Raw genomic sequence first — 144,179 nt, 5'->3', positions numbered from 1 at the left:
CCAAAGCCACATAGGCTGTCATTATGAATCTCTCTCTGCCCCAGTCAACCCAAAGTATGATTCCAAGGAACGTTGTAAATTGCAGCTAGGTGACAGCTAGGTACAACACAAACATGTCACAAACCTCATAAGCGCAGTGAGAATGACAGAAACAGGCTGAAAAATTAATATGTCACACACACATCTCTGACTTGTCTGTTTTTTCTGATTTAACCACACTTATGCTTTTATCAGCATTAGATAACCTTAGCCACTAAATTGTCCTTTTGGGATTGTAAATGTCTTTGAAGTGAACATTTCCACACAGAACTCCCCTGATGTATCAGAAGAGTTTGAAGGAGCTTCATGATGTGATTTGAAAAGTGCTAAAAGGCACCCCCTATCCCAGACCTTCTTCATCGCCACAGTGACTGAAATTCCCACAATTAAAGGGATATGACTTTGAGCTCAGAGGGCATCTGCTAAAAGTCAATTCCATGAACAAAACACACCAAAAGGGCTCTTAACTGAGGTCCCAGGCCTGCCCTTCAGTGGTTTGCTGACAAGGTCTGTCACTTCAGCGCACGTGTTACGTGCACACAGCCCTCTAGAGAGAGGTCTCTAACTCCCATTGTATTTTCAAGGAGGTCCATAACTCCCCAAAGGGTAAGACTCATTAAATTTGTTGTATTTGACATTTTAAAAGGTTAGCCCAGGACCCTAAGAAAGAGAGACAACCACCAGGTGACCTGGAAAGAAGGGACTGCCAGGAAGGGCAAACCAGTTGGAGGACCACACAGCAGACCCCAGGGAAAGGGGTCAAGGTCACATTTGGACTTCTTCGTGATACACCTAAAGAGGACCTCTTACGTCCCCATCTCTCCTCCTTACCCTCCCGCCAACAACTACATGTACACTCTACAGAATAACACTATATAATTTTTTATGTGCATACAACATGACAGGTGCTATGCTTAGCGCTACTTCTGTTATCTTATTTAATCCACAAAACAAACTTTTGAGATCCGTGCTATCACTCCCCCATTTTACAGACGGTGAAACTGAGGTTTAGAGTACTGGGTACCTTGGTGAGGTCACCCAGAAAATAAACAGCCAAACTGGGCTCAGGTAGCCTTAATCCAGAATCCATGCTTTTAACCACCATGTGTGTGGTTCTCAAACATGAGTGGGTATCAAAACCACCTGGAGGGCTTGGGAAGCACTCAGATATCTGGGCCCTACTCTAGAATTTCTGATTAAGTAGCTTTGGACCCAAGAACTGGCATTTCTAACAAATTCCCAGATTGTGCTGATGCTGCTGGTCTGGGGACCCCTTGCCACATGGTGAAGCTCCCTCCCTTGCACAGGTTCCTAAAAGTGTGTTCATAAGATCACATATTTTTGTAAAATTTAAGAATACATGACATTTGTGTATTGTCTTCTTAGAGCAGATCCTTAAAATTGTATAAGCTTTGGGCCGCCCCAAAACCTGGATTTGCCCTAGAGCCTGGAGCCTTCCTTCGGTCACGTTGATCCTGATTTTATCTCAGACCTGCCTCGTGTTACAGTCCACACCCAGGAGCATTAGCTACCCCCAGTCCAGCAGGCTAGGATTTCACCAAGTTCTTCGGTCTGTCAGAGTCTTATCTGTGAACACGATCTGTCTGCAGCTTTCAGATAAAGACAGGAGGAAAGTAGTTTTATGTATTAAAGTGAACGCCTCAGCCATCAAGACACCCTGGGGGGAGTCGGAGTTGGGATCTTAAGGATGTCACACATGTCCCTGCAGGAAGGGAAGGGAGATGGGGAGGCCCCTTCTGGCGCCTGGACTAGGGCGAGTAGTGAGAGAAGCCCTTCTTTAGTACCGGATGGTGATGGAGGGAGTGGGTGTTCACACAGGTTGCTTCAAATCTCCCCCTGGCAAGAGGTCAACACCACCCCACAAGTCAGTGAGCATGGTGTTTGGAAAGCAGGAAAAAGAGGAAGGGGAGAAATGAAAGCTGGACCGGACCTTTCTACAGCGACTCAGGCCTGGGAGATCCCGCAGGAGCTTGGCTGCCCCCATCCCGTCCCCACCACTCAGCACCGGCCAATGGAAACACAATCGGAGCCACAGATGTAATTTTACATTTTCTAACAGCCCCATTAAAAAAGGCCAGGAACAGGCAAAAATCAATTTGGAATATATTTAATCTAACATATTCGAATTCTGATCACATCAACATAATCAATGTAAAAATCATTAATGAGACCTTTTCCACTCTTTTTCATAGTAAATGTCAGAAATCTGTGTCTTTACACTCACAGCACATCTGCTCAGACGCAAGATTTTCAACAGATAAAGTGAAACGTGGTTCTAACAAAATAACGTTCTGTGTTTAATGGAAAAATGTTTTATGTTGCTCCAGTTTTCAAATTTATATCTAAATAAGTTAAAACTTCAGAGCCTCAGTTGAACCAGCTGTATTTCAAGTGTTCAATAAACACACGTGGCTAGTATTGGAACAAACTGACTTCCTGGACCTCCTGGAAGTTTATACAGAGTCGAGGAGAAGTTCCATGTCCCTGAAATAGTGGTAGTAATGGTACTAGCTGTCTGGACGCGTCACAGGGAAGAGGGAGGGAGGGATTTTGGAATTTGGAGAACATCAAAAGGAGAAAATCCAAGATGGTTAGGATTCCTGACATCGAATCTCCTGTCTCTGAAATAACTCCTTGTAGCAGTAATTACCACATTTATACGTTTTGTGTTGGGTTGTTTAGAATCTGACTCCCCCACCAAGCCGTTAGCTCCATGAGGGCAGGAAGAGTATCTTACTCACTACTGTATCTAGTTATCACAGCTCTCAGTTGAAAGAAGACATGAATCACACTAAATCTTTGAAGGACAGCTGGGGGGCGGGTGTGTGATTCTGCCCATGCATAAGCAAATCAGCCCAAACAGAGGTGGTCATCTGAGCAAAGGCTGGCAAAGTCAGCATAGAGCCTACCGTTGAGCTAAAAACAAACTACCAAACTGGGCTGAAGGTCTCCATTTTGCAGGTGAAGTAGTTTGAGGTATTAGTAGGTGATGGGAAGTTAAGTCCTGCATCTCCACAGAACCTGATGCGCTCCCATCACACATGGCCTGAAGCCACTCTCCTTCCCATTCAGATCCTGTTTTCTGGGTCCTTCTTTTATTTCCTGCAGTTCCAGGGATATCAGAGCCAAGCAGTTCAGACTCTTACTGAGCAATGAGGAAGGGCCGCTTGCAAGTGGGGAGTTGTCTTAGTTTGTGACTTTTAGGGCAAATGACAGAAATTGAATTCTGACTTCCTTAGGCGTAAAGGAGAAATCATTGCAAAAGTCCCGCAGGGGACCCTGCAGGAGACCCTGGACAAGAAGGGAACTAGGGTCAGGCACAGCCAGAACCAGACCGGCCACACTGTCTCTTCCCCCTCTCCACCTCTCTCTTTCTGTGCCCCCACCTCTGTCCTGTCCCCTCCACCATCTCCTTCTCCCCCATCCCTTGCAGGCCAGCTTCTTCTCCGTTCTGAGCCACATGACAGTAAACACTCAGCCACCCGTAACCAAGCTTTAGAGCTTCCATTTCAGCCACCAGAGGGAGGCTGGCACAATTCTTGAATCCAAATTCTAGAAGCCCACTTGGGGGCCTCTTTGGCCCTGCTCGCCCAGGTGTCCTGCCCTGGATAAATCATCGTGGCCAGGCCAGGGAAGTCACAGTACATACTCGAGTGTCAAAGGATGCTGAGGAGAATTTTCCTGTTGCCTAGATTTGGTGAATTCAACTCCACTTCTTTTGTTTGGGTTTTTTGTTTTTTTGTTTTGTTTCTAAAGGAGGCATTAGTACTCGCACTGTGTGAAGAGTGTCACCTCCAGGACATATCCAGGAGATTGCCAAGCTGACCCTACCATCATGCCAGATGGGCCCTCCTAACCCCTGTAAGATGACTGCAGAGAGACAGAGGGGCTTTAGACCTTGCATGGAGTGAGATGATTCAAGGAGAGCGGTGCTTTCCTGCCCTCGAGCCAAGGGAGAAGGGAGGCTCTGAGAGAATCATGCTGGAGAGGTGGGCCAATGAGGATGGGAGCCTGGCACTCAGGGCCAGCTTTGTGGGTGTGGGAGCTGTGCAGTCACACAGGGCCAGAACCCAGGAGGGTCCCACACTTGGTTTAATGTTCTGCTGTCACCATCTTGGAATTCTTAATAGTTCAACAGTTTTGCACTGGGTCCCGCAAATTATGGGGCCTAACCGGAGGGCAATCCACTCTCTATGGGGACGTTGCCCAGGCAGTGAACTTCCTGTTCTATCTTTGTGCCTCCATGAACAGGAGAGAGATGGCAGGACCGAAAGGGTGGCACTAGGGTGCTCAGTACTTCCCTCCATTGGAGGTGGCAAGGATATATGGGTTTCCATTGGTCAAGGAGACACAGTGATAGACAGCTAAGAGTAACCCATCTTGCTGATATCCTAACAGAAATCCATCTCCATGCAAAGGGACCCTGGCAGCAAGAAAACTGGGGCCTCCTGATGGTGGAGGCTGAAGTGGACTAGGGAACGATGTTGGGCTTAGCAGGCCCCCCTACACCAGGGAACCGAGCCATGGGGAGGTCCTACAGGATCAAGGAACTCAAAGTCTTCCTGTGCCTTGTGAGAGGGCCATTGATGGGACGTCTGCCTCACCGAGGGCATCAAAAGAAGTAGTGCTGGACCCCGATGAGAAGGGGACTGCAACTGAATCCCAGTGCAGAGTAGTTTGTCTCCCCCTCTACTCCATCCATCTGCCCTTCACTCCCTCAATTCCTGAGGAGACAGATGGAGGCGGCCACTCAAGGGCATATCATGCTGCCCTTCCTACTTCCCCACCTCAGGTCCTGGCGCTCCGGGGAAAGGACAAGGTGAGCTAGGAAATGCCCGTGAGACCGGAAGTTTCAAACTGGGCTGTAATGAACATCTACAGTCACTTGAAAGTTACGGCAGGATCTGGCCTGGATGCTCTGAAGGAATCCTCTACCCAACAGGGGTACAGTGAGCGTCCACATAGCACGGCTGGGACAGCAAGTGGAGGAAAGACACATCTGCTTTATGTACACAGGCGGCTGAGTTGAGATCGTTATGCTGACACGGCAGCACCACAGCACCCTTGATGAAGGGGCCCTGGCAGACCTTGCCAGATGCGCCCACGCCAGGAGAGGGTGTGACGCAGGCCCAGGTCACCTACTTGGGCTGACAGCCACTCACGCCTTCTGATGCCCTTGGGGTCCTAGCATCACACAGGAATGGTGCTCCCCGAGATGGCCTGCTTTGTGTCCCCTATTGCACAGTCTGGGGCTCTGCATTCAGGAGGTGCTCACTAAGTGCACTGAGTTACGACCCAGAAGAGCATCCAGCTCTTTCTGTAACAGTTGAGAACAGTGGTTCTCCAACATCAGAATCTCCCAGAGGATGACTTGTTAAAACACACACTGCTGGGCCCCATATCTGGTGCTTTGGATCAACAGGTCCAGTGTGGAGCCTAAGAAGCTGCATTTATAGCATTCCCAGGGGACCACCCTTTGAGACCCACTGGGTTCAGTACTGACTTCCTCTACCTGAAATCCACACCAGCCACCAGGAGGGGTTGGAGGTGCTGACAGAGGTGGCAGGTGGGCGAGTGGTTCTCTTCCTGGTCTGCAGGGCTGGCATGCTGGTGGGTAGGGGACTCAGCCTGAGGTTTATCTCCCTCCCCAAGCCCCTTTTCTACTCTGATGGGGGCTGTAACGTCTGTCCTGGAGGTGCCAGGGGTGTGGGATAGGAGGCAACCTGAGAGTTGCCTGCAGAGACCCGGTGTGATTCCCCTCAGCCTCCAAACCCCTCCGGGCCATTTGAAATAACATCTAAGAGCAAGGTTGCCACTGCCTGACCAGTCTCTTCTCAGTCTCCCATGGGCTTTTTTTTTAAATGTGGTAAAAGATACATAACACACACTTACCATTTCGATTGATTTTAAAGTGTGTACAACTCAATGGCAGTAAGTACATTCACATGGTTGTGCAACGATCACCACTACCAATTTCCAGAACTTTATCTTCCCAAACAGGAATACTGTACTTAAACAACAACTCCTCATTCCACTCCCCTCCATTCTACTTCTTATCTCTATGAGCTTGCCTATTTTAGGTACCTCATATAAATGAGATCACACTGTATTTGTTCTTTTGTGTTTATTTCACTTAGCGTAATGTTCTCAAGGTCCATCTGTGTTACACCATGTGTCAGAACTTTATTCTTTAAAGCTGAATAATATTCCATTGGATGTATGTACTACATCTTGTGTATCCATTCATGTGTTGTTGGGCATTTGGGTTGTTTCCACCTTTTGGTTACCATGAATGCTGCTGCTATGAACAGCGTTGTACAAATACATGTTTGAGCCCGTACTTTCAATTCCTTGGGCTACATACCCAGAGGTGGAATTGCTGGAGGATATGGTAATTCAATGTTAATTTTTTGAGGAACCACCATACTGTTTTCCAGACTTTAATCTACCTAAGAATTGTTCACCAGGAGCAGGGATCTGAAAACCTCACCAGTATCCTCCACAGAGGATTTGAGGCTGGCCTCTGGCAAGGGGCTTATTGCCCTGAACTGCTATTGGAAGTGGCGTAACCAACCTCCTTATTTAACACAGCCCTGTCACCCAAGCACCCTCACTCTATGAGATGAGCAGGCTGTAGTCAAGAGAGGTGAGGCTGCTCTATAGCTTGGCTGGCTCTTCACTCCCCAGGGTTTAGCCCAAACACCACCTCCGCAGAGACCCTGGCCACCCCTCCCCCTAAACCATTTTCTAGCCTTGTTTTACTTTCTGCACATTATAAGCTAAAATTACCTTACGTATTTGTCTCCTTGTTTATTCTCTTTCTCTTCCAAGTAGACTTAAGTGAGGGCAGGAACCTCGTCTGTCTTAATCACAGCACAGCCCTAGCATCTAGAACTATTCCTGGCACATTGTAGGCACTAAGCTGTAGGCACTCAGACAATTTGACTGATTGAATAAAATATAAATACCCTATAAGGATGTATATATAACTCTGATATATGTAAGAAATCTTCTGTGACCTTCACAATTCTCCCAAGCATATTATCTTCCTCATAAAACCAGTTTTGTTTTTTTTTAAAGACAAAGTCACACTGAGATGCTCGCTAAGTGACTGACTCCGGCTCACCAGTTCTTGCAGAGTCTAAGACTCAGATGTTAACTCTGCAAATGCCAGGTTCTCCGCTCTTTCCACAGTCATGGGATGGTCAGGGAAGGGTTACTATTCCATTAACCAAGGTCTCTGGTTGTGATCACACTGGTAATTTTCTTTCCATTAAGATGTTAAAGCCCTATGACTTTCTAAGTAATGGTTTCTCGTGGTGTAAAAAGAAATGCTGTAGGTAATGAGAAGAAAGGAAAAAGAGAGGAGCTTGACTACATAGATGGGGTGAGAGGCCAATCAGCATTGCTGTCCTTGGTCCTGATGTTTTCATAGGAACACACCACAAATTGGGGCAGAATTTCTAGGAATGCTACATATGGTTTTACTATTTCATGTCTACTGGTTGAAAACTGAACAGAGAAAGGTGAGACCTTGTCCTGAGCCTGAATTGGAGCTAACTGGCAGGGCGGGGGTGGAGGGGGGCCAGGAAAGCACAGCCATGAGCCATATGACACAGACCCTCAGGTTCATGGTGCTTGACCTGACAAATGGCAATTTCCATTTGTGGCTTGGAGCTCCCCTCGGGTTCCCACAGCCTACACATGACACACAAACTATGTCCTGGTCTCTGAGTTTCCTGTGCTCTACTGTGTCTGAGTTGCTTGCGCTTTGCCAGGCAAGTAGCAGTGGGATTAGACAGGAAGAAGGGGCAAGAGATCCAGCCCAGAGGAGGTCAGTCAACAGGACCAGGGTGTGGCCTTGCAGAGGCTCCACCTGGTGCCACTAGGACGGTACTTGCCAATCACACCTCCTTTCTCAGTGTGTTCTGTCCTCCCTGCCACTCCTCTTCACTAAGCCATATGCTCCCTCCAGAGTAGCCTCCTTCTAATGAATCTATCTGACTTAGATTACCACACTCCCTCTGTGATTTTATTTTTCAGGTTTTAAAGATCCCACACATTTAGTTAAGATGGGCCTGACTTCTTTGAGGACAGTACCTGCCTCTTCCACTTCCTCATAAGCCCTTCCTGTATTCAATAAAGTACCAGAGGGGTCATGGGGAATTGCAGCAGTAGAGTGAAAGGTGCTGAGGAAGAAGAGGGCTTCAAGGGGAGGGGAGGCAATCAAACACAGCAGGCACACACAGAGATAGAGAGAGAGAGAGAAGGCACCAAAAGGGGGATTTTGGATTCAAGAATTAGAAACTCACCTGAGAACTTGAAGAGCAATTTTGGCATAGTTTCAAGAAAAAGCTAGATTAAAAGGCATTAGGAAGTGAATGAAGGATGCTATCCGGTGCTCATAAGATTTCAAACACAGCTCAACAAGTATAAATTCATGTAACCATGTTTTGAGAGCTTTAAAAATATTCATACCTTTTGGCTCAGAATTGTATTTCTAAGCATGGCTATAGACAAAGATGGAGGCATAAGAATGTCTATCACAACAGTACTTACAACCATGAGAAAATGAAAACTACCTAAATGTCCAAAATTGGATATCAAAGATGAAATATTAGTCATTACCACTAGTACGTGTACAAAGGACATTTAATCACCTAGGATTACAACATGTTTAATCAAAGCTCAGAATATAAAACATATTTAGTATGAGTCAAAGTTTGTAAAATAAAAAATTGGTATCTATTGATCTATTTACATACCTACCACTTACGCACCTAGCCTCCCAGATAAAAAGACTAAAAAGGAAACTTGCTAGAACATTAGTAATCATGGTTATATATCTACGTTGTGGGCTTATGAGTGGTTTTCATGTTCTTTTTTTATAGTTTCTATATTTTCCAGATTTCTGTACTAATTATGAGTCACGCTTACGCTCAGGGATACTGTAAAAAGGTTGCTGTAAAAATAAAATGAGTCTGTGGTGAGGAAGTAGAAGGAAGGAAGGAAGGAAGATTATCTTTTCAAAAGTTCAGAAGAGGCAAGAGGTTTTTGACTCGATGTCAACACAGGAGGCTCCTGAATTAACTTCCTTTCAAGGAACACCACATCTACAGCTACGTATGGAACAATTTCCTCTGAAATAAATCTGCAAACTAGCTTAGTGGCTCTTACACATATGGCAAATGAGGAAAAGCCCACAGTAGGGTTTAGGTAGGAGAGGCTGAGAAACAGTCTCACCATAAACTCCACCCCAAATGCAGTGACCCATAGCTAAGAGGGAACTAACTCACAGCTTCTCCCTAAAGAGTGAAGGGTATGGACCCCATATCTGGTGCCCAAACTTTTAAGACTGCCACCTGAGAGATGGACACCCAAAACATCAAGCTTTGAAAGCCAGTGGGGCTTGCACCCATAAAACACAAAGCTATGGGGAACTAAGACACAGTTCTTAAAGGGCTCCTGTGAACACGCTGTGGCTAACCCCCTGGGACCCAGGGCAGAGGCAGCAGACTGAAATGAGCCAGTTTTTCTGTGAAAGAGACCTGCTTGCTCATCTTAAAAACCTTAAGCCTGACAGCTACATGTAAAAGAATGAAATTAGAACACTCCCTAACACCATACACAAAAATAAAGTCAAAATGGATTAAAGGCCTAAATGTAAGACCAGACACTATAAAACTCTTAGAGGGAAACATAGGCAGAACACTCTTTGACATAAATCACAGCAAGATCTTTTTTGACGCACCTCCTAATGAAAATAAAAACAAAAGTAAACAAATGGGACCTAATCTAACTTAAAAGCTTTTGCACAGCAAACGAAACCATAAACAAAACAAAAAGACAACCCTCAGAATGGGAGAAAGTATTTTCAAACAAAGCAACGGACAAGGGATTAATTTCCAAAATATACAAACAGCTCATGCAGCTCAGTAGCAAAAAAGCAAACAACTCAATGAAACAATGGGCAGAAGACCTAAACAGACATTTCTCCAAAGAAGACATACAGATGGCCAATGAACACATGAAAAGATGCTCAACATCACTAATTATTATAGAGATGCAAATCAAAACTACAATGAGGTATCACCTCACACTGGTCAGAATGGCCATCATCAAAAAATCTACAAACAACAAATGCTGGAGAGGGTGTGGAGAAAAGGGAACCCTCTTGCACTGTTGGTGGGAATGTAAACTGATATAGCCACTATGGAGAACAGTATGGAGGTTCCTCAAAAAACTAAAAATAGAACTACTATATGACCCAGCAATCCCACTCCTGGGCATATACCCAGAGAAAGCCATAATTCAAAAAGATACATGCACCCCAATGCTCACTGCAGCACTATTTACAATAGCCAGGACATGGAAACAAGCTAAATGTCCATCAACAGAGGAATGGATAAAGATGTGGTACCTATATACAATGGAATATTAATCAGCCATAAAAAGGAACAAAATAGTGCCATCTGCAGACACGTGGATAGACTTAGAGACTGTCATACAAAGTGAAGTCAGAAAGAGAAAAGCAAATATCGTATAGTATCACTTATATGTGGAATCTAGAAAAATGGTACAGATGAACTTATCTGCAAAGCAGAAATAGAGACACAGATGTAGAGAACAAACTTTTGGATACCAAGGGGAGAAGGAGGGCTGGGATGAGTTGTGAGATTGGGATTGACGTATATAACTACTATGTATAAAATAGATAACCAATGAGAACCTGCTGTATAGCACAGGGAACCCTACTTAATGCTCTGTGGTGACCTAAATGGGAAGGAAATCTAAAAAAGAAGGGATATCTGTATATGCAGAACTGATTCACTTTCAGGTGCTGTCCACCAGAAACTAATACAACATTGTAAATCAACTATACTTAAATAAAAATAAATTTTAAAAAAAAGCTTAAGCATGAGGGGAAGGCTTCTAATTTAACACACCTTTAGGGGACACCACAACACTCTCCAGAGACTGGGGAGGCCAGTAGGCACCATCTTTGTGCTCCCCCTCTGCCTTGCTCCAGGTCATCAGTATCTCCTGGAGAGAAGCCTATGCACATGTCTGGTACCCTAATTTTTGCTGCTACTTCTTGAGGGATACCCCTAGATTGCCTGGCTCTGGTGGCCAACAGGGCTTACATTCTCAGGTCTCAGTGGACACTAACAAGCAGAGAAACAGTACTTAACTGGCCATCCCCTCACCCCCAGGGCACAGCAGAGACAGCAGACAGAAACATCCATCCCCAGTCTCCTCCTGACAGAAGTATATTAGCATACTTTAAAAGTTGCCACCTAAGTGTCCAGCTTCCAATCAGCCTGCATCTAGGTGGTGACTGAGATCCTCCCCTTTAGTACACTGACAGATCTTGGCATACCCTCAACTACTGGAGCCATTAAGAACAAAGAAGGCTGCTCAGACCATCACAAAGGTTTGAGAGACAACTAAGAGCTAGGGCAAGGTTGAATAAGGTTTTTTTTTAACTGAAGTATAGTTGATTTACAGTGCTGTGCCAATCTCTGCTGTACAGCAAAGTAACTCAGTTATACACATATATATATATAATTTTTTAAATGTGATGTTTGCTTTTATATCCTCTTAGAAAACTAAGAATAACTTGGAGGGCTCACATATCAACAGATTCAATTTTTTTTTTTTTTTTTTCCAGCATGCTGCATGGCTTGCAGGATCTTAGTTTCCGAACCAGGGACTGAACCCATGCCCCCTGCAGTGGTAGCGTGAAGTCCTAATCACCAGACTGCCAAGGAATTCCCTATACAGTCTCTTTCAAAAAAATATTTTCCATTATGGTTTATCCCAGGCGATTGGATATAGTTCCCTGTGCTATACGGTAGGATCTTGTTGTTTATCCATGAATGATAAGTTTTATCTCCTAAATGAGAGCACTCCATCAAGACTGGGAGAGGTGGCTATTTTATCTAATGCATAGAAACCAACACAGAGAGTGAAGGAAAATGAACAGAGGAATATGTTTCAAATGAAGGAAACAGATAAAACTTCAGAAAAAGACCTTACTGAAATGGAGATAAGTGATTTACCTGATAAAGAGTTAAAAATATAAAGATGCTCCCCAAGGTCAAGAGAACAATCCATGAACAAAGTGAGAATTTCATCAAGAGACAAAGAATATTAAAAAGTACAATGTAAAAGCACAGAGCTGAGGAATATGATAACAACTGAAATATTTTAAAGAGGAGTTTAATAAGACTATGTGAAGTGGAAGAAAGGATCAGTGAACTCAGACAGAGCAGCTGAATTCATCCAATCACAGCAGCAAAAAGAAGAATGAAAAAGAGTGAAGATATCTTAAGGGACTTATGAGACAATATCAAGTGGACCAATATTTGCTTTATAGGGGTCTCAGAAAAAGAAGAGAGAAAGGGGCAGAAAGCTTAGTTGAAGAAATAACAGCTGAATAACTTCCTTAATCTAGGGAAGAAAAGATATACAGATCCAGGAACCCCAGAGAGTTCCCCAAAAGATAAATCCAGTAGATGCACACCAACACAAATTATAATTAAACTGTCAAATTTAAAAACAAGGAAGAATGTTAAAAGCACCAAGAGAAAAACTACTTGTTACAATGCAAGGGAGCCCCATAAGACAATTTGCAGATTTTTCACCAGAAACTGCAGATGAGAGAGAAGTGGCATGATATATTCAAACTGCTGAAACAAAAGAAGTGCCAACTAACAGTACTCTACCTAGCAAAGTTGTCCTTCAGAATTGAAGGAGAGAGAGTTTTCCAGACAAGTAAAAGCTGAAGGAGTTCATCATTAGACAGCCTTACATGAAATGTTAAAGGGACTTATTTAGGCTAAGATGAAAATGTATTAATTAGTAACAGGAAAACATATAAAAGTATAAATTTCACTGGTAAAGGTAAATATATCATTAAATTCAGAATAATCTAATGTAATGATGGTGAATAAAATCACTTATAAATCTAGTATCAAGGTTAAAAGCCAAAAATAGTAAAAACTAACTATACAATAAATTTCATAAATATACAAGATAAAAGATGTAAATTGTGACATCAAAAATAAATGTCGGTAGAAGGGGGAATAAAAATGCAGAGCATTTGGACTTAAGTTATTATCAGCTTAAACAGACTGTTATAACTGATATTTTATGTAACCTTTATGGTAACCACAAAGCACAAACCTGTAGTAGATACACAAAAAATAAAGAGAAAGGAATCTAAGTGTTCCCCTATAGAAATCAAATCACAAAGGGAAAAAAGAACAAAGGAATTACAAAACAGCCAGAAAACAATTAACAAAATGGCAATAGTAAGTCCATACCTATCAATAATTACTTTAAATGTAAATGGACTAAATTCTCCAACCAAAAGACATCAAGTGGCTGAATGGATAAGAAAATAAGACCTAACCATACGCTGCCTACAAGAGACTCACTTCAACTTTAAGGACACACACAGATGGAGAGTGAATGGACCAAAAAAGAGATTCCAAGCAAATGGAAACCAAAAGAAAGCTGGGGTAACTATACTTATGTCAGACAATAGACTTTAAGATAAAGACTGTAATAATAGATGATAAAGGTCATTGTGATGAAGGGGTCAACCCAACAAGAGGATATAACATTTGTAAATATTTATGTACCCAACATAGAAGCACCTAAATATATAAAATAAATATTAACAATCCTAAAGGAATAAAGAGAAAGCAATATAATAGTATGGGGGTTCAGTTCCCCAGTTTCATCAATGGATAGATCATTTATACAGAATATCAATGAGGAAACTTTGGACTTAAACTACATGTTAGACCAGATGAACGTAGCAAACATATACAGAATATTCCATCCCAAAGCAGCAGAAGGCACATTCTTCTCAAGCACACATGGAACATTCTCCAGAATAGGTGATATGTTAGGCCACAAAACAAGTATTTATATTTTAAAAACTTTTATTGAAATATAATTTATAATATTGTGTTAGTTTTGGGTATAGAGCAAAGTGACTCAGTCATGTGTGTGTGTGTGTGTGTATATATATATATATATATATAATCTTTTTTAGATTCTTTTCCATTATAGGTTATTATAAGATATTGAGTATAGTTCCTGTCTATACTTGTTGGTCCTTGTTATCTGTGCTATACAGTAGGTTCTTGTTGGTTATCTAAGTGTTTATAAATTCAAGAAGACTTAAATCTTGTCAAGCATTTTTCCTGATCACAATGGTATGACTAGAAATCAATCACAAAAAGAAAACTGCTGAAATTCACAAATATGTGGAGATTAAACAACATGCTATTCAAAAACCAATGGGCCAAAGAAGAAATAAACCAAAAAATATCTTGAGACAAATGAAAATGGATTTACAGCATATCAAAACCTCTGGGATGCAGCAAAAGGAATTCTAAGAGGAAAGTTCACAGCAATAAATGCCTACATTAAGATACAAGGAAGATCTCAAATAAAAGAGCCTAAATTACACTTTAAGGAATTAGCAAATGAAGAACAAATGAACCCCAAAGTTAGCAGAAAGAAGGAAATAACAAAGATCAGAGCAGAAATAAATGAAATACAAACTAAAAAGCCAATAGAATATATCAATGAAACTAAGGGCTGGTTTACTGAAAAAAAAAAATTGACAAACTTTCAGCCCAATTCACAAAAAAAAGAGGTGATATTACAACTGATACCACGGAAATACAAAGAATCAGAGACCATTATGAACACTTATGCACCAGCAAATGAGAACCTAAAAGAAAGATTATTTTCTAGAAACATACAACCTACCAAGACTGAATCATGGAGAAATAGAAAATCTAAACAGACTGATTACTAATAAGGAGAATGAATCATCAACTAAGGATCTCTCCCCAAAAAAGTCCAGGATCAGATGGCTTCACTTCTAGCAAACATTTCAAGAAGAATTAATACCAATCCTTTTCAAACTCTTCCAAAAAAATAAAAGAGGAGGGAACATTTCCAAAACTTATTTTATGAGGCCAGCTTTACCGTGACTCCAAAACCAGACCAGGACACTACAAGAAAAGGAAATTATAGGCCAATATCCCTGATGCACATAGATGCAAGAGTCTTCAAAATACTAGCAAACCTAATTCAACAGTACATAAAAGGATCATACATCATGATAAAATGGAATTTATTTCAGGGTGCAATGATGGTTCAATATCTGTAAACCAATCAGCATGATATACCATATTAACAAAGTGAAGGCTAAAAATCATACCTCAATAGATGCAGAAAAAGCATTAGACTAAATTCAACACCCATTCATGATAAAAACTCTCAGCAAACTGTGTATAAAGGTAAAGTACCTTAACATAATAAAAGCCATCTTGACAAGCCAACGGCTAACATCATATTCAATGGTGAAAAACTGGAAGCTTTTCCTCTAAGATGAGGAAAAAGACAAGAAAGCCCACTCATGAATTCCACAGCGCTACCTATGTTCTGTTGCCTAACGCTTGTAGGACAAGGAGATGCACACACATAATCACCAACATAAAAATTTTAAATGACTCAACTAGTCAACCAATATGAAAGCTAATTGGTGGTGAGAAAAGCTATTTGAACCAGAAATTTTCAGCTCTTTTGAACACCTTCTGGTTTAGTTCAATTAAATGGAAGAAAATTGCTTTCCTAAATGCAGAATTTCTTAATACTTGGGAGATCACTGGTGTACCTAAGAGGTCACCAAACCAAGACTGGAAGTCACAGGGGTTATATCAGGACTTGGCTGGAGTGGGTGGCTTTAGTCCAACAGTTCATACCTGAGGAGGATCATGTGGAATGTATTGAAGTGGCCAATTGTTCCTAATAGGGAGAGATGGGTTTTGTGCCCCTAGATATTTGTTAAAAGCCTATAGATACTAAAGATTATGGTGAAATGTAGTTCTCAGGGGGTCCCACAGCAAGTATAGGCTCTTATAAAGAATCTGAAAGGATCCATACACCATGCCGTTTACACAGGATTGTTTAAAGTTGTCTGAGGTAGTCCTGCAATTCCAGAGAGGCCAAATCAGAGCCCCTGACCAGTCAAGATCAGCCTTCATTTCAAGAGGAAGCCAAGAGACTGTGCAAAAGAATGGTCTCAGTTCCGGGCAGACCCAGCAAGTGTCACTCTGACCTTTCCCTTTACTTTTCTTTCTACTCTCCCTCCCCACCCCACATCCAGGCTCCTGCTCTGGTGGGTTTATGTTACAAAGTGGGGGGAAAAAAAGGTCATACAGAGACCCTGTTCCCAGTGCCGCTATCAGCGGCACCTACCCATCACTGACTACTGAGCTCTCCAGCCAGCTCCTGAGAATCACTGCAGCATGACCCTCCAGGTGAGGAACCCAACACCGCTGCTGTTCCTATGATTGTTTTCCAAAAATAAATAACTGTTGAGTTCCATGTAAAAAATAAATGGCAGGGCTTCCCTGGTGGCACAGGGGTTGAGAATCTGCCTGCCAATGCAGGGGACACGGGTTCGAGCCCTGGTCTGGGAAGATCCCACATGCCGTGGAGCAACTGGGCCCATGAGCCACAACTACTGAGCCTGCGCGTCTGGAGCCTGTGCTCCGCAACAAGAGAGGCCGAGATAGTGAGAGGCCCGCGCGCCACGATGAAGAGTGGCCCCTGCTCGCCACAACTAGAGAAAGCCCTCGCACAGAAACGAAAACCCAACGCAGCCAAAAATAAATAAATTTATTTAAAAAATAATAATAATAAATAAATGGCAGTTACTCTTGTTGTATAGAAAAAAAAGCCTGAAGGAAATATACTAAACTATTTTTGATGACTTATTTTCTTCTTTGTGCTTTCTTACATGTTTTACATTTTTTTTGTTTTAAACAATAAACATGTCCTTTTCTCAGAAAAGAAATAAATGTTGCCACAAAACATTCAACCCTAACAAAAAAGGAAATAGTATTTAAAAGCTTCCTGGTCACATTTCTATTAAAAGCATGGCTGTGCATTAGGTACTGAGGTGAGTCATTTCCTGCTTTGGTCATGCTATTTTTTTTCTACTAACTCTGGAGCCTTAATCCAAACAAATACAGGGTTTTTTGCCTCACTTCAACTTCTCCTAGCTTCAGTTTTCCCTGAAGGAGTTAGATTAGCTGTTTATAAGGTCCATGCCAACAATAAATTCTGTTTCAAGAAATGAAGTTCTAACCAGCAGAAAGTTGACACTACCTACAAGAGGATTTTGCCAGTAGAAAAATTGTTTGACTTATTTTTTTTGCTGACATAATACTTCAATTTAGTATCAATTTAGGGTCTACTTTTAATTTGAACAATTTTTTTAACCCCCAACATTTGGCATTTTGTAATAAACCTGCCAGTTATTTTATACTGGTCATTCATTGTGAATACAGAATAAAAGTAATGGTCAAACTGTCAAAAAAAAAAAGGAAAGAAAGCCCACTCATGCTGCCTGTATTCAACATAGTCCTAAAAGTTCTAGCCAGGGCAATTAGGTAAAAAAAGAAAAAAGCATCCAAATCAGAAGAAGTAGAACTGTCTCTACTTGCAGATGACATATTATACATAGAGAACCATAAAGACTTCCCTCAGAAATGATTAGGACTAATCAATAAATTCAATAAAGTTGCAGAATACAAAATCAATATACAAAAATTAATCATTTCTATACACTAATAACAATCCCATTTACAATTGCACCAAAAAGAATAAAATACCTGGGAATAAATTTAACCAAGGAGGTGAAACTGTGACATTAATGAAAGAAACTGAAGATACAAATTAATGGGAAGAATATTGTAAAAATGTCCATACTACAAAGCAAGATACACATTCAATGCAACCCCTATCATAATTCCAATGGCACTTTTTTTTTTTAACAGAAATAGAACAAACAATCCTAATCCTATATGGGACCACAAAAGACTCAGAATATCGAAAGCAATCTTGAGAAAGAAGAACAAAGCTGGAGGCATCACACTCCCTGATTTCAAACTGTATTATAAAGCTACAGCAATCAAAACAGTATGGAATTGGCATAAAAACTGACACACAGATAAATGGAACAGAAAAAAGAACCCAGAAATAAACCCATGAATATATGGTCAATTAATTTATGACAAAGAAGCCAAGCCAATAGGGAAAGGACAGTTTCTTTAATGGATGGTGTGGGAAAAAATGTACAGCCACATGGAAAAGAATGAAACCAGACCACTATCTCACACCACAAAAATCAACTCAAAATGGATGAAAGACTTGAATGTAAAACCTGAATCCATAAAACTCCTAGAGGAAAACATAGGCAGTAAGATTCTTGACATTGGTTGGTGATGATTTTTTGGATTTGATGCCAAAAGCAAAGGCAAAAAAAGCAGAAAATAAACAAGTGGGACTATATCAAAGTAAAAAGCTTCTGCGCAGCTAAGGAAACCATCAACAACATGAAAAGTCTACTGAATGGGAAAAATATTTGCAAGTCATATCTGATAAGCGGTTAACATCCCCCAAAATATAAAGAACTCACAAACTCATTAGCAAAAAACAATCCCATTAAAAAATGGGCAGAGGAGCTGAACATTTTTCCAAAGATGACACACAGATGGCCAACATGTACATGAAAAGATGCCCAACATAACTAGTCATCAAGCAAATGCAAATCAAATCCACAATGAACTATCATCTCACACCTGTTAGAAAGGCTATTATCAAAAAGGCAAGAAATAATAAATGTTTGTGAGGATGTACAGAAAAGAGAACACTTGTGCATTGTCAGTGGGAATGTAAATTGTGCAGCCACTATTGAAATAGTATGGAGGTTCCTAAAAAAATTAAACGTACAACTACCATATGATCTAGTAATTTCACTTCTGAGTATTTATCCGAAGGAAATGAAATCACTCTCATAAGATATTCGCAACCCCATGTTCATTGCAGCATTATTTACAATAGCTAAGACATGGAAACAACCTAAGTGTCTACTAACAGTGCGTAAAGAAAATGTGGCATATTTATATAATGATTATTCAGTCATAAAAATGAAGGACTCCAGCCGTTTTCAGCAATGTGGATGGATGTACATTAAGGGCATTAAGCTAAGTGAAATAATTCAGACAGAAAAAGACAAATACTGTATGCTATCACTAATATGTGGAATCTTTTTTTTTTTTTTGTGGTACGCGAGCCTCTCACTGCTGTGGCCTCTCCCATTGCGGAGCACAGGCGCCGGATGCGCAGGCTCAGCGGCCATGGCTCACGGGCCCAGCCGCTCTGCGGCATGTGGGATCTTCCCGGACCCGGGCACGAACCCGTGTCCCCTGCATCGGCAGGTGGACTCTCAACCACTGCACCACCAGGGAAGCCCTGGGGTTATTTTTAAAGATGGTACAATAAACCATCATTTTAGACAGAAAAGAATAAAATAGGGAAGGTGAAACTGAAGACCCAAGGGGGGGAGTAATTCATAAGAATGACCAGAGCCACAGGGACAGGTCAGTAGCACAGGGAGAGGTGGTCTTAGAGGGAAGAGGGCCCTTTCTTTCCTGAGATGATCCAAGGTAGAGAGGAAGAAGGGGGGAAGAGCCTGGAGCGACCTCAAAAATGACCTTGTTCTGCTCTGGTGCAGAGCATAGGGGCCAGGGGTCGGGGTGGGCTTGGGCTTTAGAGGGAGGTAGGCACCTCGCTTTGTCTGCATATCCACACCTGGGACCAGAATTCTTCCCATCTTCCTATTAAAACAGGTCCCAGGCATCCACGGCTCTGTGCTCCCACTTTGCTCCCTTCTAGAAAAGGGAGAAAAGATTCTTGCACAAGGAAAGTATATGGACAAAGTCTGTTACTGGTTGTGGGTATACTGCAGTGGGCGGGTGGCTTCTCGGGGGAGTCCGGGAGAACACAGTCTTCTCCTGGGAGCCAGTGCGAACTCAGCGGGTCTGAAGCTGAGGCCACTGCCGCCTGCCCAAGCCAGCTCCCCTCGCAGGTCGCTATTCCTGTTCGAGGCACTGATGTCCGGACAGCGCTGAAGACCAGAGCTTCCCCCGTCAAGGGTCCTTTCACCTCTTCCTTGGGGTGTCTCCTGTGCCCACCTGGGGAATATCCTCACTCCCACTGTTGGCCTCCCGTCCTAATCACCTCTCAGAAGGATGACAAAAGTACCTACCAGCTGGTCTCCCTGCCTCCAGCCTGTTCCCACTGCCCCCCGCCAAGCCCCATAGTGCCCTGTTCTCCTCAGCTTAGGGGCCTTTGGCGATGCTGTTCCCTCTTGGTGACGTGCCCTTCCTGCCTTCTCTTGGCCAACGCTGGTCATCCTCCAGACTCAGCTCTGACCCTCTCACTCAGGTTCAGCCCCTGCCCGGCACCGAGCCGACTGCACTGTGCAGTCTGGAGGGGTGTGTGAGGGCAGGAACGCAGTTCTGTTTAAGCCACAGTCATGTTATCCCAGCATCTAACCTGGTACCTGGCCCTTAGTGAGTGCTTGGTGAGGGATGGAGGAGCTGAAGTGAAGCGTGATGTTCACAGCTTATTCCACTCAAGTTGGAGGACTAGGAACTAACACCTGTGTCGTGTCTACTCCAGGAAGCTCACCTAGTTATCCTAAGTGCTTTGAATATGCTATTTCCATAAGTCTCAGGTCAACACAGAGGAAGCGGTTATTATTACTCTTTTGCAGATGAAGAACTGGGCTTAGAGAGGGAAAGCGTTTACTCAAAGTCATCCTGTTAGCACCCACCACTGTCTAACTCCAAAGTCCCTATAATCAGTCCATGTACCATCATATTCTCTCTCAATCCCCAGCTCAACTCCCTAGTGATTGCAAAGCTTACGGAACTAGGCAATTACTCTTTTGCATAGAAGTTTAGGGCTTCTAACAAATAATTTTATGCCATCTATACATCTTTCAATGTCTATTTCTTATCTTTACATCAGGCTGAGAGGTCCCCGCAGACCAGAATTATGTCTCATTCATCTTTTGTTTTGTGGTACGCGGACCTCTCACTGTTGTGGCCTCTCCCGTTGCGGAGCACAGGCTCCGGACGCGCAGGCTCAGCGGCCATGGCTCACGGGCCCAGCCGCTCCGCGGCATGTGGGATTCTGCCAGACTGGGGCCCGAACCCGTGTCCCCTGCATCGGCAGGCGGACTCTCAACCACTGCGCCACCAGGGAAGCCCTCATCCATCTTTGTACAACCTACAGTTCTCAGCAAGTTGTAGGTATTTTGTAAATATGTACTGACTCGATAATCAAATTGTTTGTTGATTAAATGAAGTTATGATGGTGACTTTTCTGGAGTCGGGGCAGTTAGTTTTTTTGAGCACATGGCCCATTCTGGCACCCAAATGATACTACATCGGTCATTTTCTAAGTACAGGGCCAGCCCTTGAGGCTGTAGGTAGAACAAATTTAAATTCATGATGAATTCATTAAAAAAAAGTCCAGGGCAAGAAATCTTTCAGGATCCCTAACGACATCCCCATTTAAAACTGAATTAATTCTGTATGGTTTAAATGTTGTTATAGTGAAGTGCAAACGAACACAGTTGTGATGAGGCATTGCTTTGGAACAAAGAATCTGTGAAGTGAGTCAATCATCATAGCTTAGCTGTTCATTAATACTACTTGACATTTTCTATCTTACCTCCTTCTTCAGTTCATTTATTCCTCTCGTATTTACAGAGCACCTGTTTAAACAATGCAGGGGGCTGTGTGCTTGGGAACTGGCACAGAAATGTAAGTCCGCCCTGTAGGTCTTCGCTGCTCCAAGAAGAGCAGAGATCCAGCATGTGGAGATTTCAGCTAAACTGCTCTGTGATATTGCTGCCTTGGCATCCACCTTGTGTGGCCAAGTGGCCCACGGGGGCCTTAACTTGACATTAGCCTCTCAGGCAAGTGCATGCACTGGATTACAGCCTGTAGATTCACAAGTAAATTTAAGTTCCCTGTGACTTCTCTGATGACCCTTGTGATAAAGAGTGTCTCTGCCTCCCAGGGCCTTCCCCTTGTGTGCCCCTTAGATAAGACCCCCAAGAAGCTTACCAAAACCCTGCCCTTTTGGTTTAAACTCACCAATCTGGCTTTAGCCACAGAACCCCAAAGCACTCCACCCACCCACTCTAAAAAGGCCTGTGGCCCAGGTCCTGCCACTCTGCCCACACCCCACCTTGACTTCCCTGCCTGGCCCCGCAAGGCATGCCGGGTACCTCCTCTAGCACCTGTGCGTAGTAAACCTGTTTCAACTTCCCCTGTGGTCTTTTGTTGAACCTCACCATCGACACCCAGTGGCTCTACTTAACAAACGTTGATCTGACAGACAACACGGTGGCAGCAGCAGCTGGGAGCTTGTTAGAAAGGCAGGATCTTAGACCCCATCCCAGACCTACTGAATCAGAATCTCCAGTTTAACAAGATCCCCAGGTGATCGGAATGGACATTAGTTTGAGAGGCACCATAAAACTCACCAACATCCCACTGGCCATATAGGACTGTCAAAGGAGATGATTTCTCAATGACTTAAAACCTTTTGAAGCAGGTCTACTCTATACATGTATCAAGTCATTTTGTTGTCCACTTTAAATTTACACAATATTATATGTCAATTATATCTCAGTACCGCTGCGGGGGAGGGGAAAGGCCTACCCTGACCACCCTATTTAGTCCTACCACCTGAATCCCTCACGCCACCACCCTCATAGTCTCCTTGCCCGGCTCTATTGTTTTTTGCAGGGTATTTATCACCTAACACGTAATGCAAGTTTATTTTGTATACAGTTCACTGTCTCCTACTGGAATTCAAGTCCACAAGGGCAGGGGTGCTTCTGATACTCCTCTAGCCCCCAGCTCAGCCTGAGGCTAAGCTGAAAACAAATGTTTACTAACCAGATGAAGCATAGACAGCTGCTTCCAGGGCCCAGAGACCATTCCTAGTGCATGGCTTCTAGGCTGTCTACCGGTTCTGTGTCAGTAAAGAGCAGCCTGGAGTCCTCGTGCCTCGTGGGCAGCATAGCCACTGCATTTAAACTGGGATGCTTCTGAGATGGGGAGAGGAGGCACTAATAATAACTCTGCAGATACAACAGGTACAGAACTGTGACCTCACTTACGGGGCCCACTCTGTTGCAGCTACAATCCAGTTCTAGGGAAGGGATCATGTCATGTATTTTTGTGTTAGTCTGGAATCATCGAGTTGCAAGAAACAGGATCCAACTTAAACTAGGTCAGGCTGAAAAGTGCCTTATTGAAGGTTATAGGAACATCTGGCAGAACCAAGTACAGGAGTTGCAGGCAGGCCTGAGTGCAACGGGAATGGGGGAAGCACTCCCTTGCTACTCCGCGAGCCCACGGTCCCCTCATCACTGTGCCTGTCTCCCTTCTTTGCAGCTGCTTCCTCTCCACGCCTGTACCCCTGACTCCTAACCAATTCTTTTTTATACTTTGTGGTTGTCCTATGGGCACACCCCTGGCAGCTTGGGTGGGACAATTTTTTTCGGTGTATTTTTATTTGTAATATTTTTTGTGATTTGTTTTATTGTGGTGAGCACACAACATGAAATCTACCCTCTTAACAAATATCTAAGTGTACGTTACCATGTGGTTTACTATAGGCACATCAAGAACTTATGTCTTGCGTAGCTGCAACTTATTAAACAGAAACTCCGTTTTCCCTTCCCAATGATTTAGGTGCTTAAATCTACTTTAGATCTTCTTTACTTGCTGATTCTCCACCAGGTGCTGAATTATTCCCTCACAACCTCACAGTCATTCACAGAACGGATACTTCTTGATGTATGGCTGGGTAATAACATGGTTCAAGTGTGGAGTTACCTACAGAGACCTGTTTTTGGCTTCTGACCATCCTGGGTTCAAATCAGAGTTTCTCTGCCTGTGAGTTGTTTGGCTTTGGGCAGGTCGACTAGCCTGAGTTTCAGCTTCTTCATCTATTACAAAATGGGGAATAAATATTTACCTGGCCGGGCTATTGTGAGGATTGAATGTTACAACATTTGTAGAGTACCCAAAAGTTTCTGGCAAACAGTAGGTGCTCAATGAAAGGTCATTTCTCCCCATTTCCCTTTCTCTACCTGGAAGCCTGCTCTAGCTTAGGTGTGAAAAGAGAAGAGCATTCCCTGGGATATTTCTGGCTTACGGCAGTTTGGGAAAGCTAAGTAATCTATGGGAGTAAGGGAGAGAGGAGAGGATGCTATGATATTTTTGGCATGTGTTCATGGTTTGGCATGGCCTAAAACTTGGGTCAATTAATATTCCTTTAATATGGAATGTTTTTTCTTCCCTGTCCCTTTAAACAGTCCATGTCTTCCACCAAGCCTTTTCTTGTAGCACTTTTGGGGTGGAACAATTCTTTACTGAGCCCGTTGTCCACTGCAGAGTTGCTCGTTATTTAGCATCTCCTGCCTCTGCCCAGTAAATGCCAGTAGCACCTCCTTACCTATTCACTGTTACAACCTAAAATACCTCCGTGCATTTCCAAACACCCCCAACTACATGATAATATAGGTGTAGCATCCACTTCCAACAGAGTGTCAGGGTGTCAGTTCAAATTCCCAGGAGAGAAACTGATCACTCTGCAGCCACTGAATTGGACCCTGGTCCATCCAGCCACGACTGAAGTGTGAACGGTCAATCGCAACCACAGGATACACGCAAGGCTGCCAAGCCCTGCCCCCTCCATGGAAAGTGAGGGCAGGGATAATTCCCAGAGAGGGGACTGTACCTAATCACCCTGTTAGATTAGCTAAGGATGGGGCCAATGGAAGGAGTTCTCAGGGATAATTACACTTGCTCAGGAGGCTCCAGTTACAGTGTTCAGTATCTCACCATGCTTTTCGAATCAAAGCCTACAGGTCATCTATTTTCCCTTCCCTTCTCCTTTGAACGCAAACCTCACCCCACCTCTATTTTCTCCATTTCCACTTTCTCTCATCTTGCATTTGTCTATGCCTCCTCCAACCTTTACGTCCATAAACATGTGATCTCAGTGGTTCTGGCTTCTCTCGCATACCAGATAACGTTAGTTTACTGAAACCTGAGCGAGCTATTTCATAGTGGTAAGAACGCAAGAAAATGCCCTAATTTACCCCCAATTCACACACTTTTGGTGTACGTATTTGCCTTGCACAGCTGCTCACTATTTGAAGAGGCCATCACAATGCTCAGAAGATAATCAAAGCTACTTAAGAATAACACGCTGTCTTTAAAAAAAAAAAAACAAAAACCAATGCCCATGCTGAACTCAGAATGGTAATGAGCTCAGACAGGAACCCAGCTGAGATTTCCACGGCCAACCCACCCAGCTGAGATATTTGCATTTTATACGAACCTTTTTACGATACTATAAATTTCACATTTTTACAGTTACAGGTCTTAATCATCATGAAAACCATTTCTGCACGTATCTTTGGTAAATGGAATTCAAATTTCCACATGATCTGGAAATAGTAAATTGTTAATAGCTTCTCTAGGGTCTTGTGGCTTGTTCCAACCTCTATGATGATTTCATCATTGTTTATGCATATAAAAATAACAATTAGACTCACACGCCTAATGTTAAGTCTCCCAAGCATTTTTCAGCCCATCTTTGCTTTTTGATACTCTTTAAGATAGAGGACCAGGGGTTTGAAAAGCAATGAGTGTATTGGTTGAGGCTTCTAAATCCTTCTCACAAGTTTTTTTAATAAGCAACACAAAATAGTACAAAATCACGGAGATACAATATACGCTGGGCTTACTAACTGTAAATACCACTGTATCTATTGTTTCACTCTAAAGCATTCATTTGTAACATCAATCACAGGGTCTGACCCGTAATTTTTAGTTGTTTCACTCAGTATTTAGCTCTTACATCTGCTTTTCCATTTATAATCTTTCTAAAACATTGCTTTAACCTCATTCACTTCAGGTTTTGAAACTGCTCTTTCTACATTTGCTTACTTTTTAGGGCACAAAGCTTTTCGTAGCAGACTCAAATATCTTGGATCTAAGGAAGCATTTGATTTAAAAGTTATCTTTGAGCCGTTTAGCAGCGACTTATGGACATTGTATGCTACCCTATGGGAATTCTTCTGAATGTTTCATTCATTTGTATTTTATCAGTTCCATACGTTTGGGGGTAAAGGACATAAAGTAGGGGATGTGGTCACAAGACAGTAAATTTAACAAGCTGTTTTTTGATTTAACCATAAAACAAAAGTTTGTGCTGCCTCAAAAACATCCTTCACATAAAATGAAGGCCTTTATTCCATCGCTGTTACCTGCCAGAGATGATCAACAAATCTGTGGTCAACGCTGTCCAGACTGGCTCCACGATCACGCCTCCATCCACGCTGCCATCTTGAAACCAGCTTTGAGAAGCAGGAAATGCATTGGTTGAGGCTTATAAACCCCTTTCTCACACCAGGTGTGTGGGGTTAATGGTGCGATGGGGGCAATAGAAAAAGCACTAAGTTTCCATAGGAACAAATGCAAACTGAAGAATTTGGACACACCTGTAAAGGATCTGATGGGTCCTGCCTGGGTGTCTGACAAAGCCCTCTTGTCCTGACAGTATTGGGCCATAAGAGATGCCGGGTGTGTCTTTTGAATTAATGTAAGAACTTCCTAGCGGATCTTCCCTGCTTCAGCCTCAACAACGCGGCCTCTGGTTTATCCTTCTCAAATGTAAATGTGATTCTATCGTGTCTTCTTTGAAACTCTTCAAAGTTTTCCTATGGCTTGCAGGGAAAACATACAAATGAGTTGGAAAGACCTCTAAAGCTAGCATCCTTTGGCCCCAGCCATCCCTCTGGCCCTGCCTCAAAGCACTTCCTATTAGTCTAGCCCATTCCAGCCCTGTGGAGCTGCATGGAGCCATTTTCCTTTCACGTGTACATATCTGTCTAAAGGGACTCTCCCACCCCATCCCGCTTTTACCTGCCCTGGTAACCCCCTAGCAAACTCCTATTTATCCTTCAAGACCCAGTTTAAGCATTACTTCTATGAAGTTTTCCCTGACCACCAACCCCCTTCCAACAACTGCATTAGTAGTTCCCTCCTTGCTGACACAGCTCTGTGTTCACATATCACATACTGTTGTAGCTATTTTTTCTCCAATGGGCCAGTGGTTGTGTCTCCTTGATTATATAACAAAGTCACTTGAGAAGATTTTTTTTTTCATAATACCTACGAAAAAGGTATTTTAGGCTGCACCTTTGAAGATTCCTGGGGTGGGACTCAGGAATTTTTTTTTTTTAAGTGCTCCAGGTGATTCTTTTTTTTTAACACTTAAAAAAATTATTTATTTATTTGGCTACGTCGGGTCTTAGTTGTGGGGCGAGGGATCTTTTGTTGCAGCGTACGGGCTTCTCTCTAGTTGTGGCGCACGGGCTTAGTTGCCCCGCGGCATGTGGGATCTTAGTTCCCCAACCAGGGACCAAACTGGCGTCTCCTGCACTGGAAGGCGATTCTTAACCGCTGGACCACCAGGGAAGTCCCAAGTGCTCCAGCTGATTCTGATGTGCACAATGAAACTCACTGTCGAGATTGTTGAGAATTAGCATACTCAACTGTGAGCTCTGGGCAGGCCAGGACTGGGCTTTGTTCATTTTTTACCACGCATCTCGCCGCCCCCCATCTATGGCAGAATGGCACTTACTAGACTCTCAGTTGATACTGGGTGTGGGTGGAGGAAGAAGGGAAGGAGAGGGGAAGAGAGGAAGGAAGGAAAAGAAAAAGAAAAAAGGAAGAAGGAAGGAAGGTAGAAAGAAAGGAAGAGAGAGAGGGAAGAAAGAAGGAAAGGGGGAAGGGAGAAAGGAAAGAAAGAAGAGAGGAAGGACGGGGAGAGAAATAGAGAGGGAAGGGAGAGAGGAGGGAGGGAGAAAGGAAAAAGCAAGGGAGTTCTAGGCTTATTGGAAGCATCTTACCTCTGGGGGAAAATACTGCAAATTAATACAGGTTGCTTTTATAAAAAGAAACCTCCTGGTTTGGCCATAAGCACCAGGTCTATCTCTCAAGAAGATACAAGCCAGAATATATACACTTAGAAAGGTGAACTGTGGGTGCAGTTAACCATGGGAGTTATTAATGGGTTGGCCAAAAAGTTCATTCGGGTTTTTCTGTAAGATGTTATGGAAAAACCCAAACGAACTTTGTAGCCAACCCAACATAAGCCCCTTATAAGCACCACTCTGAACCACCCGTAGAAAACACATCAATCAGCCCTTTGAATTTGGCCCGCTGTACATCACTCCGATAGCCTGGCATCTGGCTTAAAAGAATCTCCCCCTTCTGTGCATCACAAATTATTCCCAAGACCAGCCAAGTGTTTCCATTCTCAAACCAGTTTTTTGACCATCAGGTGGTCCTCATACCAGAAAGTAGGATCAGCCTCCTGGTTCCACTGGTCAGCCCCGCCCCTGCCCAGAGCCATGGCCAGGCTGCTTTGGTCTGGCGGCAGAGATCTGCACTCAGCAGGTGTCTTGTACAAGAGGACTGGAGAGACAAGAGAAGGCTCCAGAGCGGGATTGGAAGGGAATCTTCCCCAGCTCCCGAGGGGTTTGCCGGCAGCAGGATTAGCGCGTCATTTCCCCCTGCACTGAATACCAGGATTGGGGCTAAGCATCGTGCAAAATCAGCCCCCCAGGGCTGCCAGACTGGTACAAAGGCAGATCTTTCCCAGCTTCTGGGATAACCCTTTCACACTCCTGGTTTTTGTAATTAGTGCAAAACAGACCTCAGGACTTTAGCAACCAGAGCTGAGGAATCGCTGATGACTGCGGGTTTTTGTCTTTAAATATATGCCCTGGTTAGGGAAGGAAAACTCATGGCGCAGGGCGCAGCATTTCAAGCACAAACGTGATCTGGGGAAGAGTTATGATTGCAGCAACCACTGCATGACTCTCCTTTGGGGCTCTGCCAGAGTTCCCATAAAACCCTCCTTTTTCTGGCGTCTACACCATGAGCTCTTATGTAATCCATTTAAGAGGCTTTTATGAGATGCCAGAGCATGTTACTTAAAGCATTCCCATTTATTTTGCCTTACTTTATGTTTTTATTACATAGAATTTGAATTAAATCCATTTGGCAATGTTTTACAGTGGAGGGAGGCGGGGTCCATCAGGAAGAGAAAGGGAATTTGTCATGAGGGGAAAGTTCTAGCGGTCAGGCTGTTCAGACTCCTTGGAGGAAGCAGAAGTAAAGGTGCCTCAGGTGGGAAGCACACCCTCCCCCCAACTTGGTGAGAATGGACAGTTCCTTAAGCATCACTAGGCTTCCCTCTCTCCTACAATCAGTGGTAATTTTTCCAAAGGCTCTCTCTGCCCACCACTGTTCTGTTCAAAACCCTCCAGTGACGTCACGTTGCCTTCAAAATAAAAGCCCAGATGCCACAGTGTGATGTTTTTCATCATCTGATCGGCCCTCAATCTGCCTCTCCAATGTGGCTTAGTTCTTCCCTTCTCTTGCTTCTCGCTCTACGTCTAAACATGAACTCCCACTCACTCCCACGCACCAGCCTTCGAATCCTACCCGATGGTCAAGGCCCAGACACGACGTCATCCCAGATTCAACATTTCACAGAATACTTCTGGAAGGAAGTAGTTGCTTCCTGTTCTGAATACCTGCGGCATTTTATTTTTACATCTGACAATTATCACTTTTTATCTTGACTTGTGCATGCATCCCTTTCAAAAAATTCTAAGTCCAGGGCAACAGTTGCCCACATGTTTTATCTCTGAATTATGCTCAGCACCTAGTGGCCTAACTTGAACGTCAGAGGGACCCAGTACATACTCCCTGAATGGCTATGTCTATGCTGGTGGCCCCAGTAAGCAATTTCAGAATTAAGAAGCATTTGCTACTTAAGTGTAAATGGGCCCAAGGGCTTGATTCAGAGGCTGCTCCCAGAGCCACAGCTGTCCACACTCCCACCCAAGAGCAGTCCTGGCGATCACACAGATCAGCCTCACGGCACCATTGGTTCAGCTCCGCCCCAGCCCAGAGCCAAGGCCAGGCTGATTTGCTCTGACGTCAGAGACCTGCACTCGGACGGCATCCTGCCAAAGAGTACTGAGTCACTGAGGGCGAGGATTGTTTCACCCGGTTGCAGTAAAGAGGATTCCTCTTAGGTATTACATAAAATCAAGCTCAGCTTGAGGATCCAGACGGAGCTGTAATCAGGCCAAGCCCCTCGTGGACACACCTAGGGTCTGGATCGGGGGCCCTTCATTCTGGTGCCCCACCTTGGTCAGACACCACCTCGCCTCGGTTTCTACCTGCTGAGTCACCCGCAGGCCCTCCACCTAGACAAGGTCTCCCCATGCCTGACTCCACTGCATGGCCTTTGAGCTGGAGCTCTTGCAACCAGCCGTCTCTCTCTTTTTTTTTTTTCCTTTTTGCAGTACGCGGGCCTCTCACTGTTGTGGCCTCTCCCATTGTGGAGCACAGGCTCCGGACGTGCAGGTTCAGTGGCCACGTCTCACGGGCCCAGCCGCTCCGCGGCATGTGGGATCTTCCCGGACCGGGGCACGAACCCGTGTCCCCTGCGTCGGCAGGCGGACTCTCAACCACTGCGCCACCAGGGAAGCCCCCATCTCTCTTGTTTTTAGTTTAGAGTTCTGAGTAAAGGCATTTGATTGGTCTAGTACATCTCTGTAAGCCAGATGACCGCGGCCCTTACGTCAGGTGCCTTCCGTGGAGTCCAGGGACTCACGTGCAACCCTGGGTGTGTGCAGTGGAAGCTACTCGTCAGGCAGGCACTGCCACGTACCTGTGGAGGATCGCGCCCTGCCTCCACCGTGACCTTGCGCCTCAGTGAGCGTGGGAAGCACGGCCTCTGCTCCCTGTCTGAGCAGCAAAAGAAACACAGTGATCAAATGTGACCCCTACTTTACCCAGATGTCCAGGCTTTGATGAGGTGAAGTGAGAACTGGGGGCAGTGGTGTGGGGAGAATGAAATCACCACAAGTGACCCCAGACTTGTTAGGAAATAAAAACTAAAAACATACACAAGGGAGAAAGAGAAGACAACACCATAATTAGCAGCTGAAGCCCGAGGACAGTCTTCTGTACTGAGTGATAAACTCAATGCCTTATTTAGAACCTTAAATAGAGCTCATTTGGTCCTCCTGTATTTCAGACTCATATTCTATTCCAGGTCCTCATTTTTAAGACATTTGAGGTTTGCTGTTGGATATTTAAAAGGCAAAAAAAATCATAAGCCATTGCCTGATTAATGCGTAAGACACAGCCGTTTCTGATGTTCATCGCGAGTTGCGCCTCTAGAAGTGGCTGATGCTTGTTCAATTTTTACCTAACAAGCTCTCCGTTCTCAAGTCTCTGGTACTTTATAATCACAGATGCAGAGCCATGATGAGCTGTGCAACCTGGTGACCACAAAAAGCACTAGTTATTCCTTTTAGCACACTCGGGCCCTGATGTGTCTCTGAAAAGAGTCTAAGATCTGATTACAGGGCACTAATGGTCACGGAGGCCCTATTGCCCTTCCCCTCCCCCCCCTTCCAGGCTTCCTTCTCTTTCTTCCTACAGGAATCCTTTGGCTCAGAGGATGAATCCAATACCGATCTTAAGAGCCAACATCTATTGAATGCCTAATCTACACCAGGCACCCTTGTAAGCGCGTCCCATAGTTACATCACTGAATCCTCACAACAGCCCCACGGGGTGGGTACCATCCATACCTCTAATTTTCAGAGATATTTTCAATGGTCTCCTTCCAATCTGGGCCGGGGATGAAGTGGGGGTGAGGAGGAAGGAGGGTACATGAGAAAGGCGGGGTGCATGCTGCACAAAGCCGACCTGATAAAACTTACTAGGTTGTGAAGTAGAGCGAGTGACTCAACGTCTCCATGCCTCAGTTTCCTCACGTGCAAAAGGAGAATAACAGCACAGACCTACCTCACAAAGAAGTTGGGAGGATTCACTCATGCCTGGAACAGACAGAGAGCTCTGTTATTGGCAGTGGTTATAAGTATCCTATCAACTCATCATGCTCTACCCCAATGCCAACTGCGGCCCCTCCCAGTAGGGCCTTGCTTCCCAGAGTTCTAGGAAGCAATGTGAATGGTTGATTTCCAAAGAGATGCACTAGGGGGAAGCTTCCTGAGGATGGAATTCCTGGACCTACAACGAGGTGATGAAAATAGGTCGTGGCACATAATATTAGTTTATTTAATTTGCACAACAACTTCTGAGATAACAGATGATTTCATCCTCATTTTACAAGTGAGGCACAGTAAAATGAATCACTTTGCCCAACATCAAAGTTGGGTGAGCGGAAGAGCCATCCTTCCAGCCTGGGCACTGCACCAGTGGCCACCCCATCTCACCACGCTGAGTTGCAATGAAAGGAAAAGGGACTGATGGGAACACATCCTAATGGGACCTGCGTTTAATCAGTGGGCCCCCTGCGGTTTTTTTTTTTAAATCAGGCAGACCTGCCACCTCTAGCTCCCAACCCTGGCATATCTGCGGCAGCGGGAAGCCCAGCTCTCCCTGCCCACGGGCACCCTCCTGTGTGGCTGCAGCTCCATTTCTCATCCCCCATCATCACCCCAACGCCACACGCAGAAAAAGACAGGGGAAAGACAGATATCTTCTGTATGGCCTGGAAGACTTAAATTTAGGAGTTAATTCTGCTTGAGTACTAAGACAACAGAAATATGGAATGCTTATGGGGTACCTTCTTTCTTGTCAATTGATTGTTTACTTTTTACTTACTTTCTTGGGGAAAATCCTACACTCTCCCCCTCCACCCTGTAGATGGATGTCTTGAGATCTCTCTCATGTCCCTCATTATTTTCACGTTTATGCTTTCTTTAAAAACTATTTTTTCACTTTGTCACTCCCTGGGGCTGCTATTAAGTCCTACAGCCTCATTTATCTCTTCAGCAGCGTTAAAATGTAAACCTGAGTTCCACCCCTCACCTGACCTCTGCCGTGGGGTTTCTCAGCTCCTTCCAACGAGGGCTAGAAACTCTCCCCAGCTCTGCTGACACGAATACAAAAGCGGGGAGCCTGAGCCCCTGAAGTCCAGCCACAGTCCGTGGGCAGAGCGCAGCTTGGCTGAGGTGAGTTTTTAGATAGCTGAGCACTCTTTAAAACAATAAACATGGACAGTTATTTCCATCCCTAAAAAAGAATTAAACTTTAACAAATTCCCAGTGTTTTTTATCTCCCAATAGAAAGATCCTTAGGGATTTTGCCCTGGGCATTTCAGACTGAGGCTAGTTCTGTTTCAGACATAATCTCCTCAAAACTAGGAGACCCTCAGCCAATCAAATTTGAGGGCTTCACCTGACCACCACCCCCCCAAGCACATTTACTAAGTGGTCCATGACAATGGGTGTGCTTTGCATTTTTTCTATAGTAAGGGAGGAAAAGCAGCAGCTTCCCATCCCAGAATCTTTGACTACTTCAATATGCAACAAATAGTGAGCACCTACTAGGTACCAGGCAGTGACTGTGCTAGGGTAGAAAAGAGACCCTACGATGGTTCTAGGAAGGAAAGAAATCATTCCATCCTCTGAACTCAGATCCAATGAAGAGATACATTCAAGAACCTGACAGGAGGAGATTAAAATATCAGCTTTAGGGCTTCCCTGGTGGCGCAGTGGTTGAGAGTCCGCCTGCCGATGCAGGGGACACGGGTTCGTGCCCCAGTCCGGGAAGATTCCACGTGCCGTGGAGCGGCTGGGCCCGTGAGCCATGGCCGCTGAGCCTGCATGTCCGGAGCCTGTGCTCCGCAACGGGAGAGGCCACAACAGTGAGAGGCCTGCATATTGCAAAAAAAAAAAAAAAAAAAAATCAGCTTTATTATTAGTAAAAGCTGGATTGGAGGATGTGGCTTAGCTATGCAGCCTCTTACTATTTCCCACTCCTGCCCAACCCACCCCTGGAGAGCCAGCCTCCCGCAAGTGGCAGAGCATGTATGCCCAGGGAGCTGGTCCCCAGCTGAGGGCTGACAGGCAAACCTCCACGGGGGCCAGATCTGAAAGAGAAAGGACCGTATCAGTCTCAGGCCCTTTTCCAAGCTCACAGGTTCCATACACCAGTTACTCCTCTGCAAAGAAGGCACAGTGAGGGCGGGAGGAGGGCCAGGAGTGTTGCTCTGGCTGAAGCCCCCGCACCGGGAACTAGAGACGCCCCACATAAACATGTTCCCTCCTCTCATGGAGAGGACAGCCCAGCGGGGAAAAGGAAAAGAAGTATACAACGATGGAAGCAAGATCATTGCTTTACACAGTAAGGGGGTCTCTGGGCTAAGGCCAGAAGGATGAGCGGGGCCCCTGCCAGCTGGGCAGGTTGTGGAGGACTCAGATGCACGAAGGCTCAGAGCCTGATATAAAGCACGTGAGTGCAAGATGAGGGCGGACGTGGGGAAGCGACCAAGGTGGACTTCCCCCTCCTGGCTCTGTAAGGACCAGCTTCCTCCACATCCGTGACTTTTGCACTCAAGGAATAAGGAAATGAGCACAGGACCCAGGACGTAGATGCTCCAAGGGCAAAGGAAGGTTTGCTCATGTGCCTGCGGTGGCCTCGTACGTGTAGGTGCTCTGCAAGTATTTGTTCTTTGAACTCACATCACATCCCTCCAGCAGCAGGCCACTTTTCCTTTGAGACTGTTTCTTTCAGCTGAAGAGACCCCAATCCGAGTCACCTTCCCACTTCCTCAGCCTCTGCTGTGAACATTCCAGAAGTGATGTTTGCATAAGCCTGATGCTCTCAGGAGCACGGCTCTCTGTAAATACAGTTTTATTATTAGAAGACGATGAATTTTTAAAATGCCAATTCCAGGCTTTTCATTGTGACAGAGTGTAATTCAAGTCTGCATATACTTTGTTCTTTCTTCATCAGAAACCTTGCAGGTCTCAGCTCTGGGCTGAGGACACGACTCTGGTCAACGGTCAAGGCCACAGGTGCCCAGGGGAGACGGGGTGGTCCTGTGAGTGATGGAGCTTGCCCAGTCGGAGCACGGCCGCCCAGCTCCTAGGAATGTTCAGGAATATAGGTCCAGCCATAGCTTGTCAACATTTTCAGCCTTATACTCATTTTTCCTTTCATGATTCCAATTGGAGGACTTGTCCTAATTAAGGTTTATGCCTTATAGCACTGCTTCTTAGCCAAATAGGGTTGGAGGCACACAGGGTAGAGCCTGTGACGTCACACCAGTCTTGGTTCAAATCCTGATTCCATCGCTTACTGGCTGTGTGATTTTGGCAAATCATTTAATCTTTCTGGACCTCATCTGCAAAACAGGAATGTTCACAATCCCTATTTCAAAGGATGACTGTGAGAGATACCACAGGTAAAGCACGGAGCACCCTCTTCTGGCAGAGCAAAACCCCAGAGAGAGGTTTCCCTGACCCTCAACGCCTCCTGTCCCCAACAGAGAACCCGGGGGAAATGGAAAGCCAAGTGGGCATCTCCTGGGGAGAGAAAAATAAGACCAGAATCAGCCAGCATCTGGGGCACTTCCTTAATTCTCAGCGGGTTGCTGATCTAACTGGGAAACAATTTGTCACACACCTAACTGGCGTCCCTTACTGATGGGATCAAATAAGCTTGCAGGGCAAAGTCTGAGGCATGGAGGCCTCTTACGCCCTGGGCAATGACCCTCGGGCCCTGCAGGGGTATAAAGCGGTTTCTTCTCTTGGATGAAGACTACTTCCCTACCTCCTCCAGGACTTGACCGGAGAGCTTGATGTAACTCACTTTCATGGCATTTATTATTCTACCCCATTTCTCACTGTCTGCGGGCAGGTCTCTTCCCCATTAGAATGCAAGCCAGTGGGAGGTAGGTTGGACGGCGGGCAGAATCTTCGTCTCCTTCATCCTCCACCAACTTGCCCAGTGGCTGCCAAGTAGTGCTAAAAAAAACCCAAAACCCCAGCCAAACAACTCTCCTAATGAAGGGCTGAGCCACGCCCACCACAGTGCCACAGGGCCTAAATTCTCTGCTAATCCCTGGCCAGCTTTTATCCATTGATAGTTTTCACGTCCTTTTCCACTTTAAAGCTCTCAGTGATATCAATTATTGCCTCTACCATAAGACTGTTGTCTGTCTTCTCCTTTACCTTACAGATTCTTTGGGGGCCTGTACAACTTTGAACATGAAACTTTGGAAATAATGGACTGTGGAGAATAGGAACTAGGTCTTTAAAAACATTTTTTTTGAGGCAAAATTCACATAATATAATTAGCTATCTTAAAGTGTACATTCAGCAACATTTAGTACATTCACATGGTTGTGCAACCACCACCTGTATCTAGTTCCAAAAGATTTTCATCACCCAAAAGGAAATCCCTGGGACTTCCCTGGTGGCGCAGTGGTTAAGAATCCGCCTGCCAATGCAGGGGACACGGGTTCGATCCCTGGTCTGGGAAGATCCCACATGCCGCGGAGCAGCTAAGCCCCGTGAGCCACAACTACTGAGCCTGTGCTCTGGAGCCCACGAGCCACAACTACGGAAGCCCACGTGCCGCAGCTACTGAAGCCCGCGCGCCTAGAGCCCGTGCTCTGCAACAAGAGAAGCCACCGCAATGAGAAGTCCGGCACCGCAACGAAGAGTAGCCCCTGCTCGCTGCAACTAGAGAAAGTCCGCATGCAGCAACGAGGACCCAACGCAGCCAAAAATAAATAATTAATTAAATTTTAAAAAAGAGAGAGAGCTTTGCTTTAAAAAAACAAAAACAAAACATCCCGAAGGAAATCCTGTACCCATCGAGCAGTCACTCCCTCTACCTCCTCCCCACCAGCCCCCGGCATCAATCAATCTGCATTTTGTCTCTGTAATAGATTTACCTATGCTGGATATTTCATAAATTAAAGGCAATCACATAACATGTGGCCTTTTGTGTCTGGCTTCTTCCATGTTTTCAAGGTTCATCCATGTCGCAGTAGGCATCAGTGCTTTACTCCTTTGTATAGCCGAGTAATATTCTATGTGTATACATTTTGTTTACCCATTCATTCATTGAAGGATATTTTAGTTGTCCCGACCTTTTGGCTATGATGACTGACACTGCTATGAATATTTGTGGGGAACTGGGTGTTTTAAACCATTGTATTCTGGGTACAATGGCCCTGCAATAAATATCTATTAAATAGTTGGATGGATTTCAAAAATGGTTGTGAAAAAATAGGCCAATGTCATAGAATTTAAGGTGGAAGCCAAAAGGGTCCTGTTACCTCGTCTCCAGCTCCAAGGAAAACAGCTCACACTGTTCAGTGCTTGGCAAATGTAATGGGTGCTGACAGTGATGACAAGACGGGCGGTAACAATGAAGAGGAAACTCAGGATGATCGTTATAGACCTGGTCCTGGCGGGAGCGCCGGGTTTCATGGACTCATAGATGAATTCATTACGGCCACACTGGATAACTTAAAGATCGGTGGCGGGTGTTTTAGATGTTCCACAGCTCCTGCAGAAATCCAGAGAAAGAAATCAAAGGTTCTGAGATTGGACAAGAACTTGGTATTTGCCCCACGGAGCAGTGGAAGCACTGTCCCGAGGGTGGAGCCGGGACGCCAGAGTGACAAAGGGACAGGCCTGCTGTGGGATGGTGGGCCGGGGCTGGCTCCTTTGAGGGAGGAGAGCAAAGTGACGCCGAGCCCAAGAGAAAAGGCTGTGCCAGGCCCAAGGAGAAGAGCGATATGGTTGTACATCAAAGGGCAATCACATCGTGGAAAGAAAAATGGCTCCTACAGTGGCCTTGTCAGTGGCACCTGAACAAATTGTCAGTGACTATGTTCAAGGTGTCGGCGTGACTATAAAGTACGTCCTGGATTATGGCACATTTGGAAGAATAATGAATGGTACAATTTTGTTGTTAGGGTGCCACTTCCCAGTTGTGTGGTGAAGAACTTGAAATAGCCAACGATCCCACATTCATTCATTCATTCGTTCGTGCATTCAGCAAACATTTATGGCATAACGTCCACGTGCAGGGCACTGTGCTCAGTGCTCCAGGATTACTGTCAGCAGCTCATTCGTCAATGAGCGGGGGCAATTTGGTCTTAAAGGCTGAATAGAAATTTACCAGGATGGGCATGGGCTGGGGAGGGGAAGGCACAGGCCTGAAAATCTAACCTTGAGGAAGATGAAAAATTATGTCCCAGAGACAAGGTTTTTTCAAGTCCAGATAATGCAGTTATCACTTTGAAAATCTTTGGGATGATCTATCATTGGGCAATATCTGAAGAAAGTGATTTTGGAGTAAAATATCTTTCTTACTCATCATTTATTAGACAGTGGTTACCTGCCAACGTTCAAAAGGAACTGAAGTGACTTACAATAAAAATTCCTTATTCTCAGTGTGAGAGAAAGCCCCGCTATCTGCGGTTTTAGCAGACGCTGTGGCCCTCAGGGTTCCTGCAGGCAGCCACCTCCACTTGCCCCAGCTCCGGCTCTGCCCGAGGGCTTTCCCAGGAAATGGAAATGCTAGGAGGCAATGCCCCAGCAGCCCCAGGCCAATGACAGAAGAGGACAAATACTCCAACCTCCTCGGGTGGGACATTCTCCATGGTCATCGGAGGCGCCCTTTCCCTGGCAGGACTGAATCCCAACCTCATGCCCTCTGTATTGCCTTCCTTCCCTTCCCTTCCTCATTTCTCCGCCTACTCACAGCGCTTCCTGGGATCACCTCCTGAATTTGCATTCAAAACTTTGTCTCAGGGCTTCCCTGGTGGCGCAGTGGTTGAGAGTCCGCCTGCCGATGCAGGGGACATGGGTTCGTGCCCCGGTCCGGGAAGATCCCACATGCCGCGGAGCGGCTGGGCCCGTGAGCCATGGCCACTGAGCCTGTGCATCCGGAGCCTGTGCTCCGCAACGGGAGAGGCCACAGCAGTGAGAGGCCTGTGTACCGGAAAAAAAAGAAAAAAAAAAAAACAAAACACAAACTTTGTCTCAGGGTCTGTTTCAGGAGGAACCCAGCTGTTGCAGGTTGAACTGTGTTTCCCAAAAGACGTGCGGAAGCTTTAACCTTCCCTCCCCAACCCGTGCACGTGACCTCATTTGGAAATAGGATCTTTGTAATTGAAATCAAGTTAGGATGAGGTCCTCCTGGATTAGAGTGGGCCCTAATCCATTATGACTGGCATCCCTATAAGAAGAGTCATAGGCAGACACAGGGAGAAGGCCACGTGAAGGTGGAGGCAGGGATTGGAGGGATGTGTCTACAAGCCAAGGAACATCAGGGATCGCCAGAAACCTCCAGAAGCCAGGAGAGGGGCATGGAAAGGATTCTCTCTCTCAGGACCTCCAAAAGGAACCAGTCCGGCTGATACCTGGATTTTGGACTTCTGGCCTCAAGAACTGTGAGTGAAAAAATTCCTGTTCCTGTAAGCCACCCAGTTTGTGGTCCTTTGTTATAGGTTCCCTAGGAAACAAATACACCAACCTATGACAAAAGTGAATGTTTCATTCTTTTGAATTTTCCAGGAGTCTGGGGTTCTTTGACCATGTGCTTCAGAGACCCTTACTGCCGGGGTCCACACTGTCCCTGCTCTGGGGTCAGACTGTGATGACAGGAGGGCTCAGGCAGAAAGGACGGGAGGAGGAGGCTAGTGCACTCTGCTGGGGTCCTCCTGGGTGGTCACAGCCAGTGACAATAACGGTGTGACCAGGTTTAACAAACAGGAGGGGTTGGAAATGCCTGATGCTTCTATAACATTTACAGGTCTTTTCTATACTCCCCCACAAAACCCTACACTCACATGTAACTGAGCTTGTACGGCTGTTAAATGCTACAGTATGCTGTTTGCCAACATTAGATGGATCACGGCACTAATTAAATCCTGGCAGGGGAGTTCATATAAGTGTAAAACTTGTTTATGTCAAACTATACATTCCAAATCTCTTGACTGCTTACATTTCTATTCCATTTCCAAGAAAGGAAGGAAGGAAGAAAAGAAAAGAAAGAAAGAAAAAATCATTGACCTCTTTTGGAAATTATCTTAATCCTTTATCAAAACCCAATTCCAGTTTTCAAACCTTCAACTGTTTCTATCTTCTTTTATCTACCTTTATTGAGCCAGCTGCCTCTTCCTCAACTTGCATTCAGTCCTTTTCTGTAAGAAATAAATCTGCTTTGAAGTGTTTGCCCTTGAGCCCTGAAGACAGAGGAAGGATAGAGGAAAATCAGCACAGCCTGATAAAGACGCTGCAAGCCCTCTCCGGAGGCTGGGGAGACGCTTCATGCGTGTCTTTGGAACCTTGGAGTTTTCCTCCTGGTCTTTCACCCCCTAGGCCAGAGACATCAGGTTCCCAAAGCAAAACCCAGTGCGGACCTGTGGCTGGAAGTTGCCGTAGCAATCTGGAATCTCTTTTAAGGATTCCCTCCCGCTATTCAGCAGACAAGCGTTGCCATGGTAACCCTCCGGGGGGCATTTTCAACCAGACAGAGACATTCCAACAAGTGAAGATGGTTGGTTAGGAAAATCTATCTTGACAAATAGTTGGCGTTTTAATTTGAGGCAGAGTCAGAAACTCTGCCTACGGCTCCGAGTGACCCTTTGAGCAGAAGAATGCAAGTGATCAAAGTAATCTGAAATGTCTGTAATCAGACTCCCAGCTGGGGAGAGCAGGGCCCGGAAGCCCTCTTGGGGAGGTCTCTCCGTAAGAAAGAGGCCCGGCTAGTGAGATATCCTGTGAGTGCTGTTAAGAGCAGACGTCAATGGTGTTGATTCCTCCTGGAAAGGGAGACGGGCGCTCTTTTCTTTTACACTCTTACTTACTTATTCACTCTCCCCATCTCCCTCCTAGTATCTTCCTGCCTTTCCGGGTTCCATTTCTCTTAGGCCACATACCATATTGGATTTTGAATTCATTTGAACCTGGAGCTCAATCCCAGCTGTGTGACCTTGTTCCTTAGCCTCTCTGGGCCACAGTTTCCTCATTTGTTAAATGGAGCTAGGACGGTGGAAGATACTTGTAAACACTGAATGGGATGACATCTGTACCTGGGTTAGCACAAAAGCAGCACAGAGCTACCCAATAAACATTGGTTCCTTCCCCTCTTATAACTTTTCTTTTTCTTTGTATTCTTTGTGCAAAGCAGAGTGACCACGAATTAGAGAGAGAGATGCCATCCTTCAGCTCAGTGGGTGTTTGGCTAAAGCAAAAGCATCTGATCGTACCTACTGTTCAAATGCAGAGACCCTCACAGGATAAAGGCACGATATCCCAAGAGAGCTGGAACAGGACCAGCAGAAGTATCAATTAATCAACAAAATCTTGCTATGCCACTTCTAGTAAGTCCAGACTGCTGGGGGTAGGGGTAGGAGGAGATGCAAAAGTGTGTCCAATAGCACACTATGAATGTAGTTAATGTCACTGAACTGTACACTTAAAAAATAGTCACGATGGTAAATTTCACGTTATGTGTCCTATCACAATTTTTTTTTAAAAAGTGTCACTAGTAGGCTTCCCTGGTGGCGCAGTGGTTGAGAGTCCGCCTGCCGATGCAGGGGACAAGGGTTCGTGCCCCGATCCGGGAAGATCCCACATGCCGCAGAGTGGCTGGGCCCATGAGCCATGGCCGCTGAGCCTGCGCGTCCGGAGCCTGTGCTCCGCAACGGGAGAGGCCGCAACAGTGAGAGGCCCGCATACGGCAAAAAAAAAAAAAAAAAAAGCCACAAGCTCCATTCAGCACCCTCGGAGGACAGACCACAGCAGCTTGGGAGAGAGGAGGTTTGCAGCTGGGGTGGAGCAAAGAGGGGCTGGAAAGAAGCAATGAAATGCAGTGCTGCTAAAAAAAAATAGCAGGAAAAACCCAGTCATGGCCAAGTCCTGGGGGACTCTGAGTGCTGGAGGGAGGCTCACTGCCCATGTTGAGTCATTAATGGGGAGCCACTGAGGACCGTGAGGAAGGGCGTGCCCATACCAGATCTTTAGGAAGGTTCCTCCAGCCTCGATCTGGGGGTCACACCCAAATGGAACGACCCCCTACATACGAACGAGTTCTGTTCTGAGAGCACGTTCATAAGTCCAATTTGTTTGTAAGTCCAACAAAGTTAGCCTAGGTACTCAACTAACACAATCGGCTATACAGTACTGTACTGTAATAGGTTTATAATACTTTTCACACAAATAATACATAAAAAACAAACACAAAAAATAAAGTGTTAATCTTACAGTACAGTACCTTGAAAAGTACAGTAGTACCAGCTACATCACTGCTGTTTTTTTAAAAATAAGTTTATTTTATTTATTTATTTATTTTTGGCTGCACTGGGTCTTCGTTGCGGTGCGCGGGCTTCTCATTGCGGTGGCTTCTCTTGTTGCGGAGCACGGGCTCTAGGCATGCAGGCTTCAGTAGTTGTGGCACGCAGGCTCAGTAGTTGTGGCTCACAGGCTCTAGAGCAGAGTCTCAGTAGTTGTGGCGCATGGGCTTCGTGGCTCCGTGGCATGTGGGATCTTCCCGGACCAGGGCTCGAACCCGTGTCCCCAGCATTGGCAGGTGGATTCTTAACCACTGCGCCACCAGGGAAGTCCCTCACTGCTGTTTTTAAGCTTGCTTCTGGACATCCTGGGCTTGAAATAAAGATACTGCACTCCTGTACTCTATACAGTACTGTACAGTAAAGTGCACAAAAGCACAGCCACTTGTAGAGGATGCACATACGTGACAACGTACGCCAGACACGTGAACTAACTTACGTGACTGGACATGCGAACACACGTTCGCGTCTTTGAAAGTTCACAACTCGGAGGTTCATACGTAGGGGACTTACTGTATTTGATGGTGATGTCGGCCTCAGGGTTAGACTCTCCCTGTTTTCTGAGCAGGTACACTTTCTCCCTTTCTGTGCACATCTCCTCGTGGGAGGAGGCGGCAGAGCTCTGCAGCTGTGTGTCTGGGGCAAATTACTTTCCCTCTCTGAGCTGAGTTTCCTCTTCTGTAAAATAAGCATAATACTATTCACCCCAGAGGGTTGCTGTGAAACACACAGGAGAAAAGGGTTGTGCATCACATGGCAGAGTGTTACACGTCTGTGAATGACACTCACTATTATCACTATTAGGACACGTCAAAGTGCCCTGCTTCTTCAGTGCAAGCAGGTCTGACCAGAATCAAGGTGGAGAAAGGGCAATTGGCCTTTGGTCTCCTTTTATCTGTACCCACAATTCCCAAGCTGCAAAAACTCATTTGGTGGCAAAACCTGCCCTGGAGTCGAGGGAACCTAGTAACAGACTGTATCTCACTTAGTGTGGGACGCACCATTTTACTGCTGAAGTGCTCGTGTGCTTGATGATGCGAGGCTTGGCTACGGTGCCCACCTGTTCAGTCACACAATAGTCTAGCAGTTGCTGTGAAGGTATTTTAAAGATGCAATTAACACCTGCTCTTAACTGACTTTCAATAAAGAAGATTGGCCTCAAATGTAGGTGGGCCTCTGTATTAGTTTGCTCAGGCTGCCATACCAAAATACCATAGACTGGGGGGCTGAAACAACATACATTTATTTCTCACAGTTCTGGAGGCTGGAAGTCCAAGATCAAGGTGTTATCAGGTTTGGTTTTTTCTGAGGTCTCTCTCCTTGGCTTGAAAACCTTCTCTCTGTGTCCTCACAAGGCTTTTTCTCTGCATGCCCCTCCCTGGTGTCACTTCCTCTTCTTATAAGGACCAGTCATGCTGGATTAGGACCCCACTCTATGACTTCATTTAACCTTAATTATCTCTTTAGAGACCCTATCTCCAAATATAATCACATCAGAGGTTAGGATTCTAACATGTATATTCTGGGAGGACAAAATTCAGTCTGTAACCGTCTCATCCAATGAGCTGAAGGTCTTAAGAGCAAAAACTGGGATTTCCTGGAGAAGAAGAAATTTTGCTTCCAGACTGTAACACAGAAATCCTGCCTGAGTTCCCAGCCTTCTGTCCTGCCCTATAGGTTTTGGACTTGCCAGCTCCCACAATCACGTAAGCCAATTCCTTGTATCAAATCTCTTTATATACAGCATAAGTATATGGTATATAATATATGATCTAGAATGGCTAAAGAACATGTGATACACACACACACACACATACATATACAAGATGGAATACTACTCAGCCATAAAAAAGTATGAAATAATGCCATTTGCAGCAACATGGATGGACCCAGAGGTTATCATACTAGGTGAAGTAAATCAGAGAAAGGTAAATCTCATATGGTATCACTTGTATGTGGAATCTAAAATATGATACACATGGACTTATTTACAGAACAGAAACAGATTCACAGACATAGAAAACAAATTTATGCTTACCAAAGGGGAAAGGGAGGGAGCGATAAATGAGGAGTCTGGGATTAGCAGATACAAACCACTATATATAAAATAGATAAACAAGGCCCTACGATATAGCATAGGGAACTGTATTCAATTATCTTGTAATAACCCATCATGGAAAAGAATCTGAAAAAGAATATATATACATGTATAACTGACTTTGCTGTACACCTGAAACTAACACAACATTGTAAATTAACTATACTTTGGTTTAAAAAACTATGATCTATAATAGGATACATATATCACATGTGGTATATAAAGGATGAGCGCTGTGCACGCCTGACTCCTAGCTTCTCTGTCAGGGCTCTCCGTGCCATGCTGTCCAGCAGCTGAAGGTCCAGGACCTGAGGCCTCAGGGCACACTCCTGGAGTGGAGTAGGACTGAAGAGAAGATGGGGGTAATGTAGGTTCTCCAGAGTACCTCGCTGAATGTAAGTCCTTATTCTGTAGGGACTGGCCCTTTGAACGTGAGCCCCATTCGATGACATGGAAACGCTTTCCTTTCATCTCCCTAGATAACATGTTTTCTCAGTCTTTAGTGATCAGTCCTTCCTGCCACCTCATCTTGTCCATTTTCCTTATAAATGATCTCACTCGTGACCCTGAGCTACTAATTGAGTCAGTTAAACACTGTGAGTCTTCTGCCTCCAGCGATGCTATGGAAATCGAGGGTTTTGCTGGTAAGTGACTAATCTGTCTGAATATATTAATTACTGCACGACCTGTTAGAGCTTTGAGAACATCCTAAGAACACTCTAAGAATACCTTGATAATAAAACATCTCCCTGCCGCCCCCGCCATGATTCACCTCTTCGTGGTCGGGAGAATATGTCACACCCAAAGAAAGCCTCCATCTGTATAAGGCGCTCCAATACGCACTTAAAACAAGCACTCAGAAACAGAAACCGTGTGAATGTGTTTGCATATTTGTATCTGTGAGGACCGGCCAGGTTATACTGCAGTAAAACAGCTCCCCAAACTCAGCAGCTTAAAAAACAAGTTTCTCTCTTGTTCGTGCTACTTATCCCTAGGGGCTCTGTTCTGGGTCATCCTCACATTGGGAGGAGTTCGCCGGAATGAACTAGGCCTCCTTCACAGTGACATCAGGGCAGCTGTGGGTCAAAGTCACGCGCCAATGAGGCAGAGGAGTGCAGCCGGGAGGTGCTAGGGCACCAGAAAAGAGCACCTTTGGGGACAGACAGGCTTGGGTTCAAGTTCCAGCTCCGGCACGTCCCTTGCGTGCAACCTTGGACGTGTTCTTTTCTTTTTAATGTTTTAAAAAACAGATTTATTGAGGTATAATTTACATGCCTTAAAAGTCACCTAATGTTAACTGTACTGTATAGATTAATGATTGCAGTACACTTATAGCTGTATGATCATCGCCACAATCTAGTTTTAAAACATTTGCACCACCCCAAAAAGTCCACTCGTGCCCTTTTGCAGTTAACCCCAGTTCCTACCACCAGCCCTTGGCAACCACCAATTTATCTTGTCTCTATAAATTTGCCTTTTCTAGACTTTTCCTATAAATATGCTTATACAGTATATAAACTATTGCATCTGGCTTCTTTCACTTAGCATACAGTTTGGGGGGTTCATCCATACTGTGACATATATTGGTGCCTCTCTTCTTTTTGTTGCTGCATTGCTTCATTTCATGGATGATATATTTTGTTTATCCATGCACCAGCTGATGGACATTTGGATAATTTCCACTTTGGGGATGTTATGAATAATGCTTCTATGAACATTAGTGCACATGTCTTCTTGTGAATGTATGTTTTCATTTCTCTTGGAGAGAATCTTAGGATTGGAATTGCTGGGTCAGAGGGTAATTTATGTTAACTTTATAAGAAGCTACTAAAATGCTTCACAAAGTGGCTATGCCATTTCAATTCCTCTCAATAACGCAAGAGGGTTCCAGCTCTCCACATCTTTGCCAACATGTTAGTCTTTTTAATTATAGCCATGCTAATAGATGAGAGTTTATTAGTGATTTTTGTATATTTCATTGTGACTTTATTTTCTATTTTCCTAATGAGACTGAATATCTTCCATCTTCTTATGTAGTGACTAGCCATTCACATATCTCATTTTTCTTTTCTTCTTTTTCTTTCTTTCCTTTCTTTCCTTCTTTCTTTCTTTTCTTTCTTTCGTCTATTCAAATCTTTTTTTTAACATCTTTATTGGAGTATAATTGCTTTACAATGGTGTGTTAGTTTCTGCTTTATAACAAAGTGAACCAGCTATACATATGCACATATCCCCGTATCTTCCCCCCTTGTCTCCCTCCCACCCTCTCTATCCCACCCCTCTAGGTGGTCACAGAGCACCGAGCTGATCTCCCTGTGCTATGTGGCTGCTTCCCACTAGCTATCTATTTTACATTTGGTTGTGTATATATGTCCCTGCCACTCTCTCACTTCGTCCCACCTTCCCCTTCCCCCTCCCCGTGTCCTCAAGTCCATTCTCTACAACTGCGTCTTTATTCCTGTCCTGCCACTAGGTTCTTCAGAACCACTTTTTTTTTTTTTTTTAGATTCCATATATATGTGTTAGCATACGGTATTTGTTTTTCTCTTTCTGACTTACTTCACTCTATATGACAGACTCTAGGTCCATCCACCTCACTACAAGTAACTCAGTTTCATTTCTTTTTATGGCTGAGTAACATTCCATTGTATATATGTGCCACATCTTCTTTATCCATTCATCTGTCGATGGACACTTAGGTTGCTTCCATGTCCTGACTATTGTAAATAGAGCTGCAATGAACATTGGGGTGCATGTGTCCTTTTGAATTATGGTTTTCTCAGGGTATATGCCCAGTAGTGGGATTGCTGGGTCGTGTGGTAGCTCTATTTTTAGTTTTTTAAGGAACCTCCATGCTATTCTCTATAGTGGCTGTATCAATTTACATTCCCACCAACAGTGCAAGAGGGTTCCCTTTTCTCTACACCCTCTCCAGCATTTATTGTTTGTAGATCTTTTGATCATGGCCATTCTGACCCATGTGAGGTGATACCTCATTGTAGTTTTGATTTGCATTTCTCTAATGATTAGTGATGTTGAGCATTCTTTCATGTGTTTGTTGGCAATCTGTATATATTCTTTGGAGAAATGGACATGTTCTTTATTTTCTCTGAACCTCAGTTCTTCTATCCAGTGGGATTAACCACATCTCCTAAGGCTGATGTGAAGATTTAGGAGATGATACTTGGAAAGCGGAAAAGCATTGAGCTCCATGCTTGGCAGGGAACAAGTGCTCAGTCAATGTGAGCATCCTTTTATCCTTTCTGCGGCTCCGATTTCCTCTGAGGCCACCTCCACACACAGAGAGACACACCACCAGCACCACCGGGCAATGAGAAAATCCTGAGTTTTATAAAAATACCATTCTTACCTTAGGAGCCTTTAGACTGGTGTTTTCCAACTTTTTTGATCACAGCCCCCAGTCAGAAAAACATCTGAATAAAACAATGTGTGGGCTGGTGGGGGGGAAAATGGGTACAAGCACTGAACTGCACCTCACCCGGGAGAACGTGCAGGAATCACAAACCCAGCACCCCTCTCCTGTGTATCCAGAGAAACTCCTTCGCAGGTGTGCCAAGAAAATGAAGGGGAAGGTTCGTAGCAGCCCTGTTTGCAAACACCCAATCTGGAGCCACCCCCATGCCTACCAGCCCTGGGGCGGAACATGGATCACGATGTACTCATAGGAGGAAAAGCATGCAGCGCTGAAAATGAATAAATTCCACCAATGGGAATAATCCAGCAAACACTGAGTGGAAGAAGCAGATCCCAGAAGAACTGTTACGAAGAAATCAGAGACAGGCCGAACTAAACTCTATCTTTCCTGATGTATACATGGGTGGAAAAACTATGAAGAAAGCAAGGGGATGATTATCATAAAAGTCAGGAGAGGATAGTGGCTGCCTCTGTGGGGGAGGAGGGTCATTTAGATGGCTTCTAGAAGGCACGGCTCTGTCCTAGTTCTTAACCGTAGTGATGGGAATTCAGGGTTTTGCTTTACTAGTCTCTAAAATATATAAATTGTATATATGCTGCTGGGAGTTTAATATATTTCACAAGAAAAATAAAGATTAAAAAACAAAACAAAACAGGGCTTCCCTGGTGGCGCAGTGGTTGAGAGTCCGCCTGCCGATTCAGGGGACGTGGGTTCGTGCCCCAGTCCGGGAGGATCCCATGTACTGCGGAGCGGCTGGGCCCGTGAGCCGTGGCCGCTGAGCCTGTGCGTCCGGAGCCTGTGCTCCGCAACGGGAGAGGCCACAACAGTGAGAGGCCCGCGTACCGCCAAAAAAAAAAAAAAAAAAAAAAAAAAAATCCAAAGACATCTACCTTTATTACATGAGGTGTATTCATGTGTTTATTTTATTCAGTTTGGTTTTTTTTTTTTTTTTTTCTTTTTTGGCCGCTCTACCTGGCTTGAGGGATCTTAGTTCCCATAACAGGGATCAAACCCATGCCCCCTGTGGTGGAAGGGTGGAGTCATAACCACTGGACCGCCAGGGAATTCCCTCAATTCTATTTTTTAATGCTACTTGTAAACTACACAACTGATTTTAGACACCCCTAGTGGATCACGACCTATAGTTTAAGAACACTGCCTTAGACTAATGATAAATTCCAACATCCCACCTTGCTTAGATCAGAAAGGCTATTTGAAATATTTGGCAAAGCCCAACGCAGCAAAGCCAGACCCTGTTCTTGGAAGAGGTTTACTGCTTTTGATCAGCCATTTGCAATTCAATGACAAAGCTTTTCCTCTCGGGAGCCGGTACAATAAGTGATTGCCGGTTATTGTACTGCAGCATCAGTCACCCTCATCCTCTGATTCAAACAGCCGAGGGAAAAAAATAAAAGGCTGGATGCAACAGTTTGGGGGCTGTGTTTCTGGAGTGGAATGACAATGTTTCCGAGAGACAAACTAAAGTGTATCATCAGGAAATGGGCAGTGGAAACTTTACAGATGCAGCAGGGAGTGAGAATTGCTGCAGACATCTCTAAAGGAAGAAGGATGCTGAGATGAAAATGGCATTGTAACACAGCCTCCCACGGAAGAGTGTTTTGTTCAGGTGCTGTCCTGTTGTGGTCGGCAAATTACGTGGAGGGAGTGACTTGGGGGTGAAAGCGCTGCTGGCCCGCCCGATAACAGAGCAGCAGATAACAGAGCAGAGTTTGCTGGACAACCAGCAAACACTCCTTTAGTGTTTAAATTACTCCAAATGGTCCTTTCCAGTGCTTCAGAGTCAGCATTGCTTTCACTGGTTGAGTGGGACCCTGGGCAGAACAAGCCAAATGCCTTTCGTTTGGGACACATTCCCTTCAAGCCTTGAAAAGATAAGTGGATAAAGCATCCAGGTGTTATTGCCAGGAGAGGTCAGAGCTACATGCTGCCCTGTTCCTGCAGGGAACTACAAGAAGACAGAGCAGAGATTCTGGTGAATACCCGTTGGGTAGATAGGGTCAGGACCTGTGACATGAGCTGCTAGGAGGCAAGGACATCATTTGGGCTCCAGATGGTCCTGCAGTGATGCCAGGGCACCCAGTCATAGGGGTGTCCACCTAATCACTGGGATGGGTTGCACTAAGACAACGGCAGGAATGAGAGAAAATGAGGAAGGAGAAATGACGGAACTCTCACATTCCCCTGCGTTCTTGACAATCACTGAATATTTACAGCCAGCATAATAAAACTTGGGTTCCCCTGTCCCTTTCATTCCAGCATTCCTCTTCTGAAGCAGGAAGGAGAAATGGTCTGCATTCTTGGCGCTTTACAAATCCATTATCATCTTACACGCAGAGAAGCAGACCAGCCCCAGGTACCGTCAGCCCACATATTCTCGGCCTTCCTTCTGCATCAGGGTTTACAGCAAGGCAGAAAATTAGGAACCTCTCTCCTTTGAAAGAATCCACAAGGGAGGCTGGCTATGATGACATGAAATGTGTCCCCTTTGTCCCCAGAAAACTGTTAATACTTCTTTGTGTTGTGGATAAGAGCCTGTGATATTGCCGCTCTGTGTGTGTGTGTGTGTGTTTGCATGCACATGTGTTTGTTTACACAACACAGGGAAAAGAGAGAACAAGCTTCTGAGAAAGACCAGAAAGGCATGGAAACACAGTCTATGAAGCAAATGTTGACATGATCAAGACCAGGTATCACCTTCAGGAAGCAGGTTTTATTTCATGGGGTCCTCCTCCCAGTAACTGTGGCTGTTAGCCCAGCCTGTCGATCAGTAGCGCCTGCTTCTAACCTACTTTGTATAGAAGACACCTATATACATATTAGGTAGCCCCTAAAAGGAAAATCAAGGTTTGAGAGGCTGAATATTCCATAAAAGCTTTGTGGAACAAAGACTATGTTTCACAGTAAGTACACACTTTGTGGTAACAACAGAAATGAAGCTGCGGTGGGTTTTTCCTATCCTACTTGTAAATGCGCCCAGAGGGTAATAAGCCATGAACACGTCCAATAACTCTAATAATTGAATAATAAATAAGCATTGAGTCAAGACAGACGGTAGGAGGGGGCGATGGCAGCAGACAGGAGGAGCACCTCCCCAAGTGGCACAAAGGCAGGTCGAGACAGATCACAGAGGAAGTGTTAGGACAGCCTTCTGGAGATTTCCTGACCTTGGCGTTTGTCCAAGACACGTGGTGCAAACAACCTCTGAAATGCACACCTAGCACACACCTCCGACCTCCCTGCAGCTCTGAATGAGCCTGCTGAAACCGTGGTTGCTCTGGTGTGGGCTTAAGATGGCCACTGGCAGCTGCAGGGCGATTGCCTGGAGTACTTAGACCATCACAAAATTGGATGGATTCTTACTTCAGCATCAATCAGCTTCTTCCCTGAGGGGGAAAAAAAAATGTGTGCAGTGGGGGGCAGGGAATTAGGTTATTGAGTTGGAAGAATTAACATAATGGAAGGAAATGAGGAGCTACAGAAAATGCATGAATTCACTGCCATATATAACTCACTCCTGGAAACGTTGGTTTTTTTTCTTTATGATCCCTGGAGGATTTGACCCAGTGATTTGGGGGCACTTGTGAGGCGCAATTTAAATCTCAGGTAAGGGAAGAGTGAAGCTCCTTCACTGAAGAAAGACCTACAGGTACCAGAGGAGTAAGGAAGGAAGGGCTGGTGCGGGTAATGAAATTCGTAGCTCACACTTCTTGGGGGAGCTCAAGTTGGGGCCACCGCCGAATTACAGGGGCAGCCTCCCTCTCTCCCGGGAGCTCTCATTGGGGAAGCCATGGCCACGTTTAACAGAAACACCCGGAGGTTGCCACTGGCCATGCTCCTTTGGACCCTGGGAGATGGGGAGGGGCATGGGGCCAGCAAGTCGCTGTACATTCTATTAACGTTATTAGCACGTCCTTCAAAGAAGTGACAAAGTGCTAGGATAGCATTAGAAATGGAAGATATGGTCTCTTTCAGCCCACGGTGTAAAACTACACCATGAAAAACAGTTCTATGAGCGCGCGTATATTGATCCAACAGTCCTCTGTATTCATTGTACACATTGAGCATAGTACTCTGAGCACAGGTCCTTTGTTGAAGGTTGTGTGATGACTGGAGGACAGAGGAGCGGGGGTGAGGGAGAGGAAGACGAGGTGCTGTTGCTAAGGATGTCTTGGAATCGTTTGGTGCAATCTTTTCTGCAACGAGGATGGATTAAGTGATCTAGACTACTTGTAATCTACGAGAAACCACTTTGCTTTCCTATTCAGTCCAAAAATTCTATAAATGTGAGTATTGTACCTTTCAGGATTGTGCACATAACAGTTGAATAATAAATACCTATGGACTGATTTTACGAATCCATTCCACAGACTGTTAAGTGGAAGTACCTGTTCCACCATCAGACAGCTTGTCAACAGTGGCGTGCAAACAGAAATGGACCGGGCTGGGTCCCAGATACAGAACAGGCCCTTGAATAATGAGCCCTTTGGATTGCATCGCTAAATTCACCTTTTCTGCTGAGAGGGGAAGCGTAAGGAAGCATCACAGTGGTGATGTTAGGGATATCAGAGCCATCTCCTCTCTTGAAAAAGAAGAATCACACACAACCACTGAACCATTAGGAGACTGAAAAATCAGCTTTTGTTTTTCCTAAAGAGCTTCAACTTCTTGTTCTCTCTGTCAGTGGAAGGGAGGAAATTTTGAGCGCTACTGTCTATTATTCATTCATTCATTCAATGCTTTTTTTTTTTTTTTTTTTTTTACTGAATCTCTGCTAGGTACTGTACGTCATCAACGCCAAGCCAATGCAGAAATTGTCGGTGCCCTCAGGGAGCTTGCAATCTAGTAAGAGTCTAAGAAGTCTTCATATTTTACTACAAGGCAAGGCAGAATAAGTTAAATGCCCTGAGAGAAATGCAAATAAAGCCTAGTAGGAGTTCTAAGGCGGTAGAGACATGGCGAGAGAAGAATCTATCATCTCCATGATTAATGAGAATGCGGAGAGGCAAGCGGCCCATCAAAACGCTGACTGCCTGGCCCTCTGAAGCCCATCTGAGATTGCAGATATAGGGGTATGTGTCGGCCTTCCTGCCTGCAATCCCTTTCTCCCTCCATCTTGACTCATTATTTGCTGCCTCTTTAAGATATAGAGTGATTTGGGCCTTCTGCTTGGTGTTTCAGGATCTAGAAGCCTGAAACTACTTCAAGCGGTCCTAACGTATGTGCAGTCAGGAGACTAAACCCCTGATTACAGGTCAACGGTGCAAAAGGAGAACAGGGTAACGTGATTATACACTGGCATTTCTGCAGTGTCCAATCTGAAAAGTGCTAGCTGTTTTCTGGGTTATCTACACTCTGAGCACTCAGGGTGAAATGTCCCAGTATTATCAAGAAACAGCAGCGTTTCAAGCCCTGCTATTACATACGCTAAAAATATCAGGTCTCATGGTTGGCCAAGAGGAAGAAAAATTATCAACTCTGCTTACAGAAACACACACACACACACCTATCAAGGTTTCTCAGTGCCACCTTTGTTTATATTCCTGATTTCTGGTTTTTGCCATTAACCCCAGAAACTTCTTGATGAATTTTTGTTAACAGACCTCAAAGATTGCAGTCTTTATGACAATATGGGTGCTAGGGCCTCTTATGGGATTAAATGGCTGCTTTGCCTTGCAATGGTTCACAATGTAGACTTGTTAGAAAGAGAGCTCTCTGGTTTGGTGTCTGCTAGGATTTTCTTTTTTACAAGACAGAGAAAATCAATCTGAGAGGTTACCGTCAACATTGATGTTAAAACGCCATGGAGGGTGAAAAATAAATAATGCTGAGCACAATTTTCCTCCTCAGATGTCCTGATAGGCCTCAAGAATACACAGCACTCACCCTTCTAATCAAGGATGAGCAGATCGTAGGGTAGTAAATAATATCCAAGAAAGGCATTTTCCCCCTTGATTTTCTCAGTTATATTGATACAAATAATCATACACTCAATGTAGAAAAATAGAAGATACAGATATTAAAAAGAGTTAACCACCCAACATTCTATTACCCAGAGAAGATGACTGTAAATATTTTGGTGTATATCCACTGCTATAGATTGAATGTTTATGTCCCAAACATAAATTCCTCTGTTGAAATCCTAACCTCCAATGTCATGGTATTTGGAGGCAGGGCCTTTGGCAGGTGATTAGGTCACGAGGGCAAAGCCCTCATGAATGAGATTAGTGCCCTTACAAAAGAAACCTCAGAGAGCTCCCTCTTCCCTTCCGCCATGTAAGGAGACAGTATGTAAAAGACCGCCATCTACGAATCAGGAAGTGGGTCCTTAGCAGACACCAAATGTGCCCATGCCTTGATCTTGGGCTTCCCAGCCTCCAGAACTATGAGAAAAAAAATTCTGTTGTTTATAAGCCACCTTGTCTGTGGTATTCTATTATAGCAGCCCAAACGAACTAAGACATCATCAAAACTTTTTCACATATCTGTGTGTGGTTATTTTTAATGGAATTAAATCTAAATTTAATATTTTGTGACCTACTTTTTCCCCTCAGTGTATCATGAATCTCTTTAGACACACACACGTGCGTACACATCATCAGGTTATTATTTTTAATGGTTAAATAATATTCTGCTCTCAAGATGGACTGTAATTCATCTATTCAATCCTGGATATCACTGGACACTTAGGCTGCTTGCAGTTTTTTCACTTTTAAAAGAAGACCCTAATGAGTATCCCTGTACATATATTTGCATACTTGTCTGTTACTTACTTAAGGATAAAGTCCTTAGAATAGAATTACTAGGTATCTTTCCCTTTTATAAGCATTTCCTCAATATTTCCAAACTGTACGCCAGGATTTGTACCGATTTACACTTTTAGCAACAGTGTCTGAGTCTTTTTCCCTAGACGCACGAGAGGCACCTATTAAAATCCTGTGTATTGGGCTTCCCTGGTGGCGCAGTGGTTGAGAGTCCGCCTGCTGATGCAGGGGACACCGGTTCGTGCCCCGGTCCAGGAAGACCCCACATGCCGCCGAGCGGCTGGGCCCGTGAGCCGTGGCCGCTGACCCTGTGCGTCCGGAGCCTGTGCTCCGCAACGGGAGAGGCCACAACAGTGAGAGGCCTGCATACCGCAAAAAAAAAAAAAAAATCCTGTGTATCATCTTTGCCCTTGAACTCCCAACCAGGACACACTCCTTTCCTGACTGCAGCTTACAGAAAGAGCTCTGTATCACTCGTGTGCACCAGACAAAGAAAGATGGGCAGGCAGCCATAAACTGGAGGAACAGCTGAGATGGGCTGTCAGGACATAGCGAAATTTTGCTCAAGAGAAAGAGAGAAAAGAGTGAGGTGTCAGCCTCAGAGATATGTGGCTTGGTTCCCTCTTCCCTTCCTTCTAGTGTTAAAAGCAGCAATACTTTCTGTTTACACAGCAAGGTTTCAGCTTTCAACCCTTTTCCAGATTCAAGTATAATTGATATCCGTGAACTTGTGTGTGTGTGTGTGTGTGTGTGTGTGTGTGGTACGCGGGCCTCTCACTGTTGTGGCCTCTCCCGTTGCGGAGCACAGGCTCCAGACGCGCAGACTCAGCGGCCATGGCTCACGGGCCCAGCCGCTCCGCGGCATGTGGGATCTTCCCGGACCAGGGCACGAACCCGTGTCCCCTGCATCGGCAGGCGGACTCTCAACCACTGCGCCACCAGGGAAGCCCGATATCTGTGCACTTTGACACAGATGATCGTGGCAAGTCCTCCCCGCTACCTGATTTGGTGCAGGTGTGATTATCCACCTCACTATGGATCAGGACACTTGCCTAAGTGGCAGGGTGGAGTGTTGAACCTCTGGTCCCCAGTCTAGAGCTCCCTTTAAATATTTCCCTCTTTTGCTTAATATTTAAGAGATTGGAATAAATACATATTAACCCCAGGACCTGTGGTAGAAATTCCTTTTTTGACATAATTCCTGCTATCAACTTTTGCTGTGCTTTGATTTTCTCCTAAAGAAGGGTGCAGCACAAATAAAGAGAAACTGAAATCTGGTCCCAGCTATTCTGCAGATGCCATGAAATGAGCTGCATTAATGGAACTTATTTATTGTGTGAGTGACTCTCTGGGGTCATGGTTACTGACTCGTGAGGAGGTACCAATGTTTGGACGGTGCTCTAAGGGGCCCTGTCATGGTCAATTTTATCTGTCAACTTGGCTAGGTGATGGTACTCAGATATTTGGTCAAACATAACTCTACATAATTCTGTGAAAGTATTTTTTGATGAGCTTAACACTTAAATCAGCAAACTTTGAGTAGAGCAAATTACCCTCCATAATGTGGGCAGGCTTCATCCAATTAGTTGAAGGCCTTAATAGAAAAAACTCATTTCCTCTTAAGAAGAGGAAGTTCTGCCTCCAGACTGCCTGTGGACTTGAACTGCAGCGTCGGCTCTTCCCTGGGCCTCTAGGCTGCTGGCCTGCCCTGCAGATTTTGAACTTGCCAGCATCCATGATGTGTGCACCAATTCCTTAAAATAAATTCCAACTCCCCAGCCCCTGCTCTCTCTCTCTTTAATACATAGAGATTATAGATATATATTATATGTAATTATAGCTATATGTAATAGAGATAATATATAACATATTATATATATAATATTACATTATATATATATATATATATGTATATATAAAATCTCCTGCTGATTTTGTTTTTCTAGAGAACCCTAATACAGGTCCATGGCCAACTTGTGACCTAACTTTCTGGTCAGGGTTTCTACCTACTCTAGTGTCACTTTCAAATCCAAGAAGCAAGCACAGGTGAACTCTATTCCTTCCCACTTTTCAAAGACATGTTCAAAGACGAATGAGATGATAATAACAGTAATGTCACAGAAGCTGTGCCAACACTAGGCACAGTGGACTTGAACTGCAGTCCACTGTGCAGTCCTAGTCACAACCCAACACTAGGAGGCTGGCCCTGGCATCCCCACCGACAGAGAGGAAGCTAAGGCCTGGCACAGCTGAGCCACCTGCTTCCATCCTTGTAAATGTGACGCCAGTGAAATAATATATAACAAGTAATGAATAAGCAGCTGGAGCGGAAGCTCCAGTCAGGAGATCCAGGCTCCCCTGACTTGCCTGACTCTCAAGTTCAGACTTTTGATCTCTAGGCCATTCTGCTGTGTTAAAAGTGGTTTGGCATTTGAAAAAATATTCAGCCTCAACTGGGCACGAGCAGGGCTCTAAATTCTCTTCCCTTCTGAGCAAGTGAAAACTGCCCAGAGACTGTTTCAGGTTCTGAACACACAAAATGAGGTTCAGGCAGGAAAGAGAGTCTTCCCCTGAGCCAGGGCATCAGAGCTGTGAGTTTCTCCAGTTCGAGAATGATGTTGATGCTCAACATCTACCACCGACCGTCTCTGTAGCTCTGTCTTCATCTCCAACTCTGATCTCTCTCTCTGAGGCCATCACATGCAGAGCTGGGCTCCAGCCCTGCTTACGTCACCCTGACTCAACTCTTCCCAGGCTCCCAGTGTCCCCATGCGGGCTGCCTTGTGGCCGGGTAGCCCTTGGCTGAAAATATCTCTAGCACACTCCCCAGACCTGCTGCTCTCTTTCCCTCCTCACTGCCACATTCTCCTTGCTTCATCCTCTTCCTTTGCAGGTAGAAAGATCTGGAGGCAGGAGCTAAGGGGAGGAGAAGAGGAGGAAAAGGGCCAAGGCTATTCCTTTCCTCTCTTCTTCCCTTGCAAATCCAGACACAGTCAAAACATAAGCATCTTTCAGCCACGTGAATAGATGCTGCAGTAACTGTCACAAGAAAACATCAAGGTGTTTTAACACTCAAGGGGATAGAGCTGTAAGAAAGCCCCATCCACCGCTGTTTGGAGTCATAGACGGGAAAATGACAATATGACAAGAGGGACCGCGTTCCTGTTTATGAAAAACACCATTTGCCTTTCACTGATGACACTTTAAGCGTTATGGAAGCATGTTCACCCAGAAAATAGTCAGTATTCTTTCCTATTTTCCTAGGAAAGATGTACAGGATCATTCTGCCTCTTTATTTCTCCTGTTTTCTCCCTCCCTCACCCTCCGCAATGCCAGAAGCAGCTGCTGTTGCCTTGGCAACATTACAGAATAAACTTGTTGCTTTTAGACCATCTGTACCCAACCTGGGCTATGTCGAGGTGGTCTGTTTCCTTTTCCTGTTCATCACCTACCAAAAGCCAGACTTCATAATTCAGATGCTGACCTTCCTCAACAGTTATGTGAGGGCTAACTTCTCATGCCCATCTCAGAGTTAGAAGGGCTGGCTTATTCCTTTGAATTCAGGTCTTTCCCAAAGGACCCTTAATAAAATATATGCTTGATACTAGGGAGATGGGACCCATCAACACACTACAATGGCATTAGTCAGTGTTCTTGCAGAAAATGGAATCTCAATGGACAGCACAGGGCCACCACATGTAAAACAAGTGTTAAAGTAATATGCTTTTTTTCCCCTCACTATAGACATATTTTTAGTAATTTATCTATTTGTCCTTATTCCAAGAGAGACAGTGATTATAAAAATATTTCCATCTTAAAACAGATTTGAAAAATACAATATTCCAAAATTACCAATAATCCTTCTACCCACACACATTGTTACTATTTTTGAACATTTTTTTCTCTTGTGCTATATGTTTCTTCAGAAAGTAAGATGGATTTGTTTTATAAATACAATTTTATATTCTGATTTTCCTAACTTAATATACATTGGGCATTTTTGCACATTGTAAAAACCATTTGAAACATGATGTCTTTCTCTCTCTCTCCTTTTCCCCATCCCTCTCTCTCTAAGCACTGTTTTATTTATTTATTAAAGAACCTGGTCATTTTTCCTGTAGAGTTTCCTACGCCCTGGATTTTGCTAATTGGATCTCCATGTTGTCATTTATCATGTTCCTCTGTCCCCTGTATCTCCTGAAGATCAGTAGCTACATCCCAAAGATTGATCAGATTCATGTTGTTACTTTGGTAAGAATGCTCTGTTGTGACTTCCCAGGAGGTACCCAATACCTGGTTGTCTTTCTGTGATGTCAGCAGCCAATGATGATCACCGCCCAGATCCCTTACTTCATTAGGAATTTCAAAAAGGTGAATATTCTCATTTTACCATTATTTCTTCATTCGTTAACTGCTATAAAGAGAAACTTCTCCTCACTGACTATTTAATTACACTGAGGTACAGTTCATCGAAGAAAGGCAGGATAAATACCTTATTTATTCCCTTTATTTGCCAGTTATCAAAATAATGAATTAAGTGCCAAGCACCATGCAAAGGGAACTAATTAGTTTTGCTGGTATCATTATGTACGTGTGGATTTAAACATATTTGATGTGTTTCAGTCCCTTGCAGTTATTATTCTTAATCATGCTCCAACCGTCCCATCTTCAGGCCGTGGGAGCCTCTTCACGTTGCTTTCTAAATCCTGAAAAAGATCCTCGCATTTTTTTTCTAGTACTTTTTTTTTTTTTTTTTGCGGTACGCGGGCCTCTCACTGTTGTGGCCTCTCCCGTTGCGGAGCACAGGCTCCGGACGCGCAGGCGCAGCGGCCATGGCTCACGGGCCCAGCCGCTCCGCGGCATGTGGGATCCTCCCGGACCGGGGGCACGAACCCGCGTCCCCTGCATCTGCAGGCGGACTCTCAACCACTGCGCCACCAGGGAAGCCCTCTAGTACTTTTAAAAAACATTGCATCCTTACTTTCTGTTGTTATGGGATGTTCCAGGCTCATCTTAAACATTTCTGCTCCAGATCTAGAACGAGCCATTTCTTTAAAGAGATCTAGTTTGTTTGCTTTTAAGTGGGAAATTTTATATAGAATCTGGGTTTTCAGGTATTCATTTTCGAGGTCTTTTCTGTGGACAGAATTAAGGAACTCTGCTTTCACTTTCCCTTGTCCCTCCTCCTCTCCTTCTGCTCTTACTGCCCTTTAACATAAAATATGCCGTTGCAATGATCGCCATTTGAATTCAAGATTACAGTATTTTTTCTAACCTCATCAATCTTACACCTGTGGCTCCTTTCCCTTACATCAATGACACCAACATAATTACTTATTTGCTTCATTAACAATACACACACATCAAATTACTGCAAAACCAATGGTTCAAAGCAACAATAAACACTAATTATGTCACAGTTTCTATGGATCAGCAAATCAGAAGCAGCTTAGCTGCACGGTCTGGGTCTGGGTCTCTCATGAGATTGCAGACAAGATGTTAGCCAGGGCCACAGTCATATGAAGGTACGAAAGGGGCTGGGAGATCTGCTTCCAAGGGGACCTACTGACATGGCTACCAAGTTGACGCTGGGTGTTGAAAGAAGACTTCAGTGGGTCTCAGAGGGCTGCTGGAGGGTCCAGATGGTATGATTTCTGGCTTCCCCCAAAGTGAGCTATTCAAGGATGCAAGGTGTGAATGGCAAGGCCTTTGGTAATCTAGCCTCAAAAATCACACAGTGTCACGTCTACCACATTCTATTGTTATAAGTGAATCACTGCGTATGGCTCATATTCAAAGGGAGAAGAATTAGTCTCTACCCACTGAAAGGGGAATGTCAAAGAATTTGCAGGCATATTTCTTTTCACTCTCTGGCTGCAACTTAATTTACATTATAAATGTAAAATATACTCACCCCTACCAAAGACTTCCCCAATGTCTTATTCTCTTAGAGCATCAGCTTGAAGTCCATGATCTTGGTACTAAATCATGTACAAGTGTGGAGGAGACTCCTCAGGTGTCCTAGAGAACAGCTCCTCGAGTACAGTTCCTCACAATATGAAGACCTATGATCTAAAAAGAAAAGTTAATTGCCACCTACACACACACACACACACACACACACACACACACAACATCCAATGGTAGGGTAAGCACAGGATAACTACCATGGACCATCACCCCACCACCACTACCATCATTCAAAATAAAGGAAAATAGGAGACACACAGAAGCAAAAGATAGGAAAATGCATCAGGGCAAATGTTGAAAGTTTCTTGTTTAGGACTCCAGGTCTGAAAATGAGTCTCCACAGCTTTAAGCTCCAGCCTCTGAGCTCTTGTTTCCACCCTGTAGGTCATCCTCTCTTTTTCATAAAACGTAGCCCATGTTTTCTACTGAAGAGTATTCTCAGCTTCCTTCCTACCAGTAGAAGCTTCAGGGTCCAAAGGCCTCTTATCATTTTATACTGATTCTGCCCCTTTCAATCCAATCCATGTGGTACTTCTGCCAGTTTACTTCTCTTAAAAACTTTATGGATCTCCTATGATTCTGGGTGTAGCCCACTCAAACAAAACCACATTCACAAACCCTTCCAAAATAAGCCCTTCTTGACCTTGGGCTTCTATTCACAGTCTTCTCGAGGCCCTTTAGGCTTTCATTAATACTCTCAGCTTCTGTCCACTGCCCAGTTCCAAAGCCACTCATAAATTTTACGGTTTTGTCATGGCAGCACCCCAGTCCTGGAACAGATTCTGTATTCGCTATCTATTTCTACATGACAGATTATCCCAAAACTTAGCGGCTTAAAGTAACACTAAACAACTATTATGTCACAGTTTCTGTGAGTTAGGAATCTGAGAGCAGCTCAGTTAGGTAGTTCTGGTGGGGAGTTTCTTATAGGTTGCAGTAAAGCATTTGACCAGAGGTGCAGCTATCTGAAGGCTTGACCAAGGGTGAAGGATCTGCTTCCAAAGTATCTCATCTGCACGGTTGGCAAGCTGGTACTGGCTGTTAGCATGAGACATTAGTTCCTTTCCATATAGGCCTCTCCAGAGGGCTAGTTGAATGTCTTCATGGCATGAAATCCGGCCCCAGAGCAAGTGATCCAAGAGAACAATGGGGAAACTGCAATTCCTTTGATGATCTAGCTTCAAAAATCACACATCATCATTTCCACACTTCATCAGAAGTAAGTCATCAAGTCTGGTTCACGTTCAAGGGGAGAGAGATTAGGCTCCACTTTCTGAAGGCGGTGATATATTTTTAAACCACTACAGACACTACCACCGGCAATACATGTGCTAAAGGTAGTTAACTTTTTTGAACTTTCTGTCTTTGGAGTACATTTTACTAAGGATTTATAGTCATCTTACTGTGTTCCAAAGTAACTTAAAATTGTCTTTTCTGTGTGCATATGCCACCAACTTGTCAAATAGTTGATTTGTTTTATTTTGGTTTTGACTTTTGAAGATTTTTATTTTTGTTTTATAATTTTATAAAATAATTTCAAGGTTTTGAAGTCCAACTACAGAACAAGATATATTCAGAGAAGTCTACCTTTATTTTTGCCTCCTCTACCCTCTTCCCTTTTCGCCCCTATAAGTAACTTTGTTGTTAGTTTTTATTTTTGTTTTGTTGGGGTTTATTTGCGGTACGCGGGCCTCTCACTGTTGTGGCCTCTCCCGTTGCAGAGCACAGGCTCCAGACGCACAGGCTCAGCAGCCATGGCTCACGGGCCTAGCCGCTCTGCAGCATGTGGGATCTTCCCGGACTGGGGCACGAACCCGTGTCCCCTGCATCGGCAGGCGGACTCTCAACCACTGCGCCAGCAGGGAAGCCCTGTTGTTAGTTTTTAATTCATTCTTCCATTTTTAAAACATAAATAACAAATAAATAGATATCCCCCATTCTAAGATAAATATTTTCATGTTATGCACAAAATTCTTCACATTACTTTTTTTTAATCTACCAAGATAACCTGAATTCATTGCTTAGCAGTATTTGGAGATAACTGTCATTTCTTTTTATGGTTAATTGTCACCATTTGATAAATGTATACAGTTTATTCAGCCAGTCCCCTATGGAGGGATAATGTGGAGGTTTCTAGTCTTGAACTATTACAAATAGTGCCACAGTGAATAGCTTTATGCATACGTCTTTCTATACTTTTTCCAGAAACCTATTTTTACAGCTATAGTTTATTCTATGCTGTGGCTAGATGTATCTTAAATTACTTAAGTCCACTTAAATAATGTTGGACACATAGGTTCTTTCTATCATTTCCAGTAGTATAAGTGATACAACAATGAACATCCTCATACTTAAATATTTGTTGACATTTCTGTTTATATCATAAGAACAGATTTCTAGATATTTAGTTAGAAGGTCAAAGTTTATGGACCTTCTTAGGCAGCTAATGCATATTGTCAAATTGTTTTCAAGAAAAGGGTACAACAAGTATACACTCTCAGAGGCAGTAAATCTCAGTATCTGGCACTGCAGAAGTCTGGGGTCAAATCCTACCTTTACCGTTTACTAGTTAGGTAACCGTGGACAAGTTAATATTCCTGAGCCACAGCTTTCTTGTCTGGAAACGAGAAGAACATCTGATGGGGTTACTGTGAAAAGGAAAATAAGATATTTGACTGTAGATATACTTGACTACAAAGGCCAACTATTTAGCATAGTGCCTGATATCTACAAAGCATTTAAATGTTTGTTATTATTATTCACATCAGCAGCAGAGGACAATGTCCTTCTCAATGAAGATTCATCAGCCCTGGTTATTATTGTTTAAAAATAAAAAGTGCCAATTTGACACATAAAAGATGCCATCTTGATTTTTTGGTTTTGTTTTTTTTTTTTGCAGTACGCGGGCCTCTCACTGTTGTGGCCTCTCCCGTTGCAGAGCACAGGCTCCAGACGCGCAGGCCCAGCGGCCATGGCTCACGGGCCCAGCCGCTCCGCGGCACGTGGGATCTTCCCGGACCGGGGCACGAACCCGCGTCCCCTGCATCGGCAGGCGGACTCTCTGCCACTGCGCCACCAGGGAAGCCCAAAGATGCCATCTTGTTTTAATGCATTTCTTTGATTTCTAGTTATATTGAACATCTACCATTCATTTATGAATTTTTAAATTTCTTCTGTGTACTCTGTGTATATCCTCTGTCTATCTTGTTTTATATAATTTTAGTTCTTTAAAATGATATACAAGAGTTCTTTATTAGGAATACAAATCTTTTGCTGTCATAATTGCTGCAAATATATCCCTCAGTATTTTGGGTTTTTTCAATGTCAGTTGTCAGACATTATTTTGACATAGAGTTTAACATTTTATGTAACCAAGTATTTTCCTTTGTGATTACTTCAATAAACTTTTAAAATCTTTATGAATACTTCACTACTTCAAAGTTCAATTATATGCTCATCCACATGTTATTTCAGTATAATTGGGGCATATACCTTACATACAGAAAAGGGCATTGATCATAAGTTCACAGCCTAAAGAATTTCCACCCAACAGATATATCCATTGTATTGTTTTCTAGGGCTGCCATAACAAAGTACCACAAACTGGGTGGCTTAAACAGCATAAATCTATTGTCTTGGCAGTGCTGGAGACATCTTAGAAGTCTGATGTCAACGTGTCAGCAGGGTTGGTTCCTCCTGGAGGCTATGAGGGAGAATCTTTTCCATGCCTCTCCCTTGGCTTCTGGTGGTTTGCTGGTCATCTCTGGTGTTCCTCAGCTTATAGATGTACTGTCCCGATCTCTGTCTTCACGTTCATGTGGCATCCTCCCTGTGTGTATATCTCTACATCAAAATTCTCCCTTTTTAGATGAGCACTAGTCATATTGGATTAAAGCCCACACGAATGACCTCATGTTAACTTGATGACCTCTGTAATGACCCTATTTCCAAATAAGGTCACATTCTGAGGCACTGGGGATTAGGGCTTCAGCATATCTGTTTTCAGGAAAACAAGTCAATCCACAATATTCATGAAACTAGAACACAGATCAAGAAACAGAATCTACCTAGCTTTCTAAAACCTACCCCATGTCCCCTTCGGTCGTAACCCCTTGCCAAGGTTACCAATCTCCCGATCTCCTGCCCCGTGAATAACCTATTCTATGTTCCTGAACTTCATATAAATGGAATCACACAACATGTATTCTTTTGCATGTGGCTTTTCTACCTCAAAACTGTATCTGTAAGATCCATCCATGTTATTGCCTTGCTGCACGTAGCGATAGTTTATTCTATTTTTTATGTAGTATTTAACAAAGGAAGGAAAAAAATAATGTAACTTATCCATCTTATTTTTGAGAGATACTGAGGTTGTTTCCAGTTTTTATCTATTGTGACTACAGTTGCTATGAAACTATATTATGAATACATTGCAATGAAAATCCTAGTACCAGTCTTTTGCTAAGCACATGCTCACATCTCTGTTGGGTACATGGAGTGGGCTTTCTGGGTCATAGGGTACCCATATGTTTGGCTTTACTAGATGCTTCCAAGCAGCTTTCCAAAGTGGTTTCCAGCAGTGCATGAGAATTTTGGTTGTTCTATATGCTCAGCGGAACTTTGGGCTGCCCTGGACAAAAATTTTTTTGATGAGATGATGATAATAGCTTCTCATTAAAGTTATTATGAAAACCAGTCATTGGGCTGGTTATTTTACTTATATTATCTCACTTCATCTTTAAACTGCTTTACAAGGGAGTCATTAGCTTCATTTTTACAGACAAACAAAACTAAGTGTCAGTAAGATTACATAATTTACCCAAAGTAACAGTAAGCAGCAATGTAGGCTTTCAATCCAAATTTGTCTAATTACCAATCTCTGAGACTTGCTGGTCCAGATAAAAGGTAAAGCTGGTTGCTCTGCAGGTGAACGGGAAGCCTTGGGCATCGTAGTGCAGCATGAGAGGATTGGTGTGGCTACCGCAGAGGGGCCAACTTAGTGGCAAGAGGTGAACACAGCTCTAAATCTCTACACGAAGGCTAGTTTGTGCCACCCTGTTTTGGGGGACATTAACCATGAGCGTTTGTCATCAGGGTTAGCTTCAGACATTTCCCGATGGATGATTATTTTGAGGACTGATTCCGAGAACAGATGGGTATGCTTAATATTCGAAAGTAGAGTGACGTAAACCAGTTTGGGGCTCGAGAGTAGGACAAAAGGTCAGGTCTGGGATTAAGGAAAACCATCCATAATAGCGGGTCTGTGGCTCTGTTCTCACCACTGATGTCAATATGCACTCCTTAGCCCTTCAGCCCTCACTCCCAGACCCACTGTCCAGGTAACACCAGGAACATCCACCCTTAAGAACATAGCAAGAGTCAAGTCTGCTCTTATGTCCTCTGCTTTTGTGACCCTGGATGGTAGGGTGAATATTCATGGGGAAAAATATTTTGCGGAACAGGAAGGAAAAACATTCTGAACATAATCACTCTTCCACAAGACACTCAATAGACTCAAGTATTGAAAGCCTGCTTTGAATCAGGCACTGTGCTGGGCTCTTCCAGGTACATCATCTTAGCCTTCACAATAACTTTGAGAGGGAAATAATTTGCTATTATCCCCATGTTACAGGCGTGGGAACTGAGCCTAAGTGAGGTTTTAAGAAACCTGTCTGAGGTTACCCAGAGGTAGAAACAAACAGCATAATAGTTCCACTCTAACAAAGGATGTGGAAAGAGGAAGTTCGGACCTTCTGAATTATGAACTGGTGGAGTATGGTCACTTTTATTTATTTCTTTTAAGGAAGGCAATAAAAGAATACTGAATGTTTTCCTGCTGAACTGCTGAAAGCTTGTTCTGGAAAATGAAAACTTTACAAAGAGAATTCTGGTATTGTAGGTCAGCAACTCTTATCTATGAACCATATTATGCATGGGTCCGGGGACTCATATCCTATAAAAGCATCATACAGATGAGGTTCTAATCAGTTCAAATGTTGTCATCTTCTAATTTTGTGCCAGTGCAATTATTCTAGAAAGTACAAAGTTTCCATTTTAAATGGTGCTTGGCTTATTTGTTTCTGAACACATTGGTTTGGTTTTAAACTCAAGTGAAAACCAACACCTAGGCTTTGTCCTGGTTTCAGGAAAACTGCACTTTTCCCCCCTATACTTCAATCAGTAGTTGGTTTAATTGCCTGACCAGGTCACAGATGTAGGTGTCCCAGGTGTGTGTACGCTTTGCCTACGTTACAACCCAAGTACTGTAGCCGGAGTGGAGCGAGAGCCATTCAGGAAGAAGTAATGGGCTCACACTCTGAGTGTAATTCACACCCAAGACTGATGCTCACACAGGCTCACTGCGTCTGGGCTGGCTTCCCAGCCGAGAAACAACCAAAGAGAATGAGAAACACAACACATGCAATTCTCCTGATTTAGTCCCAAAGACTGACTAAGCCATCAGAGCTTGTTCCCCCCAAACCCTAAGACTCCTCGTGTACTGCACAGGAGCCTTTCTTCCAGAACCAGTGGATGGGCTTAGCACCTCTACCAGCCCAGTTCTGGAGAGAGAGGGAGTGCAGTCTGAGGACTGGAATGCCCTCTGCCTTCTCTAGCACAGAAATGTGCTACTGGCATTTGCAGAGACAAGCAAATGTTGTATGTGTGCTCTTAACCTCTATTTTAACGTCTCCAACAATCTAGTGGTTAATTAGCAATTTGCTGCCCACCAATATGCAAATGAATGACAAGCAAAAGCCCTCCGCATCTGTAATTATTTTGCTGATTTACAAGCCACTCTCCTCTCTGTGTAGGTTTTTCTGTGTGTGTGCATTCATGCATCAGGGATTTCATTATTTTTAGAAGCATACTCCGTACACTTTTATGCTTTAATATTTTCAGGCTTCAGTAATTACAGTATTATAGATATACATACATTTTTTCCCCCTCAACTCCAAAAGCATTTATTTGTCAGGAATGCTTCTTCTCTGATAAAGAGTGGAGAGTCAGATTTATCAAGGGGCTGAAATCCAAACTGCAGAGAGAGTCGGAGCACAAGATTGAAAGATGCACGTTTCTGCTGTTGCCAAACCCTTATCTGGAATCGGAGGAGTCTTGTAATATTTGATTTTCTCCCAAGCAGCTCTGGTGAATCAAGCCGCGATCTGCGTTATCCATCTGCTTACTTTGGAGCAGGGTGTTTTACTATTTGGCGGTTTAAATGCTTTACGTTTTTGCCAGCGCGTTAAGAAAGCCTCTCATGTTAAATTAAGTCAATTAATAAATGGAGACACATTAAGCAATCAATTTTGTCAGCCTATCTCCCCAGCATTATGTATGGTTGGCTGTAATCACAAGATAAATGCAATGTGCTGATCTATGGTAATGTTCAATAATACATTCTCCGCCAGGCTCAATTCATCAGGGAGTTTCGGTAGGGAAGGCATTTGTTATTGGCTGTCTCTGCACCTCAAGGATAACATTTCTGTCCTTTTGATTGGCCGCCTCACTGCTGCAAGATTCTAACCGTCTTATTTTGATGATGAATACGAAAGCACAGTAAGCCGGGCTGGAGCGTAGCGTCTCAGGGGCTGCGCTCCTTCCAGAGCCCAAGGACTTACAGCTTCCTCCGCTGCCTTCCTGTGCCAACAACCCCCCCCAAAAAAGTTGTGATGCTTTTCTTCACCCAGTGCTTTGGGGCTGTGTTAGATCTCATTCACCTCCGCTTTCAGCACTACAAGGCTAAACGGGTGTTCGCCGCCGCTGGGCAACTTGTCTGCGTTGTAAACCCCACGCACAACCTAAAGGTGAGTGGCTCTCTCGCGCTTGATGTTCCCGCGGCTTGGGTTCAAGTCCACCCTCCGGGGGCGTCTGTGACCCTCCCGCGAGCGCGGGGAACTCGCGGCAAAGGCTGGTCCACTGGCGCCAGGACGGTGTTGGGTACCCGGGGCCGGGGCCTCGGGGCTCATTCTCCCTCTCTTGGTGGTTGCATGCTCTCGGCGACAGTGTGTTGTTTCCCCGACTGGCAAGAGCAACTGGAGTGAGAGTGTTTTTTTTTTTTTTTCCACGCTGTCAGCCTAGGAGTGGGGCGGAGGTCAGAAGTGAGGGCGGTGGACAGAGCAGGGGGCTTGCCCCTCTCTCTCCCAAATATTTGTGGGCAAGTGTTTAGGAGACAGGATTTGAAAAGTTATTCAAATCGCAGTCTGTCCCACGTGCTGGAAAGGCAGGCGAGCACACGGATTTAGGAAGCTCCTCTGGCTGCCACTGAAGTAACTGGGGTCGGAGTGGGGGGACAGGAACCCCGAGGCAGGGATCTGGGAGTTGGGGAGAGGGCTCCTTCTTCAGAGTGTTTTCCCCTTGTGCTCAGACTCGGCGTGAGTGGGGATCGGGGGGCGGGGATGTCGGGAGGAGTTTGTCTTCTTTCCTTCCTTCGAGCTAGATGCGCCCGGTGCGCGGAGGACAGGAGGGGCAGATTTGCTTCAAGAGTATCGAAATGAAACCGGCCCCGAGCTGCCACTGCCCGAATCACCGCAGGCGCTGCGGGTGCCTCTTTGCTGTGGCCGCCCGCCCGGCTGCGCTTCCGACGCCGCTGCCGCTGCGTTTGTGCCTTTAGGTCAATGCCCTTTAAGAGAACAGCCAAAATAAGGGCTGGAGGGACCGCTTCACATCACCGCCAAGGCTGGGGGAAATGAATGCAGAGCCCCTGGCTAGGGGAGGCAGGGGAGACGGGAAGGTAGGGCGGGAGCGGCGGTGCGAGGGCGCAGCTGAACTCCCCCCAGTGTGAAAGTCTGAGCCCAATGGGCTCTGTCCCCAAATAAACAATGGACTCGTTTGGGAGTTGCTTTCCTGTCCTCATTATACCCAAGGCGGAGTGACGGGGGAAGGGCACGTCTGCAGCTGAGCCACGGAATAGTCTCTGCCAGAATAGAACTGTCATTCTGACCACTGCTGCTGGGCGATGTTGCTTGTTGCTCATCACTTTATAAACTCTCTTCGGCTGGAGCCCTGCAGGCCAGTGCTGAAGGATGCCTCCCTGCAACACCCCCACCCCCGCTTCCCCACAATTCCTGGAAGTCCTCAGGAGGGACAGCTGCCTGGAGCCCCTGGGGCCATATGCCAAGGCCACTCCTGGATGGAGGGGTGATGCGCTACTCTGGGACAGCTATGGTGCTCCTGACCTAGGAACCGGCTTTCCGCGGTCCCCAAGCTGTGACTAATACCATCTCCCTCAACCACTCAGCCTCCCCAATTGCAATCCCTCCTTCTCTCACTCTCTCTCTCCCTTTCTCCCTCCTCCCCTCCCCTCCTCTCTCTTCCCCTCATTCTCCTATTTTCTTTTTCCCTTCATGGCTTACTTTTATAAATGAGAATTCACCCCCAGTCATCCTTGGCAAAGCGAGTGTATGATGTACCTATTAAAATATGATGCTGAATTCCATTTTATGGCCACTTTTGAGACCGCATTCAAACTCCCATTGTTTTGTCGCTTTAGTTTTCCCTGTGGCAAGAAATTTTGTTTATTCCTGTTTCGCATTTTAAAACCTTTACAAATTTTTTATGAGACTTAGCATTTCCAAAGTTTGAATTTGGATGGTTCGTTGGCTGCAGCAGGTGACGGAGGGGAAGAAGGGTGCTAAGATCTTGGTGTGGGGTGGAGTGAAAAGCATCTGTGTGTATGTTTCAGTGATGTCAGCCTGGATATTGACAGGTAGTCCTGCTGCCCGGACTCAGGAGTCCAGAGTCAGTGTCGGAGTCCTTGGGTCAGTGCTGACTAGCTGTGTGACCTTGAAGGACTCGATGTCTCTGAGCCTTCCCTCCCTCACCTGCAAAATGAACCTATGTATCTTTAGCCTGCCTCCTCCACGACTCTGTGAGGCTGAAAAAGAGATGATACTCAAGGTAGTTGTGCTTTATAACGGTCTCCTCCGAAAAAAGATTACATTATCGTACATAATTTGTACGGTTCCATTAGGAACTTCAAAAGTTATCACTTAAAGCCTTCAGCCAACTTAGTAACATAAAAATAGGTGACATATGCTTTGAGAGGCTATTTCCCATGGCTCACTTTTTCACATACATTCTCATTTGGCTTTTCATTTCCTATAAAAAGCCACTTAGAGAGTTTGCTCAGATGAGTGTCACTGCAGAAAAACAAATCAAATCGACGGCCGCTAATGTTACCAGGAGTTGCAGCAGGACACACAGGATTTACAGAGGCTGTACCAGGCGGAGACAGACTTCCGCATCCCAGGTTGCCCCTGGGGAGGTCTCATCCAGGCTCCAGGTGGCCCATCAGGTAAGTTTTACCTGCTTCTCAAACCTGAGGGCTAACAACCCTTTGGAGCTTATAAAGGAACAGTTCTCTAGGAGCATTGCTGCCCCATCACTGATGTTAAAAAATGCATAAAACCTCGAAAGAAATTGCTCCTTCTCAGCATTCCTTTCCATAGGCAGACCACAGAAGTATGCCTCAGATGTAATAAGCTGTGATCCACATAGGAAGAAAAATTCTTCTTTTAAAGAAAAAAAAAAAAAAGCTGTGGCAATGTTAACCCAGAATAGCTATTGATCTGTGGTGCCTCCCCGCATTTTGTATGACAGGCTGGTACATAAAATGGTGACGAAGGACAGAGAGGCTGCAACCTTGCTTTCAATTTTCTAGGTTGCATATTGCTACAAAGAGGGCTGGGAAGCCTGTGTTTTTCTTTGTGGAAGCATTTTTTGCACTTTGTCCTTTCCTGAGAATGCTAGCAGTACTTTACGACCTGAGGCAAGTGCTGAGTTATAATCAAAATTCACTTACTGAGCAGACAAAATTGTGTATTTACCATGCTTCTATGGGTCACCTTCATTCTCAATTTTATTATGGCGATTACTCGGTAACCTGGGATTCCTTCAAGCAAGCTGATGCCTTTCCCTCTAAGTGGAAGGCAGAAGCCTTCCTGGGGGATGCAGACAACCCAGTTAAAGCCATTACACTCCTTAAGCCCACCCTGTTTTAAAGGGGTGTTTAGAGTCGCTGGCCTGGAATAGGAGGGTTTTCTGCTTCAAGAAGAATCCATAGCAGAGCTGGCTCTGTGGACTGCAAATGGCACTCCGTGTTGCCCTGTGTCTGTCTGTCTGTCTCTGCCTACAGGGATGGCTCCTTAAAGGGACCCGGGCCCCCACTTCTCCTTCCCACCCCATGAAAAGGGACCACCAAGGAGCCGGTGACCTTGGCTGGCTGCCATCTGCTTCCCCATTCATGGAGGTCACTGAAATGTGGCCCACGGGCTGCAGGCTGGCACCGGGGAGGGTGCGGACTCCTGGTCCTGATTCAGCACTGCTTTCTCCCTCGTGTCCTTTGCTTGTTTCCAAACCAGGAAAGCCTTTCTCTCCTGGCCCCTCTCCCATCGACACTCGCTGCTTGTACAATGCCCTGCCCCGGGCAGCCCTCCCTGCTTCTGTCCCATCCCCAGAGGTGCCCTTTGAGGGGTGACCTGGCCAGTCTCTGCACCCAGGCCTCTCTAGGGAAGGGTCTGTAGTGGCAGCCAGACCCCTCTAGGGTCAGTGCTCAGCGCTTCCCAAGCGGACAGGCGCTGAGCTGAGGCTGGCTGGGCGACTTCCTCCCTGTAGCCACAGTGCTTGATAAACGAGGTTCTGAAAGAAGTCTAGCAAAACACTTTCTGGCAGACTTCCAAAAGGCCCCCACCAGGGCCAATGTCATTGCTGAGACCCCCAGTGCCCTCCCCGGCACCCAGACCCGAGGGCGGAACCTCTCCCACCTCTCCTGGAAGGCTATTCATACCTCCATCCAGCCGGTCCAGTCCCTGGAGCTCTTTTCGATTATTACCCGTTAACCTTGAGTTGACAGACAAACAGACGGACACACACACACACACTCACAGTCACACACACAGTGGGAAGGGCATATGGGACAATGACGGCTTTAATTTGTGCCTGACAGATACTAAATCTAAAATTAGGGCATTTTAGTACCATCACTTAAAGCATCCATGTGCCTTTCATTCTAAGACCAACCCTTATGGATGAATGTGTTCTGAGTGATGGTGGAGCTGGTGGGCTGGGGATCATCAAAGGAGGGAGCTGAGGAGAGGCGGGGGGGGGGGGCAAGGGCAACCCTCACCTCTACCGTTCATGGGCTGATCTTTGGAGATCCCGCGCCTGCCCTGGGGCTTTCACTAACTCTGCTTGACATAGCATGGCAGGCAGCTGAAGGAACGCTAAAGACATGAACATCGTTTTTAGAGGTTTAGAGGTGGTCCTGGAGTATTCAGCCTGAATAACTAGTTTAAGGCAGTTAAAGGCTTCCGATAAGATTGTTTCATAGGCAGGGTGTGGGTTGCTCAGCTCTTCCTGACACAGCCATGTCTGAGGGTCGCATCCCCAGTCTTCCGGACATTTCACCATCTTCCTTTGCTGCCCAGGCTGGAGGCTCTTCACAGCTCCAACAGCACCGTAGACGGGGGCGGGGGAAGGCTGAGGGAGGAGCTGAGCTGGCTGTCCTCATTCTGTGAGTGTTATTCTAAAGGCTTTCCCTTGCTGCCTCCTCCAGCCCTTTGGTTTCTGTGAATATCATAAGACACTCGACACTGTAGGCACAGAGCAGTCATGCGGCTTTTCTGGTTAATGGTGATTGCAAATGAGGCTCCTGAGTCATATAACTGGAGGCGCGAGCCCCGAGCAGCCATTCGGTTAGCAGCGTGCTGGTGACGGGGAAGCAGGGGAGGCTGGAGCTGGCGCAGAGGTGATGTGAGCCCCTTGCCTCCGTACTGCATTTATCCGGCAGCCCCAGAGCAAATTTTGTGGCTCTCCCTTCACCATGGTCCCTCAAGCTGCAGGGACTATTTGGAAGAAATGAGAAAACTGAGACTGAACACTTTTTTTGAAATCCACAGAGAGGTCAGAGTTATTTGGATGGCTACCCTGGGGCAAGGCAGAACGTTTCTCTAGCAATTAACAATAAGAAAAAAAAAAAAATTAACTGTCTGGGGTGGTATTTTACTCTTAGCAAAGTCATCTGGACTCAACCAACTCTGTTCCCCAAAGGGGAAGGGTGGCCTGTTTAGACACAAAGTGCCACGTGGAAGGGGTTACCTGGAGAACGGAGCTCCGTTCTCTATGGCTCAGAGAGTGACGGGGAGAATGTCAGAACTGGGAGCCTGAACCGTCTTAGTTTACAGTTGAGGAAACGGAGGCCAGAGAGGGGAATGACTTGTATTTGGTTCCTACGGCTGCTGTAACAAATTACCACAAATGGGGCAGCTGAAAATCAGAGTGATCTATTTCTCAGAGAAATCAGGAGGCTGGAAGTCCAAAATCAAGGTGTCAGCAGGGCCAGGCCTCTCCAAGGCTCCAAGGAAGAGTCTGTCCCTTGCCTCATCTGGCTTCTGAGAACTCCACGTGCTTTTAGGCTTGTGGCCACATCCTTCCAATCTCTGCCTCTGGGGTCACATGGCCTCCTTCTCTCCTTTGTGTGTACATCTTATAAGGATACAGGTTATTGCACTTAGGGCCTCCTTGGGTGATCCAGGATAAGCTTCTCATTGCAAGATCCTTAATTTAATCTCACCTTCGGTCATATAATATTCACTGTCTTGCTAGTTAAGGTAATATTCACAGGTTCCAGGCATTAGGATGTGAATCTATCTTTTCAACCCACTACTCGACTTTTGCAGAGTCAACCTATTTAGTGGCAGAATTTAGGAACCAGAAGTCGGCTCTCCTGATGTCAGACCTAGATCCCCTGCACTGCCCCAGGCTGCCTTCCAATTAGCCCTAACTAAATATCCCTTGCATGCTGTGGAAGCAGAAAATTGCGGGAACCCCCCTTCCTGCACCCCATCAGGCCCTGGCCAGCAGTGTGACCCCATGGGCTGCACCACACACCCACCATCTCCCCTTTGTCAGATCCACATTTCAATTTGGAGCCTCTCCGTCCTCCTCCCTTATTCTCCTTCCCCCTCCATAAATCTTCTTCCCTTTTCTTTTCTGAATTATTTTAAAAACAATATAATTAACATGGATGCATGCACATCATATTTAAAAATCACATGGAAAGAGATACACTGTCAAAAGCATAGAGCATAGGGAATTCCCTGGCGGTCTAGTGGTTAGGACTCCACGGTTTTACTGCTGAGGGCCTGGGTTCAATCCCTGGTCGGGGAACTAAGGTCCTGCAAGCCACGAGGCCAAAAAAAAAAAAAAGCATAGAGCATTATATTTTGCCCTTAGTACATATTTTATAAATCCACCAGGTCAATATGGGGAGAAGCAGTGGGTGTAGGAAAAAAACATGGGCTTTGGGGAAGACAGGTCTGAACTCAAATCCAGGCTGTGCCATTGGCCGATGTGTGACTTTGAACAAATGACTGCCTCTCAGAGGCTCCATTTCCTCCTCTATAAAAAGGACAAAAGAATGCCCACCTTGTGACCACCTAGAGGGGTGGGATAGGGAGGGTGGGAGGGAGACACAAGCGGGAGGGGATATGGGGATATATGTATACATATAGCTGATTCACTTTGTTATACAGCAGAAACTAACACACCATTGTAAAGCAATTATACTCCAATAAAGATGTTAAAAAAAAAACAAAAACGCCCACCTTCTATGGCCGCTGCAGGCGTAAATGAGTTCACAGAAGGAAAATGTCTACCACAGAGAGAGTAGATAAATAGTAGCAGTTATTGTCAACACGGGTCATTACGATAAAAACTAAAAGCCACTCCTGGGAAGTTAGAGTCAACTCCCCAAAACCCCACCTTCCGTCTTTCTCCGCCTCTCCTCCCTCCCGGCAGGCCTCGGTGCTTGCTGTTCCTTGGTATCCGTGAATTGCCCTTGGCCTTGAAGAGATTTTGAACGGAACCATTTCTTGCCTTACGTAAAAGTCAGATTTGTCCTTACTGCCTAACTTCAGAGAAAGCCCTGAACCCTGCTTGGGTTCTGAGCCCTGAAGTGCAATGGGAGAGGAGGAGCTGGGGCTGGGAGGACACGTGTGCCTGCGGTGGAACAGGGGCTGAGGACCTGGTGCCCGTCATCGGAGCCAGGAGCCGTGTGGATGAGGCCCCTTTTCCTCCCACCCCGGGAACGGGCCCTCGTGACTTATGCATGCTTTCTTTTCATTAGAGGCAGCTGACTAAGCACAGGGGCAAGCGGCCCTGTGAGGGGCACCTGATCCTTAGGGCGTGGGTCTGAGGCTGAGTGACACCGCTGAGAGATGCAGCGGGGTGGGGAGAGGTAGGTGGGCAAAACCTGCAAGCCCCCTGGGAGACTGGATATTTTCTCTCTGCCCTTCAGTTCATTCTGCCTTGAGGAAGTAGCTTCCCTCTGAGCTGGGCAGGATGAAGGGGGTTGATGCTTAATGGAGGATGCAGCCCCTGGCATCAAGGGCAGGTGAGGGGTGCTCTGACCTTTCTAAGCCAAGAAAGAATTCCTGGATCCCACTGTCATCGGACACTTTTTAAAAAGCACGGAGGTAGGCCACAGGGCTGAGTTCCCTTACTCCAACCTGAGTTTCTACACACACACACACACACACACACACACACACACACACACAGAGTCAGTGAAGGTTCTGAGATGCCAACCTGTTTGTACCCTGAGTGGTCTCTGAATAGCACAAGATCACAGGGTACAGGGCTCCCCTGGTGGCACAGTGGTTAAGAATCCATCTGCCAACACAGGGGACACGGGTTCAATCCCTGGTCCGGGAAGATCTCACATGCCGCGGAGCAACTAAGTCTGTGCGCCACAACTACTGAGCCTGAGCTCTAGAGCCTGTAAGACACAACTACTGAGCCCACGTGCCACACTACTAAAGCCCACTCACCTAGAGCCCGTGCTCCACAACAAGAGAAGCCACCACAATAAAAAGCCTGCACACAGCAAGAAAGAGTAGACCCCACTCGCCCCAACTAAAGCCCACGTGCAGCAACGAAGACCCAATGCAGCCAAAAAAAAATATATATATATATATATGTGTGTGTGTGTATATATATATATATATATATATATATATATGTATGTATAAAGATCACAGGGTACGAAGCCCACTGGATGGGGAAAACTGGTCCCCAGCACTGTGGAAGAAAGCACGGAGATGGACAAGATCCCTCTCCCCAGCCCAACCTGTAACTGACCACTCCAGCCTCAGGAAAGAGGTAAAAGGGGGAAGTCAGTGATGGGTGAGAAACGAGGAACATTCTAGCTGAGGTCCTGGAATATGGGCTTTGGAGTCAGACTGATCTGGGTTTGAATCCAGTGCTGTCACTTGCCTGGAGTAATCTCTTTGACTTCCCTAAGCCCGCATTTCCTCAACTATAAAATGACTGTTCTGAAGGTGAAATATCGTGATATACATAAAGTGCTTACCATAGCACCCAGCACCTAACACACACTCCATAAATGGTAACCATCACTGCTAGTAAGTGGAGTCCCTTAGAGATGTTACCTGATGCACAAGATGTGACCAAGATTCTTTTGCCCAACTTGTATGAGTGATCAAACTTCTACTCAAACTGGATGTTGGGGGAAAGAGAGGGATGGGTCAGCAGTAACAGGACCTGTCTGTTGAGTGACCAAGATTTTGAGCATGGCAGGTCCAAGCTCAGAGAACCAGAGCCATGCTCCAGTTCCAGGTCCTGGTCTAACAGATGAGGCCCAAAGGGGTGATGCCCAAGGTCACAGCTGATAAGGGGCAGGGTCCACTGCTCTACCTGTGCCACCACACTGCTGGGGGGTAGGGGCGTTCGATAAGGATGCTGCCTGTCTACTATGACCCATACACACTGGGCATCTTCCCAAGGGGTACCTGTCCTCAGGACCTTGGCAAGGTATAAACCAGCCGGGTGAGAGTGGGGCGTTAAAAAGGCAATGTCCCTCATGTCTCTAGTGCTGGCACAAATACATAGCGAGTGACTGAGATGAGGCTCTACGTGAAATCACCTAAGCCAGGAAGCCATAACCCCAGGCTTTCACATAGCAGGGTGGATCAAGTTCTGCTACAAAAGGCTGCATTTTCATCTTGACCTTGGCCCCAGGATGAAAGCACCATCAGAAACCAGCCTAATGTTTTTAGCAGAAGAACAAAGGTCTTGTGGATAATTTAGAATTGTGGTGTAACAGGAAATAGCAGTTTTACTTGCAACATGCTGTATCTCAATAATTCCTTGGTCCTTTAATGGATGTTTAATCATGAACCGGTGATTAGGAGGGAGCTGTGAGCCACAGAGCTATCTCCAGGTGGCACCGAGAACTCCAGCCAGGAGACACTGGCCTGTGGAAGGGACAGGGCCCCACAGGACGAAACTGGAGAGTGTCCTCTATGGAAGGGAAAGGCCATCGCAGACCACATTTGGGGACGGAAGACGGGGTTAGCATGGCATTAGGAAGGCTCCACAGAAACAGAACCAAATCAGATCAATACCAGGTTTTACAAAAGACTGGCCAGCCCATCTAGCGATCTGCCCAGCTTTGCAGCCAATGCCATGGTCCCTCAGATCTAATTCCTACGACTTCACCAAGGATGTGCTGGGAAGTCCCAGGCAAGTAGTCACTCAGAACCTCGCGTTCCCTTTCTATAAATTAGAGGTATATTGTGACTTAGGCTAAGCTGGCTACATATCCTGAAATCCACAGACTGTCGTTTTCTGCTGTCACAGTTATGCACACAATAATAACAACAATGATCAGAACAACCACAAAATAGCTACCATTTATTGAAGGCGTGCTATGTCCAGGAACTGTGTTAAATGCTATGCATTTGATTCTCCCTTGGAAATAGTATATTATCATTCTATCAAAGCAAAGGAAAGGTAAAGCACTTACTCACTCTTACACAACTGTTTGTGGCGGAGCCGTTTAAAATTAAAATTCTGCGCTTTTAAGCACTTCTTGGTATGTCATCCCTCAGTGTTCTCTTTTCACAACAAACAACTGGCCATAGGACTAATATTGAGTATATTATATTTCATTTAAAAATACTGAGCTAAGATCCTGTCTCATTCACCCTCTGTCTGCATACGTCAAACACACACAGACGCCCCAGCTCTTGGGGGCCGATCCTGGGAGGCATGCTCTAGGCTCCCCAGGGCTGCCTGGTGGAATGGAGCCCTGTGGCCAATGGCAGTGACTCTGTCCCTTCCTCCTGCTTCCTGGAATCACTTCCCAAATAAACCACTGCATCCAAGTTTTTATCTCAGGCTCTACTTTGGGGGAACCCAAGTTAAAACTACATATGTGTATACGTTTTTTGTTTTTTGTTTTTTTTGCGGTACACGGGCCTCTCACCATTGTGGCCTCTCCCGTTGCGGAGCACAGGCTCCGGACGCGCAGGCTCAGCAGCCATGGCTCACGGGCCCAGCTGCTCCGCGGCACGTGGGATCTTCCCGGACCGGGGCACGAACCCGTGTCCTCTGCATCGGCAGGCGGACTCTCAACCACTGTGCCACCAGGGAAGCCCTGTGTATATGTTTTTGAATTAGCTCACGTTTATTGAGCACTCACTAAGTGCTAAGTGTGATGCTAAGCGATGTACCTGAATTGCCTTTTAAAAAATCCTCAGAACTACGCCGACAATCTATCCCCAAATTACACACAAGGAAGCTGAAGCACAGAGAGATTAAGTAACTTGTCCAAGGATGCAGCCAATCAGTGGTAGAGTTTAGCTGGTGCTTTTAATCTTTGTTAAGCTGTCTCTCCCTCTCGGTCACAGAACTGCTTACCTGGAAGCTTCTACAAAGAGCCTAGCCTTCCAATTCAGGCTTGATAAAAATTACGATTTGCATAAAATACTTGAAGGAAATCTTGGCAACAACTTTATTTAAGTGCACGACTCAAAATTATCCTGCAGAAAAGGAAGTTTGTGCTCCATGATCGTTTATTTATTTATTTTTTTGCGGGACGCGAGCCTCTCACTGCCGTGGCCCCTCCTGCCGCGGAGCACAGGCTCCAGACGCGCAGGCTCAGCGGCCATGGCTCACGGGCCCAGCTGCTCCGCGGCACGCGGGATCCTCCCGGACCGGGGCACGAACCCGCGTCCCTCGCATCGGCAGGCAGACTCGCAACCACTGCGCCACCAGGGAAGCCCCTATGATCATTTTTCTAAATGGGTTACATGGTTGGACAGGAGGACAGAGCATCTGAAACCAGCACTGACCCCCAAATCTGGGACATGTGATCGTCTTGTCAATTCCCCACTTGCTTCTCAATGACAGTGGGAACTAGTTGACCACGTCAGAAATGAAAACGTTCTCTAAGCACTGGGATAGCACTAAACGGGTCACTTTTTCTCTGAGAAAAGAAGAAATCTTTTTATACAAAAGCAAAAATGTCCTTCAAGAGAATGTGGCTCTTACCCTGTCACACCAGTTCTCTGAGAGATCCACAGGCCTTTGAAGTTTCCTTTCCCATTAGCAGCCATACTTTATTACTAAATTTATTTTCTTAAACTAAAAGCGAAGAGGAACGCAATTTTAAGGACCATTTTCTACCTCACTTAACTGAGCCTCTACCTTGATTAGGGGAAGGGTCGACCGTTCCCCCTAACGCTCTTCAAACATTTCCTTTTTCCAAAACTGCCGTGGGAAGAACCGAGTTGAGGGAGGTGTCCAGGTGAGAGGTGAGCTTCTGGGAGGACAGCGGAATGACGTTTGTGAGCCCTGTTTCCAGGGTACAAGCTGGAGCCGCGAGGGGCAGCGTCTATACTGACTTCAGCGGGCGTGAGGAAAACGCTCAGCCAGGCGCTGTGGAGGGGAGGCCACCAAGGTAATCCCCCAGGGGTCACCTCATCCAGCAGCTCCGACATCTGGGGAAAGTCACAGAGGCTGCAGAGGGCTCATGGGGGACACTGACACGAAGGAACTAAAGGAATTCTGTGAGGAAAGTGCCTCAGACTTGAGCGATGTGCCATCACCACCATTCCCAGCCCCGCATGACCCCTGCTCATCCCCACGGCCCTCGGGGTGACGGCCTGAAGGACCACAGCGGGGGCAGGGGGCTGGCACTGCAGGCACCTCTGCCGACCCCAGCCCTGCCCGGCCTCCCCATAAGCAGGAGAGCTGATGAGCGCGTGAAGAAGCCGCCTCATTGAAAGGACAGTCTCTTCAGCAAGTGGTGCTGGGAAAGCTGGACAGCCTCATGTACATCAATGAAGTTAGAAGACACCCTCATACCATACACACAAATAAACTCAAAGGGGCTTAAAGACTTAAATATAAGACACAACACCATAAAACTCCTAGAAAAGAACACAGACCAAAAAACTTTCTCTGACATAAATCGTAGCAATATTTTCTTACATGAGTCTCCCAAGGCAAAAGAAATAAAAACAAAAATAAACAAATGGGACCTAATCAAGCTTATAAACCTTTGCACAGCAAAGGAAACCATCAACAAAATGAAAAGACAACCTACAGATTGGGAGAAAATATTTGCAAACAATGTGACTGACAACGGCTTAATTTCCAAAATATACAAACAGCTCATAGAACTCAATATCAAAAAAACAAACAACCCAATCAAAAAATAGAAGGGCTTCCCTGGTGGCGCAGTGGTTGAGAGTCCATCTGCCGATGCAGGGGACACGAGTTCGTGCCCCGGTCCGGGAAGATCCCACGTGCCGCAGAGAGGCTGGGCCCGTGAGCCATGGCCGCTGAGCCTGCGCGTCTGGAGCCTGTGCTCCGCAACGGGAGAGGCCACAGCAGTGAGAGGGCCACGTACCGCAAAAAAAAAGTCAGAAGACCTAAATAGAAATTTCTCCAATGAAGACATACAGATGGCCAACAGGCACATGAAAAGATGGTCCACATCGCTAGTTATTAGAGAAATGCAAATCAAAACGACAATGAAGTATCACCTTACATGGGTCAGAATGGCCATCATCAAAAAGTCTACAAATAATAAATGCTGGAGAGGGTGTGGAGAAAAGGGTAGCCTCCTACACTGCTGGTGGGAATGTAAATTGGTGCAGCCACTATGGAAAACAGTATGGAGGGTCCTTAAAAAACTAAAAAATAGAACTACCATATGATCCAGCAATCCCACTCCTGGGTATATATCTGGAAAAGACAAAACCTCTAATTCAAAAAGATACATGCACCCTAATGTTCATAGCAGTGCTATTTACAATAGCCACGGCATGGAAGCAACCCAAGTGTCCATCAACAGATGAATAGATAAAGAAGATGCGGTACAGATACACAATGGAATATTACTCGGCCATAAAAAAGAATGAGATATTGTCATTTACGGCAACATGGATGGACCTAGAAATTATCATACTGAACGAAGTCAGACAGAGAAAGACAAATATTATATAATATTCCTTATATGTGGAATCTACAAAATAATACAAATGAACTTATTTACAAAACAGAAACAGACTCACAGACATAGAAAACAATCTTATGGTTACTAAAGGGGAAAGGGAGGGATGAATTAGGAGTATGGAATTAACAGATACACACTACTATATATAAAATAGATAAACAACAAGGTCCTACTGCATAGCACAGGGAACTATATTCAGTATCTTGTAATAAGCTGTAATGGAAAAGAATCTGAAAAAGAATATATATGTGTGTGTGTGTGTGTGTGTGTAACTGAATCATTTCGTCTACACCTGAAGCTAACACAATATTGTAAATCAACTATAGTTCAATTAAAACAAATAAGTAACAAAAGACAAAAAAATAGAAGCTGCCTCATGAAGCCCCAGTGATGCATCTGTTTATGGTAATTAAATAAAGCCAGTTGGACCCTTCTCAGCGTGCTTGCTGAAGTCGGTGCCAGACACCTGAGGCTCTCCAAGAACCCAAGAGAAATGAGAGCGGAAAGGCGGGCTCCCAGGCACTCACCACGGCTCCATGAAAATGCTCGGCCGAGGAGGCTTCCTCAGAACCGAGAGGCTGGAGCCCTTATCTGCGGTCTGGCTCCGTTCCCACGGGGTCTTAGGCAAGTCATTTAACCTTGGCTTCTCCATCTGTCAGGTGAGAGGTGACACTTGCTCTGCGCCTCCCTCCTGGGTGACCTTGGTGTGCGGAGGACCGCTCTTCACTGCTGACCTCATCCACACGTGGTCTCTTTTCAAAGGGGTTTGAGACAATTGAAGCCAAATGGTAGCGTGAACAGGTGAATAAAATGGAAGAAAAATGGAGGACGCAAGTAGTTAATTGGAAAGCTTAACCCATTTATCGTGACAGAAATTTAGTAGAAAAGTGAAATTCTACAGATGTATTTTAAACACCTCTCAGTGTACTGGAAAGATCATGGCCTTTGGACTCAGATGTGGTTTCAAATTTAGTTCCAATATTCATAGCTGTGTGACCCTTGGCAAGTGACAACCCCTCTGAGCTTCATTTTTCTTGTCTATAATAAGACAAATGCTGAGAAGCTGGTGGAGGATTAAATGTGACAAATACATGCGAAAGCACCTAGATCAGTGCCAAGCACGCAGTAGTACCCTCGTAGGCGTTGATTTCTTTTTGCCTTCCTTCCTTCCTCTTTTCATTTTTTTTTTCCATGGTAAATAAGGAAGTCTCCAGGAAACACTTCTGGCATTATTTGAATAGTGGGTTACAGGAAACTCTCTAAGAATGAGAAAGTTTGAAATTATGAAAGGAAGAGAGCCTTGTCATGCAGGGAAGGGAGAAATCTTCAAGATGAGAAATGACTCGGTTAACTTATCCAAAGTCACCAGATGAGTCTTTTACATTCTCTACATCATATTTTTGTTATCTGGGTGTAGAATTAATACAATAAGTTCTCTCTACAACTGAGCTCTCCCAAGGGTATCTGGGAGTAGAACAGGGAACCCTGGGAGGATGTTTTTTCCACGTGAAGCTGGGAAGACCAGGGGCAGGGTCACTGTTAGGGAGGGCAAGGGGTACAACTCCAGAGAGACGTGAAACTTTGCAACATCAGGACGCCTGGGCGGTCTAGGGGGCGCTAGAACCTGCCAGTCCCCTGTTCCTGGAGCTGGCACTGGACGGCAGACGTCTGCACATTTTCTACTAACCAATTAGAAAGTAAAGATGATAAATGCAGCTCCCTCTTGCACTCTGAGGTCACGTGGGTGTGTCCAGGCAGGCAAAGAGACAACCAGCAAAATACCAGGCAACTGGCTGGTATCGGGGATGCGCAGCAGCAGGAAGCAGCCCGTGCCGCCTCCTCTGTGTAGCCTGTCCTGATAACCTCTCTCCCCAGGGAGAATCAAACCTGTCTTGTCCACCTCAGCTGAACTGATGTTCCTCACAGCCCTCAGACTCTTCCATTCTATGCAACCATTTGCAGATCTCTGTCCCTGTCACACACGGTGAGACACCTCCCCCCCAAGGCTCTGTATACCCAGGCCTCACGTAAATGACCATTGCACACTAGGTGCTTGGTGAATGCGGGTCTAATTAATAAATGGAAGGCTCAGGACTGTAAGAACATGGTAAGGAAGCGGGAGAACTGAGCGGGTTAGCAAGACAGAGGTTCAAGGGCAGGAAAGAGACAAAGCCTGTCTCCTGAAGCCTACGCTAAGCTGGAAACTTATGAGGAGGACAGTCGGGTTACAAGGCCAGAGCTAGACGAGCAGTGAAATTTGGCCCAAGCCCCCGCAAGTCCCTCCTGCTTGAGGACAGTGTTGGGTTTCTGAGCCTGGACTGGGTCTGGGCTCACAGTTGGGGTCAGTGATTCAATCAAGTGTAGTGTGATGCTGAGGGAGGGACTCTGGAGCCACGCTGCCTGGGTTCAACCACTGCCTCTGCAGCTATAAGCTGTGCAACGTTGGACTTGCAACCTAGCTTTTTTCGGCCTCAGTTTTCCCATCTGTAAAATGGGAATCGTAACAGTAGTACTTGTATCCTAGGATTGTTGTAAGGGCTGTTGTTGTCATTACCAGATGCAAGGAGGGCACACTTAGTCCACAGGTCCTGACAGTGATGCAGTGTAAGAGGAAAGAGGAATCTCGTGGGTTCTGACTTCTATCCACTCTATTACAGCTGCTCTAACTTAAACTGGGTAGTTGATGATCTGCAGGTCAGTTCTCTCTCTACATGCTGCTGAAAAACGTTTTAAGGTCCACTTTGGGAGAGTCTGGGAGTCACTACCATGATGGTGCCACAGGTACTTTTAAAAGAACATGGGTTTGGGCTTGGTTTGCTGGTGTATTCAAATGAACCAGTGGGTTTTGTGGTTTAGGCTGTCTGTCTTTATATTCTACCTAAGAGGGACAAAAGAACATTAGAAAGCTCCTTTAGATGTTAAAGTTCCTTTTTGTTTTTAAAGGCACATTTACTATGAGCCAGGCACGCTGTTCTAATTACAAATATTAACTCACTGAATCCTCAAAATAACCCTGTGAAATAGGGCAATAACTATCACTAGTATACAGATGAAGAAAGAGGCAGAGAGAGGGTAAGCACTGTGTCCGCAGCCACACAGCACTGAGAGGTGGAGCCAGGAGCATGAACTCAGGAGCCTGGCCCCAGAGCTGCTCCGGTGTCTCCTGTTACACCTGTTATGCCAGAAGATCTAAGTTTAGGTAAATTCACAGGAAGGTAAGTGGGCCTCTCCCAGCCCAGGGTGGGTTGGGCTGCCTGATGGTGCTAGGGTAGCTCAGTCTTTCCTGCTGGAAGGAAAGGAGTATCCCACAGACCACATCAGACTCCCTGGGTTGACTCCAAGTGGCCCAGCTTTGGAAGGGAAGTTCTGTGGCCCCCCCAGAAAAGGAGCTGAGAACCCAGGCAGACAAGCCCCATGAGGTCAAGGACACTGCCTGCCAGCTATGGGGCCTGAGCACCCAGGGAGCACAGCCCTGTAACCTGAGACCTTAGAGGCAGATCGCTTCTTCCCCTTGGTTTACTATTACCTCTCAGATGGTCCCTGACTCAGACAGAGGACTGGGGGCCTGGGGGACTTCCTCCCTCTTCTCAGCAAGTGGAGGGAGCCCCAGGGAGCCCCACGGATGCTGGTAAACAGGTGTATGTGATCGCCAGGCCTTCACAATTGGACAGCCTTTCCTTTCCCCTGACAGAGGTAAATGTTGATAACTCAGTGATGATGATAAAAATTGTAAAGTGCCAAGCACAGCATGTTTACTTACAAAAGCCACGAAATAATTGCTGCGGCCTTGCTGCTAAGAAAACCAGTGGTTGAGTCCAGGATAATTCTAGTAAGAAATTGGCACCCAGGGATTAATTGTTTAGAATGTAGTGACCGCTACAACCCAAATGAATGAGAACAGAAGACACGTTTCCAATTTGAGTCTCAGGAATGAAACAGACCTTGCCAGGCTGGCTGATACAGAAAAAGAGAATGGAGGACTTTTTTTTTTTAACCTCACTACCGATTGGGCAAAAAAATCAGAAAGCATTTTGCAAGAACACCTTCTGAGAAGACTAGCCAGAAATCTGTGAGGACGCCTCAGGAAAACTCTTGATTGATTAGTGAAAGCCTGGCTGAGCTCGTCCTAGAATCCCTGAGCAGGTTTGGGGGCAGCAAGGCAGGGGTGAATCATCACCGCGCTGGGGGAGAGGGAACGGGTGCCAAGCATGGAGACAGACCCGCCCCTGACACTTCAGCTTGACCTTCAGCAGATCACCCCTGCTTTCTCAATCTGCCCTTTCCTGCAAATCTGGGATGGACTGCAGTACTTACCCTGCCAACCTCAATGGCTTATTGTAAGGATCAAACAAGAAAATACCTGGCAAAGTGCTTTGTGATCTTTAAATCACAATGTGGGTGAAGTGTATTATATGGATAAATTACCCCCTTCCACATCCTTTTGTTTGCTTAGCCCTTGTTATTCTAAAAAGGACTCAAGGCAACCTGCCTATTTTTTCCTCATTTCTTGCAGAGTAATAAGCACTCTGTAGAAAAATTGTCATGGCGAGCAGTGTTCAGCTCCAGAAAAGACCCAGGATGGTTTGCTGGGTCCACTGGACAGGAGTCTGAGGGTCCCGGTGGGAGCAGAACCCTTAGCAGGTCTTCAGAGCATTGAACGTGATGGGGAAACGAAGATGGGGTAGCCCATTTGTTCATGTGTCTACTTACTGAGCTCCTGCTATGAGCATATATTTATTGAGGACCTGCTATGAGGATTGGCTCTATCATGGACAGAGTAAAAGGACCCTCAAAAGATACCTACTTGGGCTTCCCTAGTGGCACAGTGGTTGAGAGTCCGCCTGCCGATGCAGGGGACACGGGTTCGTGCCCCGGTCCGGGAAGATCCCACGTGCCGCGGAGCAGCTGGGCCCGTGAGCCATGGCCGCTGAGCCTGCGCGTCCAGAGCCTGTGCTCTGCAACGGGAGAGCCCACAACAGTGAGAGGCCCGCGTACAGCAAAGAAAAAAAAAAAAAAAAAAGATACCTACTTAACAAATACCCATGGGAGAGGTCCCCAATTCTTCACCAGTTTCCCAGTTCTTATCCATTTCCCTCCCATCTCCATCCCTCTTCCTAGCTGACATTGGTAATAGAGGTGCTGAGTTCTTTCAACTAACTGGAAGGCATGCGCATCACAAATGAGGAATCCCAGGATTGCCTGCCAGACTTGAGTGGTCAGAGTAGGTACTGAGAGAGGGTGCAGACTTGGTGATCCTAGTCAATGGAAAATCACAAGTGTTGTCAGAGGATGTGGTGAAATTGGAAACCTTGTGCACTACTGGTGAGCCTGTGAAACGGAGCAGCTGCTATAAGTAACAGTATGCAGTTCCTCAAAAAATTTAGCATAGAATTACCATCTGACCCAGCAATTCCACTCCTGGGTATATACCACAAAAACTGGAAATGGGCTCAAACAGGCATTTGTACACCCATGTTCACAGACGCATTAGTCACAACAGCCAAAGGGTGGAAACAACCCGTGTCCATCCACAGATGAATGGATAAGCAAAATCCATATGGTATATCCATATAGTGGAATATTGTTCAGCCATAAAAAGAAATGAAATTCTGACATACGCTACAACATGGATGAACCTTGAAACTACGATGCTAAGTGCAATAAACCAGTCACAAAAAGACAAAAACTGCATGACTGCACTTACATGAAATATTTCAAATAGGCAAGTTCATAGAGACAAAAAGTAGATTCGAGGGTACCAGGGGCTGAGGGAAAGGGGAACTAGGGAGTTTTTGCTTAATGGTCAGAGTTTCTGTCTGGGGTGATTCTTTAAAGTTCTGGAAAGAGATAATGGTGGTGGTGGTACAACACTGTAAATGTAACTAATGTCACTGAATTGCACACTTAAAACTACTACATGTGCCGAATTTTGTGTTATATATTTTTACCATACCAAAAGTATACTTTGTTCAAAAAAAAAAAAAAAGTCAAGTCCTTGAACTTGCTGGTCATAGCGGGGCCCTGGCTTACCATGGGTAGCTTCACGCCACTTCACGCCACGCCGCTCTCCCCCTCATTCTCCGGCCTCTTGGGCCTGGCTCAGCCTTCCTGTCCATAGTGCTCTCTCCCATCACTGGGCCTTTGGAATGTTTCTCCACCCGCCCAAAGCAAGCCTTTTCAGACCACCCAGGCTAGGTCAGGTTCCTTGGTTATACGCTCTCAAAGCCTATACTCTTTCTCTTCAAAGTACAACCTCCAGTGATGGGATATTCCAATGATGCCTGACTCCCCCTGGCTCTCCCAGGGACAGTGTCTGTTTAAATCTCTCCATTTTAGTGCCATTGCCCATAGCAGGCCCTCAGTAAATAAATACGTGCTGGTTGTAGAAACACATGAAAGACTGAGCTAGTCTGTCTTCTTCCCACCTCCTCCATCATCTCTATCCCATGATTTATTATCCACAGGACTTAGGTCTGTCTGAAATAATCTGAAGTATTTATTTCTTTATGTATCTGTGGTGTCCCTGCCTTCTCATTCGAACCCCTTCAGAGTAGGGCCCTTTTCTGCCTTGTCCACTGCACTACCCCCAATATAGAACAGTGCCTGCCATATTGTAGGGCTCAATGGATATCCATTCGATCAATGAATAAGCAGACCTTCATTAGCTCCTGCCTGGATTGTCTTCTTCTCGATTTCATGGTCTCCATATCAACGCCAGAGTCATATGGCTACAGATGTTGATTTGCCTGTGTCCCACTTCTGCTTTAAGCGAGGGTCCAGAGGTATGGTCCCTGTTCCTGTCAGAGCATACACTGACCTCTCCTGACACACCCCATGTCACCGCTCAAACCTTCCCAGGTTGGAGGGCTCTAAGCTCACTACACAGACCGTTCTTAACCCACGCTGTTCTCTCTCCCCAGAATACCATTCCCTGCTTCTTCGTCTGGTTAGTACTTTCCCACCCATCAAGACTGCTGAGATGCCATCTCTTTGCAGGATGCCTTCCCCAAACCTCTATCATGATCCAGAATTGTTAACCGCTGGGCTCCCCCACTAGACTCGAGGCAGGAGAGCTGGGAGCAAGCTCCGTTCATGTCGGGACAGGGCTCACTGCCCGGCATATGGCAAGCCCTCAGTGAAGAAGGGCTTCACCAAACCCAACTGTTCAGAGTGAACTTGAGAAGGACAAGAATGGTCTCTTGTTTGAGACCAATGATTGCAATTCTGTAGAACCACCCTTGGACCAGACAAAAGGGCATTTTAAGCCCCGAGCTCTGCAGGTCCCACCTGGCCCTCCTCATGCTGTGAGGGGTAAGGAATCTGCAGCCACAAGTGAACGTTCCTACCTGGAGCTCGCACCTTCCCTTCCAGGCCTCTCTCTGGGTATCCAGAGCTTATCTTTTGCAGATCTGTCCTTCCAAAGGTGTCCCATGCCACCACCGTGCTGGGAGGCTGATTAAGGAACGTTAAGGCTTCCATTTTTGTGGAGACCGTGGACAGAACTTAGATGTACAAGCTGGGGTGGCCATGTACATACATCGGGTATGGGATGGAGCCAGAAATAGGAAGAGAGGCAGGGCAGGCTGCCCAGCCTAGAACCACAGCTGACTCTCTACCACCATGTTTCAGAATTCTGAGGAGTTTGAGCACTCTAAATTCAAGCTTGGTCTTCTAACATGTTATGAAGATGTTTACTTATCAAGATGGAAAAAAAAAAGTACTTTATCAACCTATTGGCTTAGCTGTAACTCTGAAACATCTCGACAAGTGGTCTGTGGGCCTCTATGTTACCCTTGCCTGGGGTCTCCCTAATGTTAAGGGCAGGCCTGACCTCACCACCAGGAGAGGGGCATCACGGAGTGTGGGGCTCGTGTCTCGAACACAGAAGCCTCTAGAAATACAAGGTATTTTTTTACTCTAAATAGAGATTTTACATATAACTGAACACATGATATAGATAGGATTTATTAGCAGGGCTGAGAGACAGAAGAACCTCTCCGTCTTCTCTGAGGAAAAAATGCAGGAAGGGAAACAAGCAAGATTGTTCTGTCTCAAACTAATTGATGTCAGAAGAGGAATTACTGGGGGGTGGGGGGGAGATGGAGAGAAGCTTCCAGAACGCTGCAAGTGTTCCACATCTTGATCAGAGTGGCGGTTACTGGGTCATGCACATGTTAAAATTCACCAAGCTGCACACTTGAGATTAATGCACTTTACACACGAGCAGTTTTGGGAGTCAGTCAGCTGGGGCTGGCCAGCTCCATGCCCTCAAGCAAGTCACTTATCCTCTTAAACCTCAATTTACTCACGAGGAGTAGGTAAGGTCAACTCCCTACCTCAGGGTATTGCAGGAGAGGAAGGACGTGCAAGTGCTTCATCACTGGTGGTTATTATATTATATCAGCGACATTAACTACTTGTGCGTTAGCTATGTAAGCTGGTGCTTAAAATGCTTGAAACTTTGAAAGGTATGGATTTGTTTAAGGTAGAGTTTTTCTAAATGCAACAGAATGAGTTAGTTCTGTCCAAAACTCTCCTCCGCCTAACAAGTCTGTCAATACCACTCATTTTCACTGACGGATTTCATGGAAACCACACTTGGGTCTAGGTGTCAACTTTTCTATGTGGTAAGCAGGTTTCCCCTTGGCTATCGGGCATTATGATGTGACTGGAATTCAATCCTAAGGGAAACTAGAGCCCACTGTGGAAACTGGCTTATTGAAAAAGACCTTTATTACTCTTGCAGTGGACTTCACCTTGGGCCCCCAAAAGAGGCCTGGTCCTGGTTGCATTGATTCCTTATGGTGATGTCTCAGCTCTAATCTAATTCCACATGTAAGCTCAGAGGATGTGGAGAGATTTTTCTGACTGTTTTATGTTAGGTAAGCCAAGCCAGGATAGCAAGTTTTGAGTCTCACAAAATATTGACTATGCCTTCTTTGTCATACTGCTGTTAAATTCTGCTGTTCTCTAAATCCCACTTCCAAAGGAGAAGTGGGCTTCTCCTAGAGTCCTAGAAGCTTCGAGAGCAGCATCTGTACATCATCAAACCTTTATCTGGTGCCCGCCAAGGACAAAGGACCATCACAGGTACCATGGGAAGAAATAAAGAGGATCTCGGCTCTCAAAGAGCTTAACTGGCAATCAACCCCCTAAATGACGTATCAGGAATGTGAACTTCAACTATGGAAATGGGCGTGGGTGCAACTAACTGCAGTGTGAGTCAGGCCAGGACCAATACTCAAGAGAAGGGCGGGAGAAGGAACCAGAACAGGGCACTCACAGAGGCAAGGCGCAGTGCGGCGCTTTGCTTATGTCTCATTTAGTCTCCCCAACAACCGGGCAAAGCAGCTAGGATTATTCTCATCTCATAGATGAGGAAACTGAGGCTCAGAGAAGCTAAGACATAGCCCAAAGTCAAAGTTTGTAACAGAGGCGGGACTGGCGACATTTGTGAGGCACAACACAAAGTGAAAATCTAGGACCGTATGTTAAAAAATTAAGAATTTCACAGCAGTGACAGTAGTGCATTAAAATCGAGCATGGGACCATTCCAAGTGCAGGGCCCTGTGTACCTGCACAGTTTTGATGCCCACGAAGCCAGCCTTGAATGGAGGAGCTACAAAGAATTGTGGAAGGAAAGATGGATTAATCTTGGTTGGAAAGGTTGATAAAATGAAAAGCTTTATTGATAGGGGTGGCAATGAGCTGGAAGGGGAATGTCACTTTGGTTTCATACAGTCAGACCCAAGACCACCCTGGTGGTGCTTTTTAACCTGAGCAAGATGTAGCCAGGAGCTTAGGTAGCTCCTGAAGCCTATGAGACTAAAGAGTCTGTCCCGGGAGCAAGCTGTCAGTGCTTGGTCTAATTCTTTGCTGTCTGCAGCTTTCCCAATCCCTCTGAGAACTCTGTGACCTTCCGGACCAGCTCCAGGCCTAGACTGGACATGTCTGCCTAGTTCCCTATCAGTTAAGAATACGTCGAAAATAACAGAATAATTCAGCATCAGTGGCTTGAACAAATATAGGCCTATTTTTCTCACAAAACAAAGTCTAAGAGTAGATAGTTTCTAGCATTCATTCAGTTCTCAAAATGTCAGTATTGGCCTCTCTGTGATTCTCCTGCCCTTTTTGTCGGGGTATCACCTCATGGTTGCAATATGCTTACTGTAGCTCCAGCCATCTTGACTGCATTCAAGATAAGTAGAAGAGGAAAGGGTGACACTACACACAATAGGGAAAGCAAAAGCTTTCTCAGGACCCCCACCTCCAAATGGTGGCCCTCAAATTTCATTGACTAGAGCTGGGTCACAGCCACCCAGAACTGCCAAGAAGGGCGGAGAATCAAAGAACAGTGACTGGCTCAGCACTGGAACTGGCCACTAAGCTGCCATGAAAAAAAGAGAACTGGTGTTGAGTAGGTCTTCAGCCTGTTCGTGACTCTATGGATGAATCTAGTGCCCGGTGTTCATTCCAGTCCACCTGTATGTCTCCCAGAAACAGTCCTAGGGAATCTTCGGGACATGGTTGGCCTGGGTATTAATCTGGGGGTGCCTGTTATCCCAGGACTGTGGGCAGCTAGGCGGTCTTCGAAGCGATGACCTGCGTTCCCGTGGCGCCTCACCTCTTCCCTTTAGGGCACTTACAACTCACACAGAGGATTGAGGTCTTTCCAAGGATGCCCTTTCTCTCCTGTGGGACTATAAACTCCGAGAGGGAATATCCATGTTCAATTTGAAGAAATATATTTAAGGATGTCAGTTGTTAGGAACTGAGATTTTGCTGCAATCCATTAATGCATAATAAAGGCTGCAGCACAGACACGAGGAGAGTGATAAGAGAAAGCACAGAGTTCCTGTAATAACACAACTTGGAGAGAGGAGGGCTGGCAGAGAAGGCTGTTGACTTATCCATCCATCCATCCGTTTAAATGTTTATTTAACATTATGTGCCAAGCACTGTCCTAGGCTCTGGGGATATATTAATGAATAAGATAAACAGGTCCCTAATCTCACGGGGCTGATCTCAATCTAGTCCAGGGAAAAAGAAAAATAAAGCTCAAGTAAATAAACAAATATATAGGGTAACGTTACACGCTTTACAGAGAATTACAAGCTTCTAGGAATTGGGTCATCCAGGAAAGCCTTCTCTAAACAAATTGCACTTGACTTCAAATCTGAATGAAGAGAATGTTTCCAGAACCGGCCCTGCAGGGCTTGGGGGAAAACACCTTTCGGGCAGAGGCTAAACAGAGGAGAAAACAAGAAACAAAGCTTCAGGGCTGGGGTGTTGGGAGCCAGAGGGAGGCAGGCAGGGACCTCTGAGTGCTGAGAGTCCTGGGCTTTGTCGGCGAGTGGGTGGAGCCTCCGGATGAGAGCTGGGTCTTAGAGGATGAGTCCAGGTAGTGAGGAGGGAGCAGGGGGAAGGGTCATCCTATGGACAAAGCAGGATAATGGCAAAGCCCAGAGGCTGTGTGTGGCTGGGCAAGTGTGACGCGGGGGAAAGGGAAAGTCCTCTGAGACACAAGGGGCCGCTGACAAGTGTCCCTGTTCTAGACCCTTGAGAACTGCCTGGGGGAGAGTGAGGGCGGAGAGGAGTCTTAAACTCAGGGCAGAGAATGCCAGTGGGAGACCCTCTAGAGGCGTCGAAATATCCAGAAAAGAAACGACGAGGACACACACCTTGGAGGGGGCTGGGTGGTGGGAAACATCGTCGATCTGGGAGATGAGTAGCAAGTAGAAAACATGACCGGGCTTTCATCTTTGGAAGCTCCGCTGGGCCCACCTGGTACTCTACCTGTTACAAGCGTGCTCTGACGGCAGTGGAATGAATGAACAGACGATGCGAGGCTCAGCAGCTCCAGAGAGCAGCGAGAGGGAAATGAGTTGCAGCAACAGAAAGGGCTGCCTCCTAAGTCACTTTCTGTTTACCAAGATGTTTCATAAAAGACACTGACTTTTTTAGTTTTCCCTAACGTTACCTTCGGCAGGAAAGCAAGCTGGGAGAAGTGGTCATCTGGAGCACTAAACTAATTTACAGAGGTGCGAAAAGGTCACTTCAGATTTACCACTGAGCACATCACCCCGACTTGGCTGGGGGCAGGGCTCCCGGCTTCGGTGAAATCGGTTTCCCCTCCTGTGTTTTATGGTGAACAGCATGGTGGGAAGCTCTGGCATGGAGGCTGCAATCCCTTCCCTGCCTTTTCTCCATCATCTTCCTTCCCATTTATTAATGTGATGTTCCCAGAGTCGAGATAATGATTTAAAAGCTCTAATTTTGTTACATTCTGAAGCCTGTCTGCCATCAAGGCTGATTGTAATGAGATTTGGGAAGGAGCTGAGCTCTTAGCTGGGGTCAATTCATCTCTGGGAGAAAGTGCTACCATCAAAACACCCAGGAATTATTAGCACTTAGAGGATGGCTGAAGAGACCTATTAATGCGAGCTGCCTGGGGAGTCCTGAAGTGTGAGGTGCAATTATATTTCTTATTTATTTCCTCCGGCCTCATATTTAAGGGTGAAGAAAAGATGGGTAGAAAAGATCTAGTGAAAATCACTAAATACTTAGTGATGCTGTCCCAGTGCCTTGCCCAGGTACCACGTTCTGGCACTCCTAGATGTGAGCACATCAGCACACGCTAGGTCTCGTGTCCATTTCTCAGCCCAGCCCTGCAGACAGGAGAGGATGGCCTGTTTTCCATTTTCGTTTTTTTAGAATGAGGAATCTGAGGCTCAGAAAGAATAAGTCCCTTTCTCTAATAAGTGGTAGAGCAGGATTTAAAGCTGGGTTTTCCATTCCCGGTGCACTGTTTTTATAAATCCATCACACCCCTTTCTTTACATGCCAGGCTCTGTGTGATGCAGTCTGGGGGTCTGGAGAGATTTTAGCAAGTGGTTTCCAACCCTGCCTGCCTGTTAGGCTCAGCTAGGAAGCTTTAAAAGAAGAAAATAACGTCAAAACCTGGTCCCCACCCCCAGAGATTCTGCTTTAATTAGATGAGGTCAGGCCCAGACCCTTTTGAGCTTACAGAGATGGAAGAGAAGGAAGAATATGGGAAAGACACTGAATCGTAGGGGGGCCGTGGTTACTCTGTTACTATTTTTATTACTATCAATGCTTTAGTGACTGCAAGAACCGCCAAGTGCCCTGCCTGCTTCTGGGCCTTATCACACTCAATCCCACTAACTACCCTCGGGGGCGGAGAACATAATTGACACTTTTAGGCAACTTAATATGGCACAGTGAGACGAATTAAGGGCTTGGAACTAATAGGAACTGACTTCAAAACCAAGTTCTGCCGGTTTCTATTTGTGTGATTTTGAACAAGTCACTTAAACCTCTTTAAGTCAAATTTGCCTGGTTTGTAAAATGGGATGTAAAAATTGCCTAAGTTATAGTGTGTGGAGATCAAACGGAAGAAAGCGTGTCTTTGAACTTTGTAGAGTCTACTATGTAGGCCATCAAAACAACGTCCTGGGGCTTTCCTGGTGGCGCAGCAGTGGTTGAGAGTCCGCCTGCCGATGCAGGGGACACGGGTTCGTGCCCCGGTCCGGGAAGATCCCACATGCCGTGAAGCGGCTGGGCCCGTGAGCCATGGCCGCTGAGCCTGTGCATCCGGAGCCTGTGCTCCGCAACGGGAGAGGTCACAACAGTGAGAGGCCCGCATACAGCAAAAAACAAAAAACAAAAAACACAATGTCCTGATGATACTACAGAGGAAAAACACTGAGGATCAGAGCAGGAAGCAAGTTGCCCAAGGTCACAGGCAGGACGGACACACTCCAGATACAAATCCGTATCACCTCCTCTACTGTGGACCTATAGGATTAAACCACCAGATGAACATTTTCATGGTACCTGGTTGCCCTGAAGGCATCTGCGTCTTTAGACCTCTGTCTTAAAGGAAGGGTAGGATAATGTGGGCGGAGAGGAGTAGGAAAAGCTTCCTAGTGTCTTTGGATGGTGTTAAGTCTGCGGCCAAAATACTGCCAGTGCTTGGGGGATCACGGAATAGACCAAACTCTATAGGGCCGAGAGTTTACATTCAGATAATTGGAAAAATTTAAAGCTGGAAGTCATATCAACTGTAGGTTTCATGAAGGAAATGGGAAAAACTCCAGAGGTAGAACGAGACTTAAGGTTTGTAAAGTAGTAGCTATAAAAAGATTTGCCTTGGAAACTGGGGCAGACTTGCCTTGCCTGTAGCGGTTCTGAGAATCAGCTGAAATAGCGGACGAGCGCTTCTCAGCGCTGGCTGCATATCAGAATCACCTGGGGAGCTTTCACAAGACTCCAGAAGCGGATTAAGTCAGCAGGCTGGGGGTGGGCCGGGCAGTAAAAGCTCCCCAGGCAAATCAATTGTGCAGTCAGACCTGAGAAACCACCCCTCTGAAGCATCATGCAAATCTGAGCTGTGATTATGTTATTATGCAAGTACCCCCAAGACCATTATGGAATACAGTGCCCACCTTCTACTGAGGTTCAAATAAGAGCTGACGGCGTTATCTACAGCAGAAGGGACCAGTTAAACCAAAGGAGGAGCTGTCCGTCCTGAGGGGGGATTAAGAGAATCCCTTGTGGTTGCCTCTCTAGGGCAACCCGAGCATAGACTCCACGACCATGTGACCTCCAGCCTTCATTTGCTCTTGAATAAAGGAAATAAGTAGAACCGCACGGAGCTAATATTTAAGGCTGGGCTGGAGGCCGTGGTGGCAGGAGGTGGAGTTGGAGAGCACTTCAGCTTTCGGAACAGCTCCTCCTGTTTCAGAATGAGGATGAATTTCTATCTCCCAGGTCTGCGTACACCCAGCTCTCACACAATAGATATGTGTCAACTGTACTTAGGCTACTGACTTTTAAAAAAATAACGTTTTTCTGATTGTATGAAAAATACACGTTCATTTTCAAAATTTGGCAATAAAAATATTAAAAACTTAAATTGCCCATAATCTCACAGCCCAGAGGCAATCCTTATTAATATTAATTAACATTATTTATGCCTTTTTTTCCCCATTCTCTCTCTATATATACTCACTTGATAATGAAAACTTTAGCTCACTTTTTCATGGCATTAATCACTCCTGAGTAATAATTCAGAGCTGAAGCTTAAATCAGAAAAGATTCAAATTCAAATGCAGTTTATTACGTTACAAGAAAAACCCCTTTGGCTCAGTGTGTCTTCACATGATCCAATATGCTGCTGACTATACAGGCATACCTCGTTTTATCGTGCTACACAGATATTGCCTTGTTTACAAACTGAAGGTTTGTGGCCACCCTGCATTGCCAGTTGATGGTTAGCATTTCTTTAGCAATAAATTATTTTTAAATTAAGGTATGTACATTGTTTTTTTAGACATAATGCTATTGCACACTTAACAGGCTACAGTGTAGTGTAACTGTAAATTTTATATGCCCTGCGAAGTTTAAAAATGTGTGTGAATTGCTTTATTGCAATATTCTCTTTATTGCGGTGGTCTGGAACCGAACCGGTGAGATCTCTGAGGTCTGTCTGGACTTTGAAAAAGTAATGAGTGATTACTGGGGAAATACAGTCACCTCTGAGAAATTGACATTAGAGTTGAAGAACAAGTTCCCAAATCACGTTCCAGAAAGACTGCAATTTTTCTGCTCATTGCTCCCCAGTTATGAGAGCAGGATATCAGACGGGTGCGGGTTGAGACCTCAGTGTCTTTAGAAGGTGCCCTGTGAGTAGCTGAGCAGGTGTCAGGACTAACTCTGGGGGGCCTGGGCTGGTAGCTCCAGGAGCCAGACTTCTGAGATGCCCTGGGTCCCACGTGTCCCCCGCAGCGGGGCACACATGCCCCAGGAGCAAAAGCATGTAATCCCAGGTAGGAACACACAGGTATGATGCATTCCCTGACGATGGCCCTCATAAATCCCTCCTGCCTCTTCCCCAGGCCCTCAGCCCTGCTTCCTGGAGGGTGGTGCTGAAGCATAAGAACCAGAAATCGCCCCCTTCACTGCCTTTCTGCCCCACTTCATTGATTATCAACCCAATAATCCAGAACAGGTATTTCCTGGGGGCACCATCTAGGTGATGATATAATTAAGAGGGCTACAGAGCTGTTTAAGCAACACGTGTTTGTAATTTGCATCTTTGTATAGTTAATTAGGACAACAGTCAAAGTTTTCTCTAGCAGTTTTCCACCTCAATGGCACTGACATTTTCTGATGGCCTACTATGTGTCAGGCACTGTACTAGATCCTGGGGCAATACGGTCCAGGCCTTCAAGGCTTATAGTTGTGGAGACGAGAAATCAAATAAATGTAACAGGTTGTGATTGGGCTATCAGTATCTGTGTTAGTTTCCTAAGGCTGCTATAACAAAGTACCACAGCTTAGCGGGCTTGAGCCTCAGAGATTAATTGTCTCATGGCTCTGGAAGTCCAAAATCAAGGCACAGGCATGGTTGACGCTGGGAGGGAGAATCTGTCCCACACCTCATTCCGGTGGCCTCGGGAGTTCCTTGGCTTGTAGATGGCGCTCTCCCTGTGTCTCCACATCCTCTTTCCTCTGGAAGTGTCTGTCTTTGGGTCCAAAATTATCTTTTGATGAGGGCACCAGTCATGTTGGATCAGGGCCCACCCCAACAGCCTCATTTTAATTTGATCATCTGCCAAGTCCCTATTTCCAAACAGGCCACATTCGCAGGTACTGGGGGTAGGACCTCAGCATCTTTTTCGGGGACACAACTCACCCATAATGGTACCTGTATCTATGTACAAAGCACAGAGGGGAACACAGAAGAGGAGCGACAGAGCCTGCTGGGAGAGTGTGGGAAGGAGAGGACTTTCCAGGAAGACACCAGCAGCAGCATGTCAGAGAGATGCCCCACAGCAGGCTGTTCCCCGGTGAGGCCGCTCCAAGGACCCCAGAATCTGGGGGGGGAAGGAGAAAGAGAAATCCCTGGGAACCCAGAGGCTCCCACAGAAGCGGCCCTGGTGGAGAGTCTTTCTCCCCAGGTTATTCAGGATGTGAAGAAGGAAGGGAAGGTGGTGGGAAAAGGGGCCGCGGCTGCTCAGAAGGACTCTGGAATCACCAGGCACCATCACCCTGAGCAGACCTGCCCCTAATACTTGTGAGGCCTGGGGCAAGTGGAAGCCCCCATCTCATACGTCAACACTTTGCAAAGAGCAGCCCCACGAGCCTTCGGCATCTCGAGGAGGGGAAGCAGGCGAAGGTGAACGGTGCGCTCCGTTACCCGTGCCAAGCAAGCGTCATCAGAGGGTGTGCCCCGGAGGGCTGCCGTCCTGGGGCTTCTGTGGACGTGTCCATCCGGATGAATGCCATTCCTAAAGGGTTTTATAACCCAACTGGTCTAATTTATAACAACACTTTAAAAAACAGATACATGCACATAATTTTCCACTCCACTTGTTAGTGGAGGTAAGTGGCTGTAAACACCTCTCTTCTTTTGCTGGGATGTGAACACCGGATAAAGCCTCACTTCACTGTCTTTATTCCAGTCTGGTCACCAGGATCCTAAGGTGAAGAGGCTGGCAGAACCAGGGCCAGAGGGTCGCCTGGGGCCTTTCCCCCGGAGAGGAGCAATGGAGTGGCGCAAAACAGACACAAACTAGAGGGGGCTTCAGCCTCCCTCCTCTGTCTCAATGCAGGCCTAGCAGGGCGGCTGCCTGGGCTTCTTCACTCCTGCCTCCAGTCCACCTGGGTGAATCTGGGTGATGCAGCTAAGTTTCTCTGTGCCTCAGTTTCCTCATCTCTAGCACGGGGTTGAGGATGATTCCTAACTGGTGGCTTTGCTGTGAGAATGAAATGAGATCATGCATGTAATGTGCTTCCCTTGAGGGCTGGCTCCTGGAAAAATGTTACGTAAGTAGTACCTATTGTCATTTTTATTATGAGGCTCCCCATGCTGCCATGTCACCTTAACTGCCGCTGTCAGCTGTGTGACAGATGAAGAAACCAACTCCCAGGAAGTTAATTGACTTGTCTGGACTCTAGAGACCTGGGGCAGGCATGGAATTTGGGGCTGTTTTTTTCCTACCAAGTCCTTTGTGATCAGCAGAAAAAGCCAGAAAGCATGGTCTTTCCTGGTGGATAAAACGTTAACACTTTCAAATGAATCAAGGCAACCTCAAGGCGCCAGGGTTTATCCAGTGTAATGGTCAAGGCTCTCCAGAGAACAGAACCAATAGGATCTGTATCTATCTATCGATGGATCAATCAATGCATCGAAAGAGAGAGATTTATTTTAAGCAATTGGCTCACACGATTGTGGAGGCTGGCAAGAACAAAATCTGCAGGGCAGGTGGCAGGCTAGAGACCCAGGGAAGGGTTGATGTTGCAACTAGAGTCTGAAGGCAGACTGCAGACAGAATTCCCTCTTCCTCAGGGTATGTCGTTCTGTTTTCTCTTAAGGCCTTCAACTGATTGGATGAGGCCCACCCACGTTGTGGAGGGTAATCTGCTCTATTCAAAGTCTACTGATTTAAATTTTAATCTCGTCCCCCAAACATTTACCTTCATAGCAACATGTGCACTAGTCTTTGATCACATATCTGTGTACCATGGCCTAGCCAAACTGACCCATAAAATTAACCATCACATCCAAAACAGGCAGCAGTGCAGGCCCTACCCAACAAGCACCCACAGTGATTTTTTTATTTCTGCTAGATCTCTGCAGGAAAATAAACTCACGACTTGCAGCCCAGAAGGACCCGAGCAGCATGAGATTGTGGGGAGGAGCTGAGATGAGAATGAAGCCTACACGCTGCGGCATTACCTCTGCAGGTGCTGCTGACTGTGCCAGCTAGCCTGCTCCCCTGTTTCTCTTTGCTTGCCCAGTTCTTGTTCATTCCCTGAGAGGTCACTTCTTCTGGGAAGCCTCCCCCGACACTCTGAAATGGTGCTCGTTTTCCTCTTAAATGTTCCCTGGCACCCAGTGACCACGCCGTGCCAGGGCACTTCTCCCATGTAACGTCACTGCTGGTTACTTGTCAGTTGCTCACACTGGACTGTCAGGGCCTCGGGGACTATGCTCCACAAACACTTCTTGAATGGATGGATGAGTGTTATGGACTTCATGTTTGTGTCCCCCCGCCAAACTCATATACTGAAACCTTAGCCTCCAAGGGGATGATATGAGGAGGTGGAGCCTCTGGGGGGTAATTAGGTTTAGATGAGGTTATGAGGCTGGGGCCCCCATGATGGGATTAGTGTCCTCCTTCTAAGAAAAGACTAGAGCTCCCTCCACCATGTGAGGACACAGCAAGAAGACAGCCATCTGCAAACCAGGAAAAGGGCTCTCACCAGACACTGGAGCTACCCACACTCGACCTTGGATTTCCCAGCCTCCAGAACTGTGAAAAATAAATTGTTGTTTAAGCCACCCAGTCTATATTATTCTGCTACAGCAGCCTGAACTAAGACAGATGAGTGAATGAAAGAATGAATGACCCTGGGGAGTTCCCTGGTGGCCTAGTGGTTAGGATTCTGGGCTTTCACTGCTGTGGCCCTGGGTTCAATCCCTGGTAGGGGAACTGAGATTCTGCATGCAGTGCAGCCAAAAAAAAAAAAAAGAATGAATGACTCTGTAAGGCCAGGAAGAAGGGCTTGTCGGCATAAAGCTGACCAAAGGGGCCTCAGACACAGGACACCGGGAGCAACAACCTGCAGTGCCTTAGTCTGTTTGGGCTGCTAAAACAAAGTACCGCAGACTGAGCATCTTATAGACCATGGAGATGTATTGCTCACAGCTGTGAAGGCTGGAAGCCTGAGAGCAGGGAGCCAGCATGACCAGGTGGGGGTCTCTTCAGAGTCATATGTCCTCACACGGCAGAAAAGGCAGGGAGATCTCTGGAGCCTCTTTTATGAGAGCTCTAAGCCCATTCATGTCGGTTCCATCCTCATGACGTAAGCATCTCCCAAAGGCCCCACCTACTGTACTAATACCATCACGTAGGGCATTAAGATTTCAACCTATGAATTGGTGGAGGACACAAACGTTCAGACCAGAGCATCCAGGGTCCCCAGCACCAAGGGCAGGGATTTTCCTCTTGCCCCTTACGCCGTGGAAGCCAAACAGCCTCCTTCCCACCTGGCCCTCTCCCCTTCTCAGCTGCACGAGAGCAGCACAGAGTAAAGAGCTGAGGCCGGCAGTGAACGAGGACCCGGTCCTGGGGCAGACTCACCACCTTCTCGCTGGTCTGGCCAATCTGCTTCTGAGTGTGGATTGTGCTGACAGCAAGGGCTGGGTACCCTCTCACTTCCCAGCAGCCCCCTGGGAGCCCAGAAGGCCTGGGCGGGCCTCCATACACTGGCTTCCTTCCACTCCTGAGAATAGGCTGTGGCCTCACATTTCCAGTCAGCAGGGGGCTCAGCACCTTTATTTGCTGCCTGCACTTGAGCCCGTGAAGACGCCCCCAAATTTCTCTAATCGTGTTAACTCCCTGTGTCTGTCATCCTCAAAGGCTTTTGTGCCCCTAGATCATCAGAAAAACATACAGAATTCCTGCTCACAAGTGCTGGGACCTTAGGCCTTGTTCTCAGCACCCAGCGCGAGCTGCCTCACCTGGATGCCCCGCAGATGGGGAGGTCGGTCTGTCTATCTATCTCTCTCTCTATCTACCTATCTATCTATATCTAGATATCTAGATATACACACAGGCGCACGCCCATATGGGTCACAGAAAAGCGCGGCAGTAAGGAAGCTGTTCCCCAGGCTCCCAGTGATTCTATGTCATGATAATGATCATTATAATCATTATAATATTAGCCACCCGCTGCTCCAGAATGGCTGTGAGGATTAATGGGATGCTGTTAACAAAGTCCTTGGGGAAAGCTCTTTAGCAGGGACTGTCTTTAACCTCTTTCGGGTGGGGGGGAAGAAAGGATAAACTAGGAACGGGACCACATCCTGGCCATCGCCCTGCCATGTCCTAGCTGCAAGGCCTTAGGCCAGTTGTGTCACCCCTCTGACTCTGTTTCCTCATCCATAAAATGGGCTCACAGGGCTTGTCCGTCCTCTCTCCTGGGATTTGGGTGAGGACAAAAGGAGATCCTGTAAGTGAATGCCCTGTGAAAACTAGCAAGCTTGGGACACATTCCCAAGCCTGACCCTGCATTATCAACCTCAGGCCATGTTTCTGCATCAAACAGCTTGGGAATCCACTGGCAGCTCCTTCTCAGAAGTCCCTGGTCTGCTCGACATGACTCACTTGTTTCTTCTGTATCTCCACTGGTGCTGGGAGGTGTCCTTTGGATGAGCGGCTCTAGGCTAAAAGGAGCACATGGGGAGAGTTAGGCTCCTGTTCTCTGAATATGTCCTTCGGCATCTATCCCTGCCCAATCAACGGCTGAGGAATCTCTGAAAGTTCAGATGGAGGCTTCCCACAGGGTTCCAGGGCAGAGTTCAGGCCCTGAGCCCTTCTCACAACAAGACCAGGTTAAAAGCTCTCTGGTTCCCCAGAGACAGAATCACCTTCCTTTTGGAAGACTCTTTCCCTAAAATGACCTCTGAGCCCTAGGTCAGTAGAGGTTGGTACACATAAGGAGTGGAAGTTAAACCAAGAGCAGCAAACTCCAGGATAGGGTGGCCCTGGGAACCTTGGAAGGAGAAACTGGAGCAGGTGACCACAAAAGTAGTTATCTCCTGTCTGCAAGAAACTTCAGGACAGGAAGTGTACCAGGACCACAGTTTCATAGCCTAAGACCCTGAAGTGGTTTCCTGAAATTAAAAAAAAAAAAAAAAAAAAGTCACCCATAAGAGGTATCATTTAGAGGGCACTAAAAATGCTTTTCCAGAACATCTGTTTGTCCTATCAACAAAGCCTAATTACAGAGTTTTCAAAATCTAGTTAGGCTGAAAACATTTTTTTTTTTTGGCCACGCTGCACGGCTTGCGGGATCTTAGTTCCCCGACCAGGGATAGAACTCGTGCTGTCGGCAGTGAAAGCACAGAGTCCTAACCACTGGACCACCAGGGAATTCCCTGAAAACATTCATTTCTCTAAGGAAATGTTCATTGCCTCCCTCATGGCCAGAGTACGAACTACCACCACCCTTCACCCCCTCCAACTAGTCCTGCCTCGCTAAGTTCCAGAATCGAACACCGCCACCACCACCATCATCGTCACTACCACTACTGACACTGATTAGCGACTCCTCTGTCCCAGACAATGTGCTACGGTACATGACTCTCTCTTTTAATTCTTAAAATCACCCTATGACAGAACTTCTCTCATTGTCCTAATTTTACATAGGAAGCTCAGAGAGGTTAAGTAACTTTCCCCAGGTTGCACAGCGAATAAACAGCTGAACCAGAACTCCAACATTCATGCTCTGAACTTCTCTATTTTACTGCTCCTGGGCGTAACAGAATAGCTCCTCAACCACATTCCCGTGGAAACCAACCAGAGAGATACGGGCATGCAAGCTGTGCATTTTCTTTCTTTCTGACTCTGGGCCTGGTTTCTGTCTGTCCCAGGCCCTTGCAGGTGATGTACATGCAGATCCTCACTCTAACTAAAGAAAATGAACCAGAGGGCCCAGGGGAACTTTGTAAAGTTTGTTGCTTCGTATCTCCAGAACTGCCTGTAACTGAATCGGTAGTGACAATTCACAGTCAAATTTTCACAGTAGAATCCGTTCAGAGTAATCATTTTGGTAGAGTACCATTCTAGATTCCCATCAGTCACACAAGTAGAGCAGCACATTGTTTCTCTAAGGGTTTGTCTCTGACTCCAAGACTAGAAGTGGAGAAACTGACTAGCTCCACGCAAACACTGGGCTAAAATTCCCATCCTACGTCACTCCCTGTGGCAGCATTTTTCTATTTCCTGAGTGTGATTTGCTCTGATTCCAGGACACATCAATACCCCATGTCTAAGCCACCAAATCAGCCACTGGTAGCAGAGTCTGAAAAATACCTCCTGGATTTTAAGTATCCAGGGTGGTTTGCAGCAGCACTACATCAGCCCGACAACACGAGCCAAGATATATGTGTGCTCCTGGTACAAACCACCCTTCACCCAGGCTGTGTGTGGAAGCTGACTCCCATGTGAAGCAGAAGTGCATCCATCCATTCAGCCAGCTAGCCATTGCGGAGCATCCCCGATGCACACGGGATAAGGGCCGGACCTGCTTGTCTCTCACCTTCACTGAAAGGTGGAGGTTGGGTTGAGCAACCGGAGGGCCCTGGCATCTCCTGGGAGAGGATGCAGAGCTCGGTTTCCTGGGAGGGTCCAGAATGTTGGCTGTGGGCCACTGTGATCTAAGCCGACAGCTCCTCAGCTACCTCTGCTGAATTGTGCCCTCAGCTTGTTGCCCCAGGACTTTGCACTGGTTTAGGAACTTTGGGTGCTGTGGGTCGGAACTGGCTCAAATAGGGGGCCTACTGATAGGAGGAGTTCTGAATGGAAGTGGTTTTTTTCTTCTGTTTTTGCTTTGTTTCATTCCTGTCCCTTTCTCTCTCTCTCTTTCTCCCTCTCTCCCTGCTACACACATTATTTTTAAAATAACATTTACTTTTTTAATGACAAAATCAGCACATGCTCTGTAAGGATGCTTATAAAATATAGAAAACCACTAAGAAAAAAATTGCCTATAATCAATCCCACCCAGAGATAACCACAATTCTGGTGATTGTGCTTCCAGTAAATTTTTGTATTGTTTTGTTTTGTTTTTTGCGGTACGTGGGCCTCTCACTGCTGTGGCCTCTCCCGTTGCGGAGCACAGGCTCCAGATGCGCAGGCCCAGCGGCCATGGCTCACGGGCCCAGCCACTCCGCGGCATATGGGATCTTCCCGGACCGGGGCACGAACCCATGTCCCCTGCATCAGCAGGCGGACTCCCAACCACCGCGCCACCAGGGAAGCCCTCCAGTAAATTTTTAACACAATACCTTTGATTGTATTTTTATAAGAGGAGCATTAAATAGCATTATGCATATACAGTCTTATCTTTCTTTTTAAAAAATTAATATATTGTAAACATTTTACAAGGTCAGTATGAAGGTAGGACCTTTTTGGGTAAGCACCTTGGGTACTTTTCAGCCCAGTGTTCCCTGACTGGAGTCTCAGCCAGGCTAGAGGAAGATGGTCCAAATTACTGATGCCCTTGGCTGAAACTTTCCTTGCAGTCTTGAAGCAACTGATCTGCCCATGATCAGGAGTCATGCCTGGCAAAATCCCCATGAGACACAGCTCTCCATCTCTAGTGGGCACATCTGATTTATTTAGGGCATTTGTTACAACGTCCAGAGATTCTCATTCCACAGGTCTGCAGGCACGAAAAACACGTCTAGTACTTGTAATGATTTCCAAACCATAGTCTATAAATTTCCAGGGTAGCCTTAAATGTGGAATGGAAATTATGGAGTCCATTTAAAGGTCTCGGTTCTATAGAGCCCCCAACATCCCCAATTCCCTCCACCCTAACTCCCAACAACTCAGCCAATTACCTTAAGGCGGCAGCCACTGAAAGGTCAAAGGTTATGCAGGGCAGCCTCAGGATTTATGTCCACTTCAAGACTCAGTGACCCTCATCAACTTCTCTTATGTGTCAGGACTGAGAAGGGACCATCAATATTGTTACAACAGAGTTGGAGGCCCGCTCATTCCCCGAGTGGGATGTGCCGCGGAAGGTATAAACCGAGGGCACTCTGGTCTCAGAAGCTTCTTATTCAACTAAGCTCTTTCAGATGAGAAATAAGTACAAATCTTAAACATATTCATAATTTGTGAAGTGCAATAAATGCAAGACTCTTTTCTCTATAACTGAATTTAATATATATATTGAGCTCCCATTCCGTCAAGAGTGGAAACAATCTTAGCCAAGTTGAACATTCCCCACTTTTGCCCAGAGTTGTGTCCACGTTTTGAGGGGCCTATGAAGTGACCTTTTTTTTTTTTTTGGCCTCACTGCACGGCTTGCAGGATCTTAGCTCCCCGACCGGGGATGGAACCCGGGATCCCTGCAGTGGAAGCTCGGAGTCCTAACCACTGGACCACCAGGGAAGTCCCTGGAGTGATGTTCTGATCTATGTTTAACAATCAGCTCTCTGGGGAAAAAGTACGTGTATACATATGTACGTAAGTTTATTATAAACTTATACAGAGGATGTGAGACAATTCTAAAAAATAATAAAATATACAATATTCTTAATTTTAAATTCCATATAGCCACACAGAATGCCTTGGTTTTGCTGAACTTTTGTACCCATAGCCAACCTATGGTTGCAATTCAGCCATCCTCTGACAAGGTCAGATTACTATGAGAAGTAACCACAGCACTGATGAATGTGTATGATTTCCCTGTGAATATTGGTTGATAGTTTCTTTTATGTGAACAAGATAAAAGTAAACCAGCAAAGGTAAATAACAGAATATCACTCGCTCCTCAGTGATTTGAATGACTTCTTGTCTGAATCAGGTAATAATTTTAGAATACTACAAGAATATTTCCTCAATTTTCTGCCCTATTTAACTCACCAAAAAACCAGCTATACACACAACACACTTTTAAATGTAATTTGCCTTATTAACATTTTCTCCATTACTTTCTTCAATCTACTCTAGACAGTCAAAAAAACAGGAAATCACGCCCTGGTTTCCAGCATTTGCCAATTTCCTAAACACTCTCACCGTGGCTAATTTCAAGCTACTGACGTGACATTATACCTGAACTTGTGAAGAGATGTTTACCATTATTTAGCATTTCCATCATACAGATAAAGATACAAAGGTTTAGAGATATGTAAATAACCTCAAGAACACATATAATAGTAAAATGATTAGGAAGTGATAACTTTTGAGTATTTACTACCTTTCTTGTTTTAATGTAATTTACCTGGCAGTTTACATAATTTAATTTTAGCAATAGCTGGGTTTAACAATCAGCACATAAAATTCCTGAAACTTTAACAATTAGCTCTTGTGAGCTGATAGACACTTGCCTATGGGCTGTCAATGATTGGGTTTGGTGGGCATTCTTTCTAGCCACTGTCAGCTATCCATACTGACACCCACGAAGAGGTCTTGCTGACCTCTGGTCTCTGGTCACGGGTCCGAGCAGGTCACCGCTGTGTCCTGATTTCTCTACACACAGTGTCTTCTCCAGGTCCATAAGCTCTCAGCTCACTCCTGTGCCTCTATGGACGAACTGGGGATGCAGACTCTAAAACACATTAGAAGACTTGGTAGTATATACTAGTCCACGCCACTCTCACTTCGTCCCAGCTTACCCTTCCCCCTCCCCGTGTCCTCAAGTCCATTCTCTACATCTGCGTCTTTATTCCTGTCCTGCTCCTAAGTTCTTCAGAACCTTTTTTTTTTTTTTTTAGATTCCATATATATGTGCTAGCACACGGTATTTGTTTTGCTCTTTCTGACTTACTTCACTCTGTATGACAGACTCAAGGTCCATCCACCTCACTACAAATAACTCCATTTCGTTTCTTTATACGGCTGAGTCATATTCCATTGTATATATGTGCCACATCTTCTTTATCCATTCATCCGATGATGGACACTTAAGTTGCTTCCATGTCCTGGCTATTGTAAATAGAGCTACAATGAACATTGTGGTACATGACTCTTTTTGAATTATGGTTTTCTCAGGGTATATGCCCAGTAGTGGGATTTCTGGGTCGTATGGTAGTTTTATTTGTAGTTTTTTAAGGAAACTATACTCTTGTCCATAGTGGCTGTATCAATTTACATTCCCACCAACAGTGCAAGACGGTTCCCTTTTCTCCACACCGTCTCCAGCATTTATTGTTTGTAGATTTTTTGACGGTGGCCATTCTGACTGGTGTGAGGTGATACCTCATTGTAGTTTTCATTTGCATTTCTCTAATGATTAGTGATGTTGAGCATCCTTTCATGTGTTTGTTGGCAATCTGTATATCTTCTTTGGAGAAATGTCTATTTAGGTCTTCTGCCCATTTTTGGATTGGGTTGTTTGTTTTTTTGATACTAAGCTGCATGAGCTGCTTGTATATTTTGGAGATTAATCCTTTGTCAGTTGCTTCGTTTGCAAATATCTTCTCCCATTCTGAGGGTTGTCTTTTCATCTTCTTTATGGTTTCCTTTGCTATGCAAAAGCTTTTAAGTTTCATTAGGTCCCATTTATTTTTGTTTTTATTTCCATTTCTCTAGGAGGTGGGTCAAAAAGGATCTTGCTGTGATTTATGTCATAGAGTGTTCTTCCTGTGTTTTCCTCTAAGGGTTTGATAGTGTCTGGCCTTACATTTAGGTCTTTAATCCATTTTGAGTTTATTTTTGTGTATGGTGTTAGGGAGTGTTCTAATTTCATTCTTTTACATTCAGCTGTCCAGTTTTCACAGCACCACTTATTGAAGAGACTGTCTTTTCTCCATCGTATATCCTTGCCTCCTTTGTCATAGATTAGTTGACCATAGGTGCATGGGTTTATCTCTGGGCTTTCTATCCTGTTGATCTATATTTCTGTTTTTGTGGCAGTACCATATTGTGTTGATTACTGTAGCTTTGTAGTATAGTTTGAAGTCAGGGAGTCTGATTCCTCCAGCTCTTTTTTTTTCCCCTCAAGATTACTTTGGCTATTCGGGGTCTTTTGTGCCTCCATACAAATTTTAAGATTTTTTGTTCTAGTTCTGTAAAAATTGCCAGTGGTAGTTTGATAGGGATTGCATTGAATCTGTAGATTGCTTTGGGTAGTATAGACATTTTCACAATGTTGATTCTTCCAATCCAAGAACATGGTATATTTCTCCATCTATTTGTATCATCTTTAATTTCTTTCATCAGTGTCTTATAATTTTCTGCATACAGGTCTTTTGTCTCCTTAGGTAGGTTTATTCCTAGGTATCTTATTCTTTTTGTTGCAATGGTAAATGGGAGTGGTTTTCTTAATTTCACTTTCAGATTTTTCATCATTAGTGTATAGGAATGCAAGAGATTTCTGTACATTAATTTTGTATCCTGCTACTTTACCAAATTCATTGATTAGCTCTAGTAGTTTTCTGGTAGCATCTTTAGGATTCTGTATGTATAGTATAATGTCATCTGCAAACAGTGACAGCTTTACTTCTTCTTTTCCGATTTGGATTCCTTTCATTTCTTTTTCTTCTCTGACTGCTGTGGCTAAAACTTCCAAAACTATGTTGAATAATAGTGGTGAGAGTGGGCAACCTTCTCTTGTTCCTGATCTTAGTGGAAATGGTTTCAGTTTTTCACCATTGAGGATGATGTTGGCTGTGGGTTTGTCATATATGGCCTTTATTATGTTGAGGTAAGTTCCCTCTATTCCTACTTTCTGCAGGGTTTTTATCATAAATGGGTGCTGATTTCGTCAAAAGCTTTTTTGCATCTACTGAGATGATCATATGGTTTCTATCCTTTAATTTGTTAATATGGTTTATCACAGTTTGATTTGCGTATATTGAAGAATCCTTGCATTCCTTGGATAAACCCCACTTGACCATGGTGTATGATCCTTTTAATGTGCTGTTGGATTCTGTTTGCTAGTATTTTGTTGAGGACTTTTGCATCTATGTTCATCAGTGATATTGGCCTGTAGTTTTCTTTTTCTGTGACCTCTTTGTCTGGTTTTGGTATCAGGGTGATGGTGGCCTCATAGAATGAGTTTGGGAGTATTCCTCCCTCTGCTATATCTTGGAAGAGTTTGAGAAGGATGGGTGTTAGCTCTTCTCTAAATGTTTGACATAATTTGCCTGTGAAGCCATCTGGTCCTAGGCTTTTGTTTGTTGGAAGACTTTTAATCAATTTCAATTTCAGTGCTTGTGATTGGTCCGTTTATACTTTCTATTTCTTCCTGGTTCAGTCTCAGAAGGTTGTGCTTTTCTAAGAATTTGTCCATTTCTTCCAGGTGGTCCATTTCTTGCATATGGTGGCTTGTAGTAATCTCTCATGATCCTTTGTATTTCTGTAGTGTCAGTTGTTACTTCTCCTTTTTCATTTCTAATTCTATTGATTTGAGTCTTCTCACCTTTTTTCTTGATGCGTCTGACTAATGGTTTATCAATTTTGTTTATCTTCTCAAAGAACTAGCTCTTAGTTTTATTGATCTTTGCTATCGTTTCCTTCATTTCTTTTTCATTTATTTCTGATCTGATCTTTATGATTTCTTTCCTTCTGCTAACTTTGGGGTTTTTTTCTTCTTCTCTCTCTAATTGCTTTAGGTGTAAGGTTAGGTTGTTTATTTGACATGTTTCTTGTTTCTTAAGGTATGACTGTATTGCTATAAACTTCCCTCTTAGAACTGCTTTTGCTGCATCCCGTAGGTTTTGGATCATCATGTTTTCACTGTCATTTGTTTTTAGGTATTTTTTTATTTCCTCTTTGATTTCTTCAGTGATCTCTTGGTTATTTGGCAGTGTATTGTTTAGCCTCCATGTGTCTGTATTTTTTACGGTTTTTTTCCTGTAACTGATATCTAGTCTTACAGTGCTGTGGTCAGAAACAGTACTTGATATGATTTCAATTTTCTTAAATTTACCAAGGCTTGATTTGTGACCCAAGATATGATCTATCCTGGAGAATGTTCCATAAGCACTTGAGAAAAAAGTGTATTCTGTTGTTTTTGGATGGAATGTCCTATAAATATCAATTAAGTCCATCTTGTTTAATGTGTCATTTAAAGCTTGTGTTTCCTCATTTATTTTCATTTTGGATGATCTGTCCATTGGTGAAAGTGGGGTGTTAAATTCCCCTACTATGATTGTGTTACTGTTAATTTCTCCTTTTATGGCTGTTAGCATTTGCCTTTTGTATTGAGGTGCTCTTATGTTGGGTGCATAAATATTAACAATTTTATATCTTCTTCTTGGATTGATCCCTTGATCATTATGTAGTGTCTTTCTTTGTCTCTTGTAATAGTCTTTATTATAAAGTATATTTTGTCTGATATGATAATTGCTACTCCAGCTTTCTTTTGATTTCCATTTGCATAGAATATCTTTTTCCATCCCCTTACTTTCAGTCTATATGTGTCCCTAGGTCTGAAGTGGGTCTCTTGTAGACAGCATATACACGGGTCTTGTTTCTGTATCCATACAGCCAGTCTATGTCTTTTGGTTGGAGCACTTAACGTATTTACATTTAAGGTAATTATCGATATGTTATTATCGATATGTATGTTCCTATTACCATTTTCTTAATTGTTTTGGGTTTGTTATTGTAGGTCGTTTCCTTCTCTTGTGTTTCCTGCCTAGAGAAGTTCCTTTAGCATTTGTTGTAGAGCTGGTTTGTTGGTGCTGAATTCTCTTAGCTTTTGCTTGTCTGTAAAGGTTTTAATTTCTCTGTCAAGTCTGAATGAGATCCTTGCTGGGTAGAGTAATCTTGGTTGTAGGTTTTTCCCTTTCATGTCTTTAAATATGTCCTGCCACACCCTTCTGGCTTGCAGAGTTTCTGCTGAAAGATCAGCTGTTAACCTTATGGGGATTCCCTTGTATGTTATTTGTTGCTTTTCCCTTGCGCTTTTAATATGTTTTCTTTGAATTTAATTTTTGATAGTTTGATTAATATGTGTCTTGACGTGTTTCTCCTTGAATTTATCCAGTATGGGACTCTCTGCCCTTCCTGGACTTAGATTGACTATCTCCTTTCCCATATTAGGGAAGTTTTCAACTATAATCTCTTCAAATATTTTCTCAGACTCTTCCTTTTTCTCTTCTTCTTCTGGGACCTGTATAATTCAAATGTTGTTGTGTTTAATGTTGTCCCAGAGGTGTCTCAGATTATCCTCAATTCTTTTCATTCTTTTTTCTTTATTCTGCTCTGTGGTAGTTATTTCCACTATTTTATATTCCAGGTCACTTATCTGTTCTTCTCCCTCAGTTATTCTACTATTGATTCCTTCTTGAGAATTTTCAATTTCATTTATTGTGTTGATCATCATTGTTTGTTTGCTCTTTAGTTCTTCTAGGTCCTTGTTAAACGTTTCTTGTATTTTCTCCATTCTATGTCCAAGATTTTGGATCATCTTTACTATCATTTCTCTGAATTATTTTTCAGGTAGACTACCTATTTCCTCTTCATTTGTTTGGTCTGGTGAGTTTTTACTTTGCTCCTTCATCTGCTGTGTGTTTTTCTGTCTTCTCATTTTGCTTAACTTACTGTGTTTGGGGTCTCCTTTTCACAGGCTGCAGGTTTGTAGTTCCTGTTGTTTTTGGTGTCTTCCCCTTGGTTCAGTGGGTTGTGTAGACTTCCTGGTAGAGGGGACTGGTGCCTGTGTTTTGGTGGATGAGGCTGGATCTTGTCCTTGTGGTGGGCAGGACCGAATCCAGTGGTGTATTTTGGGGTGTCTGCGAACTTATTATCATTTTAGGCAGCCCCTCTACTAACGGGTGGGGTTGTGTTCCTGTCTTGCTAGTTGTTTGGCATGGGGTGTCCAGCACTGGAGCTTGCTGGTCATTGAGTGGTGCTGGGTCTTAGTGTTGAGACAGAGATCTCTGGGAGAGCTCTTGCTGACTGATATTATGTGGGGCTGGGAGGTCTCTGGTAGTCCAGTGTCCTGAACTCGGCTCTCCCACCTCAGAGGCTCAGGCCTGACACCCGACTGGAGTACCAAGACCCTTTTGGGAAGTCCGAGGCCTTTTGCCAGCATTCAGTAGGTGTTCTGTAGAAGTTGTTCCACATGTAGATGTATTTGTGGGGAGGAAGGTGATCTCCACATCTTACTCCTCCGCCTTCTTGAAGGTCCCACCCATCCCTTTTTGTTGCCAAAATATCTGCCATTGGATGGACATACTACATCTTCTTTATCCATTTATCAGTCGATGGGCATTTGGTTTTTTTCACGTCTTTGGCTCTTGTGAATAATACTTCTGTGAACATCTGTGTGAAACTTTTTGTGTGGACTTAAGTTTTCATTACTCTTAGGTATGTACCTAGGAGTGGGTCATATGGTAATTCTATATTTAATGTTCTGAGGAGTGGCCAGAATGTCTTCCAAAGCAGCTGTACCATTTTGCATTTCCACACACAGTGTATGAGTGTTCCAATTTCTCTACCTCCTCACCAACACTTGTTATCTATCTTTTTTATTTTAGCCATCCTAGTGGGTGTGAATTGGCATCTCATTGTGCTTTTGAGTTGAATTTCTCTGAAAGCTGATGACATTGAACTACTTTTATGTGCTTATTGGCTATATATCTTCTTTTGAGAAATGCATATTCAAATCCTTAACCCACTTCTTAACTGGGTTACTTGTCTTTTTGTTGTTGAGTTGTAAAAGCTCTTTATATATTCTGGATTTAAGCCCCTTATTGGATATATGATTTGCAGATAGTTTCTCTCATTTTTTGCTTTATCAAATATCTTTTCAACATCAAGGAAGATAATTATGTAATTCTTTTTTATCTATTTATATGGTAAATCATATTAACAGCCTTCTAATATTGAATCATTCTTGCATTCCTGATATGAATCCTTCTTAGCCAAGGGGTATTATTCTTTCAACATGCTGCTACCATACTCTATTTGTACCATCTTATTTAGAAATTTACACCAATATTCATAAGTGAGGTTAGTCTAAGCTCTCTTTTTGTGCTATCTTCATTAAATTTTATTGTTAATATTTTGATGGTTTTCTAAAAATCAGATTTCCTTTTAGTCTGCTTAACAATTTAAATACGATAAGGATCATCTGTTTGGTGAAGATTTGGTGGAATTCCTCTGTGGAACCACCTGGGCCTGGTGGTTGCAACTTGGGAGGGTGTGAGAGAGGAATGACAGCTTCCTCTATTGCTTCTTAGATTTTCCATCTCTTCTGAGATTACTTTTGTGAACTCATCTCTTCTAGGGAAAATATACATACATTTGCATACGCTGAAGTAAAACAGTGTTTCATAATTTTTACAAATTTCCTCTCTGCTTATTTTCATTTCTTATTTGTACAGTGTCCTTTAGTAATGACTCAAGGTGTTCTCTGGGGGAAAGGAGACCCCTCTGTGTGTCCCACCTTTGCCCACTAACCCCAGTGGATCAATTTAAATGTGAGACAAGAAGTTAGATCCAGCTTGGTCAACCCAGGCTCTCCACGCAGCACACTTGGTACATGTTCCACCAAGTCAAGAGCCATTTTCCTCTCCTTCTCTTGAATGTTCTTCTCATTTCCCCTTATTCCCTTTGAGTGATTCCCTGAATAAACATATGCTAATCAAGACTTAGGAAGTAGCCTATTGCTAAATTTGAATAAGGTCTGTAATTTGTTAAGAGCATTGCACCAATTTTATTTTCCTGATATTGACAATTGCAAGATGGTTATACAAATTGTTAGCATTAGGTGAAGCTGGATTCACGGTACATAGGAAATCTCTGAAATCTTTTTGTAACTTTTCTCTAAGTCTAAAATGAGTTCAAAATAAAAATATAATTAAAGAAAATACCTGATAGAGTACACAAAACTTGAATGTATGACTTTACAGCCTAAGATGGAGTATGTGCAATATAAAAAAGTCTTTGCTTTTTACAAATAGATTTGCTTTAATTCATATGTATTTATAGAATATTAATATATTAATAGTAGGAATGGTAATAATGAACTCACCTAAATTACATATAAAGTGATTTTATTTTTAAAAATGTAATATGTAAAACCATTCTATTTGTAAAAGTTCCAACCACAATTTACTTTCTAGGAATCGATCTGTTTTCAGTGTACAACTATATGCATCTCTAAAAAGGGATGTATATAATTAGATAAAAATATACACTTTAACTGCTACTAACCTTATATCCCTCTTTACATCCCACCCCATCTACGTGTCAAATTTTTAGTAAGAAATTTGCTGATGTCAGCCTCTTCCCTTTCCCCCTTAAAATCCTTTAGTGGGCCCACCAAAGCCTTCATGACAAGACCCGAACTCCTTAGCAGGACATCCACAGCTCCATGGCCTCTTCTGTGTCATTTCTCATCATTCCCACCCACCTTGACCTTGACCACCTCGACTTCCCAGGCTGGCTGAATTATTTGTAGCCTTCAACTCTGTTGACATGTCCTTGCTTTTTGTCTACCTGAATGTCCTTTCCTTCTCCCCACAACCTGCCCTTTGCCAAGGTAGTCCCTATTTGTCCTTCAAGGCTGGGCTCAACTATCAACTCCTCTATGAAACTTTCCCTGGCTGGACTTCTCTCCTTGTCTCTCCTCTGCTCCCATCATTTCCTGGCCATATTTCTACCATAGCACTGACCACACATGTATCGTAGTTGTCTGTTTTCCAGCCTGTCCTTCCATCAGACTGTCCTCTATTTAGAGGGCAGACACTAGGCCTTATTTATCATTTTATCATCAGGATGTATCACAGTTCCTGGCACATGGAAGATGGTTGATAAAATGTGCTGAGTAAATGAATGAATGAATAAAATGAAATCCATACACTCCAGCTTTAGGCAAATCAACAGACACTCTTGATCACCTCTACATACCCACCAGTGACTTGAGAAAGTCAGAGTTGTATAAAGTGCGGTCCCCATTTCAAACTACTTCAAAGAGTAAGTTGCTCCTGCCCACACTCTACTGAACAGGCTTTGTAATCCAAGGCTGCTCAACCCAGAACTCCTGGTTCTGCCATCTTTCACTTGCCTAGTGCAATATTAATTGGGGACAGCAATGTGCTGAATGCAGAACTGGAGCTAGCAGGGCACTTTCATGAAGTTCTCCAAGGTCTCTGCTCTCTGTTTTAAAATAGTGCATCATCCCAGAGAAGCCCACCCTCTATCCCAAAACATGAACCGTGGCTCCTAGTGACAGCCAATGTGACTCCCAGTCTAGCGTATGAATACCTTACCTGAGAATTATCCTAATAATCCAGAAGCTTTTCCCACTCTCCTTTCTGCTCAGGGACCATACTCCAAGATACAAAAGAAAGATTAACTCAATAGTTCCTTCCCTGGCTCACCCCACTTTGCTCTGTAACCTCACCACCCTCATCATCAGGTCAGGGCCTAGTGGCTGGGAAAAAACTAGACTCCTGTCATTCTGCCACTTTATTGAACCTTAAACTCCTTTTTTTTTTTTTTTTTAACCAATTTTCTGGCTGATTCTCTTACATAATGTCCCAATCTCCATGAAGAGCGTTTTCCCCTCCTGCTACCTGCATCTTCCAGAGTCAGCCTGGACAGGCAGAATCCGCACCGAAACTCAGCCTCCCTGCCACTGTGACACTAGGCCAGAGTCTTTTGCTGCCAGCCTAGACCAATGCCTAGAATGTAGGGAATATCAGCAAATGTCATCAACTGGGTGACAAGTGCACTTGACCTTCCCTATATTCAGGAGTACATGAGACACTAGGCATGAAAACACTTTCAAATGCTAAAGTGATGGTTTAAGGCAGTAGCTCTTGACTGAAGACAAGGCAAAACAATGAATAATGTAACGTGTTATTAAGTATCTGTTGAGCTCCTGCTGTGTGAGGAGCTCTATGCACACTATTTCCATTATAATTTTCAGTCACTAATATTAGAAAGCATGGCATATTCAATACACCCTGTGTATCATGATCATGTATCCAGGATATGAAACCAATCCACAGTGAATCCCCATGCTACCCCCCACCCCATCTTGCTCTCAAAGTTCTCGGTAATGTGGTCACACCTTTCTCATTCGGCCTTATTTCTCATTATTCTGCTAAGGCCTCACCAGTCCATGAAAAGACTAGCTCCTCACCAAGCTCACGCTGTTCCCTGGCCTCCGGAAGCACTCTCTTCCCAACCCTCCACTATCCAGCTCTCATCCATCATTTCTGGTCCATTTCAAGGGCCAACCCCTGCACAAGCCTTTTCCTATAACTCAAGCCATTTGATACTAGAGGGCACGCAGCCTGCATCACTCCACGCTCTCTTATATCACAGAAACATATGGCTTCACATATGGCTTGTGCTGGCAAGCCCCCGATGGCCAAAACAGAGACGTCTCTGTGCGTGTCCCCTTCAACACATCACATGGTGTCCAGCATACTCTAGTTGCTTCACAGGCACAAGCTGGTTGATAAGGACCCTGGGAGAAAATGGCCCTGAGCCTACAATCAAAAGTGGACACAGGCAGAATTGGCCCTTCTCGTGGGAGGGTCGCGGAAGCGAGGTCCCATCCCCTCCTCCCCACTGTGAACATGGCACCAGGAGAGGTCACCCACAAAGACAATGTTCTACCTCATTACCAATTCAGTCCCCGTGGAAACCTTTGCCAGAGCCCTTAATTTCTTGTGTTAAAACAACACACGAGGTGACCCCAGCACAATCTCTAATAGGTAGCATGGGTCAACAATTATTCATTTGTACTACAGCTTTTCGCATGACGGGCTGAGATGAAAACTTGTCCTCTTCCTGGCAAGAGCTATAAATTAGTTTTATGCTACTGTTAAACCCAGAGGCAAAAAGGGGAAGGGACTGGAGGTGGGGGGGAGGGTCAGTGAATAAGGCCTGGCTGCTTCCAGGGACAAAGCTACTTCTTGGACCCTGTGGACAAGGGCAGAGGGGACAACAGAGGACAGTGAGATTAGGCCACAAAAGAAATTGATGCAGAGACTCTGAAACAAGACAGTGAACTCTGTGAAGATCTGAACTGAATCTTAGTTTTCTTTTTACGCCCAATATCTGGCAGGTCTGCTGAATGAATGAATAAATGATTGGAGGCATGCAACTGTATCTCTCAGCCAGATGTGCACAAAACCAATTATGCCACCCTCCATATGAGTCTTCCATGAGTTCTCTGAGGTCAATGGAGCCAATAAAAATGCTGGTGCTAATCAACATTGTTTGACATGTACTGTATTGTTCCATAAGCTCTCAAATGGAAGAAACAGTGTACAAGACCATACATATAATATTTAGGTATTTATGTTTAAAAGGCATTGAAAAAAATACCCACCAAAACATTAACAGTGGTACCAACAGGATAGTGGCCTTCTGAGTTTTCTATTTTCTTCTTTATACTATGCAGAATTTTCTGAAATTTCTTTGACCAGAATTCATTCCCTTCTGGTCAGAGAAAGGAAAAAAAAAAAAAATCCACCATCAAGCCATAGTTATCTGGGCTAGAAAAAGAGAACAGTGGTGTAGATCATCTAGAAGATGGGAAAAATCATCCACGCTTGACTTTGGAATATGTTACATGCATTTTTCCCCCAGAAGATTTATCTTCCTAATTATGCTTTGCTCTTTACTTAATATCAGGATTAGTTCTAAGTCCCTGAGCTCCCTTGCCAACTAATGAGCTGAACTGGATGGCAAGAAAAAGTCAGCTTGGAGTAAAATGAAATACGAGCTGCAGATAATCCACAGGCGGATACTTGAGCTTTGGCTGCACACAGAGAGGGGGCAGGAAGCCTGGGGGCCTCTGTTCCCCTGCTCAGAAGCCAGATTCCCAAGGGTCAAAACCCAGCTTCACTACTGCTAACCCCAAAGTTATAGGGAGAGACCCTATCCTTTCTTTTTTTTTAACATCTTTATTGGAGTAAAATTGCTTTACAATGGTGTGTTAGTTTAACAAAGTGAATCAGCTATACGTATACATATATCCCCATATCTCCTCCCTCTTGCGTCTCCCTCCCACTCTCCCTATCCCACCCTTCTAGGTGGTCACAAAGCACCGAGCTGATCTCCCTGTGCTATGCGGCTGCTTCCCACTAGCTATCAATTTTACATTTGGTAGTGTATATATGTCCGTGCCACTCTCTCACTTCATCCCAGCTTACCCTTCCCCCTCCCCGTGTCCTCAAGTCCATTCTCTATGTCTGTGCCTTTATTCCTGTCCTACCCCTATGTTCATCATAACCATTTTTTTATAGATTCCATACATATGTGTTGGCATATGGTATTTGTTTTTCTCTTTCTGACTTACTTCACTCTGTATGACAGACTCTAGGTGCATCCACCTCACTACAAATAACTCAGTTTCGTTAACTCTTTATGGCTGAGTCATATTCCATTGTGTATATGTGCCACACCTTCTTTATTCATTCATCTGTCGATGGACACCTAGGTTGCTTCCATGTCCTGGCTATTGTAAATAGAGCTGCAGTGAACATTGTGGTACATGACTCTCTTTGAATTATGGTTTCCTCCGGGTAGATGCCCAGGAGTGGGATTGCTGGGGAGAGACCCATCCTTTCTGTGCTCTAGTTTCCCGGGATGCAGATTGCTAGTGATAATGGTCCCCGCCTCCTGGAGCCAGAGGAGGATTAAAGGAGATGATGCGTGTAACGCACTTAGCCCAGGCCCTCAGCACGTGTCAGCCAGGACAATTACACTGGGGCAAGCAGCCCACGATTTGCATCCATATTATACTTTCTTGCAAATGGATTTCACCACTTAAAACACATTTTCACATCTCCTTTCTCTCCTCTAGTTGGAGGGCAGGTGCCAAAATTCTCATTTTACAGTTATGGAAATGAAGACCTGGAAAAGTGAAGAGTTGCTTTGGGTTTTGGAAGGAGTGGAAGAATTGGGACCACATCTCATTTCTTTAGGAGCCTTTATGGCCAGGTGCCCCTGTCCTCGCCCCATCACACATGGTCGGGGGTTCAACTCTATGCCTCAGTTCCTTTCTTAGCCAACACAAGGAAATGTAAGTTTCATCCCAAGGCTTGTCCACTAAGACTTGGGAAAATTAGCCAAGAAATTACTGTTAAGTGCTCGGCCAAGATCAAATGCTGCGGAAATGCCGAGTTCCAGTAATAGGGAGAAACTGAAGAGACTTCCATTCACTCTGACTCTTTGTCAGGAGGCTGGCACGTTAGCAGGGCTAGAATTGAGGACTCCTCATTTCTGTGTTTTATGGAGGAAGGCCTTTGTGCCATTATCAATTTATCTCCTTTCCGACATATTCTCCAGTGTTAGATTCATGGAAGAAATTTTTGGCCACGGTGGAATGTGGGAAGGTACAGGGAGGAAGACAAAGTCCTTCCAAACCCCCCTGCCTTTGCAAGTAATTTATACAGAGACCAGACCCTTAGATTCTAGAGCGGATTCTAGCTCCTTCCTCACCTCCCACCCAAGGCACCTTCTTTTCCCCCTTACATTCCCTCCTCTCCCCGTGGGTTCGACATTAAGAAAGGAGAAAGCAGAAAAGACAGGGCCGTTTGCACTCAGCTTCTCTCTGCAAGACACCGCACAGGGTACTGCCCTGATCATTCTCCTACAAATCCCTGGCTGACCCCTGTGAGCATGTGCTCTCCCTGCTAGGAAAGTCTGCTCTGTGAAGATTGGGACCACCTTGTCTTGTGCACGTCCCATGGCACATAGTAACAGCTCAATATAGATTTGTTGAATGAATGAGTGAGTGAGTGAATGAATGAATTCACTCTGTGACAGCAGAACGGCATGGCTATCAACGGACACTGCCGAAGAGGGTGATGCTTGTTTGTTTATGTATTGCTACGTAAAACTCGGAGGAGGAAGCTGTTTCTGAATTCCAAACATGAAAACCCAATTAAACTAAACAGTAGGAAATTACAGGCAGCCATAAAAAGTGAAGAATTTATTAATTAAAGCTAAACTCGCTGCTAAAAAATGAATTGAAATACTGTGAAAAGAAAGAAGATAAACCAACTTCCCATTCTGTGCTTAAAAATTCCCTCAGAGCATGACATAAATCACAGCAAGATCCTTTTTAACCCACCTCCTAGAGAAATGGAAATAAAAACAAAAATAAACAAATGGGACCTAATGAAACTTAAAAGTTTTGCACAGCAAAGGAAACCATAAACAAGACGAAAAGACAACCCTCAGAATGGGAGAAAATAGTTGCAAACGAAGCAACTGACAAAGGATTAATCTCCAAAATATACAAGCAGCTCATGCAGCTTAGTATCAAAAAAACAAACAACCCAATCCAAAAATGGGCAGAAGACCTAAACAGACATTTCTCCAAAGAAGATATACAGATGGCCAACAAACACATGAAAGAATGCTCAACATCATTAATCATTAGAGAAATGCAAATCAAAACTACAATGAGATATCATCTCACACCAGTCAGAATGGCCATCATCAAAAAATCTACAAACAGTAAATGCTGGAGAAGGTGTGGAGAAAAGAGAACCCTCTTGCACTGTTGATGGGAATGTGAATAGATACAGCCACTATGGAGAACAGTATGGAGGTTCCTTAAAAAACTATAAATAGAACTACCATACGACCCAGCAATCCCATTACTGGGCATGTTCCCTGAGAAAACCATAATTCAAAAAGAGTCATGTACCAAAATGTTCATTGCAGCTCTATTTACAATAGCCAGGACGTGGAAGCAACCTAAGTGTCCATCATCGGATGAATGGATAAAGAAGATGTGGCACATAGATACAATGAAATATTATTCAGCCATAAAAAGAAACGAAACTGAGTTATTTGTAGTGAGGTGGATGGACCCAGAGATTATCATACTAAGCGAAATTAAGTCAGACAGAGAAAGACAAATATGGTATGACTCATATGTGGAATCTAATTTTTTAAAAATGATATAAATGAACTTATTTAACAAAACAGAAACAGACTCACAGATTTCGAAAACAAATTTATGGTTACCAAAGGGGAAACGTCGGTGGGGGGAGGGATAAATTAGGAGCTTGGGATTAACATACAGACACTACTACATATGAAATAGATAACCAACGAGGACCTACTGTAGAGCACAGGGAACTCTAGTCAATACCCTGTAATGACCTTTATGGGAAAAGAATCTGAAAAAGAATGAATACTTGTATATGTATAACTGAATCTCTATGCTGTACACCTGAAATTAATGCAACATTGTAAATCAACTATACTCCAATAAAATTAAAAAAAATAATAACACACACACACAAAAAATTCCCTCAGAGCTATGTCTCCCCCCTGCCCCTCCTGTGAAGTGGGCCCGTGTTACCAGGCTCTGTCTGGGTACTGGGCACTCCATACGACTGACAAATCAAGCCGTTATCCTGCAGAATAGGGGAGCCAGATCACCTCTATTACGAAGGTGCCCTCAAAGTATGTTAAAGAATTAGAAACTTGGGCTTCCCTGGTGGCGCAGTCCGCCTGCCGATGCAGGGGACACGGGTTCATGCCCTGGTCCGGGAAGATCCCACCTGCTGTGGAGTAGCTGGGCCCGTGAGCCATGGCCGCTGGGCCTGCGCGCCCGGAGCCTGTGCTCCACAACGGGAGAGGCCACAACAGTGAGAGGCCCACAAAAAAAAAAAAAAAGAAGCAGAGACTTAAGAGGAATGTCTGAGGTCCTTAAGGACCATCTATTTGATTCCAAAAGAGATGCCCAGTAGGATCTAAGCGGGCGGGGAAGAGTGGGCCTAGCCTCTTGCTCAACCTCAAAGTGTGGTCTGTGACCCAGCAGCTTTGGCATCCAGGTAGGAGCGCAGAATCTCAGCCCCGGCGCACACCTGCTGAATCGCCGTCTGCTCTTTCACAAGATGCCCGGGTAATTCGCATGCACGCTGCAGTGTTTGAGGACGACGGGTCTAGCCCACTCTCAGCGGAACAGTGAAAGGAGAGTTTTGTGCCTTATGAAACTGCAAGGGATGATATAGGACAGGGGTCCCCAGCTCCTGGGCCGCGGACCGGTACTGGTCAGCAGGAGGTGAGCGCAGGCCAGCGAGCGAAGGTTCACCTGCCGCTCCCCATGGCTCGCGTTACCGCCTGAACTACCCCGCACACCCACGGTCGGTGGAAAAATCGTCTTCCACGAAACGGGTCCCTGGTGCCAAAAAGGTTGGGGACCGCTACTATAGGAGATTTATACAAGTGCGGGGCATGTGCCTTCCCTTCTACAACATCCCCTGAGAGCACTGGGAATGGCAGAGAAATAGGAAGCCATCCCAACCTCCTGGGGTGACCCCAGAGGGGACCCGCGCTGCAGGCGCTGTTCAGGCTGTTGCCATCCTAGCCTGCAGAGGGCCGAGCCAGAGCCTGGGGACCATCTCCTTCCCCTTGGGCCAGCTGGAGAGTTTGTAGAAAGAGAGCACCCTCCAATGGGGGAAACGGGACCAAAACAGGACCAATGTTGAAATGTAGCCACGGTGAATTCTGTAAAGAAATACACCTCTGGGGACAATTTCAATTGCCTTGAAGTACCTTGGGCTAATTATCTTTGCGGACACTAATAAACATGTTCCTTAGAGACGCACGGTGGCTGTCGTAACTCAAAGATGAATATTGGATGAATGAGTTATTAGGGACTGGCCAGACTGCTAACCTCCCAAGCCCAGGGGGCAGCAATTCTCCTTTCTGCTTTCCCATGTTTTCCCCTTTAAGCCTAACTAAGATTTGCGTTAAATATGTATGCAGCTACTGGGAGAGCTTTAGAGTCAATGAGACACCGGCCCCCACCTCACTTAAGGGGATTGACTTGGAGCCATCAGCAGGGGTGGGGAGAGCCTCCCTGCAGAGACAGGAGGAGACATTTACTCAGCCAGGCCTCAGCCCACAGCCAGGGGTTAGTCTCCTCTAATCCTTGGTCCTGCTGTGGTATTAGTTTCAGTCCTTAGCCCCCAATCTGGTCTCAGGAAACAGCCTTCTGCCCCAAGGACCAAAGGGCTAGGCTTGCCAAACTCCAGGCACAGCTGTGAATACCTTCAATCCTTTCCTCTGGTTTCCAGTCTCCCTGGGAGTGTCAGCCAGACCCCACCTTTCAAGAGCAAGGAACTCTTAACTCTCCCTGGATACTCAGAGCCTGTCCCTGTTGTGACTCCCATCCCCATCCTCTGATCGCCCTAGTTATTAGCATCCCAGGCAACCAGATCACTAGAGGATCAAATGAACACATGGGGAACATGAAAGAAAAGGTTTTCTGGGTTCTGCCTTAAGCCCCGTACGATAGGCCCATTTAACAGTGACCTGGAGACAACAGCCACGCACACCCACTCTACCACTCTCTTTCTTTTTTGTTTGTTGTTTGGTTTGTCTTCTTTCACGTATAGCGTGCAGTGAAGTACACAATCTCTAGTATATATCCTGACAGATTTTTACATATATATGCATCCAACTAACCACCATCTGGATCAAAAGTTAAAATATTTCCATCTCTCCCCCACAAGAGGTTCCCTCATGCCCCTTCCTAGTCAATATGCTCCCACACAAAGGTCCCACTGTTCAGACCTGTCACCATAGGTCAGTTATGCATGGTTTTGAACTTCATACACATAGAATCATTAAGTATGTGCTCTTCTATGTCTAGCTTTTCTTAATCAACATGTTTTTGAAATATAGCCATATGTGTAGCAGTCTTTCATTGTCTTGTGATAGCTGGGTAGCATTCCATTGTGGGAATATACTACAGTGTACCCATTGAAAGGACGTTTAGGTGGTTTATAGACTTCTGGCTACTATGAATTAATCCTTCTATAAATATCCATGTGTATGTTTTTTGATCACACAATGCTCACTTCTGTCAGGGTCTGAATGTAACCAAGATGCGTCTGAGATTTTACTCAATTTACAGGCTCACAAAGTAGCCTGCCCATTTCATGGATGCTGGCAGAAGACACAACACTCCTGGGTCAGAGGTGAAGGCACGTTTCTCACCCACAGCAAGAGCAGCAGGCAGAGTATCTGCATTTTTGCACCAGTTCTTTGAGACCCAATCCCTAAAGGGTAATTAATGCAGAAAGGGACAAATGAGGCCCCCACACACAGTAGGGTGTATTACAAATGCTTGGGGAACCCACTTTTTTTTATAATGGACAGTAAGCATGCCTGCCTTTAGTTCTGGAGGGAGATACAATATCTGTGTCCCAAGACTGTAAGCAAATCTGCCTTTTGCTAGGGAGACACTAGCTCCGTATCTCAAGGCTGTTCAGTATACAAACAGCCTTGAAAACATAGTCTGGAACAAAGGACATTCAATGCCTTGCTTACAAGGTGTACAGAAATGCAAGAGCCCAACAGAGAATTGTTTGCCAACAGGTAAACGCCCAGGAGTGGAACTGCTGAGTCAAAGGGGCCGGCCTACATTTAGTTCTAGCAGATGCTGCCCAGAAAGGGGTCCCAGAGTGATTGTACCAATTTATACTCGCATTAGCAGAGTCTGGGGTTTCAACTGCTCCACATCCTTGCCAGCACCTGGTGTTGTTGATCTGTTTCATTTAAGCCAAACAGCCGTACTGATCTGTTTCACTATGGCCATGCCTTTGTTTTTTCAGGAACTCTTCCACATGGGAGATGTTTAGATGCTTTTTTTTTTGTGGCACGCGGGCCTCTCACCGCTGCGGCCTCTCCCGTTGCGGAGCACAGGCTCCGGACGCGCAGGCTCAGCAGCCATGACTCACGGGCCCAGCCGCTCCGCGGCATGTGGGATCTTCCCGGACCGGGGCACGAACCCGTGTCCCCTGCATCGGCAGGCGGACTCTCAACCACTGCGCCACCAGGGAAGCCCCTAGATGTTATTTATAATGATGGTTCAGATCAACATGAATACTATTGCCTTTACCAAATTTTCATTTGTCAACTACGTATTCACAGCCATATGCCAGGTGAGCAGTGGGCAATGTAGATATGAGGCTCTGGGAAGCAGACACACAGGGCAAACTTCTCTCAGGAAACACATTTTAAAGACAGCAAGTAGGATGTGGCTCCTAAGCAGGGGGAGCTGGTCTTAGGGGAAGCACTGCTGTTCAGGCCCAGCCACTATGAGGGGCCCGAGGAGACAGGCTTGCTCAGTGGAGGAGAAAGGGGTGCGATGGTGGGAACACGGGAGGGCCAATGACCAGACCTGCTCATAGGATCACCTGAACTTTCTAGCGGGGCTGCACTGACCAAAATGCTAGTAGGTGATGATAACAATGATGATGAAAATAACAGCCATCCGTTATTGAGTACGTATTGAGCTAGGCTCCTTACGTGTATTAAATTACTCTGTACGTTGCAGCCAGCACCCACTGGCCAGTGATGAGATGAAAAGATTTAGTAAAAGGCTTTCTGCTAAGTGAAAACACTGGTCTTGGATGAGAGCTGTCAGGGAGGTTTTAAGAGAGATTTGGAAGGGCTCTGGTGTTTTTATGATTCCATCCAATTCAGGTACGTGTCTAGAAATTATGTAGGGTGAATTACCTTAGCTTACATCTCGATTAGCTAGCTATTCAATAATAATAATAACAATAGTGATGACGGTGATAATGATAATAGTAATAACATCTTCTTACTCTGGGCTAGGCATGATACAATGTACTTTGTATTTCATTCAGTCCTTACTTCAACCCTATGAGATATTACAACTCCCATTTTACAGAGGAGGAAGCAAGTATGGAGAGGTTAATTAATGAGTCCATGGTCTCACAGCTTTTAGTAGCAAAGCCAGGATTCATACCACAGTGGGTGTGACTTCAAAAATGTTTTCTTTCTACTCTGCAGCACTGTCTTTCCATCTACGCTTGGTCAAACAACATGCTTCTTATTTTAGGGATGGGCTCACAGGAAGGCCTAATTTGCTAAGGATGATTATTGAGAATTAAGCCTGCCGTTGGAAGATGGATTTGTGTGTGTGTGAAATGACCTGATTCTCTGCTCTAGATCTGTGCAGCTCTGGTTTTAGTACATGGATACTAAGTTGACAATCATCCTGGGAAAGACTGCTACCTCCACGCCTGGGGGTAGACATGGCGTTTCCTGACAGTGAGGCCGTCCTCAGCCAAGTCCTCAGGGAGGAAACCAGAATTCTGAGCAGAGGTCCTAAGCAGACAGAGAGGGACCCCCGGCTTCTTTCACAGCCTTGTCGTCTTGGGCCTAGAAGATTTAGAGGAATACAGGTGTGTAGGCATGAGTTTGTCAGCGCTGGGAGATTTGGAGACAGACTGGGAACCAGGATGGGACAGGCTTGAAAGTCCTAGAGGCCAGGCCTCATATTTACACAGTAAGCTAGGCCTGATCGCAAGCACGGGTTCAGGGACAAAGTCTGGTCAGAGTGAGGTCAGGTTTGTTTTTGCTGCATTTTACTTTGAATCCGCAAATAAGCAGGTCAAAGATACACCCAGGGTCAGGGACGCACATGAGTGAACACTGCTCTCCAGTGCCGCCCTAGTGCCCTACAGACACCAGAAGCTCATGGTCTCGGCAGCCACAAGCTATGAGAAATTTGCCAGGTCAGAGTTGGACAAAACTCTGATGGGGAGACCTGGGGGCAGGGGGTGGAGGAAGCGGGGAGTGGGGAGAGTCCCTGTCATATCAACATCCCAGTGACACGTGCACTTTACCCAGGTTCTCTAAGATGGAGAAGTTTAAGACCCAAAGGAATTTATCCATTCTTTCAAAACCAAAAAAACCTACTGAGCTCTTTTAGGTATCAGATAATGTTCTAGAGATACAATGGTGAACACAACCAAATTCCTAGTCCCAAGAAATATACATTGCAGTAGGGAAGACAGACGGTACACAAATAAATATATGACCTACACTATATATACTATAATATAATGTTATAATTGTATAGAACTGATAAATACTAAGAAGTGAAATAAAGCAGAGTAAGGGGATTGAGAGGGTTTCTTTAACAGATAAGTGAAGGACAGCCTCAGAGTAGAGGAGCAGAGACGTGAATGAAGTGCGAGAGTGAGCCATGTGGGTAGCTGGTGTTGTTCCAAATAGAGGGGATAGACAGTGCAAAGGCCCTGTGGCAAGTGTGTAGACAGCGTGTTCAAAGAACAGCAAGAGGCCGATGTGCTTAGAGCAGAGTAGCAAAGGGATGCAGGGGGGAAGAGATGAGGCAGAGAGTTAGCTGGGCGTCAGAGGATGTTGGTTCTTTTTCTTTTTTTTTTAACTGAAGTATAGTTGACTTACAATGTTGTGCTTGTTTCAGGTGTATAGCAAAGTGATTCAGCAAAGTGATTCAGTTATACATATAAGAATATATATTCGTTTTCAGATTCTTTTCCATTATAGGTTATTACAAGTATTGACTATAGTCCCCTGTGCTATAGGTCCTTACTGTTTATCTATTTTATATATAGTAGTGTGTATCTGTTATTCCCAAACTCTTAATTTATCACTCCTCTTCTCTTTCCCCTTTGGTAACAATAAGTTTGTTTTCTATGTCTGTGAATCTATTTCTGTTTTGAAAATAAGTTCATTTATATCACTTTTTTGGATTCCACATATATGTGATATGATATTGTTCTCTGACTTACTTCACTTAGTATGATAATCTCTAGGTCCATCGTTGTTGCTGCAAATGGTATTATTTCATTCTTTTTTTATGACTAATATTCCATTGTGTATATATACCAAATCTTCTTTATCCATTCACCTGTTGATAGACATTTAGGTTGCTTCCTTGTCTTGTATTGTAGACAATGATGCTATGAACATTGGGGTACATATATCTTTTTGAATTAGAGTTTTCGTCTTTTCTGGATATATGCCCAGGAGTGGGATTGCTGGATCATATGGTAGCTCTATTTTTAGTTTTTTAAGGGACCTCTGTACTGTTCTCCACAGTGGCTACACCAATTTATATTCCCACTAAGAGTGTAGGAGGCTGCCCTTTTCTCCACACCCTCTCCAGCATTTATTATTTGTAGACTTTTTGATGATGGCCATTCTGACCGGTGTAAGGTGATACTTCATTGTAGTTTTTTGTTGTTGTTGTTGTTGTTGTTGTTTGCGGTACGCGGGCCTCTCACTGTTGTGGCCTCTCCCGTTGCGGAGCACAGGCTCCGGACGCACAGGCTCAGTGGCCATGGCTCACGGGCCCAGCCGCTCCGCGGCATGTGGAATCCTCCCGGACCGGGGCACGAACCCGTGTCCACTGCATCGGCAGGCGGACTCCCAACCACTGCGCCACCAGGGAAGCCCTTCATTGTAGTTTTGATTTGCATTTCTCCAATAATTAGTGATGTTGAGCATCTTTTCATGTGCCTATTGGCCATCTGTATGTCTTTTAGAGTATGTTGGTTCTTGATGGCATGGATAGGGAGTTTGTGTTTCACTCTGATACTGATGGAAAACTACTAAAAGATTTTGTGAGAAAAGTTACAGTCTGTACGAGGCCAAGAATGGATGCAGGAAGACTTGTGTATTCATTTCTTAGGGTTGCCATACAAAACCACAAACTTGGTGGCTCAAAATAACAGAAATTTATTTTCACACACTTTTAGAGGCCAAAATGGTAAAAATCAAGTTGTCAGCAGGGCCATGCTCCCTCTGAAGGCTCAAGGAGAGAATCCTTCCTTGCTCTGGTTCTGGTGGCTCTGGGCATTCTTTGGCTGTGGCAGCATTGTTCCAACCTCCACCTCTACCTTCACATGGTCTTCTCGTCTGTGTCTGTGTCTTCTCCTCTTCTGTCTCTTCTAAGAACATTTGTCATTGGGTTTGGGGCCTACCTGGATAATCCAGGGCGATCTCATCTTGAAATCCTTAATTTATCTAGATCTACAGAGACCGTTTTCTTAAATAAAGTCACATTCTCAGTTCCAGGGGTTACCATGTGGACACCTTTTGGAGGCCACCTTTCAACCCACTACATCTAGTCAGGAGGCTATCATAGTAGCCCAGAAAGGCGGTAAGGGTGACTTGCCTTAGAGTGGTGGCAGGCAGATGGTGAGAAGTGGTTGGATTGTATTAGGGTGACAGCTCAATGGAGAGGATTCACTCGTTCATCATCTCCACAAATATTTCTCGGGTTCCTACCATGTTCCAAGCACTGCCGGCACTGAGGATACAGCACGGAAGAAACAGATGCAACACTCAACCACCTGAGCTCACATCACGGTCCAGCAGCAAAACACATAAGTGTGCTATGTGTCATAAAGGAACACGCAGCAGACAGAGCAGCCCTAGTCAGTACAGAACATGGAAGGAGGAATACAACTTAGCCAGGCCAAAGGGTGCCCCGGGGGTGGGAGATGGGGAGGGTTGAGAGCCCTGGTGGAGAGAGCTGAATTTGTGGAGTTCCTGGTCACAATGTCTTTAAAGAACCAGACAAACAAGGGTGGCATGTGGCCTTGGGGCAGCCTGGCCATCAGAATGTCTCAGACCACCCAGGACATACCGCTGTCCACTCGTAGCCTGCCAACACATCTGCTTCTGAAGTTTGCATTTGCATGTGTAACCATTTTAGCAACCCCCCCCCCAACTTTATGGCCCTGGATCCTACCATAGCGACACCAGGTACATGAGCAAAATTGTTGCCCACAACCCGAGGTTATCCAGATCAGGTGAAACAGCTCCCAGCATGCTACATACACCACCCTTGAGTCACCCCCAGGGTCCTTAAGTAATCCTACCCAGATCCCTGCAGTTAATGGGTCTTCAGCCAATCAAATCCTAACCTTTAAATTGCTCACACAGACCCTGGGTTTCACTTGCCAGCTGCAGATATAAAAGTCTGACTACTCAAGGAGTTGCTTTTCAGGAAAGGTCTTTCATCGGAGAGATTCACAAAACTCATTAGCATCTCAAAACCTTGCAGATAAAAGGCAGAGTCAAAGAATAAATGGAAATGAGCAGGATTCCTCTGCTGTGTGGTTTGACTACAGGCCCGCACCTAATGTTTGCGGGGCTCTAGGCAAAAGTGAAGGCGGAAGCCCACACACTGCATGTCTAAACACTTAAAAGATCAAGGTAAGAGACACTTAAAATATGGCGTGCCCTTCTACTTTAATAATTATCCCTTCATAACGATCTGGATGGCCACAGCCCCCCGTCCGCAACCCGTCTCACTTTCTTCCTAATGAGGCTTCATGCTGCACTGAAATGAGTCCCAGGCAAAGGCAAGTGGACACCCTAGCCCACACATCCAAGCCCCAAATAGTCCCCCATGGGCCACACCTCATGTCTAACAGTCCGCCTTCGGGATAATGGATCCCAGAAATAGCACAGGCTCCCAGAAGCTGACTCAGAGCCACTGGGTAGGGAATTCCAGGATCCCAGTTATCTGGAGTATGGTCTGGAAGGGCCAGTTCAGGGCTCTGGGTGGGCACAACCCATTAGTCCCCCCACCTTATGGGGAAGGGGAAAACTGGGGGAGGGCCCATAATCTTTGGTTGGATTGAAGTTACTTCCTGCTGATTGTTAACAGAAACTGGAAGTTTGGGGGCATCCAACCTTTAGTTAGGTCACTGGTCCTGCCGAAGTGCCAGAGGGGAAAGCGGGTCTAGACCAATCTAAGAGGGTTAGATTAAGACAATCTAAGACAGTCTGCTGGATCCAGGGTTGTCCTTCCCAAACAAATTGTAAGAAACAATCTGCTATTGATAAAGGGAATGCCTAGGACTCCAAATAATCTCTATACAAAGTAAAAGCAAAGAAAGTACCTCGCTGGCATGAGAAGTTCCTTCTTTGAGGCTGTTATTTGACTTTCCATGATGGCAGCTGGGTACATTTCAGTGTCCTGCTCCTGGTCAGGTCCCATTGTCCCATCACTGTCAGGTTCTGAGTGAGGAGCCACCAGGAGACCTACCTGATAAGCCAACAGCTATGGACTCCCGTGCACGTGCGCACACATACACATACACACACCACGCCACACATATGTCTACAGGAAGGAAGGGTAGAGAACAGAGCCTCCGACTGAAGACAAGCAGCCTTTCCATGGATATAGTGCAGGACACGGTTCCATTTATGAATCGTTCATTCATTCATTCAAGCAACAAATACTCAGGGAGAGTCTAGTAGATGCCAGACACTGCACGGTGCTGGCATTGCCCATCACGGGGCTAAGCGCTGAGCAAACTAAACCCTGTCTCTGCCCTCTGACTTCCAACCTAGCTAAGAAGAGAAAGCCATGCACTAGTGATTTTCAAAACGAGTTGAAATTAAAAAATGAATTGTACGGACAGATCTTGACCACTGCTTGACTTCTCAGGTCAGGGAGAGAGGCAGCATCCCCATCTTACAGGGGCTGATGGTCTCAAAGTGACAATACCAGTTGGGACCATGATGGAGGCATGCTGGGCGGTAATGGGCCAGGATCTAGGAACTAAAGAAAGGCCTGGGGTGCTTGAGGACTGAGTCATATTTTTTGTTTTCACAATGTCGTCCACACATTTCTTCCCAGCCTCTCACACAGCCAGGGTCTGAATTTATAAGACGACCAGCTGAGTCACGAGCCTTTTGAGACCATAGGACCAGTGCCGGTGTAGACATCTGTACGAACCCCTTTCATTGTTTTTCACCCATGGACCTTGGGTTCTAAAAATTTGATCCACCCACATTTTTATCTTCCTCTTTTCACAGTAATAACTCACTTTCCTCTTTTTTATTTCTGGCATATAACGCTCAGGACTCAAGGCTTCTGTGTGTTTGCTAACAAGTGTCTCCTTGCTCAATTTACATAAAATTTTAATTGCCAGTGAGGAAAGTTTGTATGCAGTGATCTACCAGGAGCAAAATTCTGATACTCTTAGAGATGGTACCAGACCACGGTAAGTCCTTGACTCAGTGGCCAGAGGCAGGAATAATCAGGGAACAAGCTCCCGGGCTCGTCCCTAAAGTGTGGAATTCCTCTGAAGTGTTTTAAACAATCTTAGTAGCTTGAAAACCAGGAATTTCATCAAGGAGAGTCCATTTCTAGCATCTACTATGCTGAGGAACAAACTACTAATTTCACCAATGGAAACCTCTGTGGAAATGTTAATTAGCAGCATCTGGTGTGGATCAGAAATACGGGTGCTAATTGAAGCAATTGTAGTCGTTATCTCTGGAGTGTGGTCTTTCCGATAAAATGTTAGGTGATCACCTTGAAGTGAGAATTCCTGATTAGGGAATTGACAGCCCCTGGAGTGTTGGTTAAAAATGTACACATTCCTATCACATTCTCTCTATGAAAGCCTTTTAAAGAAAATTACAGACATTATCATGCTGCCCACACGAAGCTCTCATTCATTCTTGTTCTCAGTATAACCGTCTGGGGGGAAAGGAGCATGAGACACATTTTCTAAGGAAGACAGTCTATCCCAGGCAATAAAAGCCCCGTCGTTGTTTTCTATCTCCGTGTAACTTATTTCTCAACTGTTTGCTGGAAGCTTCCCAGAGTCCTCCTGGGTTTCATATGCACATGCACAGTCATGCTAGGTTTTGCGGAAGAGGGGTGGAGAGGTGGGTGTCCCAGGAAAATGGAATGCGGAACACTAAACCTTCAGCCTTGACCGTCCTTCTGAGAAACGGAGGGGATTTTTAAAGACTACAGAGTGGGACCTGGAGCGGGTACAGATACTCACCCTTCTCTGCAGACCCGATTCCCAACTAGGTTCCAGCCTCCCTTCTTTTTTTTTTTTAGCATCTTTATTGGAGCATAATTGCTTTACAATGGTGTGTTAGTTTCTGCTGTATAGCTAAGTGGATCAGCTATATGTATACATATATCCCCATATCTCCTCCCTCTTGCGTCTCCCTCCCACCCTCCCTATCCCACCCCTCTAGGTGGTCACAAAGCACGGAGCTGATCTCCCTGTGCTATGCGGCTGCTTCCCACTAGCTATCAATTTTACATTTGGTAGGGTATATATGTCAGTGCCACTCTCTCACTTCGTCCCAGCTTACCCTTCCCCCTCCCCGTGGCCTCAAGTCCATTCTCTCGTAGGTCTGTGTCTTTATTCCTGTCCTGCCCCTAGGTTCTTCAAAAACCTTTTTTTTTAGATTCCATATATATGTGTTGGCATATGGTATTTGTTTTTCTCTTTCTGACTTACTTCACTCTGTATGACAGTCTCTAGGTCTATCCACCTCACTACAAATAACTCAATTTCATTTCTTTTTATGGCTGAGTAATATTCCATTGTATATATGTGCCACATCTTCTTTATCCATTCATCTGTCGATGGACACTTAGGTTGCTTCCATGTCCTGGCTATTGTAAATAGAGCTGCAATGAACATTGTGGTACATGACTCTTTTTGAATTATGGTTTTCTCAGGGTATATGCCCAGTAGTGGGATTGCTGGGTCGTATCAGCCTCCCTTCTTTGCAGACCTGATTCCCAACTAAGTTCCATCCTTGACTTTATCCCAATGTTCTGATACCTGCCCTTAAATGTTACTCCTCCCTGCTCTTCTCTCCTGTGTGTGAGATACATCGATAGCATCGCTGCCTTTCCCCTTCCCCCCTGTACTGAAAGCTTCACTTCATTAATTCTCACAAATAAGGGCGTGAGCAAACTCAAAGCACATGCCTGTCGTTATTTTTTTAGAGCATTTATTCTTTCTGATGTGGACCATGTTTAAAGTCTTCATTGAATTTGTTACAGTACTGCTTCTGTTTTATGTTTTGGTTTTTTGGCTGCAAGGCATGTGGGATCTTAGCTCCCCGACCAGGGATCGAACCCATACCCCCTGCATTGGAAGGAGAAGTCTTAACCACTGGACCACCAGGGAAGTCCCGCACATGCCTGTCATTTGAAATTGGGTGCAAAACATCTGCCTTCAGCTGAAATGCATTAATTATCATGGCATAGTTCCTGGAATCGAGTGGAAGGAGAGAGCAGTCCTCCAAATGAGCTCACTGACCAGAGGGAACAGATGCTGGAGAAAGGGTCACGTGGTTTTCCAGGGGCAGGTTTCCTCTTTGGATGCCAGCATTTGTAGGGATAGCCATTACCAACCATGGGAGTGTGGCTGATGAAATTAAGGAAGGCATTTTTAAATTCAATTACACCCTCAGTGGAAATGGTCTCATTAATGCTTGGGGAGAGAATTATACCCAGTCCATAAAGCCTAACATTTCTAAACCCAGTTTTGCGAATTATTCTAAAGGTTGATTCAAGATCTCTCTTCCAAATGGGAAGTTAAATATGGCCAATGGAAGGAAGACATCCTCAGACTGACTGAGGGGTTTATCAGCCTGTAAGAGTTTTAATTAATGTAATCACTAATGTTGCATTAACAGCTTAGTGAAGGAAAGTAATTACTCACACATCCGCTGTATCAGATGGGAAGATTAGAATTCATTTTCCAAAACGATTAGCATTTTGCCAATTAAAAGAATCCCTTCTCCCTGCCAGCAGCCCTGTGACCTCGCTCAGCCGAAGATCATTTAAATGAAACATATTTTGCGTCAGAAGATAGAGCAGGAAGAAATGGAGAATTAAGGCTGTGTTTATTCTTAGCGCCTTCTCAGGGCACAGCAAGCGCAGGGGTCTCCGTGAGTTGATAATGCCTCGCTTTATTTGCATAGTCATTCACTTCAGCCACTTTGGATTATACCACTGGCTGCTCTGTTACCCTGCAGCAATTAAACAACGGGAAGGCCAGTGGAAGACGCGGCCAAAAGGAAGCAAGGGGAGAGTCTGGGTGGAATGGCCAAGCCTAGGGTCCAGGGGTTGGACAAGTGCCAGGACTCACTGTTGCCCCATCCTGAGTGACAGCTGGAACCGGCTCTGCTGGTGGGCTTGGGCCATCATGCTGCCCGCAGGGGCTCCCTAAAGTGTGAAGCTGTGTCCCTTGAGCCCTCCTACGGATGGCCCCTGAGTGTTGGGTGTCATCTCCGTGCCAAGACTTTGGCAATATGGTCCGACGGCTCTCCAGCCCCCCTCCTCACCATCTCTGGCAGATCCTCTAGTGACAGCCACTTGGAACTTTTCATTTCTTAAAAATCCCATAGTTGGGGCTTCCCTGGTAGTGCAGTGGTTGAGAGTCCACCTGCCGATGCAGGGGACACGGGTTCGTGCCCTGGTCCAGGAAGATCCCACATGCCGCGGAGCAGCTGGGCCCGTGAGCCATGGCCGCTGAGCCTGCGCGTCCGGAGCCTGTGCTCTGCAACGGGAGAGGCCGCGGCAGTGAGAGGCCCGCGTACCACAAAAAAAAAAAAAATCCCATGGTCTTTCAGATCAAGCTCCTTGGAACCTGTTATTCACCCCAACAGCAAACCTTTTGCCTACTTTGTTAGAGCATCACCCTTCCTGCTTCGCCCAGGGTAAATGGCACTGGGCACTGACTAGAATAACTACGGCCCCCACTTTGCACACTCAGGGTCCCTCCGGTCCTGCATTTTTGCATTGTGTTATATTATACTAATCACAGTGAGCTACTGAGACAGGAACTGGGATCGTACTCTGCTCAGTATTCTCAGCCTGTACTGAGGCGGTGCACGTGTCAGCTGGTGTATCCATTCTTGTCGAACGGCTTAACGATCGTGGGCATATATTAGCCCTCCCTGCCTCCCCCACTGTCAGCCTCATCGAAGCTCAGCCTAGGAGGCCCAGACTGGTCGGATCAGCTAACATCACAAAGGAGGGAACTGAGCCATCTGCATACAGGTGGGCATTCCCTCTTCACATGTGCTCCTCACTGGTGAAGCGCCGTTTCCAACGGCGGCTGACCCTCACTGAGTGCACCGCCTGGGCTTCCTTCTGCTATGTCTCTGACTGCGTTTAGCCAATGGGAGGTATGGCAGGAGACTGGAGTCGGGGAAGAAAGGGAGGTCGAGGTGTTTCTTCCTCATGCCCTCCTTACTTCGGTTTCACATCTCTGATACTAGCTACACAGAACAGGATGGAGAAGATGGAAGGTGCCTCTGCAGAAGGGCAGAGAATAGCCCAGAGGCCATTTCTGAGATGGGAATTTCAGGATATTCCATCATCATGCATTGGCATAGGACAGGAGGCCCCAGCCAAGTGCTATGTTGGGGTCTCCAGACCCTTCCGGTGGCCTGTGTTCAGCCCAGAGTGCTGCCCAGGTGCGAGGGTCAGCTGACCAGTACCAAGGCAGGCAGCCATGGACCGAGGGGGAAGGCCACCGAAACTCTTCATCCCAAACCGTGTCCAAACGGAAATGCCTTACTGATGTAATACTTGATGTGGTTGTTAAAGCTGTTTGACAGGCACTGTTTCATTTGATCCCCCGACAACCCTATGAAATAAATATTTTGCTGATGGGGCAACTGACTTAATCAAGGCTGCTGGACAAGTAAACGGTGGAACAGACCAAAGTTGGCCAACATCCAGCTGGTGATCTTCCCAGGCTATGATCCATATCACCTTTAACTGATCTGGGCTCCATTCCCATCTGCACCCCTTATAAGCTGTGTGACCCTGGGCAAGTGACTCAACCTCTCTGTGTCCGTTTCTTCATCTAGAAGACACACATAACATGTTTCTCTCGTGACTGCTGTGACCTAAATGAGGGTGGGGGGCTTCTCAGAGGCTAGGAGAGGGGACAGCGTTTGGGGCTTTCCATGAGAAGCCAACACCAGGTCCTCCTGAGCGAAACAGAAGAGGCTGATCTTCTGCCGGGCCTGTTGGGAGGACCTGGGAGGGGTCCTTGCATCTGGCTGGTGGAGTGTATGAGCCTGGGCTACTTGTACAATCCCAAGGGATCCTAGGAATTGGCCCCCCTCCTTCACCCATTGACTAAATGATATCAGCCACCAGCAAGCAGGTAGGAAATAAGCAAGATTTAACTTTTTTAAAAAGAAAATTGATCTTTTCTGTGAGAAATTAAATAATGACACAAAAAATATCTACTTTCCACAGCGCCTAGCACTCAGTAGATGCTACATACTAGTTAATTCCCTTCCCCATATTTAACTCTAAAGGCTGAGTCAGGCTCATCACTAGCAGGATTCTAGAACACAGCCTTTCCATCAAGGGGAAGACACTGTCCCCCTTGGGACAGGTGGCTTGGCGGGTGTGCAGGATGGGTGATGACAGGCTGCCCAGTAGCTGCCACGCAGGAGCTACTGGAAGGGCCCTGTAACTCACCCTCCAGGTCAGCTGGGCTCCCGGTGGAGGAGAGAGCGGGGGCGAACAACTCCAGAACAGAGCTAGTTGGGCCCCCAGTGTGTGTGTATGTGTCCCTGGGTGCTCTAAAGAAAGGGAAGCTCGCCAGGCCTCCACTCTCAGCCACTCTCTGAGCCCGGGGAGACAGAGACTGGCCCTAACAGTGATGAGTATGAGAGACAGACCATCACCCATCACCCTGGTCATGCTGGGAAGGAACCGAAGCGAGGCAAGTGCCCAAAGGCACCCGAAGTCCAGAGGGGCTTGGAGAGCGAACCCGAGGGCAGCCCAGAGAAGGCTGCCACTTGAACGCCTCATGCCTGGAGCACCCTGCAGACCAGCCACCTCCCCTGCACAGCCCAGATCCCACAGACTAATTAAGGAAAAAAACCTCAAAGAATGGGGGAGGGAGCTGGAGGTGGGATTATTGAGGGGAGGGCAGTTGCTGTGCTCAGAGTCATGAGGCGTGAAAATGAATCCCATCTTTCACTTCCCAGCTTTGTAACCTTGGGCATGTTACTACTGAAGCCTGTTTCTTCAACTGAAAAACAGGAATCACAGTCCTTGTGCCAGGGAGGAGCCTTTTCAAAACCGTAATTAATTAGATACGCACTAATGTCTGTACCACCTACACCGAGAAACGCAGTGTTGATTTTGCTCACAGCTGTATCTCTAGGGTCTGGTCATGGCAGGTGCTCAGTAAATGCTTACTGATACCTGATCAGAATGTGTTGTCACAGCTCCTGACGTTTTGAGGGCACTGGTGGGCACGCTGTCGTGAAGAACAAAAGGTCAAGAGAGTCTCAGGGGGGAAGCTGCCTAGTTGTGAGCCCCTGGCAAGTTGCTCTGGAACAGTGAGCCTAAAGCAGGACAGAAGTGTGCCTGGTGGGGCAAAGTCCCAGGAGTCATACATAGCTCAGGCTCCCTCCCTGGGGACTGTGGTCCAGCTGCACACAATCAGCTCGGGGTCCCATGGTTGCCTTACTACCTAGAAGGGCACTGCAGATAGCACAACCCCTGGCAGCACTGGAAGGACAAATAGGTATTTACCAAAATTTTGTTCTAAAAATAATAGTAATGATAAAATAGAGGGAAAAAAATCCATTGACTTCCAGTCCCTGCGCAAAAATATCAACAGTATCAAAAAAGCACAAAAAAAATTGATTTCTTTGTTCTTTATGACTAATGACCATCAATGCAAGTTATTTGAAGGGGAAAATTGCCTGAGTATCTAATTGAAGAATCAGAAAGGCAGAAATATTGCATTTTCTTGGATGAGTTTTCAGAATCTCAACGACCCAAAGCATCCACCGTGTCCCTCATTGTTTTAAAGTTTTGTTTCCTTTTTTTTTTTTTTTTTTTGCGGTACGCGGGCCTCTCACTGTTGTGGCCTCTCCCATTGCGGAGCACAGGCTCTGGACGCGCAGGCTCAGCGGCTGTGGCTCACGGGCCCAGCCGCTCCGCGGCATGTGGGATCTTCCCGGACCGGGGCACGAACCCGCGTCCCCTGCATCGGCAGGCAAACTCTCAACCACTGCGCCACCAGGGAAGCCCTGGTTTCCTTTTTAAATATACTAATACATTTGGAAAATCTCTTCTTGCAGGAGGAATCTCTTGAAGAAGCTTCTATTTCCGATTGGGTAAATTTACATTCTATACTGAAATGAAATGACTTGGAGAAGACTTCAGCATCTAAATCTGGCAAAACATTCAAAACAAATGAATTCCGTCTCATTAAAATATTTGTCAAAACAGATAATAACAAGTGTTGACAAAGACGTGGAGAAATTGGAACTCTCTTAGATGCCTGATGGGGATGTAGAATGGTGCTGCCATTTTGGAAAACAGTCTGGCAGGTCTCATTTTTTTAAGAAATAGAGCTTTCTCTACCGGTAAGGGAGAGTCTGCTTTCCACATTCTGAACACCGGGGGAGTCTCAGCCAGGCTGAGAGACTGATCTCACCGCCACTAACGTTCTTCTCTTTCGCCTACAGTATGTGTCCGGCCGATGCGCCGTCACCCAGAGCGCCCCGGAGCCCGGCAGCTTCCCCCCTCACCTCCTCCCCCCACTCCTCCGCCACCACGCCCGCCAGCCCCACCTCCGCCACCACGCCCGCCCTCACCACCACCCCCCGCACCAGGAGGCGGGGCTACACGCTGCCCAGGTGACGCCCTGCACCTGCCCCTTGTTCTCCTGCCAGTGGGAAGGCCACCTGGAGGTGGTGGTGCCCCACCTGCAGCAGATGCACAGGGTGGACATCCTCCAGGGAGCCGAGATCGTCTTCCTGGCCACGGACATGCACCTCCCGGCACCGGCCGACTGGATCATCATGCACTCCTGCCTCGGCCACCACTTTCTGCTGGTGCTTAGGAAACGGGAGAGGCACGCAGGGCACCCCCAGTTCTTCGCCACCATGATGCTCATCGGGACCCCCACCCAGGCCGACTGCTTCACCTACCGCCTGGAGCTCAACAGAAACCACCGGCGTCTCAAGTGGGAGGCCACCCCCAGGTCTGTGCTGGAGTGCGTGGACTCGGTGATCACTGACGGGGACTGCCTCGTCCTCAACACCTCGTTGGCCCAGCTCTTCTCCGACAACGGCAGCCTCGCCATCGGGATTGCCATCACTGCGGCGACGGAGGTCTGCTCCTCGGAAGCTGAGATGTGAAGCAGAGGCCCCGGACGGTCACGTGCAGCGCCCCCCCTTCCCCGAGGAACTCTGCCTGGGCCCTTGGATCTCAGAAGGCCAGGACTCCAGGCTCCTTTCTATCCTTCTCCCTCCTTCTCTCCTTCCTTCCTTCCTTTCTTTTCTTGTCTCAGGTACTTTGTGGTATTTGATATTCGTCTGCCATGGGCATTATATTACGTAAACATCTTGTGATTCAAGATCTGGGTGTGAGGTTTGTCCTGATTTGTTGGTATAGTTTTATAGAACACTTTTAATCGGATTCAGTCAGAATGGTGATTTCTCGCCACCGTCTCCTTGCAATTCCCTTCTCCGCTGCTTCTAAATTGAGCAAAAGTCACCAAGGTCACGAAGCAGACTCTTGGGGTTGAAAGGAGACAGTGCCCAAATCATTTCTTCCTTCTCTTTTTAATCTATTTCAGAGTGAGCTAACTCTGAAATGCGTGCCGACAGCAGATTAGGGAACGGGACCTGGCCAGCTCAGAGGTATGTATTTCAGACCAACCAGACGCAAGTCTGCCACCTTCCCAGGAACCTCAGGGGCCACGCTGCCTGGACACAAGGAGATGGCGTCTCCTCCAAAGGCCAGGGCGCCGGGCTGGAGGCACCACCACGCCATGTGTCCTCTGGCTTGATCCCGGGGCTGGGGGGAACGGGCAGAGGTTGAACCCTCTTTTGCCAGGCTGTTATGAGCTTGCTGTCAGCCCGGACCATCTTTTCCTGCTCCAAAATCAAAGGCCTCAAGGGTTTGGTGCTTTCTTCAAAATCTCTTTGCCGTCTGTTGAGCAATTCATAGAAAAGGATGGGCAAGATGCAGGGGAAGAGAAGCAGCTGAAAAAGCGAAGGATAAAATGAATCTCCCACCTCTGGGAGGGCGTTCTCTCCTGAGAGAGCTTTATTATCAAGTTATAAAATCCACCAATCCTTTCCCTGGGGTGGAGCACGTCTGTATCAGGCAAAGAGCCCTCTGGGCCCTTGACAGTTCATAAGCAGAACCACGATTCGGCATCAAACACAAGGAACTTGAAGGGTGCGACCAGGTCCTCTGACCTGAAGGGCTGTCCCCATCACTCAGACACCTGAGAGGGTCCTCTTTCCTTCCCTTACTTCTAAAATGCTCCGAGGGCCCCATTCAGCACACACACGCTATCACTGGCCAGTATGCGTCCAGCGCCCCATTGCAGTATGAATGAAGAGGCCACGGAAATCCATACTGCCTCCAGGTAGATGGCCTTCTCTTATTCGGCTGTCAGAACACTTTGCCAAACCTCTTCTTGTGGAAGTCTCTCGTGTTTTTGAAGAAAGTAAGCATGTTCAGTCGACTCCGTCTCGTCTGATGGAAGCTGAATACCTGTAAGCCTTCCCAGTAGGCCCTCTTCCCCCTCCTTTTGGTCATTTTTGTTCTCCCCTCGGCCAATCCCTGGTTGCGGCAGCTACACGGGGCCCCCAAACCCCACACGACGCTCACCAGTGGACCTTTCGCCAAGCAGACGTTGCTCTCGGTCCCGTTCCCTCCCCTGGCCATCTCGGCTGGGTCCTGGCAGGCCTCCCAGTGAGGATTTAGTTTCGGGCAGCTTTTGCCCTGAATGGCCATCAGCAATCTTTTCTCTGCCAAAAATAACTGATCCACAAACACAGCACCCTTCCCCCCAACAACTGGGTCATCCTGCAGCCACCTGTGCTGCCAACCCGCAGCTCCAGCAGTTCTGATGCACACGGCAGGGTGGGGAGAGGGGACTTTGGAAGGAGAAACAAGATCCTGGTGGCCACACTGACAGGGACAGAGATAACAGCCAAGCTAGCCCTTGAGGCTGAGCCTACACAAATGGTCAGCGCAGAATGGAAGTCAGGCCAGGCAAAGAAGATTGCCTTTAATTATCCTTCTCTCCATGTACCTGCAGCTGCGATAGATCCCATCACTACCTGTGGCTATCGTGGACCTTTAAGAAACGGATCAGGTTAATAATAATAATAGTACTCATGGCTACCACTTATTGAGGGTTTACTATGTAACCTAGTGAGCTAAGTACTTTGAGTATATTATCTCATTTAATCCCCATGACAACCTTATGAAGCAGGTACTATTATTTCACCCATGAAGAAACTTAAGCTAAGAGGGATTAGACACTTTTAAGGTCACACAGTAGCAAATGGTACAGCTGGGTCTGGAATTTAGCATGTCTTGCTCCAAAGTCCAGGCTTCAGACCAATACCAACTATGTCATTTCTAGAAATTCATGGACCCAAGGCTCAGAAGGACCGGTCATAAATAGTGAATGGCATAGAGAGGCCTTTTAGTAGAGTTGTATTAAATGCGCCCTTTCATTTCTTCCCTTTCTCCCTCTTTTCCCAGACCAAGACAGAACGGTGTGCTAGAGCTGGCTTGTGTAACAGTTGTTAAATTCTTTAGGAATTTTACAAACTGTTAAGCACAGCCACTATTAAAAATTAAATTATATAAATTTACAATTAAATAAGTTCTATTAAAAAGAAGGTAATAAATACTCAAAACTCATCACTTCCTAATTATTTCACTACTCTTATTTTCTATGCTCTCAAGATTATTTACCTTGATCATATGTGTGTGGTGAACATACTATATAATGATGCGCTACCAACCCCATGTTTGGTGACATCATGGTAACAGCTTGAAACTGGCCACGGTGGCAGTGTTTACCCCACGGAAATTGTCAGTGCTATAAGCCAGGGTGTTTCCCACTTGGAGAACTAGCTGTGAAAACCTTTACCAGCACACCACTGCCTGGACAGTTCTGATGCACATGGCAGGGTGGGGAGAGGGGACCTTGGAAGGAGAAACAAGATCCTGGTGGCCACACTGACAGGGACAGAGATAACAGCCAAGCTAGCCAAATAGCAAATTTTCGGGGAAACACAAATTGTTCCGGAGAAGGGGGTCTGAGGCCTCTAAGCAACTTCAAGGGCACTCCCTGCCCTATTCCAGATCCTTCCCTATTGCTGTTAGTGTGGGAAGTTC

The 144,179-nt window shown here is 45.5% G+C and overlaps 1 protein-coding gene across 1 annotated transcript; it reads left to right on the top strand.

Annotated features, from left to right (window-relative positions):
- Window positions 1-68,229: 68,229 nt before the first annotated feature.
- SIAH3 (siah E3 ubiquitin protein ligase family member 3) lies at window positions 68,230-141,166 on the top strand. Its single transcript, XM_089899290.1, has 2 exons — window positions 68,230-68,364; window positions 140,450-141,166. The coding sequence occupies exons 1-2, from the start codon at window positions 68,230-68,232 to the stop codon at window positions 141,164-141,166; spliced, it is 852 nt and encodes a 283-aa protein (XP_089755416.1).
- Window positions 141,167-144,179: the final 3,013 nt, after the last annotated feature.

This window comes from Delphinapterus leucas, chromosome 18 (assembly GCF_059928025.1).
Source record: "Delphinapterus leucas isolate spDelLeu-1000000601 "Yukka" chromosome 18, BTC_Dleu_Yukka2, whole genome shotgun sequence".
In the NCBI taxonomy this organism is placed as follows: Eukaryota; Metazoa; Chordata; class Mammalia; order Artiodactyla; family Monodontidae; genus Delphinapterus; species Delphinapterus leucas.
The sequence above is the reverse complement of the archived record's forward strand: the minus strand, read 5'-3'. Positions and strand labels throughout refer to the sequence as shown.

Excerpts from the sequence above, each read along its gene's own strand:
- SIAH3 (XM_089899290.1), top strand. The coding sequence starts at position 68,230 with ATGCTTTTCTTCACCCAGTGCTTTGGGGCTGTGTTAGATCTCATTCAC. Across the intron at positions 68,365-140,449 it reads ACCCCACGCACAACCTAAAG|ACTGATCTCACCGCCACTAA; the intron begins GTGAGTGGCTCT and ends CCAGGCTGAGAG.